The sequence below is a fragment of the Dipteris shenzhenensis genome, chromosome 8, assembly GCF_047967505.1.
Source record: "Dipteris shenzhenensis isolate YYH24624 ecotype China chromosome 8, Dip_SZ_1.0, whole genome shotgun sequence".
In the NCBI taxonomy this organism is placed as follows: domain Eukaryota; kingdom Viridiplantae; phylum Streptophyta; class Polypodiopsida; order Gleicheniales; family Dipteridaceae; genus Dipteris; species Dipteris shenzhenensis.
In genome coordinates, this window is record NC_141603.1 from 2,130,721 (window position 1) to 2,264,755 (window position 134,035).

At 44.4% G+C, this 134,035-nt stretch overlaps 1 protein-coding gene across 2 annotated transcripts; it reads right to left on the reverse strand.

Annotated features, from left to right (window-relative positions):
• Nucleotides 1-22,959: 22,959 nt before the first annotated feature.
• On the reverse strand, nt 22,960-101,695 carry LOC147898948 (uncharacterized). Of its 2 annotated transcripts, none has more exons than XM_087378637.1 (11): nt 101,342-101,695; nt 101,113-101,244; nt 93,328-93,520; nt 93,072-93,139; nt 92,789-92,854; nt 92,518-92,622; nt 68,700-68,773; nt 62,444-62,505; nt 62,162-62,235; nt 51,560-51,664; nt 22,960-23,132 (listed from the first exon to the last, which is right to left on the reverse strand). In XM_087378637.1, exons 1-11 carry the CDS (start codon nt 101,351-101,353, stop codon nt 22,968-22,970), a joined length of 1,056 nt encoding a protein of 351 aa, XP_087234763.1. In that variant the 5' UTR covers nt 101,354-101,695; the 3' UTR covers nt 22,960-22,967. The 2 variants fall into 2 exon arrangements, with proteins under 2 accessions (XP_087234763.1, XP_087234764.1); XM_087378638.1 differs by lacking the exon at nt 22,960-23,132 and adding an exon at nt 31,862-32,053.
• Between the last annotated feature and the right edge of the window lie 32,340 nt (nt 101,696-134,035).

The following is a 134,035-nucleotide window of genomic DNA, read 5'->3' on the forward strand; positions in this document are numbered from 1 at the left end:
GTATGGCCTTGCTCTGCAAATTTGTAGTGAGAGGTTTGATGCCTCAACACGAGCCTTGGAAGGACTTTTTCCTATGCAACATTCAGTCTTGTACTCCTTCTCACAGGGGAGATTCGATGGACAGCAGCTCCAGATGGATTTTTACTTTAGCCCATCTTAGGTCTCCCTCTTCCCCTTTCATGGCTTCCATTCTGAAAGCTTGGGGTAGCTTCAGAGACACTCTTCGGAGAGTTGCACCCTCCTCTCGCAAAGAAATAGACAGGCAGCCAATTATGTGGAATGAATCCATATTGGATGAGCATGGCAGATCACTGGGAGTGTCACATGATTTGTAGTGGTCTAGATGGGAGAGGGGACTTGCATCCACTGTAGGTGACTAAAAGGCTTTTAGATAGCTTTCAGAGGATCAGAGACTCTTATCAGTTGGCCACCTCGGAGGGAGTGCAGTCAGGATGCAGTAGGATAGAGGCAACCATACCAGTAGAGTGGATAGATACAGATGACTTACCGATCACAAAGTCCACTTGGTTGGGAGCCTTTTCGGGGATGGGTGTCCCTTTACAAGTCATTGCCTTACGGATGCACACGCAGAGACCCTTGTCTTTGATGTTTAGTCAGGAGGTAGACTTCTCAGATTGTCAGATGATATTCTTTTGGAGGTTGCCTTCCAGCTCGTTAGGATTGCAAGGTACATGGAGTGGGGCACGGATTCACAGTGGTATCTTGATCTTGATCCCGTTCTCCTGGCACTTGAGTCTTGGAGACTTTTTTTAAAACACATAAATTTGGAAAAATACCCTAGATATGCCTTTATCAAAGACTGGCACATTGTTGGCCTTGGAAGTTGACCCATTAGACCTTCAAATTGATCAATGTAGCTAGGTAGGAGATAACATTGATTTATTTTTCATAAAGTTTGATCCCCCACAATGTTGTCATACATTGTGCATTCATTCTTTGCCCATCATATTAAGCAAACCCATGATGCAAGATATGCATGCTACAATGGTAGCCTAATCCTAAATGAGATGCACTAAATATCAGTTGCTAGCTCTACTCACCCTAATGCATTCATTATTTTCCCATGGTGCCCTAATCCTAAATGAGATGCAGTAAATATCAATTGCTAGCTCTTAATGCATTCATTATTTTCCCATGATGCAAGATATGCATGCTACAATCATTAATGCCTTAAGTCCTAAATTTGATGCACTAAATATCACTTGCTAGTTTTATTGACCCTTAGGGGTTCAATTCAATAATTTAAACATTACAATTGCAACTTGTTATTTTTTTGAAAATGTTATAACAAAAATTACTTTTTCCTATAATGAAAAAAGTAAATAAAATGGTTTGATGCAAATAACCACAACAATTCACAGAATAATATTTTAAAATCTTAATATACAAGGATGCTGTCGTCATAAGATTTTTAAAATACTAAATTTAAAGAAAAACCTACATATCCATAAAATCATGGAAACACTTAATGGTTGGGCCAAAAATGAAAATTATGAATCTTAAACACAAACACGCAACATCTACATAGTTTCATAAAAGCAAAAAATTGCATTACATGATACTACAATAGTTTAAATATATTATCAATGAAACTCTATGGATTACATGCATCACAATGTTGGAATGTTGAAAACAAAAGTTCACTTGGCAAATAAAAGCCTTTTGTAAGAAAGATTGTTACAGATAGGTCTTCAACTTTTCACGTGTCTTCTCTACTTTCTCTATTTCCCAGGCATACATTGCCTCGTTAGTCTTTGCCAAAATATTTGCAAGAATCACATCCTAAGGGCAAGACTTGATTGCTAAAAGGATATCCTCCTTGCACTCCGACAATACTGCAATTTCTTGTTGTCTGTGCTTCCTGAACTAGCTTGACCACTCCTTGGCGGACCTCACCACCCCCCGTACCTTATCCCATTAGAGTCATGGATCCATCACATCCAATACACATCCTAGCCACATAGTAGTCACCAAATGACAGAACTCTTTACTTATCAAAGGAAATGCATCTAAGTTGATTGGGATATCAAACTTTCCAAGTGAACATGCCAAAACTTCCAAGGACTCCCCCAGCTAGAGTGGTAAGTTTGGAAATTGAACCCAAATAGGACATTCATCCAAGCTAAAAGGCGATGTCTAGGGAATGACCAACACAGTAGCATAGCACCCGCATGCACAAGAGGACTTCTATGAAGAAGGTAGACATGCTTGCCCAACAACTTTGCATCATAAGCATTGGAGAGAAACTCACATTCATACTCCAAACATTTCTCTAATTTCTTGAGGAAGGAACTTGACTCGTGAAAAATAGATACACACCACCTCGCACCAACCTATCCAACTTTGACAACACCCTATCCATAGCCATCTCATAGCAGTGTGGATGCTTGAACCCCAACTCCCTCCATCTCTTTCCTTCATGCTTCGAGGCTCTACATGCGATATCCACTTGTGGAATCCACCTTGTGCCTTCCTTTGACATGGCAAAAAGCCCACCTGGCAACTATTCTCTGAACCCTTGTCGTTTCTCCAAGGGGGAGTGTTCTTACCTCTCCATCTAAAATTTTCCATTTAGGTTGAAATTGCACTTGAAATTGATTATGGTAGATCTATTATCTCAACTTGGCTTACATGTGACAAACTTGCAATTGTCATAGTTGGTGTATTGGTAACAGCTAGAGCATGAAAGATGCTTGACAAGTTTCTTTTGTATTAGTTTAGGATGTACTTAATTTTGTGTTCTAAGGAGAGATCATGCTAGCGTTGACGTTACAAATCATCCACAAAGAGGACTATGCCCATGCATGTATTAAATTCACCACCACCTTAATCTCATTTATGAGGTTGTGATTTTGCTAAGGAGATCTTGTCTAAGTAGGTATGGGAAATATCTTTCTTCCCCCTCCCCCTTGATATAGATTTTTAGGAACCTAGACTACATGCAATGTCCTCCTCTAGATGATTGTTACTCTTGTCAAAAAATATAAAGTGCATATGAAGATCAAACACATAGTTAGGCCAAAATTTAGAGCCATCATTATTAGTTGGATTCACCCATGATACTTGGACAAGTAAGCTAACTTGGTGATAGGTTAGTTAGCATCCCTATGAAACCTTTGTTTGTAATGGATACAAGTTTTATGGGTCATTTTAGTGCATCTCCTATGAGCAAGTTTTAGCTATGTAAACCAAGATTTGTTGCATAGGAAGGCCCATTTATGTGATTTCCTACCCTTCTCCATGCATATGCATTGTCTAGCACACCACCTCAATGTGCCTTAAAAAATTTGCCATTTTCTTGGAGATATTCCTTTCGATCATGTTTTCATGTGATTTCTCATCCATCCAAGGCAAGTAATTACCCCTCGTGCTTCCTCCCCCAACTTGTGCATTAGGAAAGCTAGCATTGCAAACCATGATTATAACATCCCTTTCTCTTCTAAACGTAGCAACATGTACTCTCTTCAAAGAAGGGAATCCTCTTCATACACTCCTTTTTGTTCTAGGTGGACAATGAGTCATAATGTGGTATTTAGCCATCCATCTAGTCATAATCTGGTAAAACTTGTTGATAGCAGTGGGAAACCTGTTGATCGGTTACTGTGCAAACCGATGACTAGACTTGGTCCAAGCCAACGACTAGACTTGATCCAAGCCATGAAAATATTTGGTTCAAGCTTATGACCGAAATTCATGTGCTATAGACAATATTTGGGTCAAGCCGATGACCGGACTTTGTGTGGTATAGACCCATGTCTAGCATAGTCACGATCTCGGAGCTCTAGAGATGGATCTTCGTGACGACAACAGGAACATCTTGGGAATTAGAGGAGCGAGGTGAAAACATGGGTCTCTAGCCTACCATTTGGAAGAGTCCATGAAGGAGCACTTTGATGGGTCCCAATAGATGCCAAAGAGGACCAAGTCCAAGGATTCACAAAGAGAGTGCACATGGATGCTGTCCTCCACATGCTGAGTTATGACACGCCAAGGAGTTGTTGGTGCAGCAGTTATGAGAGGACACATGCAAGAGTTACGATACTGCCAAAGAGTCACTGTAGGTGCACAACATGATGCCGTCTAGGTGCAAAATCCAAAGCATCACCAAATATGGTGAAGTCTCCTTATGCAACGGACAGTCTAGAGACATCAAGAGTGAGCCGTTATCCTCAAGGGGAGAGGGCCATCTACCAATGGAAGGGGAGAAGAATCATGGCTTCGAATAGAAACACAAGCCGTGATCAGGAGAAGGGGGGAGAATAGATGAAGACCATTCCATCTCTCTCTTTCTCAACTACTCTTGCATCCTCATTTACTGCCACTTCTTCTATTTTCTCACCATCTGTGTTTGCATCTGTAGTGCCTTCAACACCTACAATACCTTCTACGTACTCTTCATCTATGGTTGCACCAGTAGTGACTTCAACACCTACAATATCTTCTATGTACTCATCGTCTATGGTTACATCAGTAGTGACTTCACCACTATGGTCCTTCCTAGGGGTCCTTGCCTTATCCATGCCTCTCAACCATATGCCCCTATGGCACCCACACTTAACTCCTATTCAATCAAGAGGCCCTTCATCTGTTGCAACTACTTCAGTACCTGCAGTAGTGTTATATAAACCATGGCGATTTGGAAATGGATCTTCATGACACATAGGAACAACATCTCGGGAAATAGGGGAGCAAGGCAAAAACATGGGTCTTCGGTCAATCATTTGGAAGTGTCCACGAAGGAGCATTTCAACGCATGGCACCCACGCTTAGTCATGTTGAAGCAGAAAGCTCTTCAATTGCTTCACGCCCTGGAGTGGGTAGACGTGTTACATCAATCATGGCGATTTGGAGATGCACAGAAGCAACATCTTGGGAGTCCAGCCACCATTTGGAAGTGTCCACGAAGAAGCAATTCGACGGGTCCCAACAGATGTCGAACAGGACCAAGACCAAGTGCACATGGATGTCGTCCTCCACATGTAGGAGTTATGACACCACGAAGAAGTCGATCCAAGTGCAGAAGCTAAGGCCGCGTAGGAGTTATGATATGACACATGCAAGAGTATGACACTGCCAAGGAGTTGGTGCAGGTGTAGAAGGTGATGCCGGGTAGTTGCAGAAGCCAAAGCATTATCGAATGATGGTGAAGTAGCCTGACGCAACAGATACTCTGAGATATCAAGGAGTGAGCCGTTATCCTCAAGGGCAGAGGGCCATCTACCAATGGAGGGAGACGATAATCATGGCTTACACTGCAAATTATCAGGGGGAGGGGGGGAGAATAGATGAAGATAGGAGGGAATCAGTCATACAAGGAGGGAGAGAAGAGTGCGAGAGAAAAGAGGCAGCTACAAGTCCGCCTATTGTTTTGGGGATTCTCAGTGAGTGAACTTTGTACCATGGGAGAGGTGGAATCGTGTACTGGGTTGTTCAGTTCTCGTCCTATTTCACTCTAGCAAGCATATCCTTGTTGCGGTTCTTACAAGCATGAGCATTGATCTTTCCTTGTTTCATTCCATCTCTTCTTCTTTCTGCTCCGTTCCGCACTCACACTATCACCAGCACTATAGTCTAGTCCGATGAGCAGAAAATTTCAGTGGTACGCATGCTTTTCTCTCAGTCTGAGATGATTGATCTCGGTCTGCTACATTACTGTTTTTTATTGTTCTCAAGAAAAAGATTTACACTAAACTGAGAGATGATTGATCTCGGTCTGCTACATTACTGTTTTTTATTGTTCTCAAGAAAAAGAACCGACGAGAGCTAGCACAAAGCGGAAATACAACATGCAGTGATGAAATAAGGCCTCAAGATGGCCAAAAAAGCTCCTCAAAAAGAGGTAGAAAAAATCACTGCGCGATCCATTGGATTGTGACTTAAATGAAGTCACTAGTCCCACAATTCCAATTACTATGCACGCCTTGCACCTCACACAAGTGGCCTTTGACCTCCGGTAAAACCTCCGGAAGAGACCGGACCTCCCCTCAGAGAGGGCAGAGCGCCCATATACTGATAAAAGCCTCCCTCCTGCACCTAGCACAATCCGAATCTCCCTGGAAACCATCCTATCTACCTCTGAGAGTATGAATGATATCTAGCCAAATACTGGCTAGTGATGGAGATGGGGCAACTGCCTGAGCTGCCTCCTCTTCCCCCTCTCTCTTCTTCTCGGTCCCCTTCCCCTTCCATGTTGCCTCCTGGCTTACGCCTTTCCCCCTACGCTCACCCTCTTTTTCAAGAAACCAGAGCATGGCACCACTTATTCGCTAATCAATGCCAGCTTAAGTGACGCTGGAACAGAAGCTAGCAATGGGTCCCCGTTTCAGGTGGGATTCAAGGCTCTTGAGCACTGCTCATCGTCCAAAAAAGGAGAAACAAATGAAGGTAAGACTCTCGCTGCTGCACTAGATGAAGATATGCTTTGCAACTCTGCTCAATGGCTAGAGACGCATTCTCTTATTGGGTATTTGCCTGTCCACATCCACCTACCTTGTTCCTAGATGATTGGATGAGATTGAATTGGAGCAAGAAAGGTTGCGAGGTAAAACTATCAGGTATCTCAAGAATGGATACCTTGCCTTTCTTTTAGAGAAGCTAGAAATGGCTTTGGGTGTGAAGAACCATGCTCTTTGGTTGATAAGAAGTCAATCGTTGTATTTGGAAAGCTGGTCCTTTTCCTGTGACCTGGAACTCCCCCGGACTCAAAAGCTCCGATGTGGGTCGAGCTTCCGAATCTACCTCTTTGCAGCCAGGCAGAGAAGATCTGTTCGAGTTTAAGAAAGGTGATAAGGGTTAAGCAAGAACAATTCATCAACCCCAAAAAACCTGCCCACAAGTTTGTGTTCTTAATGGACTTGGCTGAAGACCTCCCTGACATGCTGCTGCTCTACTCCAAGTAATCTCTTTTCCAAGAGTGCAGTCGCTTATATATTTAAAAAACTTGCCCCCTTTTTTTTTTCTGGGATATGCTGGCCAAACAGAAAAGGCTCTAATGCAAAGAGCTTGGATGTTTCTACCTCAGCGAAGTGCAGCACACTTCCTGCGCAAGAATGGCAGGCAGTTAGAAAACCTGCAAAAGCAACGTCTACTTCTAAAGGGGCTGCTCAGGCGAAACCTCCTAAATTTGAGAACGTAGTTTTGAATGGGAAAAAATCCGTCAATATTTTAAGCCTGTTACAACAGTTGGATAAAGAGAATTTTGAGCACTTGTGTGCTACAAACAATGACTAGTCAGATTTGAGAGCAACATAGCAGTCAGTGCTGCTCTGCCAAGTGATCTCAAATCAGAAATGGCACTCTCGATGGGCAAATCTTTTGAGGAAGACCTGGCTGCCTATAATGTGGAAATGCTCTCTCTTAAGAAGGCTACGGAGACAAAGGAAACACTGGGAAGCTTAGAGATAGAGCAAGCCAAACCAATGGCTGTCGTGCAGGACAAAGACGGAGAACCTCTTGACAAAGAGGTGGTGACAGCCGAGCCTGATACTCCGCTGTGGGTTTTTGGACGAGGACCTAACATCAACCCTCAACCTCATTGAAAAGCAAGCAGGTAATATCAAGACCCGGCTTGCTAACATCCCTGTCAAGCAGATTGCGGATGTATACAGCCCACAGGGACATGTCAGCAAGAAAAAGAATGGCAGGAATGGCTGCTAAGCATACCGAGGTTTGCTGTATTTTTTGTATCTTGAGGATTGACACCTCAGAGAGGTGGTTGAATTTTGTACTCTTTTGTTGATGTAATATAAACCGCAATTTTTCACCAAAAAAATGCTGGCTAGTGTCTCCGAGGCTGATGTGATCTGCTGCTCTATGGGGGGCCTGCCTGCACCTAGCTGTTCATATGTACCAACAAATGATGCTCACTAACCCATCAGTGACAGTGTCTAGGTGTGTCACACTCTCTATGAAGTTCGGAGTATCGACTCCTGCCCTACCAATTTGAAGGACGAACTCGCCTGAATGTCCTCATATCCACAAGGAGGTCCTCTGTCTGTAACCCAAGCCACTACTCCCCCAGGTCATCACCATCTCATCCTCGGTCCCAACGAAGACCATCCTCCTCAGTCCCAGAAAAGACCATCCTCAAAGATCTCCTTCAAGCCTCCTGTGCTGCCAGCGGGCAATCGCAAATGCAGTGTCAGTGAGACTCCTTTGCGAATGCATGCCATGAGCATGTAACTAGAAAACGACCAAACCCGAGCCCAGGTGTCTACTACAACGGCTTTGTGTGCCAATGGCCAAAGAAAGTAGGATATCTTCCTTGGCCTATAACTAAGAAGTCTTGAAGGAATGTGGAGAGCCTATGGGGACGAGAGTAGCCATGACATTTCACCTTGCATTGACAGCAATGGTTGATGTAAATCCCGCCGTCCACCTCTTGGTCAACATGGCTATTGGTTATGGTTAATTATAACATCCCACCATGGCTCAAAATAAAAAAGGGACACCTCGTGTTAGCGATAATCAAGCATGAGGTGAAGAATATGGTTATATGGCTTGCTACAGCCTAGAACCAATATCGTCCAGTGAAAAAATGGTTCTACAATAGTCCTGCACTAGTTAGTCGAGAGGTGTTTTATGTGATGGGCAGTTTAATGTGGACCATGCACAACTACCCCAACTTGCACGATTGATCAAGTACTATATCATCTTTGCACCTACTCTTTCATACACATGGGTAGCTCTTTTCTACTTTCTTTTTTTTTTCAAAAAAGAGACTTCTATTAAGTAAGAAAGAAACTCGCTAGAGCAAGCTCTGAGCGAAAATACAACATCATAAAGTCATGAGGATAAATAAAACCCCCTCAAAGTGAGGTGGAAAACAACCAAGGTTGAGGCTGAAAGTGCCACCTCAACCCTGTAAGAGTCTCAGAGAAGAAAGGAGAGTCCTTCCATTCCCTGAAGAAAGAAGCCCTCCTAGTTGAGGTTGCACGGGAGTCTCCCTGTATCCTCATCCATATGGCCATCAAAGTATGTACGGTATCTGTCAAGATACTAGCCAAAGTGTGCGAGGGATGAACCTAAGTACCCTCCATAGCCTCTGTACATCTAGCCCTCCAGATATGCCAGGATGCTATGCTCGCTAAAATCTCCCAAGAAGTATCCACCGAGACATGTACATCTGTAAAAGGAAGGTGTGGTACCACATCCAACGAACAGGACTCAATCTGATGACGTCGAACCAAAATGGCCCGAGAGGAGTCAAGTCTCTCATAGAATACCTGAGGCCCTGTAAGAGAAAGCCAAGCCACTGAGCCCCATGTCAAAAAGAATGGGGAGTGGGCAAAGTGACTGAAAATCCTGGCTACCCCCATCCAAATCATCCTCGCTTGTCTGCAGTCCCATAAAGAATGCTGAATAGTCTTCGAAGCAGAGAGGCAACGAGGGCAAGTAGGGTCGGCTCCGAACCTGGATCTCCAAAGGTTCACTGCAATCCCACCATGGATAGAAAGCCAAAAGAAAAGAGTGATCTTTCTATTCCTGTGGGATTTCCAGAGTCTCCTTCAGAAGCACCTCTGCAGATCCGCAGTGATACCAAATGTCTCCCAATGAGGAACTCTGGAAGGTCTCCAACCCTTACCACTGAGCTGAAATCTCTTGGCATTACTGACCGTGTAATGAAAGAAGAGGATGCTCTTCTCTCGATGCCCTGCGTCAATCCACTCCCACTCTCCAGGGTCCCACTGCAAATACCTAATGGGAACTCCCCCGTAAAGCCAAAGCCTCCAAGACCCGGTGGAGAGAAGCCGGGGGTCTCGGTCGAGGAACCACTTTGATTCTGATCCCTGCACCAAAAGACCTACAACCTTGATAGGCTGAAAAGCAGACTCAAGCAAGATGTCCTCTGTGGATCTGAGCAATCTGCCACCATCCTGCACAGTAAAAACCAAAGCATCCTCCTGTGCATCTCGAAAGGCCAAAACCTGAAGCGGAACCCCGCCTCTCGTAAAAGTACCTGCCCAAGTGGAGCAAGTAAGTGGCATATCATCTGTGTCTACCCACTCCTCTGGAAGGGCTGCCTCAATCTGCAAGATCCTCCCTGCACTCCCTCTGAGATGTCCTGTCAACTGAGCCTTGGTCTCCTTTGGAAGCCTCCGGAAAGCTTTCCAAGACCCCAAAGATGATGCAGGTCCCCTCTCCTACCTGGACCACTGCATGTAGAGTGAGGCACCAAGTGGTCTGCCATGATCATCTAAAATATTGTTATTCCACATGATGGGTTGCCTATCAATCTCTTCACGAGAGGAAGGAGGAATCCTCCGAAGAGTGCTCCTAAAACTGGCCCATGCTTTCAGAATGGCAACCATGAGAGGGGACGAAGGTGATCTGAGGTGTGCTGTGGTGAAGATCCACCTAATACTACTCATCCAGTCTCCTCTTGAAGAAGGTGTGCATCTCTGAATGTTGCTAATAAGAAAGGCCTTCCACGGTTCCTGCCCTGGCATAAGTCCCCGCACCACCATCTTGCAAAGTAAAGCTCTACACTACAAATCTGGATCAATAATATTGAGATCCCCTTCCTGTGTGGGGAGGATGAGGGTCTCCCAAGCCACCCTGGCTAAGGTATCTGTTGTGCCATCAAGCCCACTACAAGGAAAATTTCTGATCGGTCTCCTGAGCTGAGTGATGCAGTCCCTAGAATAGCACCAGCAAGAACAAACAAACCAGGCCGTGGCTAAGAGGACCTGGTTGACCACCACAACTCTAGAGGCAAGATCCAGCTTGGCTGAGCTCCAAAAAAGGAGCTTCCTCCTGATGCTCTCCAACACGGGAGCAAACTGCTGCGTGGAAGAAATATCCAAGCCGACCTGGCAGCCCAAATATCTGACAGGCACACCCCTCTGAACCCAAGTAAATCCTATGTCAAGCCCCCAAACTGGAGTGTCCTCATCACTGATCCAAAAGCCATTGGATTTATGCCAATTTATCTGCGCCCCCGCTGCCAAGCAAAATAAATCCAATGCTGTTCTGAAGGAAAAGAGCGTCTGTGGAGTGGCATCCAGGTAAACTGCAGTGTCATCTGCCAACTCACTGTCAAGTAACTCCTCTTCCCTTCTAATGGGAAGTCTCAGCCCAAAGATGTCAGCTTGAGATCGAATATAGATACTCATAGCTTCGGCCATGAACAAAAAAAGGAAAGGAGCAAGGGGGCATCCCTGATGGACTGATCTGGAAATCTGAAATCTCTCACCCCTTACCCCACCGACAAGTACCTGGCTGTGGGCTGATCTGTACAAGGAGGAAACACCTCTGATCCAAGCATCAGTAAAGCCAAAACGTAGAAGGGTGCTCTCCAAAAAACCCCAATCTACTCTGTCATAAGCTTTCTCAAAATCCAAAAGTAGAATGGCTAGATTCTGGCCGCTCTGCATGGCCCACTCTGAAGCTTCCCAGAAAGAGAAAATGTTATAAAAAATGCTTCTGCCATGCACAAATCCCGTCTGAGTGTCATGAATAAGATCTGGGAGAAGGGGCTGCAATCGGAGGCTTGCCTTGGCCAAAATCTTGTAACAAGTCCTCAGAAGTGTGATAGGCCTCCACTGGGACACTAGATTTCTGCAACCTCCTTTCGGGATAAGGTGGATGAGACCTTCTGTAAGTGACCCGGGCATCTCACCAGAGTCCCAAATGCCCTGCAGGGCTGAAGTAATGTAGTCTCCAATCATATCCCAAAATGCAATGAAAAAAGAGGGGGTAAGGCCATCCGAACCTGGGCACTTGCCCTTGTGAAGGGCTGAAAGTGCAGTCCTGAACTCTGTGTTGGTGAAAGGTGCATCAAGCAAAACATGCATATCAGGTTTCACCAACAAAGGGATGCTTTGCCAAATAACCTGTCTAGCATCCTCTATCCCGTGTCTCAGGATCAGCAGTAAGAAGGGCGGCATAGAAATCTGAAGCTATGCGCAAGACATCATCAGGATCTGTCTGTAAAACCCCATGTGAGTCAATAAGTTGGGATACACTCTCTCTACTATGTCTAGGGCCAAGAGTAGAGAAAAAGTGTTTATTGACTCTGTCACCCATCTGAATCCAGAAGGACTCTCGTGCATGAAAGGCATACTCTGCTCTCTGATCAAGCAATACCTGCCCTTGTTGCAGCAAGGCGCTCCTGAATCCAAGCATCTGAAGGTCGTTTCTGCTCTTCCCTCTGCAAAGCTGCCAACTGCTGGCGAACACCAATCTCACGTCTGAGAATATCTCGTCTCCTGGTACGAGCAATTGAGAGGTAGAAGTCGCTAATACCAGAAAGGGCAGCAGCTACCTGTGATGGTAATGGCTGCCCACCCTGGACATGAGAAACCCATATCTGCAAGGCTGCCTCTGTAAGGTCCTCCTATGTGTACAAGGCATCTGGAATCCTGATGCTGGCAGATCGGCCTCTCAAGTGAGGCTCTGAGATAGCCAGCACAATAGGAAAGTGGTCTGAAGTGGAAACCCCAGCAGCAATGCATACCGATCCATTTCTATCAAGTGCCCAATCATCTACATAGAATCTGTCAATATGTGCATGAATAGGCATTTGCTGCCTCCTGTTCGACCAAGAGAACAGGAAGGACTGTGGCTGAATAAGAAATGCATCGTCCAACCAAGTATCTCTGCCACAATAGTGAAAAAGGAAGGCATCCCAAGCTGCTCTCTCCAAAGAGTGAAGTCCTCCTTCTCTACCCCCTTTTTTGTCTGAAGGTAACTCAAACCATATTAAAGTCACCTCCAATCACCCATGAATCCGCAATGGGGGCCCAAGAGAGCAAATCCTTCCAAATCCTTCCAATCACCCATGAATCCGCAATGGGGGCCCAAGAGAGCAAATCCTTCCACATAAAGACAAGTTCCCCTCTAATGTTGGAGGCATATAGGTTAAGGAAACCAACCGTACACCCTCCAATCAAGAGAATAATCCACTGAGCTCTAGAGGGGATAATGACTCCGTGTCCAACAACCAAGGGGAGAACCGACTGCGAAACTGAAATAGAAGTGCCCCCCCTGGTGCCCAAGGCCGACGACCAAAAGGTATGACCAGAAAGCAGTTTGCCAGACTTAGAACAATCACTGGCATCCAATTTGTGTTCCTGGATAAAAAGGATATCAATAGTATCTCCAATGACACCTGGATGAAGCTGATTTCAGATCAGCTGCCAGGCCCTGTATGTTCCAGCTGACTATCCTCATCGACTGGAGGATGCTGGATGGAAAGGCTTACCCGACCTAGTAGAGGAGACCAGCTTCCCCTGGGTCGAAACACTCCTGCTGAGGGCAAGAAACTCAACAAGTGAAAGGATCCTACACCTGCTGAGGGGGAGGCCCTGTCAAAAGGAATCCCAATGACCGGGACCCCTAAGGTGGAGGGCACAAACTCCTCATCATCCATGAAAGTCGCCGAATCAGCCAGTGTCGAAAAAGAGTTCCTCATAAGCAAGTCTGGCCGAGGAGTGCGAAGAAGACCTGCACTCGTGGAGGAAGGAGGAGAGGGACCTGTCAGGCCTCTATGAGCAGATCTGGAGCTAGGAGCTGAGGATGCCTGTGGCTGGGCTGAAGAAGGATCTGTAGTCCTCATCTGTGCACACACTCCCTCAGCTGTGGCATGGACAGTCTGAGGGGGAGAAGTATTGGTAGCCCCCTCATGATCAGAAACGAAAATGATCGGGGCTGGTGCTCCTCCTGAGGTAAAGGAGCCACTCTGACCGCTCTCCAACGTGGTACTGGGAGTGCTACAGGCTTTGGGCGCCCTGCTGCCCCTGGTGGTCCTGGGGTCCACGAAGCAGGGCGCCCTGCTGCTCCTGGTAGTCCTGGAGTGCGTGGTACAGGCCGCAGGGGAGGTGTAGACGGGGTAGTACGTGGAGGAGCCGCACCAGAAGACCTCTTGGGTCTTTTTCTCTTCCTTGGGCAATCTCTAGCAAAGTACCCAAGGGTCCTGCAAATCCTGCACTGATCCTGTCTTCCTGCAATCTCTTTTCTACTTTCTATTTCATAATTTTCATTAATATCATGCAATTTTTGCTCTTTTCCATTGCTTGACTGTGACATGTGATGCTCTCTTTCTCAAGGCTCATGGTTATGGGATATCATGCTTGCCCCATGTACGCCCTCAAAATATAATCTTAATGCCCAGAGCCTGTGGCGAAAATCCTCAAGAAATCTCTGAGAGACAGTCCTTGTTTGTGCCGATGCTCTGTTGCACGATTGGCATGCCATCAATCCTCCCCATCTGGATCCTCCTACCCAATCTCATTGAATAGCTGAAAAAAGAAATATCCAGGGCAGCTTGAATGAAGGAGTCTCTCCAAATCCACCCTCCTGGGTCCCAACGGAGCTACACAAAGGAAGGAATACTGCCCTGCCATGAAAGCCTTTAAAGAAGGTCAGACATAAATACTTAAACCTCTACAAGCGAACCAAAACCTCGAAGCCACCTCCCTTGCTGTGCATGGATGTGGACCAATGTACCACCTCCTCTGATACTGAGCTACTATCCTATCTCTCTAAGGTCTACATCCTCCAAAAACCTCCATCTTGACCTCCTACTTTGCATCCTTCCATCATCCCGCAGTATAAATGTGAAAATATCTCGTCTTGTAAAACACCCAAGCCATGAATGAGGCTGACATGTGGCTCCTAAACTGCTCTCCACTCCTCACAGGCTGCACTGTCAATCTCCTCTATCATGATCTGGGATCCTCCAATTCCTTGAACTCTCTGTCTCTGAGCAGCAAGCCCCTACCCAAGTGAGTAGCCTTCATCCTAGAAAAATCCACCTAGTACTAGCTTCCAAGGGCCTCCCAATTTCGACTAGGTCTCATGAAGTCACTGAAGGAATAGCTCCTTCCATGGCTCACTACTAGGCATCACACATCTGCGTCCACAATGCCTTGCTCTCCTTTGGACTGTGATGACCTCCCATTCCACCTTCGCCCTAGCCAGGCGGCCATCCCCTCCTGACCACATAGCGTTCTTGATATGTCACTTCACTTGGCCAGTGCATAATCTAGAAAAGGCCCAACAAGACATTATGTACCACATAGTAGCAAGCAAAACCTGGTTGGCAACCACTACTGAACCTGCCAAGGATAGCTTGGATGAGCTTCAATGCAAGAGCTTCCTCTGAATGCTTGGAAGTAGGAGCGCCAACTGCTGCTTTAAGGTGATGTCCAGCCCTACATGACATCTCAGGTATCACACTGCAGTCCCTCCAGGAATCCAGGTATCGCACTGCAATCCCTCCAGGAATCCAAGTAAAATCTCCATGCGGTCCCCAGTCTATGTGTAGTGTATCACTAGCCGAGACCAGCAGGACTTGTGCCAGCTGGTAAGAGCTCCTGAAGTGAGGCAAAACATCTCCATGGCTGAAACAAATGCCCGAAGCCCCTCCATCCGGATATATAGCTGCATCATCTGCAAGCTCTATATCAAGAAGCTTCCCCAAAGCTGCAATGGGCACCTTGATGCCACAAAAACCAAGTCTTTGTCTATAAGAAAACTGCTCATAGCCTTTAGAAAAAGTAGAGGGGCCAAGGGACATCCACGTCTCACTTATCCCCTTGTATGAAAATTTGCCCCCTTGCACTCCCTAACAAAAACTTGGCTATTTGCCGAGTACTAGAGTGCGGACACTTGTGCTATCCACTGTCTCAGGAAGCCCATCCTATCTAGAGTGCCATCAAGAAACTCCCAATCCACCCTATCATAGGCTTCTCAAAATCAAAAACCAATACCGATTAATCCTCTTGGCTTTCCTCCGCCGATGCTGTGGCCTCATAAAAAGGACAAGCGTTATCTAAAATGCTCCGGTCTCGTATAAAGCTTGTTTGGGTGGGCTGAATAACGTCCAATAAGAAAGCTTTCAAGCATTAATAGAAGGTTCCTTTCTTTGAAAAAAAAAAAGTACAATAAGAAAGGGGCGAGTCGCAAGTTGATGGCCTAAACTAGATCTTGTGGCAGATCCAAGTAGATTAATGCGCCTCCATTGTGGACTCTCAAGCCTAGCTTTGCGGGCATCCACCTGCTTGTCCCATTTAGATGAGGAGAGATCTTGGTGAGCAGCCTAACTTAGCTAGATTCCAGGGATCCTATCCTATCACATGGAAAATGAGCTCCTTCCAAGTCACCTTCTCCTCTCGTCTAAGAATGTCTACCTCTCCTCCTCCCCTCCTGTCATCTCGAGTCTCTGGCATATTGAAGCCACCTTGAATACACAAGATATTGGTGATGGGTAGAGTCTGACGGATGACGGTCCAAATGTTCGTCTTGTCTATTGTCCTATAATGGGCTAAATGGATAAATGTCCTACTGTAACCTTAGAAACTATCACTGTAACCCAAAGTGCTCTACTTGGCACAAGGATCTGCAACACATATGCAAAGTCCCCCCTGCCGTGCTCCTTGTCCTACTGCTAGGGGAGCCTAGAAAGTTGTACTCTATCCTTGAAGAATCCTCCAACACCTGGCTGTACGTGGCTCTGGAAGATGGTGCTCCTGTAGGAATAAGAAATCAATGTCCCCGCCCACGAAAACTCTATGAAGCTCCTATTTGATGATCCTCCTCCCCTGGCAAAAATGAGCACTGCCTTTTCTTGAACATTCCAAGAGAGGATCTTCACGGACAAGGACTGAGTCTAGCACATCTGTGTGGCTCAAGGGCCACCTCCTGCACCCTTTCTACGGCCACAAGTAACCCAGTATAAGCCTCTATCGGCATGGGATCCTGAGGTGGGATGGAAAAATGGAAGGAGCCACTGTCAACAAAGAAGGCCTCTCCCTCTCCATCTGACCTGACATCATCCTAGGAGTCTGAATTAAGTCCCTCTCACCATCTGGGCTTGCAGTCACATCCCTCCTCATTGCACCCCTCCCTAAGAGCATCTTGCTGAGGGGTGCCCCTAACAAAACAATCTAGCTCAGTGGAGGAAGAAGCCTCACTTGAACTGTTGGAAAGGTCACCTCCCCATCTGTAAGCCCCCATATGAGGAGAGCATGGGGGGGGTGAACCTAAGCACAAAAGCATGGTACCTAGGTGCTAGTGAAGGGCCTGGCAGAGGCAGCTCAAGGCGCCTTCATGGCAGGATGCAGTCACGAAATAGGTGACCCGGATAGCAAGGGTTGCAGGCAGGATCTCGACCTGCAGCAAGCCCTGGACAAGGCGCAATGACAGCAGGTCAGCACAGCAGGCTGGAACAGGCCTCACATGGAGGCAAACAGTGGCGCAGGGCCACGTGGCAAGGCGGGGGAGCAGAGGCTGGGCTGGACCCTGTATATATAGTAGGGCATCTGCCCTTGAAAGGTGGGCCAAGGGCCCTTGTAATGAGAGCCCCAAAAGGGCAGCCCACAGTCCCATAAATGGGGAGCTGTGGGGTCGGTTTTGGTCGGCCAGGGGCAGGGGGCTGAACCGACCAGCAGTCAGCCCTTTCTAGGGCTGCTGGGTCGGTTGGCTGGCCAGGCCCTTGGGGCCTATATAAAGAGGCCATTCAGGCCTCATTTCACATCATCTGGAGCAGCCAATCCACCAGCAGAAGGAGCAGCAGCAGGGCTACCTTTGGGCCTATAGTCAGGAGGAGAAAGAAGTACCTTGTGCTGCAGACCTAGCTTGCAGGAGGCTGCCCACCTAGGCTGGTTTCCAGACAGCAAGGTGGAGAGGATCATTCTAGACAGAAAGTCTACTTACGCTCGAGGTGGAGCACGCGGACTCGAGTCTAGAGATAGCCAGCAGATAGGAGAAGGACCTTGTGGTAAGATCAGAGGACCACATCATTGGTGGGACTCTGGATCTGACTCTTTTGTATTGTGTCCATAGTTGTGGACGGAAATATTTATATTTTGGTGGTTTCTCTATCTGGTTGGTTCATTGTCTATTGATGAGTCTGCACACCTTTTGTATGCACATAAGTAAAGAAGTCTGTGATTCCACACTCACACCGCACACTGTGTGAGCTCCTGGGCATGACTATAAGTCTTCTGCTGCGTGTACCCTCTGTTGGGTATTTTCTAACATGGTATCAGAGCCCAAGTAGGAGGCTCACAGGTGTGGGAGCCTGAAGGCAGGGACCTTGCTGAAGGACGACCTTGATTCAGAAGCTCTAGGGAATCGACTTCCATGACTGGAGGATTGTGCCCTTGCGAGAAGGAGGGTGACTCACGTTCAGTCAGGTGCGTTCAGAGTTCTGGTTTACTGAATTTGAGTTTGGTTGACTTTGCTGTGTGGTATATACAGCAGAGATGTCGACATCTATAGTCTCTTCAGCCCCTGCTTTCCCTTCCTCCTCCTCTAGTTTTCTCTCTTTCACTATCCCTAACTTTGGAGAGTCTGGGAACCTGGACGGGACTAATTACCCGATCTGGAAAGTGAAGATCCGGAGTCATTTAGTGGCTCGGAAGTTGTGGAAGCTGACCACGGGAGAGGAGTCGAAGCCGGAGGACATGGTGGACAGTAAAAGGGAGGTACTCATGGCAGTAGACAGAGAGGAGCTTGAAGCTTGGGAAGAAAGAGATGCCCATGCCCTGGCAATAATCATAGGGACTACGGCGGACTCCGTTCTTCCGCATATCCAGCTGGCCGAGACGTCAGTAGAGGCGTGGGCCACCCTGAAGGATCTGTACGAGACAGACAATACCTCCCGGATTGTGCTTCTTCAGCATCAACTCTACAATCTTGATATGGAAGAAGGCGATACGATACATAGCCATTTGACGAAGGTCAAGGTGGTGCGGGATCAGCTGGCAGCAATTGGTCAGAAGACAGACTCATGCCATCTGGCCTTGATGGTACTAAGGAGATTGCCTCGGAGTTTCAAGAGCTTTGTTACGGCTGTGACAGCAGGACAGAGGACCAAACCTTTGACGTTTGAGGAGTTGTGTCCATTACTGCTACAGGAGGAAGCTCGAGAGAAGCTCTACAACGAGGATAAAGATGACAAGGCGATGCTGGCAAAGGATTCTGCTGGCAAAGGAAAGGGCAAGCCTAACAGTGGCAAGTCCAATAAAGACGACTCTGACGACGAGGGGACTTCAAAAAGGAAGCACAAGAAGAAGTGTTTCTATTGTGATACGCCCGGACATTTTGCAAAGGACTGCAGAAAGAAAAAGGCGGATCAGAAAAACAAACAGGAGTCTGACTCAGATTCAGAGGGAAAGACCAAAACAAATGTGGTAATTGAAGAGTTGTTCCTGGTGACATCACCGAGTGTTACCGAGGTCAGATATGTTGATCCAGAAATCACAGTGAGGATGTCTGACATAGAGATGTGGGTCGACGAGGAGTCAGATGCCTTTGTGAAGGTGAAGGACAGTATGGAGCGCTTAGTACCTTCCAGGTGTGTGGCTGTTGACACTGACACGAGGGTGGATTCCATGGAAAGCCCTGGGGTCTCATGGTTAGATGGATGCTGGACTTCAAAAGGGGACAGTACAGGATTACACAGGATCTTGGCGGGTGCCTCATTGAGGTACAGGGTTTGCTTTCAGAGCAAACATTCAGGCAGTACAACAGTCTGGTATGTATTTGATATTCTGCATTTGAGCCTTTATAGCATGCTGTGGAGAGATTCTGCTCTTCATTTGTCTCAGGTGATAAGAGATTGGAAGGAATTGGCCTTCTTCGAAGGCAGAAGGGGAAGTATTGGTGCTTCTTCAAATCTTGGACGCAGATTGCTAGAAGGTGATGGACAAAGAGTACTGAAGCCAGAAGAGTACCTGCTTGAGAACTCAGCGAGAGTTCATGGTCCAGGTTATCTGGAAATATTCATTGGTTGCAGACCTTGCCAAAGGATGGACGGGTTGAAACAGACCCTCAGAGCATGGTGCCTGGAAGACTCCAGGTTGTTCACTCATTATGAGGGGGACGACTGGAAGATCGTGATGGCTGGATTGCTCGAGTTCAGAGGCGGGAACGTGACTGAAGGAGGTGGTACCAGGAGGTGCTGCCAGAGATGGACTTGTGTACCAGGATGGTGTGCGGAAGCGGAACCGAACCTGGTGGAGCAAGAGCCACTGGATGAGAAGCCAGGAAAAGATTTCGACACCGAAAGGTTCCAGAGGACTACGACCAGGGAGTTACTGGAGCATTTTCATCGACGTGTTGGCATTGGGCCGAGATGTGTCGGTGAGAGGGGGTGTTGGAAAGGTCACCTCCCCATCTGTAAGCCCCCATATGAGGAGAGCATGGGGGGGATGAACCTAAGCACAAAAGCATGGGACCAAGGTGCTAGTGAAGGGCCTGGCAGAGGCAGCTCAAGGCGCCTTCATGGCAGGATGCAGTCACGAAATAGGCGACCCGGATGGCAAGGGTTGCAGGCAGGATCTCGACCTGCAGCAAGCCCTGGACAAGGCGCAATGACAGCAGGCCAGCACAGCAGGCTGGAACAGGCCTCACATGGAGGCAAACAGTGGCGCAGGGCCACGTGGCAAGGCGGGGGGGCAGAGGCTGGGCTGGACCCTGTATATATAGTAGGGCATCTGCCCTTGAAAGGTGGGCCAAGGGCCCTTGTAATGAGAGCCCCAAAAGGGCAGCCCACAGTCCCATAAATGGGGAGCTGTGGGGTCGGTTTTGGTCGGCCAGGGGCAGGGGGCTGAACCGACCAGCAGTCGGCCCTTTCTAGGGCTGCTGGGTCGGTTGGCTGGCCAGGCCCTTGGGGCCTATATAAAGAGGCCATTCAGGCCTCATTTCACATCATCTGGAGCAGCCAATCCACCAGCAGAAGGAGCAGCAGCAGGGCTACCTTTGGGCCTATAGTCAGGGGGAGAAAGAAGTACCTTGTGCTGCAGACCTAGCTTGCAGGAGGCTGCCCACCTAGGCTGGTTTCCAGACAGCAAGGTGGAGAGGATCATTCTAGACGGAAAGTCTACTTACACTCGAGGTGGAGCACGCGGACTCGAGTCTAGAGATAGCCAGCAGATAGGAGAAGGACCTTGTGGTAAGATCAGAGGACCACATCATTGGTGGGACTCTGGATCTGACTCTTTTGTATTGTGTCCATAGTTGTGGACGGAAATATTTTGGTGGTTTCTCTATCTGGTTGGTTCATTGTCTATTGATGAGTCTGCACACCTATTGTATGCACATAAGTAAAGAAGTCTGTGATTCCACACTCACACCGCACACTGTGTGAGCTCCTGGGCATGACTATAAGTCTTCCGCTGCGTGTACCCTCTGTTGGGTATTTTCTAACATGAACACGCACCTGGCTCCTTGCAGCGCCCTGGGTCCACTCCTAGTCTGAGCTTCTCTTCCTCTGGTCTAGCTGCCCAACCACATCCTGCACATCGCCTCAGTAGTCTACCGCACTCCATCTAAAAACTCCTATGCTGAGCCTGGCAACATTTCCTCTTCGTCTCTCTTCTCCTCACCCTCTCTCTTTGACCTATATGGGTTCTGCCAACCCCTCCCTCATCATGGGGCCTTTGTTGATGTCTCTTGTCGCTACCTGCTGCTGCTGAACCCTCACCATGGGGCCTTTGTTGATGTCTCCGGTCCCTACCTGCTACTGCTGAACCCTCATCATGGGGCCCTTGTTGTTTTCTCTGGTCCCTACCTGCTACTACTGAACCCTATGTTTTTTCTGCTGTTGTCCTTGCTACAAAGGGCCATCTTGAGGAGCACCTCCTTGTCTCTCCTAAACTCATGCAAGATGGGGGGAAAGTGCTGCAAGATTGTCCCAACTATCTACAAGCAAAAACAGATTTTTGCATTCCTTTATTACAACCTGTTCTACAATTTGAGGTTTGCAAAGGTATGGATCAGCAGTCTCAGCAGCATCGCAATGGAGCCCCATCCTTCAAGATCTGAGCTACCTTGTCACTCTTTACGATTGTTGTACACATAAAATTCATAGTGTCATTGTTCTGCTGGTGGACAGCCAATATTGGGCCTCCATTGTCCTTGCACCTTAATGGATTCAGTTTTGACATAGCTATCCATAACTTTGTACTTTAATCTCATCTACAAGTTAGTGTTTTATATAAGTATGGTGGTAAAGATGGATATAGTAATATCACGTTCAACAAATGCTTTCCTTTAATTAAAAAAACGAAATTGAAAAGACAAGGTAAAACTGGCAAGCAATATTTAGTGCCATTTAGGATTTATGGCGCCAATCATTGAAGCATGCATATCTTGCATTATGGGTTTGCTTAATAGGATGGACAAATAATGAATGCACAATATATGACAACTTTGTGGCACCAACCATTGTAGCATGCATATCTTTCATCATGGGTTTGCTTAATATGATGGACAGATAATGAATGCACAATATGGGACAATTTTGTGGCGGTTCAAATTGTAAGGAAGAGTGTATACAATGTCATACCAGATGATAGGGAGATTGGGTTGATACGTATAAGAACCATCAACGGCCTCTATGCACAAGCTATCAAACTAGCAATGATCTCCTATGTTAAGTCAATGGAGGAAGAGTGACATTTGAAAGGAATAAAATGCGCCGCATCTAGGCGATAAAGCAGTTCTCCTATTGTTAGCTGCTCAAGAAGAACCTTGAATACTACTCCAAGCAGCCATGAGAGAGTGTATAGTGTTGTGTCAAATGATATAGAGAGATTGGGCTAACATGTATGAAAATGATCAATGGCCTCTATGCATTTGGGCTGATAATTGTATATCAATGTGTGTAATGTCATGCCAAACGATATTCGGGATTGGGATGATATGAATGAAAAGAATCAATCGCCTCTATGCATTTGGATCTCTAGATCTACCAGGTTATCACAATAGCAATGATCTCCCATGCTTAAGTCAATGGTAGAAGAGTGAAATTTGAAAGGATCATTGCGTCCAGGAAAATATATATATCCTTGTTGCAAGTGCATGCTCTTAGTGTGATTCATCCAATGCATTATCAATTTAGACTCTTCTTATTGTATGGTATAATGTACAGTTCGACTTGTTAACCGTTTCATGTTCTTAGATTGAAGCATTAGTGGAGGTGATTAACAAAAGGATTAATTCTCCTCAACGAGATTTTGAGAAAATGTTTGTGTGGCTTGAATAGATCCAATGGCACATTGCAAAATTGACATGTATTCCTCGTAAATAGAAGCCAATTGAGCTCCAAGTTGAGCGATAGTTTTTTCATCTGGTAGCATTTCATCTCCTTTGTATTGAAACTGCACTAGAAAAAATGCATTATACTTATTTTTTGCGGATATTCAATTGAAAGTACCTTTCTTTTACTCAAAAAAGACATTTGTTCAATGCTATAAGAACATGCAATACATTTTTATGTGTTAACTTAAACTAAGAATAATAAAGTCTTCACATGAAGCCCTACATCCAAAATGCCAAAAAGATCCCATAAACCCATTTGGGAAAAATCCACCTTGTTTTGCATGTGAAAATTAATTCATAATCTCAGTTGTACACAACATGCATACTCAATTTGACAGTTCTCTTGCATGCTTGTGTATGCTTCAATTTTAGTATTGTACGAGTTAACAATGGGCTAAATGGTTCCTTTTAATAACATAATGTCGACATGGAGCATAAATGCATGTAAAACTGCAACTCCACTTTAAACTTTTTTATCTTGTTTTTATTCATTATACCTTCTTCCTGTTGATATACTTACAATGTATGTATTAATTATCAACACATGCATACAAAGGTAATTGGGATAGGCACTAAGATATTGCAATGTGGGGTAGGCACTAAGACATTACAATTTAGGTTTATAAGAAGAGCATTTGTGCTCATGGGCATTGCCTCGTGCTGTAGAGTGAATAATTTAGATCAAATTGAGGTGGAAAGTTTTTTTAATAAAAAGAGGGAGCGCACGTGCGTAAGAAAGAAGAGAGAGAGAGAGAGAGAGAGAGTGAGAGAGATGTATTACTGCCTTCTATGAGACAAAAGTACAATCCAAGGGTACTCATACAAGCCACTGTTAGCTGAAGCAAAGGGCTCGCTAAGGCCCTTGCTGAGTGCTATGCTATGAAAACACATGACTCAAAAACTAGTACTCAAAGCTAGTACTCAAAATACATAGCCAAGTGTCATGGTGGCTCTCCTGTGGGCTGCGAAGATGTCTCGTATCTGTGCATATCGGGTCATCTCTTGTTGTGGCAAGGGGTGTGGTCTCCTTGATCTCTATATCCGGTAGGCCATATCAAGATTGACACCGCAGTGCCGATGTCCCCTCTGAATAGAGCTAGGATAGGATGGACCTCCATTGTGTGTGCTCTGGTCAACCTCTTTATCATGTGTGGTCTCTGTGTCCTTGGCTCCACCGCTCCGTGCCGTCTCGTCCTGCTGATCCATGCTGTTCTCATGTCGGCTATCTCCTCCTCAACTCCATCATGTTCTGCTGGGACTGACCCAAAAGCATAAAAGATGTGACATGTTGCTGCGCATGGTCATCATCCTGGGGCACTCTCACCTCCTAATGCCTAATCTGCTGCAATTAAGTCTCTCTATGTCACCGCATCTCCATCAAATAGAGATCAATGCAAACCTAGTGGGAAGTGGCCCAAAACCATGTCCCTCCTGAAAGAGACAGTGGTACCGTCCTCAGATCTCATAGTCATCTAGATGACTCTAATGCCACCCTCAATAGCCTCAAGCTAGGCAGGGCCCCAACCTTGTAAATATATATCATCGTTTGGAAGACAACATCAATCCAAGAGGCATCATAGTGAACTCTGCCTATACAATCTGATAAGGAGCTGAGGGATTGCTCCAAATCATCTTAGATCCCGTAATTACCTGTAGCCTGTAGAATCTCCGCCATTTAGTTTGCCACTAGGTCACCCCCCAAAAGGGCGTTGCATACATGGTTGTCGGCCTCACCAGTGTATCAATCCTTTCACTGGAGGGTCCTAGAAGGGTGCCTACCTTGCCCTGGTGTGAGCCGTGCCCTGGCTGCCTGAGTCATCATGAAAACTTACCCTACAAAGACTATCCCTAGATAGGTATATGATTGCATGATCTCAACTGGATCTCCTCGGTAAGTGAAGATGTATCTATGAAGTAGTGTAACCTTGGCCTTGCCAAAGTTGACTGTAGGGCCTCTAGCTGTTGCTGTAGACCTGACACTGAAGAGGAGGCAAGGACTATGTCATCCGTGTACAATAGTATCTGTATCATCAAATCAGCAAGCAAGGATCCCTCCCCTTCTAGGGGATCCATAAAAGTCGTGATCTCATCAATAGAGTGTCGGTGAGAGGAGGCATCCTTGCTGCACTCCGATCGTGCTCTCAATCCAATCTAACAGAGTGCTAGGATCGAAGCCAAAACCTCCTACACATGTGCAAAGTAATTGGTCCACAGCCCCTCACGGTCTTGAGATTACTGGTTGTGGATCCAGTGCAGTGAATAAGATGGATGTGGTGGGCCTAGGTAGAGAAGACATATTGGGTGGTGCCTAGTTCAGGACGTTGTAAAGCGAGATCACATACGTGTGCCAGATACCCGGATTAGTGATGGGAATGGGTGGCTTACCTTCAAAGAGAAGCCCGCATGCAATAGCGGGATCCCCTCCTCGAAATGATATGATCACAGATCACCTCATCTATCCTATGTGAAAGGAAAGCCCATCTCTTCCAACATGTCTACCGACATGATATCTACGCCTCCAGTGTCATGAGATGCTCCAAGGCCCACTCACGTATGACGTGAGATATCATCTCTCAGCACTCATCATCAAACCATGGATTCTAGGGCATCTTCCAACTAGAGGATGTGCTTTAGAACGAGTCATGGGTTAAGACCTGGCGGCCGCAGCCTGGACCTCTACCGACATGATATCTACGCCTCCAGTGTCATGAGATGCTCCAAGTCCCAGTCACGTATGAGGTGAGATCTCATCTCTTGGCACTCATCATCAAACCATGGATTCCGGGGCATCTTCCAACTGGAGGATGTGCTTTAGAACGAGTTATGGGTTAATACCTGGCGGCGGCAGCCTGGACCACTAATACCAAAGTGCCTAAGGCATGGGCGAGGTCTACATCATCTCCAAGAGGGGTCAGTAGCTCACGGGACAAGTGGCTCATATACACCGCATCCAAGGCATGGTCCAAGTGTATCTTGACATCGATGGGGGCCAACGGGTCCCGTCCTGGCTAGCGTGGTGGTTGATATGTTGAATGCTGGATAGGAGTGGTTTGCGCCAAGTGGGGAGGAAGGGACCGTGAAGTCATGTACATGTGCCACAAAGGTTGTGGGCCCATCACGTAATCCACTATACTCGTCCCCCCTCCATGCAAAAAACAAGTGAGCCCTTCGGATAACGGCCATCTATGAAGGCCGTTATATATGATTAAGTCATCCATACACTGCTCCTATCTCCAGTAGGTGTCGGCCATATCCTGTTTTTTATCCTTTGAGCGCCCCGCTATTCCATCACCATATATCGTCTAGTATGGGTTGTGGGCCTCTATGGTGACCTCATGTGCATATGATGATGTGTCCAAGGGGAAGTAGCATACTGCAATGAAAATCAGTCGCATGTCAAGTGCCTGAACACTCCTCCAAAGCCTCGCATCCCACCGTCTCTCCTCGTCTCCCTCCTATGAGCTGACTCCAAGTGTATCCTATCACTGTGGGCAGCCCTCTCTATCGAGTCCCATGTGTCTCAGTGTAGATGATCCATTTCAAAAATAGTAACAAATATGAACAAGAATCAACTCACAAAGATTCAAAATACAAAACAAAACCTAGAAAGTTACTCTAGGCAGTCGTGTGAGGTCCTTGCTAGGCTCTCCCCTTGCAAAGCAATGTTAATAAAGACTAAATGCACACTAAATAAAGATATAGACGTTGAAACAAGGTCATTTTATAAATATGTGGTTTTTAGAAAGCTTGAGAAGAGAAGGAAAGTCTCTTAGAACACCATCAATGAATTCTTTGGTAACACTATGCACATCTCAAAGGTATGATGCTTTTGGTGTAGGGAAGAAACGATACGAGCCTTGGCACCTCACTGTAATCTTCCCGAATGCCCAAACAAAGTAAAAGGTGTGAAGTACAAACATCATCAAAAGGACCATCCATTTGGGTATATGAAGACCTCTCCAAGAGTTAGTACTTTCACTGATTACACAAATTAGAGATAATGCGCAATGCACAGAAAAAAGGTATGTGGCATTCATCAAGGACGGCTGGCCATAGATTCTAGACAAGGATAAGAGGGACTCAAGGACCTTTAAATCAAGGTATGGAATAAAGAACTAGATATAGACAAGCAATGGCAGGGGCAAGGTGTACTTGCTAAAACTGAGATTTTTGTGGCATTACAAACATGAGAACATGAGGACAATGCATCTTCGAATCAAAGGCCTCAATAAGAAGGAATATAAAGGAGGAAAGAGTTTTGGTGGGATCACATGCTACGAGATGACATAAAAGAAGACCTATGAGATGGCATAAAAGAAGACCTAACTCAATAGTACTTGTAAAAGAAGACCTAAACAGACAATTTCTGTGAAAATAAATTAGAAAAGGCAATAAAAGAGATTTCAGCTTGCGTAAAAGGGGGATTGCAGAGAACTAATTTAACATGCTGCCAAATGAGAATCTCTAGAATAGATCCATTCTTGCACCTAGGGAAGGAAGGACAGAGAGACCTTCTCTAGGCAGGGTAGGAGAATTCAATGCAATAACAGTTGCCAAACAAGCAATCATGACAGTGGAGGGCAGAGACCCTGTTGAGATGGATAATGAAGAATAAAATTGCAAAAAAGTGGCACCGACCTCTGAAGATAATGGTGAAGTCACCTCCACCAGCAAACATTTACTATGTTGTGTGGATGTTTTGGTCTAGAGACATGCAAAGGGGCAAATGTATTCAGCCACACAAATATATAGATGCACAACCACAAATGGCTCCATTGTTGTAGATTACCATTTGTTCAGTGTCAATGCAGCCAGCAATGATGGCAAACCAAAAAAATATGACCATAACACATCTTTCTCTATCCATAGAGGGAACATCAGAAAAGAATTGGTCCAGGCAAACTAATTATAGGGGAAGCTTGGTTGAAATGAGAATTCAGCTGACAAAAACAGCCCACAAATGCTTCAGAGAAAAAGATTGCAAAGTAACCATGAAGAGAGAAGAGAAATTTCTTACACATACATACATACATATGTACGTACGTATGACAGATCCTAGGAGATTATTTGAAAAGGTCAGGCAAGGAAATTCCAAAAGGGAGAGGTGAACAGGAAGATACGGCAGCATTTGTTAAAGAAAACCACGAAAGAGATGAAACAGTGAATGGAGGGAGGGAATCAATCTCAGTCAAGGCCATGGATGAAATCAAAATAGATGATTTTGAGATGGGTTTGCAGAAATAAGCAAATGGTAAGGCACCAGACTTGCAAGGTTGTATGGCAGATTTGCTGAAATGGGGAGGACAGAGAACAAGAGAAGTTCTTGCATGCATAGCTAACCAAGCAATAGAGGATTTTTTCAAGGGACTGGCAAACCAAAAAGATAATCCTTATCTTAAAAAATGGAGACAAACAAGACACAAACATTTTTACAGGACAGCTATGGCAAGTAGTCTAATGGCCAAACTTTATGGCACCATACTGGAGCAAAAATCAGTAAATGGGCAGAAGAAAGTAGAGCAAGATCCCCATCCCAACCTGGTTTTGAGACCAAAATGCTCTACCATAAATTACTTCGTGATCATAATATGGGCAGCGGCAGAAGGAGTCATAGGGAAACAATGTATTATAGTTTTGCTTTTTAGACTTTTTGAAAATCTTGTGACACAGCCTACAGGTAAGCTCTGGGGGAGAATAGGGAAGCTGCAAATCCTCCCTCAAGAATTAAGAGAGGCGACACGTTGATTGTATGAGAAAATTTTGGCTGAAACTTTTAAGATCTCTTGTAGATGGCTCAGATATAGATCACAAGGTCAACATAAGCACTGATATCAGAGTCACTTAGAGGGCCCCCTCTTCCCCACACTATTTTGTCTGTTTGTAGATGTACTAGATGATTGAAGTTGCACAATGAATAAGGATCTTAATTTTGCTGGTTTGACAGTTCTTTTGCTGTTTATATGCAAATGATGTAGTTCCCATTGCAAAGAACAAACACGATCTAGAGAATACTTGGATGCTTCTAGTAGATTCTGTCAGTTTTCCTATATGCAAGTAAACATTGGAAAACAAAGATTATGATCATAGACAAATGATCACTATGGAGTGTAGAACTGCTCCCAAGCTTCTCCTCGCCTTAGCCTCCCTCCCTTCCTCCCTTCCAATTTGCCTCTGCCTCCCCCGTGCCCCTCCTGCTCCGCTTCCACTCCCGCGCACCCTCCGCCTGCTGCTCCCTCTCTGCCTCCCCTCCCATCTGCTCCATGCTTGTCTGCGCCTCCCCCTGTGCCTCTTCCACTCCCCCCCCCCCCAAATGCCTTCTCCTCCACCCCGTGCCACCTCCCCCCCCGCATGCTCTTCAGCTCCCCGCCCGGTCTTCTTCTCCCGTACGCAGGCTGCTGCCGCCCCCCCGCCATCTTCTACCTCCTCCCCCTGCACGCTTGTCTCTTCCCCCTTTCTTCATTCTCTCCCGCTCCCCTCTATTTCTCGCTTCACCCCCACATCTTCCCGCGAGGTTACTTTTCCGCCCCCCTTGTGGTGGTTTTTTATTCCTTTTCCCGCCCTTTTTTAGCCGTTGTTTGGAGCTGCTGCAGTAAGGCGGACAGCCTGCTTGGGGCTGAGTATTGAGGGTCTCCTTCTAGGCCCCCTTAGAGTGGGACTTGAGCAGGGTGCGCTTCTTGAGAAGTCTAGAGGTGTTGTGGCACCACGGGCTGCTGGCACGTTGCTCGAGTTTGCTCATTTCTCAGCCTGAGTGTCAGCCCATTTGCAGCACCAGCGTGGCCTTCTTTCTTCTTTCTAGAGCTTTGGGTTAATTGTTGACACTTGGAAGAAAGAGAACCCGGTGGCAACTTCTGTCCGGCCAAAAGGGCTCAAATGGCAGCATCTTCGATCCCTGCAGCCGTCAAGGTTATTCTTTCCCCCCAGGACAAACAATAAGTCAAGCAAGTCGTTCAATCCCTCACGGACAGAGCAATAGTGGGCCGGATAGTCACCCCTTCTAGGAGCCAGATCCGAGATTGGTTATAGGCGAGTTTAGCATTAGAGGGGGACCACATCCAGGAAGTCACCATCTATGGACGAAGAGTCTTCCTTCTTTGTGTGAGCTCATCCGATACCACCCAGGCACTAGTTGAGCAAAGCCCCATCTATCTTGGCCCGCACCTTGTTTTCCTTTTCCCCTGGTACCACGGCTTTACTATAGAGGACATGGACTCGCCCCACGCACTTGGTTTTCCTTTTCCCCTGGTACCACAGCTTTACTATAGAGGACATGTGCCTCGCTTTCCGGTGACGCTTTGGTTTCCAAGACTTCCCAGGAAGTACAGGCCCATCCTCCCTTCCATTGGACGAGCTTTTGGTATAGTACTGGAGGCCCCCCGAGAGTCAACTGCATTGGTGGTGAGAGAGGAGGGGTTCCCCAGACTTAGATTGGATTTCCGTAAAGCATTTGATACGGTTCCAAGAGCCAGCCTCCTCCGGCGCCTTTTGGGTTATGACCAGGAGATCATTTGGGCTGTCATGGCACGAGAGAGTCTCAGGCAGAGTCCGGGCAGGGTTGGGGTGGACAGACGAGATCATGAGCACTATTGGGGTCAAACAAGGGGTCCTTTATCACCTACCCTGTTTGGCCTCTACAATGACGAGCTCGAGACAGTGATGCAAACACCGGGGGGGATGGATGCTCTCTTGCTGGCACGCTGATCCGGATATTGCTGTCATGACACTTTACGAGAGAGTCTCAGGCAGAGTCCGGGCAGGGTCGGGGTGGACAGACGAGATCATGAGCACTATTGGGGTCAAACAAGGGTGTCCTTTATCACCTACCCTGTTTGGCCTCTACATTGACGAGCTCGAGACAGTGATGCAAACACCGAGGGAGGGATGGATGCTCTCTTGCTGGCACGCTGATCCGGATATTGCTGTATGCAGATGACGTGGAACTTTTGTCTTCCTTAGGAGAGGGGCTCCAGACACACCTTGATGCACTACAGTTTTTATGTGAGTCTCATGATTTGAAGGTCAACATTGGTAAAACCAAGGTTAGGATCTTCAATACATCTCAAGCCGTCATACACCAGGAGCAATTCATGTTTGATGGGTCACCTGTTGAGATAGTTTCGTCATACACGTATCTTGGGGTTGTCTTCTCCAGACCCATCTTCACTGTGAGACCTGCGATGCAGGCTCGCCTTGGCAGGGGATACGCTTCATTGGCCAGACTAGAGAGGCAGTGCTTCCACTCGCACTTTCAAGATCCATGGACCAAGGGACTGCTTTTGACTCCTTGGTCCACCAAGCGGAGATGTATGGCAGCCTTGCTAGGGGCCTGATTTATCGGATATAGATTGGGCTCATGTGGAGCGGCTACAGGTTCTCATGCTATCACAGATGATTTGCGGCGGTAAGCCATCCGTTCCTCACCAGATCATTTAGACTGAGTTTGGTTCATCCCCATTCAGCTAGATGCGGCATTTCAGGTCATCTTGTATCTGTATCGAGTCTGTCTGGCCAACCACTGTCCTCTGCAACTCTTGTCGAAATATCAAGTACTATGGTTGACTACGAGCACGGTCGTGGAGCCTGTGTGTAAACTACTCGGTGCTTTCTATCAATTCAGACAACGGATTTTGCAGAGGCATTTGAATGAAATGATTGCGAGTTGCCAAACACATATACTTGAACTTAAGAGATTGCAATTAAGCTGGAATTTAGACTTATACAGCTTCAACACAAAGTGACATCATTGGAAATTGCAATATGATTGAGGGGCCAAGACGGGGCCCCTCCCTTATCCAAGCTCACTTTATTCTTGAAAATGGAGATACAAGACCAAGGTGCAATGCACCTTCCAAACTGATGAACTCAGTGAAAACCTAGGACCTAGATACAAGACTCAAGAGCATATGTACAAGGTAGACAACAGAAAGGACGACTCCAAGCTCAGGTTTCAACTCTTGGCTTGCCCAATCCACAAGGAAGAAGCCTGCAACAATCACCACTTCCATCCAACATTAGAGGCAAGCACTAGTTTCTAGAAAGATAATAGAAACAACATGAAATAGTGCTGTAAATGAGATAAACTTAACAATACAGACTCCCTTCGTGACTTGACCCTTTTGTAGATGAAGTCCTTGATGCCTCTGAAGCTCCCTTGGGTGAGGAGAGTGTGGAAATGGGGCTGGAATGAGAACAGCTCAGAAAAACAGCTAGAGAAAGCCTTTATGGAGTGATAGCTGTAGAGAGAGAGTGCCAATGCTAACCCCAAGGGAGGGGATGTAAGAGAGGAGCTGCTGCTGTTCCAGAGGTGCAGAGAAAGGCAGATTTCTGCAAGGGGAAGGGGATGGAACAGTAGAGAGAGAAATTTTGCAGTAGAGAGAGAAAGACTGCAGCAGGAGAGCATGGTTGTAAGACACGTTAAGACACGACACGTTAGACACGCTTCAGAAACGAGTGTCTAAAGTGTCTTAAAGATAAGACACGTAAGACACGCCATTGTGGTTATAATAATAAATATTTAATTAATATCTGTATAAGTATACAAATGTACAACTTGCTAGCATAGCTAGTTGTTAGATTCTAGAAGTACAATAAGCTACACTTAAATAATGCAAGAAGAAACAATGCACTTGTACAATGTAGTTAAGAGTCAAGACTCGTCACTCAAGACTTAAAAGTTAAAGTTAAGACTCACGACTGAAGAGCTCGCAAGTTTTGAGTACTAAAAGGTTTAAACTGAAAATTGAATCTTGTCACATGTGACATGAATGAAAACTGCATCTCGATACATATAATTGAAAGGAAGCTTTCGACTCTCAAGACTCAAATCTCTAAAGATTCATCCTAATCTGAATCTATGAGGTCACTGCCACTGCTAGATCCAAAGTCACCATCAATGATAGCATGGCTAAGTCAAACTCAATGTGTGTTGTTACTCCCCACCCACCAAAAAAAAAAAACACGAGTGTCTAAAGGTGTCTTAAGATAAGACACGTGTCTTAAGTGTCTTATCATAAGACACGAGTGTCTTAACAACCATGCAGGAGAGAGAAAGGGGTTGTGGCTGCTCCAGGCTACGAGAAGGAGAGAGGATGCTACTGCTGTTCTAGAAGAGCTGAGAGGCAGCAGATTTCTGGAGAGGAGGGGCTGGAACTGTAGAGAGAGTGTGCTGCTGTAGAGAGAGAAAGTGCTGCTGAGGTGAGAAGTAGAAGTAGAAGTAGAATTTATTAGCGTCCTCGGGGGGCCAAAAAATGACCCATGGGACCCGTCTCGATACAATGTAAAAAGAGTCTCCTCAAGGACAGGGGTCAGGAGTCTATGAGTTCCTGACGACAGGTAAAAAGACGAGTGACAAAAGATCCCAATGCTGCTGGAGAGGCAGTGAAGAGAACTGATGTCAACTGAGCGGAGTCCCCCAGTATCTGCTAGTAGTCCTCCCTGATATGTGCATATCGGGGGCATTGTAGAGCTACATGTGCCTCCGTCTCAACTGTCTGCATGTCACAAAGGGTACAGCAGACTCTAGCATGTCTAGGCTGGTGTATCCAAGCTCCCTACTCAATGGCAAATGTATGAGATCTGGTACGGAACCTGGCGATATTTCTGCGATATAGAAGGGGGATAGGTGTGCTAATATAAGACTGAGCATGAGTCTCTATGGACATGTATGTAGACCAACATGTGGGATTTATGTTGTCTTGGTAATATTCCAGCTTTACCCTCTTTTCACTTGTCAACTAGTGATTCCGCAAAGTGCTTAGTAAAGACAGTTGAAACTCTTGCATGTTGACCTTTTCAGGCGGCATGGTCAAATATGCTTCCACTTTCCATCTGCTGAACCATTTTCTGAGAGAATGGCCTGGGGAGAAGCTGGCTGCACCCAAGGAGCGAGAGGTTCTACTGCATCAACCAAAAGGAGGGAGAAGAAAAGTGACAAATTTTTTCATGTAGGGAATGAAGGGGAGAGCCCTTCTTTTATAGGCTCAGCCCCCCCCCCCAGCCCAGAGTGGAAGGTGGACACTTGTCCCAGATTTTTGGTGGGCTGCAGTCCCAAAGAGGACAGCCCACAACCTGCCCCAAATCTACCAGATTTGGGGCCAGACACTTGGCCTGCATGCCCTGCCACCTGCCATGCATGCTGCCACATGTGTGGGACAGGTGGACTGACCTGCCAGCTCAGATTCCATGTGGCAGTCTGCCACGTGTCACTCCCAAAAACCCTAAATTTCAAAGTTGTCAGAATTCAATTCTGATCGCACCCACGGGTTCCTAACAGCTTGGACTATCTACTGACGTACTCTAAGGTCATAATTGAGCCATACTGAGCTCATTTGTTTGTCGTCTTATCTTGTATCTCCATTACTCTTTGCATGCTACCAGACCCACACCCAAAGCTCAGGGAACATTCTCTTGAATAATTCCTAGGTCAGTATGCAATCTGTGCATTTGATGGGTCCCATGTTTGGGTACTCAGGTAGGGTGTGGTTTCCAGATGTCCCTCTCAAAGAGAAGCCATCACTCTTGTGGGTCACTAATGCTCATAACCCCAAGCGAGGGGGTCCACCCTCAAATGCTAGACCTAGTCTCCATTGACCGTAACTGAACAGTAGGAAAACATTTCATTTCTTAATAAGCATACAATTGGAAAACAGAAAGAAATATTACCAAGCAAGTGGATACATGTTGTTGAAGCAGGATAGCATTCCCTCTGTCTTTCATTCGGTTGTCCTCAACTGAAATGCTTCCTCATAAGCATCTAGGATTTCAGGACACTCCTGAAATGTAGCTCTATCCACCCATTGGGCATCGGTGGATGGGAGCCCTCTGAACTTCAAAAGGTACATCTTGCAAGTCGTGCCTGGACGTCCCGTAGTGAAGTTATGCAAAATAATCTGCTCTGGGATCAACAAGATCTCAGTGTCCTCTACTTCAGGTGCATCGTCTAGTGTGGGCTCTTGATCTTGAGGTGGTTCCCCAATGAAGGGTTTCACCAGGCTTACGTGGAAGACATCGTGGATCTTTCAATGCTCTAGAAGTCTCAATCGGACTGAGACATCATTTAATACCTACAACACCTAAAAAGGACCATAATATCGAAAGGATAGCTTGAAGTAGATGCACTTTTTGCCCACTTTGGTTTTTAACCGGGCTTTCTCAAATTTCAATAAGACCCATTGGCCTTCTTTCACTGCAAACGTCCTCCGTCTTTTATTTGTAGCTGCTCTTTGTTTCTCCTGTGCCTTTTGAATGGCTGCTCGAACTGTGGCATAAGCAGAGTCGTAATCCTCCACGAATTGATCAGCTGAAAGATTTTCTCTTTTGTTTGCATGAGTGGAGTTGGTAAAGATCTACCATATACAATTTCGAAAGGAGCTTTTCCAATGGAGGAATGAATTGTGTTATTATAAGCAAACTCCACAAGAGGAAGGAATTTCTCCCAAAAGGTTTGCTGGTCGTGCACATAAAATTTCAGCAAATCCAAGAGTGTACTATTCGTAACTTCAGTTTGGCCATCCGTTTGAGGATGAAAAGCTGAGGAGAAACTTAGAAGAGTTCCAAGGTTCTCAAACAAAGCCTGCCAGAAGTTACTGGTGAACTTTGAGTCTCTATCTGATACTATAGACTTGGGCATGCCGTGGTGCCTAAAGATGTGTTTAATAAATAAATGGGCAGCTTCAAGTGCCTTGAGATTCTTTCTGCAAGGAATGAAGTGGGCTTGCTTGCTGAATCGATCTACTATCACCCAAATCATGTCATGATTTTGATTGGTCCTGGGAATTCCTGTAATGAAGTCCATGGTGATGTGTTCCCATGGGTAGGGGCTGAAGTAAACCCTTGGGTTTTCCTCTCTCATACTTAGCTTTTTGACATGCGAGACAAGCTGAAATGTATGCAGCAGTGTCCTTTTTCATGTCAGGCCAATAGAATTATCCATGGCTGAAAAAGTGGCCACAATACCCCTATGACCAGCATAGGGTGGGTTATGGCGTTCCTCCATCACTTTAGATCTAAGCTGCTTTGTGATACATAGTTTGTTCTCCATGAATAAATAGCCATCCCTGATGTGGTAGGCATGATGGGTGCCTCCATCTTTTAGATGTGCCCATGGTTGAGCAAAATCAGCGTCTCCCTCATAGAATTCTTTAAGGGCTGTTAGCTCATCATGATAGGGAATTGAAATATGGTGAAGCCGTTATCTACGAGAAAGGGCATCAGCCACTACATTCTCTTTTCCAGGTGTATATTGTATCTGAAAATGAAATGATTGCAAAAAGGTAGACCATTTCATATGTCTCTGATCAAAGGTTGAGTTAGAAAATATTAAGACTTTCATGATCAGTTTTTACAAGAAAATCTATCCCTAAAAGATAGTGTTTCCAAAGTTTGAGAGCATGAATTACAGCTAAGAGTTCTTTTTCATAGATATCATATTGAAGTTCAGCATCTCTTAACCGTCGGCTTTCAAAGGCCACAGCATGACCATCCTGAGTAAGAGAAGCCCCAAGGCAATCGCCACTGGCATCAACTGCTACTAGGAATGTTTTCCTTAAGTCAGGAATGATAAGTACAGGAGCTGTAGTCAGGGCATGCTTTAGAGCATTAAAAGAGTCTTTTTCTTTTTGGGTCCATCTGAACTTCAGATTTTTCTTAGTGAGATCATGTAGAGGGACTGCAAGTTCAGCAAAATGCCAAATAAACCTTCGGTAATATGAGCATAGGCCTAGAAAAGACCTTATCTCATGGGCATTCTTCAAGTCAGGCCACTCTATAATTGTCTGTATCTTGGTTGGGTCCATACGGACACCTTCTCGTGAGATAATGTGACCAAGATAGTGAATCTCAGGAAGAAAGAACTCACTTTTCTTCTCATTGATGTGAAGATCATTTTCAGCTAAGATTTGAAATACAATCTTTAGATGCTCCTTATGCTCTTCCTCATTCTTGCTGAAAATGAGAATGTCATCAAAGAAGACGGCAATGAACTGTCTATAGTTCCTGAACAACCGTTCCATCAGCTGATTGAACGTGGCTGGGGCATTGGTAAGGCCAAATGGCATTACCATATATTCATACAGCCCAAATGTGGTTCGGAAGGCAGTTTTATGAATGTCCTCAGGTACAACTCGTACCTGATGGTAGCCACTCTTAAGATCTATGCGGCTGAAAATTTCAAATCCTCCTAAACGATTAAAGATATCGTCTATACGAGGAATCGGAAAACCGTTCTTAACTGTCTATTTGTTTAAGGCTCTATAGTCTATGCACATCCTGAAGGTTTTATCCTTCTTTTGGACTAGTAAGACAGGAGAGCAGAAGGGAGAACTACTGGGTTGGATCAATCCCTTGTCCAAGAGTTCTTGGACTTGCTTGAAGATTTCATCTTGCTGGGATTGACTAACTCTATATGGGGGTCTATTTGGAGGTGAAGACCCTGGAACTATGTCAATTTTGTGATCTTCTGGTCTCTCAGGAGGGAGGTGACTAGGAAGTTCTTGAGAGAAGCAACTAGAGAATTCCTGAAGGAAATCTAATCTTTCGTTTGTGAGAGGATCTGACTTTTCTTCACTTGGTTTCTTATCGCGTACAAACACTAGAAAAGAACATACTCCTTTCTTAAGCAAATTGGGAGATCGTGCATGACTTACCATAGGAATGGTGTTTCCTGAAACTCCCGCTGTAATGCTCACATCTCTACCCTTATGTTGGAGGGTTTGAATATTCTTCACATAATTGATTCGGGGGTTGACTTGCTTATGCCAGGGCATGCCGAGAATTACATCCGATCCTTGAAGTGGTGCCACCATGAAGGGTAGATGATCCAAGTACCCCTGGATGTGTACCCGAAGCTTGCCGATGATGGGATACACCTTCTGTTCTTGGTTCTTGAAGGCTGCAGTTGCCTCCAAGGCTTCTCCTTTATCCTCTGGGGCTATCCCCAAGTTCTGTGCCATCTCATGAGAAATAAAGTTGTGAGTAGCTCCGCTATCTAACAAAAACAAAGCGAATCGATCCTTTACCTGACCCCATGTTTTCAACAAACTATGGGTGTCATTTGCACCTCCCTTTTCTGGAGGTGCTTCCACCTTGTTAACCACCAAAGCTGGCTTTTTGGGGGCTGCTTCTTTGCTGCTTCTGTTTTTGGCAGCTTGAGGGCATTCGTAGAAGTTGTGGCCTTGCTTGCCACACTTGAAGCACCGCCCTTCGGAGTAATACTTTTGCTTCTGTTGTGGAGACAATGAGCTGAAAGTGCGGGCTGCTTTCTTCGGAGGAGGCTGGCTGGCTGACTTTTGCTCTTTTGATGCGTCCTTTGCTGTCTCCTTACCCTTTTGTTCCTTGGAAGAGGTTCCCTGGGACTTCCGCTTGTTGTTGCTGCCGTTCCGCTTGTTGGAGAAAGACTACTTCTTCTCCACCTTCAAGGCGATGTTGATGGTATCTTCGAGAGAAGTAGGAGCGGCAATGTCCACCTCATGTTGAACGACATACCGTAGGCTAGCAAAGAACTTCCTTCGCTGCTCTTTTTTATACTTCCTACTGAATGCTTGAACTTTTAACAAAGTATCCCAAAAACGATCAACATACTCACTGACTTTCTCTTCTTGGCGTTGGCGGAGGATGTCCCATTGCACCATTGTATCTCTCTTAAACTCCTTAGGCAGGAAATGCCTCATCAAGTTCTTCTTGAAGCGCTTGCAGGTGTGGGCTTGCTGTCCAGTGTTGACCATAGCTGCCCACCAGAGTGAAGCACGGTCTTGCATGTGCAGGACGGCAAACCGGATCTTCGCCTTGTCTTCGTACTCGTCCCCCTCAAAGAAATACTCAAGGTCTCGGATCTAGGCCAATAAGACCTCGGGCTTGTCCTCTCCCTTGTACTTGGTAAACTTGAAGAGCTTGTCTCCAAGAGGTACCTTATGCTTTGCATACCTTCGTCTCCATCGACGTCTCGAAGAAGATGGACTCCAATGACGCCATCTACCTCGAGGAGGGGAAAAAGAGAATGATCTTCCCTCCTTGTTGGAATTGGTGTTGTCCGCACGGCCTCTTCCTTGGGATTGGGGCCCTGTGTCATGAGTTTCTGCTTGGTTGCTTTCCAGCACTTAAACCTGTTGAGCAATGTTGGACAAGAGAGCACTCAACTCATGCAGGTTAGGAGGAGGGTCAGGTCCATTGGCTGCCATGATGACAAGATGACTCAATGAAGGAGAGACTCAACAAGAGAAAGCACAGAGTACAGGACCACTGCCTAAGCTCGGATACCAATGTAAACTACTCGGTGCTTTCCATCAATTCAAACAACGGATTTTGTAGAGGCGTTTGAATGAAATGATTGCGAGTTGCCAAACAGGTAATTCCAGGGTCCCAACCTCCAGAAGTCCCTCGAAAGAGGGCGCTCGGGCTAGAACTGGGGAACTGAAGACTGAGAGGACGAACCACTCACGGTTTGAGATGGAACCCAGGATGCTGAAGGGGCAGGAAGGGGGATTGTCTGGGTCAAAGGGGGCGGTGGAGAGCAAGGGGGCGAGTGGTGAGGGTGATGACAATTGGAACTGGGCGGGGGGGGGAGGAAGAACAGGGGCGGGAAGTGGGGCGGCTGGTGGCAGCGGAGAGGGGTCAAAAGGGGGAGGGGGGTGGGGGGGGGTGTCTCCCCTGTCGGTGGAAGAAGAAGCCTGGGGTGAGGCCGGAGCCAGTCTCTGGGATCTGGCCGGTGAGCCCGGGTTCTCCTCTACCACTGAAGCGAGTCTGTCAGTTTGTCGAGTGGGGTTCCGCACGCCTCCTAGGTCCTACGGCTGCTGAGTGTTTGCCTATGTGTTCATGGGTCCCCTCCCCAGTGGGACCTACCGAGGGGGCAGACTCCTCCTCCATGGTCTGGTCTCCCTGAGACTGAGAGGCTGCCTCGTGCTCCGCTTTCACCTTCGCTTTAAGCTAGGCTCTCCTTCGTCAGTTGTTCAGAGTCTTTTTTGTTTGGTTTCTTCTTATGCTCCACTTTCATCCATTTCCCACAGGAGGGCTCCACCCAGGGGGTTTGAGAATGCTGCTGCTACCTGCGCAGGTGACTCTGCTTGTCCAACTAGGGCTCACCATAGTTTTTTCCATACGTTACCATACGCATACGTCGGACGAGTATGGAAATATGGTTCAGCCCCTAGGGCTGAAACATACGTGACCCTAATTTTACCCAAAAACATTTAGAAAAATATACATTGACATAGAGCTACAAAACTTTCAACTTGAAACTTGAAACTTCAAACTTGTATTAATATTAAAGTCATGAATCATGATTCATGAAAGTTCAAAGAGTCCAGCCTCCAGAGACCAGAGTCATCTGGAATCTGGATTCTGATATCTAGTGTCAACGATAGATCAATACTACACCAAACATCATGATCAAAGCTAGTAGTAGAAACTTGGAAGTAGTTACTACAAAGGCAAAACATCGTATAAGAAAAGGCTGCCACAGCCCGGAAATAAAGCTGAAAATTGAAATGCATCACAATTCACAACCGATGAGGCTCAAGCCTCAAGCTACATCCTCATCCTCATTCTCTTGCTCATCCTCATCCTCATCATCATCTGCATCAGTGCCATCGTCCTCCTCCTCCTCATCCTCCTTGAGACCATCCTTGAGGCCAACCACAGCCAAAGTCGGCCAACAGTGTACGGAGTACGGATTAGCAGTGTACGGATTAGAATAGTGCTAAAAAATGTGTTTTCCAAGATTTTGGTCAGGCACAAAATCAATCCCCTCCCCCCACACACACACAAGGGGGGGGGGGGGAACGTACGAAATGACGTACGGATGGAGTACGGAAAAAACGTCCGTACGCGTACGGACCTAACTACGGGACTCACGCTGATGATCCTGCTATTAGGTGGGTCGTCTCGTACCTCGATGGCAGTCCCTGGCTAGGTGTCCATGCTCTCTGCATCGAAGACATTGAACCGATTATGCTGAGATCTCCCTTGAGAGTCTCGAGAAGGATCCACTCCGCGATGGACTCGTGGCCCTCTGCTTGCGTGCCCTCGCCTCCTCGATGATACACCTAAGCGTGAGAATGTGATCCTCCCTCTCAGTCAGCTTGTGCTCGGCACCTTGGGTGAGGCCACGAATCACCAGCTTGCCCAGAAGGGCACTCCTTTGCATCTCCGGATCAATGATACCCAAGCCTCCTAGTGCCTGCGGCATGATCATTGTCTGCCAAGCTACTCGCGCCCTAGTGTTCCTCGTGCCGTCTGAACCGGCCCAGAGGAAGTTTCGTACCAACCATCAGAGCTGCCTAATGCATCCTCTGTGAAAGCACCAACAGGAGGCAATATACCAGGCAGTGGCAAGGACCTGGTTTGCCACTAAGGCGCGACCTGCGAGGGAGAGTTTGGCCGAGCTCCAATAGAGAAGCTTGCGCCGAACACTCTCAAGGACCGGGGCAATCTACTGCTCTGCTGTATAGCATCCAAGGTATCTCGCTGTCTGGCCCCACGGTATCCATCTGAAACCAAAGTCACTCCCCCACTCACTGATCTCTTGTGTCTCCTCAAAGCCCGTGAGGAAGCCTATGGATTTTGTCCAGTTGATCCGTGCCCCCGAGGCCTCACAATAGATAGCCAAGGCGCCTCTGACTCTCTCTAGACTCACTGTGGTGCCCTCAACATACAAGGCCGTGTCATCTACAAACTCTGAGTCAAGGAGCTCCTCCTCCTGCCTGATTGGGAGCCTCAACCCTGTGAGACCCGCCACCTGTGATCTCCAAAAGTAGCCTAGATCCTCCGCTACAAACAGGAAGAGGATGGGCCCTGCAGACTGAGCTCTCAAGGGCTGAACCTTGGCTGTCTCTCAGGGCAGCAAGGTGTTGTGATTTGGACGGAAAGTCTACAGAAGCTCGAGGTGGAGCACGCGGGCTCAAGTCTAGAGATAGCCAGCAGATAGAAGAAGAACCTTGTGGTAAGATCAGCGGACCACATCATTGGTGGGACTCTGGATCTGTCTCTTTTGTATTGTGTCCATATTTGTGGACGGAAATATATATTTTGGTGGTTTCTCTATCTGGTTGGTTCATTGTCTATTGATGAGTCTGCACACCTATTGTATGCACATAAGTAAAGAAGTTTGTGATTCCACACCCACACCGCACACTGTGTGAGCTCCTGGGCATTACTATAAGTCTTCCGCTGCGTGTACCCTCTGTTGGGTATTTTCTAACAATAAGTGAGGTAGATCAAAGTAAATTTCTGTTTCTTGAAAATTTTAAAGATTGCTTTTTTGACGTTTTGCCAAGGGAGTTACCCCTTGAGAGACCTCAGGATCATGGCATAGAACTCATTCCTGGCAATGAGCCACCCAATTGGCCCCCATACAGAGTTAGTGCAACTCAACGAGAGGAGATTATAACTCAAGTGCAAGACTTGTTGTCCAAGGGGCTGATTCAGCCCAGTTCTTCTCCTTTTTGTTCCCCTGTACTGCTAGTACAAAAGCAAGATGGCTCATTCCGTATGTGCGTCGATTACCGCGCACTGAACAAAATGACCATCAAGAATAGATTCCCTATTCCGCGGATTGATGATGTGTTGGATCAGTTAAATGGGGCTTCAGTTTTCGGCAAGATAGACTTAAAGAGTGGCTATCACCAAGTTTCCTAGGCATGTGTTCTTACTACAGGCATGTGTTCTTACTACAGAAGATTTATCAGGCATTTTGCGGATATAGCCGTTCCACTCCACGATCTTACTTAGAAAAATGCAGCTTTCATATGGGAATTTCTCAAAAGACAGCATTCACCACACTCAAAGAGAGGCTGACCACAGAGCCAATCTTAATAGTTCCATATTTGTATCAATCATTCGAGGTGGATTGTGATGCTTGTGGGGAATGTGTTGGGGCTGCATTGCATCAGAATGGTCATGTAGTGGCCCATGAGAGCAGGAGACTCCGGGATGCAGAGAAATCTATGAGAAAGAGTTGCTGGCTGTAATTCATGCCATCCATACATGGAAGCATTATCTTTTGGGTGCAGATTTTACAGTTAAAACAGATCACCAAAGTCTGAGATATTTTCTAACTTAGACAAAACTCTCTGAGAAGCATATGAAATGGGCAAATATGTTGTCAATGTATCATTTTCAGATTGTCCATACTCCGGGAGTTCGGAACAAAGTGGCAGATGCCTTGTCCCGAAGACCCCAGGTCAACAATGTGACTATTGCTTATTATCAAGACCTGGAAGACATGAGGGAGCAATATGCTAATGATGCAGATTTTGGTGAGATTTTACAGCTTATGCAAGAGGGGCAGTCCACCAGTAACTATTCCCTGAAAGATGGGTATCTAATGAAAGATGACTACCCAAGAGATGAGGAAAAAGACTTTGGAAGAATGACATGCACCTCCCTATGTTGGGCATAGAGGAATTACAGCAACAACTCAAGCACTAGAGAGGTATTTCTTTTGGCCAGGGATGCGGAAAGATATACATCAGTTTGTTATTGAATGCTTTACGTGTCAGAAAGTGAAGTATGATAGACGGAAGGCACCTGGCCTACTTATGCCTCTTCCCGTGCCTCAGGCACCGTGGGAAAGTATTGCAATGGACTTCGTTTTTTATTTGCCAAGATCAAAGTCAGGGAATGATGGGATTTGGACTATCATTGATAGATTCAGCAAGCAAGCTCATTTCATTCCGGTTCGCAAAACCATAAAGGCAGATTATATGGCTAAGCTTTTCATGGCACAGATCTTTAAAGTCCATTGTGAGTGATCGAGATCCTAGAATGACCAGTCTATTCTGGAGAGCTTTATTTGATAATATGGGGACGAATCTGAATTTTTATTCTTCTTTCCATCCCAAGACAGATGGTCAAAGTAAAGTAGCAAACTCTACAGCATTGGATATGCTGAAATGCTACGTGGGTGACCAAGGTTCAGACTAGAAAAAGTACCTACCATTGGTAGAGTTCGCTTACAATAATACAGTTCATAGCTCTACAGGGAAAGCCCCCTTTGAGGTCATCTATGGGAAGGTGATTCTGCCACCTATCCTGAGGACCAAAGATGAAATATTTGCAGCTGATCAATTTGTGAGAGACCTCTAGACAGCTTTCAGCCTGGTCCTGACAGCAATTGAAAGGTCTCAAGAGAAGCATAAAAGAGTTGGAGATAAGCATAGGAGATGATTAGATCTCAAGGAAGGGGATTGGGTACTTTTGAAGTTCGAGAAAGCTAGGCTCCTCAAGTTTAAAGGCAAACATAAAGTGTATGCAAAGTTATCTCCCAGGTACTATGGCCCTTTCAAGGTTACAAAAGAAATAAATGAGGTTGCATAAAGGTTGGCATTGCCAGAGCATTGGAGGATTCACAATGCTGAGGTCGCATAAAGGTTGGCATTGCCAGAGCATTGGAGGATTCACAATGCTTTCCATGTGAATCTTCTAAAGAAATTCCAAGGGCCAAAGCCTACAAAGCTAATAGCAGAGGATCCACCAGAAGTGGATCTTCCCTGTCTTCGGTTGTTTTTTGTTTTGTTTTGAGAGTCGGCTTTGCTGTCTCCCTCTTCCCTCTTCATCTCTTCGCCTATCTCCATCTCCTCACTCTCTTCCCTCTTCGTTTGTCTCCGTCTCCTCATCCTTTTATGATCTTGGGTTGCCTCTATCTTCGAATCTCTCGGCTTGTTTCTCTCCTTTTTCCCTCTTATGATCTCAGTTTGCCTCTGTCATCGGATCTCTACCGTTTGTGTCTATTTACCCTCTTATGCATGGAAGGCGGTTGGTGCTGGATGCCATGGGCAAATTTCTGTTTGTCCGATTCTGCTGGTGTGGTAATTGTAGCTGCTCTGCGATTAACATAGACTTTTGGTACCCATATTTTTAAGTATATTCACTATTGAAATAGTTGAAATCTGAATTCATAATTATTGGGAGAAGTGTTCGAGTAATGCGAAAACTTTCACCCCCTATTAAAATCATATATAACACAATATTGCTTGCACCCTGTAAGGCTAAACAATACTTAGATCCTTATTCTTCTGGCCTACTCGAAAAAGCACCATCGTCTAGCAACTAGTTTACGGTGCTGTCGTTGATTATTTGTCCATAAGTAGCTACTGTGGGGTATTACAAAACGTGGCGATGACGATGACGATGACGATGACAAATAAAAAATAACAACAAAAATTCTACTTATCGTGGAAGAATATAAACATTCCACCGCACGCTTGATTAGATCATTGAAGCTTCCGTACACATTCACAATTTACCACCTTATTACGTGCAACTAGATGTACTAGATTGTTTGTTACTACAACTACTTGAAGCCAGACTTCACACTTATCGGACGGAAGTTTCAGCATCGCTCAACTACTTATCCTCGTGTTAATGTGATATACAAGGCATCACTAATCTTTCAACACCTAATGCCTAAACATTTACTTTATTATATTCGAATTATTTTGGAATCACATCAACGTATAAAAAACGCATGTTAAAAATGAAATTGAATTTATACCATTGCATTCTAATAGCAATCTCATCAACTACAACAACAAACCAATGTGGACATATCTTCACAACTCAATCTGTTCCTTTCACAACCGTACTCTTCCCCAATCTTTTAAGATCCATATAGACATTCATAAAAACACACTCTTCTACCAATTTTTTAAGGTCCACACAAATATTCAAACTAAAGTCATGGACATGGCAAGCAAACACCCTTCCGAAGAAATAGACATTGATCCAAAATTCCTTGAATTGTATTCATAAAATAGGTGCATCTTCCTGTGCATATCTTATATGCTAGAATTCCATATTACATCGAAAGTATTAAGGAAGACAACGTACTTACAATGTACGAAGCTTCCGCAAATGCCTGACTTTGAATAAGCAGAATGGGGTTGATAGTTCTTTGAATCTAAGCTCTTTCAAGAACTTTACCCATGTTGAGAGTTCACGCTCAACATCATGTGATCATGTGTGCATAGCACCAGTATGTGATCATATGTGCATAGCACTAACCCAATAGAGTGCTATAAAGGAAAGGGTTAGATGCCCTAACCCTAACCGTAAATGGGTTTGTATATATTCTACATTTTTAACTAAATCTAGTGTACAGTTAGTCATTTGTGCTGTGCTCTCTAGCTGTGCCCTCTCTCCTCATCTCCACTCTTCTCCTCTCCACTCTTCATATTTTGTCATGGTATCAGAGCTCCCTTGCCTTCCAATGAGGCATTGCGATTCTTGAGGGTGCGAGAGAGATTGAGTGATTGTGAGTTCTCTTGAGTGTTCTCCATGAGAGTTCACTTCCGGTGAGAGACTCCCATCTATTAAGACAAATTTCCGTCCACTGAGATAATTTTCGTCGAATTCTACTCATTTCATCATTGAGAGTTTTCTAATTGAGAGAAAGAGATTTCAATTCAATCTTTAAAAGAGATTTCCATTTGTTTGAAATAATTTCGTCTACTTTGAGACTATTCCGCTTATTCATTTGGTGAGAAAGTTCTGATCATCTCCTTTGAGAGTTTGTGATAGAATTCTTCCTTGTTCGAGTGAGATTAAAGAGTTTTTTGTGAGAGGAGTTCTTGGCAATGATTCTCTGCCTTTGCTAAATAAATAGCAGAGCTAGGAGAGACCTAGAGCAAAGGCTCGCATTCGCAACACGCTCTAGCAAAGACTTCTGCCTTTGCTTCCAGTAGGACTACGCGACCTGCAAACGCCTCGCATTATCTCCTAAGTCCAAGATCTCAGCAACAAACGTCTCGCATGCCCGTCTAAAGCTGCTTCTCCAACAGCATAGCAAAGCTCCTAGCTCCTCCAAGAGCTCTACGCTCAACCACTCCTCTACCAAAGTTGGCTCTAGCTCCAACCAGCACTCGTGGCTCCAACGAAGCTCCAAACGACACTATAACCGGCTCACCTACAGACTCCAGCTAAGGCTTTACAACGACTGCTCCTCCAAAGTGCTGCAACCAGATCAGATTGTGTACCATATTGTACGCAAAGGCCCTCAGGGCAAGGAATTTTACAGGTATCTTGTAAAATTCAAGAATTATTCGGCATTGGATGCCAAGTGGATGGATGAAGACATGTTGTCCGATCATCCACAGCTTTTGGATGTTTACAAGGAAGCTTTTCGGTTGAGGTCAACTGAATAGAAGCCGAGGGGATGTCACCACAATGTAAATATCCTAAGTCAAAATACAGTTGACCATTTATCTGATCCTAATTAAAAAGTTTTCATTTGTGTTAATTATGGTCAAAGAGTTCTTTTAATGGTCAAAGAATTGACTACGGTCAAAGATACTTGACTCTGGTCAAGTAAGCCTAATTTCGGTCGGGGGGACTTGGTTCATTACCAAGAGGGTTAACTGCGGTTAACCAGAGAACCAGAGAGCTGACTACCGTCAGAGAGTGTTGACTTCGGTCAACGAGACTTGGCATGCGCCTAGAGGGTTAACTACAGTTAACCAAGATGTGCCAGCTTCGGTTGGAGAGATGTGCCAGCTTCGGTTGGAGAGACTTGGCCATAATTAAGGCGCCTCGACCATTGGTCGAAGCCCCCTTAATTATGATCAAGAGCTTTGACTCCTGTCAACCAGAGAATATATATATGTTAAGTGTGCACATGTGTTTAGTGGGGACGCCCATCATGGCTAGGATTAGTCCACAGTTTATTATTTGCATGCAAAGCGCTAACAATTAATGGGTGCCATGGTGGTGTACTTTAATTAATTGTTACAGGTACTATGAGGGACTGAAGACCCAAGCAATTTGGAGCGTAGCAAGCATTTCGGAGGCCACCCGCATGCCAAGTGCTACGAAGACCCCAAAAAATTGCCCTCAGAGGCATGTAATAGGATTTAGTCCAAATTATTGACAAGTGGCATGTTGCCATTTTGGAATGAGCTTGAAGCTCTTTGTAAAATTGATTCACGTTTTTGGATTTTGTAACACAGCTTCCACGCTGAACTCTTGTACTGAGATTCTCTCTTCATGAATAAAACCTTCGGGGGGGCCAGCCCCACGATTGTCCTGGACCCTAGTGTGTTTGTAGAGAGAGGGAGAGAGAGAGAGAGCAAAAGAGAGAGTGTTTGCAGTAAATTGTCTATGAGATTACACCTAGGATTGACCGTATTATACTAGCTTCACGCTCCAGAGGAGCTTTTCCTTTTTCTTCTCTGGAAGGCCTTGCAGATATGCTTAGAACCATCCTTCTAAGTTTGGATTGCCTTACATTAGCCTGTAATTACTGAGTCGAAATTTGTTGTAAGGCATCCTCTAACAATGCAATCTTGCCAGACAACGTATGGGCCGCAAGGCGCAACACCTGCTGTGTCGGCCGGACTCCCAATACTACGGGATACACCCATGAGGCTTCTTCCTCAACTTTCCATTGCAATTGATTTTCCTTTATCCTTACAGTTCCAAATCTAGAGTCCAAAAAGTTTAACCCCACTTGGGTTAGTTTATTTGGTTTTTTTTCACAAACTCGCAAAGCTGAAATTACAGAGCCAATAAACCAAATCCAAAATTTAGTGCTATACAAGCATAATCCCAAATATCCAGACTGTTTACAACTCCAAAACTGCAGACTGCAAATTCAACGCTCACTTTTCCTATACTAGGGAAATACTAAGCAATAACTTAAAATCAAAGAAACTTTGAAACTCAATTGAAAATGATATTCAGAGGAGTAGAAAGCCCCCTAGTCAAGCCTCTACGTTGCCTTTTCTTATTGACAACTCCGGATTACATCAAATTGAAGAAACCTCAAAACCACCAACGATGTATCACCTTCATCAACATGAGACCTTGTACCAAACCAATCACTCCTCGAAGCCACATCTCTTGATGGAAATGCACGTCATCAACTAATCCATCAGCAGGAACATTGACGTATGGCAGTCGCTTTCAAACCCTATTGTCAACACTTAATAGCGTAGGCCTTTCTTTCTATGTTGTTTGACGCAACCTGTTGTTCAAAATTCTTCAAGCCCAAAGACGTCGTTCACCCAGTCCTAGTTCCTGTCAACAATTATCAACACGTGACGGATGAAAGATGATTGATGAACGGAAAGTTATGAGTTTGTATATTCCAAACTTTGTTAGCGCGCCACCCCTCAACCATGTTTGAATGCAGGACCAGCTTGGGTAAACGTTTGCCACTAGCTAGGTACTTGCTCCATCTAAAGCTGAGCAACAAACTCATTCGTTCGATTGCCGTCAAAAGTTGGCCTTGTAATCTTCCTTCTCACGGTTGCTGCTACAAATCGTCTACCAACATCACCAATTCTCCCCAATTCATGAAATCTTAATTAGCACGTTCAACTCTTGTGCTCATCTTCTCTCCGATAGCTCTGATTCAAAACATCGCCCTCCATGGCTGCACGTAAATCAATTGTTTTCCACAACCTCCTTTCACCTACATGGCGCTCTGATACCAAATGAAACACAAACATACGCGAAACTGCTTCACATTGGAACAACACAAGCAATTGCATTTAATTAACCTCCCAACCATGCTCTGAACTCACCTCAAAAAAAAATCTTACATATGTTGATTCACAAGTTCTTTTTCTTCTACTGAACCCCCAAACTCCCTAGATGGGCTAGATTGCCACATGTCCATTTTGTAAGACCACACTTAGATGTTCCTTTTAACACTTGGCATTGTTGCCCTTAGGGACAATTCATAATTAGGAATACCTAGACCTAGGCCTTTAGACCCACCTAGTCACACAAATCACCCTCACCAATGACCTTGACATTAAATCCCTTTGACCATATACATAAAGCACAATGCAGGTTATTTACAATTGTCGTTCCTCTAAAGGGAAAATGCCAACTGCCCCTCCAGCTGAGGTAACATGACCTTGGAGGGGTAGTTGGTGTTATGCTCTACTAGAACTCACCTCAGGGAAAAATCTCACGTATGTTGATTCACAAGTTCTTTTTCTTCTGCAGAACCCCAAACTCCTTAGATGGGCCTAGATTGCCACATGTCCATTTTGTAAGGCTGCACTTAGATGTTCCTTTTTAACCGCTCAAACTCCCTAGATTGGCCTAGATTGCCACTTGTAAGGCTACACTTAGATGTTCCTTTTTTACCCCTTCTTGGGATTCTTTTAAAGCATTTGCCCCTAGGCACAATTCACAATTAGGAACACCTAGACCTAGGCCTTTAGACCCACCTCGTCACGCAAATCACCCTCACCAATGACCTTGATATTAAATCCTTTTGAACATATACATAAAGCCCAATGCAAATTATTTACAATTGTCGGTCCTCTATTTGGGAAAATGCCAACTGACCCCTCCAAGGTCATGTTACCTCAGCTTGAGCATAAACATGGTACTTCACTTCTATGGAAAACAAGGCCACGGTTGTTTCATGCTTTTCCATGACAATACCATGTGCTTTGTACTTCAATGCCTCAAGAATTTGGGTTCAGATAGACGATCCCATGAAGAAAGAAGAGGAAGTATTTGGAAGAGAAGTTATGCACAATAATATTGCACCTAAGCGTGCGAGAACTAGACCATCGATCGCATAGTGAATTCTATTTTTTTATATGCATCGCACTTTACTTTAGAATAGAAGGGCAGAGCCCAAATCTTTGTGATGTGCTCATCTCCGTCTTGTGTGTTCATCGAATAATCAAGTCATGAAAGTATGCACGTGGATTAGATACTGGACCATTTTGTCCGGCTCTACCTCGTACAATTGCACTAGACACACGTCATTTATGCTAACTACGGATGTACGTTGTCCTCAGTATGGTCCCCACTGTTCTCGTATGCTAACTACGGATGTACGTTGTCCTCAGTATTCAATGAATTGATAAATATTAGGGTACATTTTAACATGGAGAGTATTGTGGCTCTCTTGTTAAACCCAAATTGATGTTCCTGGCGAAGTCAAAGCATTACAAAGTCTGACAAATCTAAGTTGTCAGTTTTACGCTAACAATTCATAGGCTGGTGAAATGTCAACTCTGTGTATTCGTGCCTTATCACACCTGCACGGTATAACTTAGTATCTTTGAAACTACAATATCATAGAATGGCACCTTAGATGCTTTCTTGTTAAAGAAAACAGTCAAGCTTTGAACACTAAAGTGCTTTCCCTTTTCTCACATTACTTTACAAAAGCTATTTTAAAATGAAAATCAGACAACGTTTCACAAATTATAGAATACCTATTTGATTTTGATTGATTTAGATTGTTTTCTTTTCGATAAATTTTTCTTTAATAAGTAATGCAAAAAACGAACTCAACATGTCAACAATATTATTATTGTTGCAAAGTAAGTGATTCTTAGAGCAAAACTGCCAGACATTATTGTACCCAAAGTTCAACAATATATATAACGCTTTGTGTGTGTATGTGGCGTGGGGATGTGTGTGTGTACAATTAGAAAGATACATACGCACTTAAAGTATAATACATACATACATACATATGATATTCAATATAAGATGATGATGTTTTGATATAGAAATTGATATTTACCTCCAAATCTTCCAAAGCTTTCAAAGTTTCTCGCAAAATAGCTTCTATTTCTAAAGATGATGGAACTCCCTCACCACCTTGACAGACACCTTCAAGTGCCTCTACCTAAAAATTACATACAATTCAATATACAAAACATGCCACATAAAAGTATGATAAACATAGACCTGCACTTTGACGCATTAGTAAAAAGTTATATAATGGATACAGCATGTAGCAAAATATACAGAGTTGCTAAAATGGTTGGACAACTATCTATCCATTTCATCAATATTGTCTGCAGTCCGCTAGGGGATAAGAAACACAAGGCTCTTGAAGGCTTCTTGATGCACTAAGTGCAAGGCAGCTTGTACTCTACCAGCCACACAGAATTGAACGAAAGCTACAAATGAACAATGATCATAAATTTAAGCCCTGAATTCTAGTGCCTTGGCACCCAAACCCTAAAATTAAAATTACTATGCACCTAGATAGGCCTTACACAGGCATCGAAAATGCAATGGTACATAGGCATCTAAAATGCAATGGTTGCATGTGCACATCCATATAGGATAAGGAACCAATAGGAGTACAAGCAAAATCTAAATTTTTCTCTTGCAACGGCATTCATCTTTTCTTCATGACGTAGCGGGAGATAGACTATCCCCACTCTCTCTCCTACTCACTAACTACAAACTGCAAGATGATGCACTCAATACAAAAAGTGATGATGTGGATGTGAGTGAGAATCTAAGGGAGAGAATATAACTGAAATGTATGAATGGCCAAAGGGCTGAATACAACTATATGGAGGGGCTGAAACCCTCAATTGCAAAACTGGAAAGAAACTAGACGACCTAGAGGAGGTGAATCCTCACTAGATCCTTGTAAAGGCTGAGGCACCCTGCTAGTCTACTGCGGGGAGCCTGTCTACTGCTGCACTGAAGGCTTGGAAGGCCTGATGTGATCTGTTGCTTCTGCTGAGCCGCCTGCTAACGTGGCGATTCCTGGGCTGTCTGCGTGGCAGTCAGCATGGCCACAGGCTGTGGATGCCCATGACACTTCCCATCCTCAAATTGGGAATTGGGAGTGTAGTTTGAAAAGATGAAACCTTTCTTTGTCCGAAAATGAAAGGACAGGAATAGTTGCTACTATGTACAACACATGCACATGACTTACCTTAAAAGAGGCTATAAATCAAGTGTGACCTTCCTCAATCGGACTTCGGTGGAGGAGCATGTGGGTGTACTAGTAGCGTATGCTTCTCTGCTCTAGATACTAGCATGTTGGAGCCCATAGCCATGGGTTTGTAGGAGAATTGGATGCCTCAGCTTGGAGACCCCCGTGGGAGCGACATTAGCTAGAGCAACAAGTGTTTCATGAGGTCCTTATCAAGTCTTTTCCCACCTATGGACTAGTCTTTTCCCGAGGAAGATTTCTTACTTCTTTTGGCTAACGGCCCATGTAAGCATGCCCATATAGCTGGTGCAAATGAGAGTATCTATCATTGCTATGCAGTAAGGGATCTTGAGACCATCACCCATTGTCTGTGGAGCTGTCTGCCAGCATATAAAATATGGTAGTGCTCTCTCAGGATTGTGGCTAGGATGCAACAGCAACAAGGGGATGACATGCTTTTCCCATTAAGATGGTCTCTCGGCCTATAGGACAGATGGACAGAGTGTCACCTGCCAAGACATTTAGGACTCGGTCCTGTCCTCCCGAAAGAAACCCGAGCATTGACCAGAGGACAACGTCCGTAGAGAAGATCGCCAACATCACGACCTGCAATATATGGATAGCACTACACCGTTTAGTGATGGGGGCTAGTAGGTACTATTAGAATATGAAGCCAAGTTGAGTCAGTTTGGTGTTCTAGTGTGAGTTCTAGTCTAGTATGTTCTATGGATGCCACGTGTCATATTGGGAGTTATCCCACATGAATAGGTGTTCATATGTGTGTGTGTGCTCTTATATAAGAGTTGTACTTGTCTAGTGTAAAAAAAAATCAAGTATCAAGCTACAAGCTCTTTGATCTACATGTGAGTACTCTCATTTTCGTTCATTGCTCTAGTCATTTCATTTCCATTTCATTATGTCTCCTTTTGAGTATCACTTCCTCTCTTCCTAGCCTACCCTCTCTCTCTCCCTCTTTCCACCATGTTCCTTCATGTGGTATCAGAGCCTCCCTTCCTACCTTCCCCTTCTTCTTGCTCAATCTAGAGGATCAGAGAAGCCCGCAAATGGAAGCTCCTCTCTCCTCTAAGGTAGAGCCTCCCTTCCTTTAGCCTCACCATTAAGTACTCCGCGGTCCTCATTTGTAAGTTCAGCTCACTCCCGCATCAATTCGTGGTTCTCCATCAGCATTGGCGGACATTCCTCGTCAGTTGGTCACCAGAAACTTATTTTGGAGCAGTCTAGCAGCTGTTTTTTTACCTTTTGAGGTCCGATTTCTACATTTTTTAAAATTTTGGCACTTCTAAACATAAACGACCTTGTCCCGCACCTTTTCTGTACGTCCGTATGGACCTCTACAAACGGATGCGCGACAGTGCCAGGAGTCCATACAACTTGTCAGAAGGTGATTTCGAGCACTTTTAGGCTATTTTTTGGCATTTTTTACTCAGATTTGGACTCCCGTGACCTCCAGCAGCGATTTGAGCTCCCTTGAGCACTTTTGCTCATTTTTTTGAGTCTCTTCTGCACATCGGTGACTCTCCGATCGGCACATTGAGAGTCATGACGTGATCTCCCTCGGTAGCTGCTCCTATGGCCTTCATCGACACATCATTCGAGGGCATTCTCGCCTGGTTCTTCACCGACATACCTCTTTGCATCAGGATGTGCACACTTTTGTGTGGAAGCTACTTCGGGCACATGGGTTCTCTGCCCTTGCTATGCATAAAATGAATGAAATATATCTTTACTACTTTCTTGTTTGAGTCAAGGGTACTCTACCCTAGGTTTTCTCCCAAAATGAATGCAAATAAATCATGTGTGTTGAATCAAAGGTTCTCTGCCTTGGATAGTCCTCCTAAAAAGATGTATTTTCCTATTTTGTTTTGGTGTGTGGCTCCATGTCTCTCATTAGCCCCTGGAGCCATGAGGGGATGTACTGTGGGAGCCCTATATTGACTTTGATAGGTTTAGAGAGGGATGTATTGTGGGAGCCATGTATTGGCTTTGATAGGTCTCGTTATCAGGCCTGGCCGAGAGTTCCAGGATGTTGGTGTATTCCTAGACCTATGAGCTGGTCATGTAGCCATGCTATAACGTGAGCCTCTCACCTTGCCTTCATGGAGGGATGTTAGAATATGAAGCCAAGTTAAGTCAGTTTGGTGTGTTCTAGTGTGTTCTAGTGTGAGTTCTAGTCTAGTGTGTTCTATGGATGCCACGTGTCATATTGGGAGTTATCCCATATGCATAGGTGTTCATATGTGTGTGTGCGCTCTTATATAAGAGTTGTACTTGTCTAGTGTTAAAAAAAAATCAAGTATCAAGCTACAAGCTCTTTGGTCTACATGTGAGTGCTCTAATTTTTGTTCATTGCTCTAGTCATTTCATTATGTCTCCTTTTGAGTATCACTTCCTCTCTCCCTAGCCTACCCTCTCTCTCTCCCTCTTTCCACCATGTTCCTTCAGGTACAACCTACAGCCATGTTATGCTCTAGCCGGGATAGCATGACCTCGGATAGATCGGTGGGCATTTTCTCTTAGATGACCAACTTTTGTAATAGTTAATGTGCGTAATTGAAATGGTCAAGAGAAGTAACTGCCAAGGTCCTAGGTGAGGGCGGAATGGCATTGACTAGATAGTTCTGAGTGCTAAGGCCTAGGTGCACCTAAATGTGCAATAATGCCAAGGGGCAAGTGGTTTTTAATGTGCCCCAAGAGAGGGGTAAAAAGGTGCACCAAGTGGAGAGGCTAAATTGATGACATTTGGCAAGGAGAACTATCTAGGGAATTGAGGGTCTCATGGATAAGTATGAATGAAAAACAACGTATGATTTGACGATGAACTATCCCTGAGAGAAGGCTGGGTGGAAATATAGCAAGCCATCGCCCATGATAATTTTGACGACGATAAGAGATTTAACCCAAGGGAAAAGACGACGATAGAGTAGGTGTGTAATATTTTGGTATCAGAGCACAAGGCAAAGGAAGAGGTTCGTAAACTTTGACGAAAGCTACGAACGGACAGCAGGACTGTATTGACGACGACCTTGGTTGTGGTATGTGAAGACGAACTGATTGACGGAAGAAAGGCGTGGAGCGTAGGTTATCATTTGTAGGAAGGTCGATGGAGCAGGTTGACGTTCTACTGCGACGGTGTGGCGTAGTGTAGACGGACGTTTACGAAGACCTCCCTCACACAACTCAACCAGTGCGAAGGGCCATAATAAAGCGCAATTGGAGATATAGGCCTTCGACGAGCGGAACGCATGAACTGCGATAGTGTGGCGCACCCTTACGGACGGGTAGTGCTTACGCCAGAAGCTAAGCCTACAGGGATTCGGTTAGTTAACGAATTCCAGGCCTGGACCTCCCTGGTGGATTGACGACGTGCTGATGGAGCGGGGCGATGACCCGTTGTGACGAAATGGAAGGACCAGAACACAGGCGCCGTTGACGAAACCAAACCACATATTTGCAAGTTAATTCTGAGCGCAGTCGGCAATATATGAATTGACGTGACAGATTTGGGCAAAGAAAAAAAAAATTAAGGCACCTAGGACCTTAAGGGCGGAACGCACCTACTCAGCCTGCATGGAGCTTCCAGGGAGCAGTCCTTTCTTTTTTTTTAAAATCAAAATCTGAGTTTGCAGTCGAGTTGTCTGTACAGCAGAGGCTGTCATCTATTTTTTTCTGCATAACAAAAGGGGAATCTGAAAAAAAAAAAAAAAAAAAAAACCATCTTCCATTTTGAAACTATGGAGGCAGAAGGGCAGAATTCTAGGGTGAATCCTAGTGAGTCTAGAGTACAGTCTACACAACAGATGTCACATCAGGCAGCACCTACTTTGATTGGTAGGATTTCGATATTAGAGGATGCTTTACAGCAGATTATGAACCAGCAGCTTCAAGTGAATGCTGGTCAAAATGAGATCAGGGAGATGGTGCAAGCCTTGTCGGTTAGACCGTCTAGAATTGATAAGGGCAAAGCTCCAGTAGAGCCAGAGCCCAGTATACATTCCTTAGAGCGCGCAAGGGTCAAAGTGCCTAATATCGCTAATTATAGACCAGAGAAGTACGCTGGTCGGATGACCGAGCGCAGCTCTGATGTGATCGAGGTTTGGTTACACAAGTGGGAAGAAGCCTTCGCCATTTGTGAGATTAGATCCGATCTAAAGAAAATCCGCGAGGCCACACACCTGTTTATTGAGGCAGCGGACAGATGGTGGATAAAGCAACAGAAGGATCAAGTTGCTCCAACCACCTGGGAAGGGTTTAAAGCTGAATTCAAGAAACACTTTCTCCCACCTGATGAAGAATCCCGAGCTTGGGATGCTTATAGAAATCTTCGTCAGAGGAGTCTGTCGGTGGCAGAGTACACTGACAAATTCAGAGAATGTGTCATGAAAATAACAGACCCTCTCCCTATGTCGGTTCAGTTAAAGGACTATATCTATGGACTGAACGACAAAATCAAAATGGAAGTTCGGGCTAAATATGTGACTACACTAGATGAATCTATAGCAGTAGCCCTGAACTATGAGGATGCCAGAGGCAGATCTGGTGGATTTGTGCAGGCAGGGACTCAGTATGAGCACCCGAGAAAAGGGGGATTTCAGAGGAAATGGATTTCAAAGACAAGTGTCTCGCAGCCAAGTGGCCAAACCAAGCAGGTGAAGCCGGTTGAGGGACCAGTAAAAACAAGTACCACCGTTGGGGTGAAAAGGAAAATAACTCCAATGGCAGCCCAGGCTTGGTCAAAGTCCTCGTTGACCCCTGAACAGAAAGAGAAAGCTAGGAAAGAAGGATTGTGCTTCGGCTGCCTTCAGCGACATCAGTGGAAGGATTGTCCACTGAATAAAGACCGTCGCACGGCTAATATGATAATATCTGAATGCGACGTAGAAATGCAGGAGAGTCCCAATGTGGAACATATGCAGATGCAACTGGCGGGACCTTCTCAGAGGTTAGTACCTTGTTTGTTATGTGTATCTGTTGCTAAGTTAGTGACGAGTGCACCTGATAACATCCTATCTAAGCCCGCAGCAACGGGGTATACGGCCTTTAATGATACGGAGTTAATTAAAATGAAAGGGCAAGTAGCCAGTCATGATGTCATTGTGTTGTTTGACTCGGCGTCAACTCACAATGTGATTAACTCCAAGCTCGTGAAGAGGCTGAAACTAAAGACAAGTCCATCTGACTATGCGTATACAGTCAGGATGGCCGATGGAAGTTCAACTGAAGTATGGGACCAAAGGGTTACCCAGTTGGAGCTTCGGATTCAGGACTATGCTGAGAAGCTTGATTTTGAAATGACCAAGCTTGCTCATGCAGATATAGCCCTGGGAATGGCGTGGCATTCTAGGAAGAATCCAGCCATTGATTGAAAAAAGCACGTATATCAATTCAAGATGAATGATGTGCTTTATGTCTTGCGAGGTGAAAAAGATATACCTCAGGGACCGTTGGTTTCCGTGATGGAAATCAGAAAGACTCAAGTAGAGTTTTTATTCCTTTGCACAGCATCGGTAGAGCCGGTGGATGAGTCTTCGGCTAGCACTGATGTTACGCAAAGTGGTGAGATGGTCAAGCTGGCTAATCTTATAACAGAGGAGTTCTCTGAATGTTTTAGGGATGAACTACCTTATGGGTTACCTCCAGAGCGGAAAGTTCAACATAAGATTGAACTGATCCCGGGGGCAGAACCTGTAAATAGACCTCCCTATAGAATGAGTTTTGTTGAAGAAGCGGAGGTGCGTAGGCAACTGGAAGAATACCTCAAGTTGGGGCAGATTCAACCAAGTTTCTCACCTTTTGCTTCGCCAGTGATATTAAAGAGGAAAAAGGATGATACGTTTCGCCTTTGTATAGATTACAGAGCATTGAATAATATCACTGTCAAGCACAGGTATCCCATGGCTCGGATTGATGATTTGCTAGATGCATTACATGGAGCCGTGATTTTCAGTAAGATAGATCTTAAGTGTGGCTACCATCAGATCCGGATTAGAGCCGAGGATGTGCATAAAACCGCTTTTAGAAGCAGGTTTGGTCATTATGAGTTTTTGGTAATGCCCTTCGGACTTACCAATGCTCAAGCGACCTTCGTCATGCTTATGAATGATTTACTACGTCCGTATATCGGAAAGTTCGTGGTACATTTTATTGACGATATCTTGATATTCAGTAAAAGTATTACTGAGCATCGTGAGCACTTAAGAGTAGTGTTCAGTACTTTGAGGAAAGCCAGTCTTTATGTGAATAAAAAGAAAACTATACTGTGTATGGTTAGGCTTGAGTATTTAGGGTTCATAATTACTCCACAGGGGGTAGAAATGGATCCGAAGAAAGTGGCTGCGATACTAACTTGGCCAATCCCTCAGAGTCTAACCGCGTTGCGATCATTCTTGGGATTTGTCTATATAGAAGGCATATCAAAGGATATTCCGGAATAGTATCGCCATTGACTGATCTGACCTCAGATAAAGTACCTTTTATTTGGGGACAGAATCAACAGGAAAGTTTTAACACCATAAAACAAGCTGTGGTCTCAGGACCGGTGTTAAAAATAGTTGATCCCCAGAAACCGTTGTTCCTAGAAACCGATGCAAGTGGCATTGCGGTAGGAGCAGTCCTCCTTCAAGAGGAAAGGCCAGTAGCCTTTGAAAGCAAGAAGCTTTCTCCCTCTCAAAGGAATTGGCCAACTCATGAATTAGAGTTGTATGCTGTTATCCATGCTTTGAAAACATGGAGGCATTATCTGTATGGTTCAGAGTTTTATGTGGATGTAGATCATGATACTCTGAAACATTTTTGTAAACAACCTGACTTGAGGGGCCGCCAAGCTAGGTGGGCAGAGCTCATGCAGGAGTTTAATCTAACGATTCGGTACCGAAGAGGAAAAGACAATAAGGTGGCTGATGCGTTGTCTCGCATTATGCACAACCTGAGTTTCACGGTATTAGAGAGTGCTCTAATGACCGAGATAAGAGAAACTCAAAAGGTGGACGAGTTTGTCCAGAGCTTATGGCCTAAAGCTCATGTGTTAAAACCCGGGGAAAGTGAAAAGGATGACCTGGCATCCAGAAAAGGCCAAACTTATGCAAGATATACCATAAGGGATGGTATGCTAGTTAGAAATGGCAAGGTTGTAGTACCTAGTCAGAATGATCTCAGGCAGAGAGTCATTCGAGAGTGCCATGATAGCCCGTGTGCGGGACATCCAGGTGTCGAGAAGACATATGATCTCGTGAAGCGAGATTTCTTTTGGCCAAAGATGAAAAAACATATTCATGAATATGTGACGCGGTGTTTCTCGTGTCAGGTAAGTAAGGCCGAGCGGGTGAAGCCACCCGGACTTTTACAGCCCTTGGAAGTACCACTAAGTAAGTGGGAGAGCATTTCCATGGACTTTATTGTAGGACTGCCTACGACACAAGGAGGATATAATTCTATCCTTGTGGTGGTTGATCGTCTAACCAAGATGGCTCACTTCATTCCGACTAGAGAGTCTGTTAGTGCCCCGCAAGTGGCAGATTTGTTCATTAGACATATATTTCGTCTGCATGGATTGCCTAGATCCATAGTGTCAGACAGAGATGTCAGATTTACCGGTCGTTTTTGGACAGCGGTATTTGAGACACTGAGGACTGAGTTGGGAATGAGTAGTGGGGATTATCCTGAGACGGATGGTCAGACGGAGAGAGTCAACCAGACTTTAGAGGATATGCTGAGGACATATGTGTCATTGAGGCAACATACATGGGACAAGTGGTTGCCATTGTTGGAGTTTGCCTACAATGATAGGAAACATTCATCTACTGGGTTCAGTCCGTTTGAGCTGAACTATGGTTATAGACCAGCCAATCCAACTATAGTTGGAGTACCTCAGAAAGTACCTAGTGCCGCGAACTTTGTAGTTCAGATGCGGGAGATGCTAGCACTTGCGAGAGCTAATATCCGCCAGGCTATGGATAGAGCCAAGGTGTATGCGGATGAAAATCGGTCTATAAGAGTATTTGAAGAAGGAGAAAAAGTTTTTCTCAGAATTCCTTCGCACTCGAAGTCGTTGACTTCAGGAGAGTGTGCTAAGTTATCACCTCGATACTGTGGGCCGTGGTTAATTCTAAAGAGAATAGGCAGTGTAGCCTATAAATTAGAATTGCCACAGGGGTGTAAGGTGCACCCGGTTTTTCATGTTTCGCGCTTAAAGAAATTTTTGCATACAGGTGACTCACTAATCGAAGGTGTGGTTTTGTTTCAGGAGATAGAGGATATTGCAAAGCGCCAACCAACAAGAATCCTGGACCGAGGAACAATGCAAATACGAAATCGGAAGATACCCACGGTGTTGGTTGCATGGCATGGTCAGCCTCTATCGGAAGCTACCTGGGAATCCGTATACCAGTTACGGAGAGCTTTCCCAGATTTCATCATCGAGGACGCTGATGCTTGAAGAGGGAAGGAATGTTATGCTCTAGCCGGGATAGCATGACCTCGGATAGATCGGTGGGCATTTTCTCTTAGATGACCAACTTTTGTAATAGTTAATGTGCGTAATTGAAATGGTCAAGAGAAGTAACTGCCAAGGTCCTAGGTGAGGGCGGAATGGCATTGACTAGATAGTTCTGAGTGCTAAGGCCTAGGTGCACCTAAATGTGCAATAATGCCAAGGGGCAAGTGGTTTTTAATGTGCCCCAAGAGAGGGGTAAAAAGGTGCACCAAGTGGAGAGGCTAAATTGATGACATTTGGCAAGGAGAACTATCTAGGGAATTGAGGGTCTCATGGATAGGTATGAATGAAAAACAACGTATGATTTGACGATGAACTATCCCTGAGAGAAGGCTGGGTGGAAATATAGCAAGCCATCGCCCGTGATAATTTTGACGACGATAAGAGATTTAACCCAAGGGAAAAGACGACGATAGAGTAGGTGTGTAATAAGCCACCCTCAACAATATCTGGCATGGTATCATCTATACCTTGCAAGCTACTTGCAAGCAGGACACGGGGGGTCTAGGAAGATGCTGAAAGGCAGGAGCACTTCTGCAAGGCACGGCCTGCATGCACCATCTACATTGCACAGATTGAGGAATCCATTGGTTGTATAGCCCTCTACTATGGCTGTTGGCTCTTGCTTTCAGGATACCCTAGCCAGTGAGGTAGGATCATGAGAAGCAGGCTGTATAGCAGCTGGCACCTTTTCTTTATGTCAGTGCCTTCCCAATATCTGATCTGTATCAGTTATTTTTTCTCAAGCTTCTTTTTTATTGAAGAAAAAAGAGTCCTAGGAACTACAAAAGCTTTTTTCCATAACAAATGTAGAAGAGACTTAAAATAAATAATCCCCTCATATCCCAGTCATAAAATGTCTCAAACATAGTATAGCCTTATATACTACTCATAGAGATATCAGTAGGACCGTCTCTTGCAGAAGAGATGCTCACCTGTCTTTCAATAGTATAAAAATGGAAACGGGCAGGGATAAGCCATTCAAGGCTCTCATTGCAAGCTGCCATATCTGCAGTAGATAACATGTTAAAGATGCAAATGTAAGGAATAATTGGTATGTGATTTCATTTAACACTTACAAGTTTGGCAAAGAAATGTACCCCCGACTTGATGGAGCATATAAAAAAACAGGAAAAATGTAGAAGTGTAGCTTCACAAACAAATATGTTTCGAATGCTGTTATCAAGTTATCTTGAAATGAATTGCACACATCTTACCAGACTGAATATCTGACATCAAATATCCTAAGTCTTCTCTTGCCAATATCATCTCCTCTTGCCTGAAATTCATTCATAGAACAACTAAAAAAACTGAACAGAAAAGTCCGCTTTGGGGAAAGCTGAATCTCTATTCGTATCAATCTATGAAATGTGCACGTGCATCAAGTTTTGACCACCTCAACTTGACAGTTTTTTAATCACTTAATCTGGAAAAAGTCTAACAGCTAGAAAATCATGAGTATTTCTTATTATCAAAACAGTATGCCTCCCTTACAAAATGGCACCATTGCAATGAATTGTGTGCATGCGTGCGTGCGTGCGTGTGCGTGTGTGTATGCGTGCGCGTGAGGAGCGAATCTGATGCTGTCTATACATTACCTTATAATAACTCAGAGTCGCTTTATGAACTCCTTGGGAGATGCCTTGTGCCCTCCCTGAAGGGGATGTATTAGCTGGGTTTTTCTGTCCCATAGACCTGTTGGCCGTCATTGATATGGGGATGTATTAGCTGGGTTTTGCTGTCCCATAGACCTGTTGGCCTTCATTGATATGGGCAGGATGCATGACTTGATCATATACAATGATCTAGAGGGATGGCCGTCTTTCAGTGGGCTCACTTATTTCCCACATGGAGAAGGGACCAGCCTAGTAGGCTATATCATGGGATCCCTTGCCTTCGCCTCTCACATCATAGAGTTCTCTATTCCCTAGCTACGTCCTGTACATACCTTTTCTTTAGCTTATCATCCCACTACCACCACCAAGCACGTCACACCTTACTTACACCACTTTTCATGAAATTCATTTTGACGATACACTAGCCCCTGCCTATGCTGCCCGCCTCTCTACTATGCTTGAGGACCTCGATGAGATCCCTCTTCTAAAGGAAAAAAACACATTTATCACTGTTCCCTGCATGGTGCCATCATCCAGTCCTTCCCTCACACCACTAGATCCACCCATCCACCACCCGTTGGATCGGTCCCTTACAATCGTGGGTATGATGATGAGTGTAAGGCCTTGCGCCGTCAACTTTGACTTGAGACCAAGCATCATCTTTTGACTACGTCAAAGACCACATGAGAGTATTGTAGTTTTGTTCGTTGGAAGAAGAGAGACTTTACCCATCAAAATGAGGAAGAACTGACGAACATTCTATTTAGTAATAATTCCAAGGATTTGTGGCAAAAGTTTCTTGAGTAGAGGTCCACATCCCCTCTCACTGACCTGATCGTTTGGCACACCTACATACACACACATTATGGCATCCCTCATTAGCCTATACCAAACCTCCCACATCTACTGCGCCCTACTTCCTGCGCACACTTTTCACCACCAGTGATGTCAAACATGCAACCCTCAAGCCACACCATGGCCGAGCCAAAGATCATGAGGAACTTACATTGCACATGGTATTAGCACACTAGCCCTGATCTTGGCAAAGAAAGAAAGAAAGAAAGTTCATTAAAGTCTTCGGGAGACCGTGAAGGTCTATGAGACTAAAGATAACTGATACAATGAGCATAACGGTGGCGGTCTCAAAACGGGCCAGCCAACCGTTTCAACAAAAAAGAGGTTATGAAGGACTGTGTGTCTAGTCCTGATACAAAAAATATGTGTCTACCTCTAGATGATACAAAAAAGAAGGGGGGGGCACCAAAAATGGGGCAAAGGGGGGAGATACAGTATACATGTGCAGGTGGTGATCGTCAGAGACCAATCATAGAGGGGCCGTCAAATGGGAGGTCGGAAAAAACCCTGCCATAGATGATTGGCCTCTGATGTCACGCGGCCTAGTCGAGCTCGATCGTCGAGGGCGGCGGGTGGCCCTGTGGATGAGGGCAACGGTAACCCTGGTGGGGCGGGCAGAGAGCAGAGACGAGATGTCATGGACCTGGATGTGTGAGTCTGTGCGCTGGCGCAGCTGTCGTGGCTCTGGCTCTCGCTCATGTCCGCGTCGTCGGCTAGACTAAGAAGAGGTATCCTGTGACTCGAAGAAGTCAGTGATAGGCCGCTGGGTGTCCTCACGCTGTGTGCGCTGCTCGTGTCGCCGTGCTCGGAGAGAGGTATCTCGGTGGCGAGTTATCTCATGTAAGAAAGCGGCTAGGCATCGCTGATCCGAGAACTGCAGCATGTGTGGGAGGGAGCCGAATTCGTCGCGGAAGAGGCAGTGGTACCGGCCTCGAATGGCATAATAGATAGGACATCTGAAAGCAAAGTGCTCCTCCGACTCGATCTCCTGCAAGTCGCAAAGTGGGCAAAGGCGGTCCTCTCATCGGATACCCTCTGCGCATCCGCTCTCGATCCGTAATCGGTGTGACGAGACCCTAAACTGACCAAGGGAGATCCAGAGCGCATGTGGTAGATGAAGCTATGTGTAACCCGGAGGTGTGATGAAGTGGTTTGCATCGGTCTCGCACCACCAGGATCCTTAACTCCATTCTCCCAATCCACAAAGCAAGAGATCCCATGAGTTCGAAAGACTACAGGACCATCATGATCGGACATGTTATGCCCAAGCTTTATGCAGTAGTACTTGACACTCATGTTACCGAAGAGGCAGACTGTGAGGGATTCAAAGTGATGGGGCAGACAGGCTTTCACGTAGATCATGCAACACTGGACCATATCTTTACACTGAGAGCTGTCATCGAAGAGGCCCAAGCACAGAAGTAGAGAGTTTATAGTTGCTTTGTGGATTTTCGCAAAGCCTTTGACACTATACCACGAGCCCTATTGTTCAGATGACTACTTGATCTAGGGTATAGTAAGAACATCATATGGGCAGTTCAGACACTATACGAGCACGAATCTAGCAGAGTCAAGACTTCGACAGGGTGGACAAAGGAGATCAGGAACATGATTGGGGTCAAAGAAGGTTGTCCATTATCACTGACCTTGTTAGCCTATACATCCACGAGATCGAATTCTTCCTCACGACTCTGGGGGGCGCAGATCCAACCTGGCTGAACTCCAAAACAGGGGTTCCCTCTTGATACAGCAGCAAATTGTTGAGATGAAGAGATGCCTATTCCAACTTGACAGCCAAGATATCTAGCTAATAGACCTCTCTCGATCCAAGTGAATCCAAAATCCAACCCCCAGGAAGGAGAGTCCTTATCATTGATCCAAACGCCATTGAATTTTTGAAAAATTAATATGTGCCTCTACTGCAAGGCAAAACAAATCCAAAGCCATCCTAAAAGCTATAAGGGTCTGAGGAGAGCCATCCAAATAAACTGTTGTGTCATCTGCAAGCTCATTGTCTGGAAGCTCCTCATCCCATCTGAGTGGCAATCTCAAATCAAGGATGTTTTCCTAACATGAGGGAAAAACTGATAGCCTCTACCACCAACAAATATAATAGACATCCGTGATAGACTGATCTATAAATCTAGAACCTCTCTCCTCTAGCACCTTTGGTAACAACCTGGCTGTGGAATGATCTGAAGAGAGGGTGCACCTTTAATCCATGAATCAAGAAAACCAAAATGCAGCAAGGTGCCCTCCAAGAAGCCCCAATCTACTTTGTCATAAGCTTTCTCAAAAATCCAAAAAATAGAATAGCAAGGTCCTGCCACTCTGTCTAGCCCATTGGAAGTACCTCCCAAAACAAAAGGATATTATCAAATATGTTGCACCCATGCACAAAGCCAGTCTACGTGTTATGTATCAAGTCAAGAACTAGAGGTTGTAAAGGAAGGCTGATTGCATTCGCTACAATTTTATCTACAGTACCCAAAAGTGTGATCGGCCTCCACTAATTTGTCAAGTTTCTACATCTCCCCTTAGGGATGAGATGGATGAGACCCTCAGTAAGTGAAGCAAGCATAACACTAGGGCCTCAAATGCTCTGTACAACGAAAGTGATATGATAACCAACATCCTCTCAGAAAGCAATAAAAAAAGAGGGGGCCAAAGACACCTACCTTGTGAAGGGCATGTAAAGAAGTCCTAAATTCCAAGTTAGTAAAAGGAGCATCAAGAGAGATCCTCATATCCTATTTCTCCAACACTTGAACTATCTATCAGAACCTCAAACGAGTCTGTCATTCGACAATGAGGAGGGAAGCATAAAAATCAAAAGCAATATCCATGACAATATTTATGCTGATTGCAAGACCCCATCACAGTCAATCAACTAAAAAACAATTTCTATGCCAAGTCTAGGAAAAGTGTTTATTGACTCTGCCTCCCATCTCAACCCGTAAAGACTCCCATGTGTGAGATGAAAATTCAACAACTCAACTCTCCATGAGATAGTGGGCCCTTGCTTTAGCAAGGTGCTCATGGACCCAGTCATCTAAAGATCTCTTTCATTTCTCCCCTTTCTAGGGCTGCTAATTATTGACGCCTGGTGATCTCGTACCTAAGGATATCCTACCTCTTGATCCTTGCAACAGAGTGATAGAAACCACTCATATAAAAAAGAGCAGCACCTTCCAAAAACACTCTTTCCCTCTATCATTGGGACTATAGAGGTTGAGGATGCTGATCTTACATTCATCCATCAACAAAATAATCCAACTAGATGGAATAATGACACCATAGCCAACCACAAGGGGAAGGATGGTGACTCGAACTAAAAAACAACTCCCTTCTTGGCAATACCAAAAAGTATGTCATAAAGCAGCTTACCTGACTTAATGCAATCCCTAACACCTAGTTTGTAACTCGTGCGGAGCTGAAGGAGGGAGAGGCTGATCAGGATCCAAATTTAAGGGAGCAAGAACAACAAACCTGCCATCTCTTACTACCTCCATCTCCAATGAGGAGGAGCAGGGGACAAGAAGCGATTAGGTTGAGAGGGGAAATGCTTTTTTTCTTCTTCTTGGGCTTATTTTTTTTATTTGGGCAATCACTGGAAAAATGACCGCAGGGTCTACAAATACGACACTGATCCTGGTAATTAATAATCTCGATATTTTGTAAACCCCAATGTAAAAGGAGACCACCTTGGAGGAAAGGGCAAGAGGGTTAGTCTCAAGTACCTATGCTGTGATGTCTACCGAATCAAAAACCACCTTTAAAAAATCTCTACCCAAGAGTTGAACATCTGATAAGTTGGAATCTTGGTAGGGCAGACAACATTCAATCCCGAGTCTGACTTCGTGAAGGGAAGACAACATCCAATCCTAACCTTGACTTCATGAAGGGTGGAATCCATGAATGCAAGCAAAAAGGGTATCGAACCTTACCAATTCCACATCTCTTTATATTTGTTGCAACCCGTCTTTGGAAATTAAATGCTTTATCAAGGCCAATGACGCGAAATAAGAATTGGTTGAATGGGTAGCCATTTGCCAATCTTGACACAGAAAGCCAACTTGAAACCTTTGATGAAAAATTCCTCTGCTACGTGACCTGAGTAAGACTAAGAAACTAAAGGTTGAGGACTTACGAGGGGCAAGAAGGGATGGAAGAAAGAAGGGAGGATGGGGGAGACGGAGAGGTAGAAAGGAGAAGAGAGACAGGGCGCTGTAAGGGAGGCAGGGCGGCTGCGGGGGTAGTACAGCCCTGGACGGGCATCTGTACAGGCTGTATGGGCACTGTACAATGTGTACGACAGGTGAGGAGGGGTCAAGGAAGGGAAGGGAGGCTGGGAGCTGAAGAGGGAGGAAGAGCAGCAGACTAAGCTGCCAGGCAGACAAGAACAAGGGTAGAAAAGAAGGCATCTTAGGAAGAGTCAGCGGGGGGGGGGGGGAGCAGGCAGGGAAGAAGATCACACAGGGACAGAGAGGAAAGATGGGGAAGGATGCCACCAGAGGCTCTAGCGGCAAAGGGGCTTCTCAGAGGGGGAGCAGGTCGTGCAGAGAACAGCAGCAGTGGAATCTCCTAGCATTTCTGACTGTGTAACGAAAGAAGGGAATGCTCTTCTCTCGTCTTTATAATAATTTCAATATCGTATGACTAATAACTACAAAATTTTCCAACGACTGAATCCTCAATACCATCCAACATCTAGCAAACTCCTTATACTTTAGGATTTCCACAATCAAGTGCATATCTATGGTGAAACATAAAGTATCAACGAACAAAATTATTATAGTAAGTATTACTAATGCACCAGCAGTACGAGTTTGAACAAAAGGAACAGTGTGCAACATACGCATCCTGGTAGTTTCCCATCTATTAAATTGGTCGACTACTAAATTAAGTTTTCTGTAAAGATTAAGCATCAGATCAAGGCTATCATATTGGGAGCTTTTCATGTGCGAAAAAAAACAATATATTTGTGAGAAGCCTTTCTTACATGGAAGCAGCTCGCTCGATTTTTGTCAAATGAGAGGATGCCTCTTGATATCGAGCATGTGCTTCTGCAATTCTCTGCACATTTTGTGTAGATTGTGGCTAAGCTACATGGATGAAGCTAAGCATTAAAATATGTCAGAATGCATCAAACAATAGTATTTAAGTTGGCTGCTAAATTAGCTTCCCTTGATTTCAGCATCATTGTTTCAAGGTATTATTCCAAATTGTAACAAATTTGGCCAATACACCTCTTGCAAAGTAAAGAAAGCATTCAAAAGTGCAGGTATTCTTGGTGGATTTAATTATTTCTTTAACTTCATGGACACTTATGGTTTCAGGAAAAAGTAATAGCTTTTACGAGAGATGCATTCTTCTAATATGGAAAGCCACATGGATGTGACAAACTTATGAATGGGTGACAAATTTCAATGTAATGGTCTTTCAAGGGATGTGTATGCAGAATATTTGCTACATCACTGATATAAAGTGGATAATAAGCTGTCACATTGTTTATTGCAGCTATTACCCATTCTAAATCTGTCCTAATCTTCATCAAGGATGCCTTCTGCAAAGAAGAGATGGGATAGCATTTTTTGGATGGTGGTCATAGGCTTACCTAGCAAGTCCACTCCTGATTCTAGTTGAGCATCATCAAAAACAGCTCTGCGCTTCTCCCCTGCTGCTGCTCCCTGGCTAGCCCTCCCTCCCCCCCGCCATGCCCCTTGGCCCCCCCCCAGCAAGTCCACTCCTGATTCTAGTTGAGCATCATCAAAAACAGCTCTGTGCTTCTCCCCTGCTGCTGCTCCCTGGCTAGCCCTCCCTCCCCCCCGCCATGCCCCTTGGCCCCCCCCGATGGGATAGCATTTTTTGGATGGTGGTCATAGGCTTACCTAGCAAGTCCACTCCTGATTCTAGTTGAGCATCATCAAAAACAGCTCTGCGCTTCTCCCCTGCTGCTGCTCCCTGGCTAGCCCTCCCTCCCCCCCGCCATGCCCCTTGCCCCCCCCCCAGCAAGTCCACTCCTGATTCTAGTTGAGCATCATCAAAAACAGCTCTGCGCTTCTCCCCTGCTGCTGCTGCTCCCTGGCTAGCCCTCCCTCCCCCCCGCCATGCCCCTTGGCCCCCCCCCAGCAAGTCCACTCCTGATTCTAGTTGAGCATCATCAAAAACAGCTCTGCGCTTCTCCCCTGCTGCTGCTCCCTGGCTAGCCCTCCCTCCCCCCCGCCATGCCCCTTGGCCCCCCCCCAACCGCCTCTAGCTCTCTCCCCCCCAAACCCCTCTATCACTTCTCCGCCCTCCCCCCTGCAGCTTCCGCATCATTCCCCCCCGCTTCTAGCTCCTCGCACCCGCTGCTTTCGCATCCCTTTCACCGCCTCTCCTCCGCACCCCCTCCGCACACTGTGCACGTCTGCACCTGCTGCCCAGCTCTGCCTGGGCATGGTTGTCTGCTTTGCACCTAGGCACGCAGCTGTGTGGGAGCTCCATCCCCCCCCCTGGCTGGGCTGAAGCAGCCCTTTTTTTTGGTCTGGCTGATTTCCTCCTTTTTTTTGGGGGGGGGGGGGGGGGGCTTCTTCAAATAGAACCCCCTCCTTTTTTCCCTTTCATATCTGGTTTTTCCAACCCACCTTCCTTTTCCCACACCTCTCCCTTCCCTGCTAGCAAGGGGCAGCTTTTTGATTTGGTACCAAGGACGTAATCTTGGTGGTGACCTCATTTTTTGGCAAGAGGGTCTCTCATAGCAGCTCCCTCGACTCCCACAACCCTTTCGGATTGCACTTTCCCAGAGGACAAACAGCAGGTGAAGAATGCCATCCACTCCTCCAAGACAGAGCACTAGTGGGCCATAGCGTTGGCCTCACACCTACGAGGAGCCAGGTTTGTGAATGGAGCAGAGTCCCATCTTCTTCAGCCTGCAACTAGCTTTCTCATTCCTTGGCATTTGTGGTTCACAATCAATGACATGGAAATGATGCACCATGATTCCCAATGATGCTTCGCTTCTTGGGGCTCCCAAAGAAGTATCAGCGCATCTTGTCCTTCATCAGAGGTTGTTTCGGCATAGTATTAGAGTCCTCATCTACCACAGCAGCCTTGACTCTTGCAGATGACGGGGTCCCATGACTCAGAATTATTATAGAGTGGTGGGCAGAGACCCAGCCGGAGGAGACCTTCCTTGAAACACTAGGTGGGGGAGAGCTCCAGCACAAGGTTGGGTCTCCGGACCCCCCCCGGAGATGTAGAGCAAAACCCTTTTGGGCAAGCTAGTAGTGCCTGCACTCACCCCAAGCTAGGAGCCTGGTAGCTCTTGATCCAGCAAGGGTTTCTCAAGAACACCCCACCTAGGTGGCCAGTGGCAGCTATCTCATTGGTAGACCTCCTCCTCAAAGGACCCTCACAAGGAAGGGCTTACCCTTGAGGATTTTACGTAGGTGTGGCAATGGGGGTGACAATTGGGAGGATTCATCCAGGTCAACCCTTGGTGCTGAGAGGAGTTTGAGCACCAGCCCCTTCCATGGCACTCAAAGGTTTGGGATTAAGAGAGCATTATGCTAGGCCAATGGACACATATCAGCTAGGCATGGTGTGACAATGGCTCGCCTAGGTCTTTCAGAGCTTGGAGTCATCTTCCCACTGAGGTGAAGGCATGGGCGAGAGCCCTGTCCCATCTAACAGTTGCATGCATGCGGATCCTAGAGATAGACTCCGCCATCTCTAAGTTTTTGAGGGTCGGACTACATAGACCCTTAGCTCCCCCAGTTGATATGGGCAGTTCTCAAGGACAGGGGTCCCTTGAGAATCCAATATCTGCATTGAGACCTTGGATCCTTCCGCTCTAAATATTATAGAGCACGGTTAGGGGGCTTCTCTAGCTAGTGTTTGGCTGCAACTCGGACGCAATACTAGACTTGCTTGAGTGGCAAGGGATCACAATAGTGGGCTGCTTGGGCAAGGATTGGACCATAGACCAAGCAACAGTCACTTTGGACCAAGACGGGCCATGGTGGCGCATTTGGTTGTGGAAGGGTTGGGCCCTGTATAGTGACATCAGTCGTCACCTCCAACTGGAGGCAGCGGCTTAGACCCCTTTGAGAGAGACATTGGATTGAGCAGTAGGTGCCCAAGAGGTCTTGTCCACATTTTGGTCGTGCTTGTGGGCTAGCCACCGACCACAAAAGATTACTTACTTCTTCTGGATGATTGCCCATGGGGGTCTACCCATCGATCCTTGGCTAGAATAGATGTGCATTGATGGGAGGTGCCACTATTGCACAGATAGAGACCCTGAGATGATCCTACATGTCACTGGAGATGCCCCACAACACAAAGAATTTGGCAAAAGGCCCACTGGATAGTTCTTAGATGCAGAGGATGCAACGGGACTTCACCTGGGGTATGGCAGCCTAGCTGACGGAGGGAACCACAACTTCTCCATTGACATGGTCACACCCCGACTTACAGGATCCAAGGAAAGAGGGTCTTCCATACAAAATGTGACTCCCCCTTCTCGGCAACATCCTATTCCTCCTCAAAGCAAAGTGTTTGGGAGACAGGTCCAGTATCCTTGGTTGGAACATTTGGGTTGCCCATTGCAGCTTGATGGGAGGCCACCAAGTCCCCCCCGGGGCTACCCTCGTTCCCATTTGGTAGGACGTCATCTACCCCTGTGCACCATATGGGATGTCATGATCTAGGTGACCGTTAAGAGGCGAGCGCATTTCTGCAAGGCTTGGCCTGCAGTTGTCTTTTATGATTCACAGAGTGAGGTATTCACTGGATGTATAGTCCCCCACCCTAGCTCTTAGCCCATATTTCAAAGATTCCTTAGGCATAGAGCTGGGTTCTCTGAAAACAAGCTGGTTGATAATCAATCTCTCTCCCACGATCGGTGCCACATAGATAGTGAGTTGTAAGATTGGTTTTTAAAGCATTAACAAAAAGTTATTTTCTCTATTTTTTAATAAAAAGTCCACTCCTCAACATAGCAAGTTGCTTGGAAACTCATTGGTAATGAGTTAAAGCACCATAAAGATGCCAAAAATATGGTTCACTTTGATTTACTTGCAGCTTGGACACTTAACTCACCCTCAAAGGTTACTTGCAGGTTGGACACTTAACTTGAGGGGCATCGAGAGAAGAGCTTCCCCTTATTTCGCTACACAGTTAGAAATGCCCGGAGGTTTCAGCTCAGCAGTAGAGGTTGGAGGCCCTCTAGAGCGCCACATTGGGATAGTTTTCAGATTTCCGCAGTTGTGCAAAAGAACTTTTAGCGTAGGCTGTGGAAATCCCTCAGGAATAGAAAGATCACTCTTTTCTTTTGACTTTCTATACATGGAGGGATTGCAGTGACCTTTGGAGATCCAGGTTCGGGGCTGACCCTACTTGTCCTCATTGTCACATGGCAATTGAGTCAGTACAACATTGCCTTTGGGAGTGTAGACAGGCGAGGACGATTTGGAAAGGTGTTGCTAGGATTTTCAGCATCTTTCATACAACACCTTTCTATATGACCCGGGGTTCAGTGTCTGGGTTATCTCTTACTGGTCCTCAGGTGTTTTTCGAGGGACATGATCCAGATCCAGCTCTCATTGTACGATGACACTCGGTGGAGTCTTGTTTCCTCCAGGATGTTCCCTTCACTCCTTTCAGAGCTGCTCATGCCTCAGTAGACACGTCTTGGGAGATTTTGGCTAGCATTGCAGCTTGGCATATTTGGTGAGCCACGTGTACAGAGGCGATGGAGGGTATCCAGGTTCACCCTTCCCAGGCTATGGCCAGTATTTGGACCGACACAGTACACACTTTGATGGCCATTTGGGCGAGCATGTAGGGCTCCTCCAGAGCAGCCACTGCCAGGAGAGTTACTTTTTTCAGAGTTTGGAGAGGATCTCCTTTCTTCTCTAAGTCTCCCTCAGGGTTGAGATGGCATTTTCAGCCTCCGCCTTGGTTCTTTATTAGCTCATTTTGAGCTGCTTTTTTCTCATGCATTGCATGATGTACTCCCGCATTTAAGCTTTTTCTCACGGTTTTTATTCATACTTAATTTAGTAATTTTCTTGAAAAAAAAAACTCACCCTCAAAAAAATCGCCAATCAAAAAGGATGAATAGATGGAGAGTTCTGCTATGTCTTATCCACTGAGGTGAGCCATTTGACGAAATGTTTGGCAAGATGCCTTCAGCAATGGAAGGTGGGCAATAAAAAGTTCCCTCGATTGTCGAGACGCTATCACTTGGTCGCTCGCGCCTCGATAATGGGCTAGCTTAACTAGAGGGAAAGGGAGAATTATTCAGAACGAACTCCACCAACAATCTTTCCATAAGTAGATTTGGACCCCAATGGAAGCACACTTCAGCTAGCTATATATTACAAGAAGAACCGTGCAGAAGAGATATGCTGATTTGTTTAGAAGATATATGGATTTTGAAGAGGTGAATCATGTGCACTTAAGGCGAATATCAACACAACACTGACTAATAGATATCTAAAATGCTGTCTTGACTCTTGGGATATCAACTCAAGCTACAAACTGATAAACGACCAAACAATTTTTGGAAACCACAACCAAGAGAATCAAGGGGGGTTTGCGATATTTTCCTCCCAGCCACACTCTATAGCACATTCTTGTGGGTTTTCTTCTGTAGAGCCCCCAATCTCCCTAGATGAGCCCAGATTGCCACATGCCCATTTTTGAAGGCCACTTAGATGTTCCTTTTTACCCCTTCTTGGGATTCCTTTGAACCATTTGCCCCTAGGCACATTTCACAATTAGGGACACCTAGACCTTAGGCCTTTATATCCACCTAGTCACGCAAATCGCAGTCACCGATGACCTTGACATTAAATCCCTTTGACCATATACATAAAGCACAATGCAAAAGAAAAACATCATGCCAAATTGTGATGTTTACTTTCAAGATATTTCCTGGACTGCATCTCTTGCTTGCCTACTACCTCGCATCCACCTCCTCGCCATAGCCCCACCCCTTCGCGCCTCGCCATCACTAGCTCCGTCAACACCCTCTCATCCCCCTGAGCTTCTTCATTGCAGACTTTGTTCCCCAGCCTAGTTGTCGCTCAGCCCGTAAGGGGCTCTGTGCAACGGTCCATACTAGCAGCTATAGCCCCACCCTTAGTGCCCGAGCAGCTATTCGTAGTAGCTGATGATGGTGTTCCCAGGCTCAAGATAGTTGTGAAGAACCCAGAGTTCCTCCCAGAGGTGATTCTTCTCAAGACCCCCCCGGAGGTTATCACCCTCACCAACTACCTGGTCCCCCCATCCCAACCCCCTCCTCCACCCTCTACAGCTGAGTTAGCGGCGCCCTCCTCCACCTGAACTCCTCAAGGCCCTCAGCCCTCAGGCAAGGGCAAGGGATCGGCCTCAAATTCAGCCCCTCTCCTGGAGCAGCAGGCGGGAGTCCCCCCCTCAGAGGACCATGGTCTCACGATAGGAGTCAGGGGACAGCAAGTCTCCTTCTCAAGGTCCGGATCCGAAGCTTCGACCTGAACGCCCCTTACCGAGGGAGTTTTGGCGGTTGGGGCCATGGAATTACCTTGCAATTCCAAATTCTTATCCTATGTCTCTTGAGCTAACAATCCCCATTCTACAGCCCCGGAAGGGGGGTTCATTCAGTGTGATTGGATCCCGCACCCACCCGTTCTAGGGCATAGAGTTCGCCTCCACAAGAGAGGAGAAGTGCACGCCGGACATGTTTGATGATATGATAGAGGACTAGTTGTCTCATATGATGGATGAGTGGATGGGGCCATATGGTTTGGACCTGTGGTTTGCCCACGGCTTGTCGGTTTTCTTCCAGCTTGGTTCACTCTAGAGTGACCAAGTTCAGGTTTGGCAATAGGGATGATTCGATTGCCACCGGAAGCGAAGGTTCATAGGACGCAGCAACACTGGACATTACAGCAGTGTGCAGAGGCGTTTGCGGCAGATTTTTCCTTCATGATGTAGTGGGCTCGAAAGGTGGGTGTTGAGCCGGTGGCGACTCTGGTTCGTAGGCGCATGGACATGGACTACTCTCCCTCCAAGCCCCCATCAAAATCATAGAAGTCCCGATTCTTGAAGCAGGCTCCCACACATAGGCAAGCTTTGTTCTCTGCGTCATCTTCCTCATGAGCTGGACAGTGGTGATTTGGAACGTGCATGGGCTCCATAATCATCTTCCTCATGAGCTGCGTCATCTTCCTCATGAGCTGGACAGTGGTGATTTGGAATGTGCATGGGCTCCATAATCATGCACGTAGTCAGCCTCAGTATCTAACTCTTCGCCAAGAGTTGCACAGAGCCGTGGTAGGAAGGTCAGTCGATATCCTCTTGGTCCAAGAGCACATGTTCACAGCAGCTAATATCGCACGTCGCCATCACCTCCTCCCAGGAAGGGGGCCTAAGGACTGGCCCCCAATAGTGGAGGGGTTTGTATTTCAGCTTCCCAGGCACTGGCCTCTAAGGTCTTGAATCAGGGTGAACTGATAGCAGGCAGGGCGGTGTGGATGGGCCTACGCGCGGGGGGCCTCAGGATGGGGGTCCTGAATGTGTATGCACCAACATGTAGACAGCACCGGCCGACCTTTTGGAGACGCCTGACAGAGTGCCTCCCAGATGTCAACTCGTCGATTGTTGGAGGTGATTTCACCAATCTTGAGTTCGCGGAGGACAAGCTGTGGGGACCTCTTTCTCTGAGATGCCAGTGGCAAAGAGGAGCACCTGGGAGCAGTTTGTCTTTGTGTGATTAGCAGCAAATACCCCTAGCATGAGGCAGAGTTTACTAGGACTCAAGGCAACCTACACTTTTTCTTTGGACAGAGGAGGCATGACGGGTTGCTAGAGCGCCTGGACCGGTTCTATATGGGGACTAGGCAGAGGGGGTTCCACTGGCATCTTAGCGGGTACCAAGATGTCCAATCATACTTCACCTCGAGCAGCCCCATCCAAATCTCCCCCAAAAGGGGATCCGCATTCCAGGCAGCCTGCTTCACAAGGCAGAGGTCCAACACTCCATAGCCGCAAACTCACAGCAACCAGAGGGAGGTCCACTAGCAGGAAGCCTCGGTAGCGAAGGTGATCCAGAGGAGTAGTGCAGAGTTACGGTCCAAGCAATGAGGAGGCGGCTTGACCTGCAAGAGAGAGAGAGAGAGCCCTGAGGAGAAATTTGGCCTCCATAGAGCGTCTCAAAGAGTAGAGCCGGGCTCACAGTGGCTCACCGAGAGATATGAGTCGACGAGGCTGATCTTGCAGGAGCTGGAGGTGCGGAGGGCCGAGTTCTTGTACCACTCTTCCTGCGGCAGATTGGTGCAACAAGGGGATTTCCAGGTCACTGGGCCTTGCTCAACAGGGACGCAACTACAGCGACTGAGGGATGCACTGGCACTGATAAATACGGACCCCCAAGAGATTCTAGAGATGACCACAGATTTTTGCAGTCAGTTGTTCCAGAATGTTTTCTAAACTCTTTCTTGAATCCTTCCTAGGTAGTGGATGCCACACCATCCTCTTGTTAGTTGATCCACCACCTATCCTCTGCCTCAATAAGCATATGAGTGGCCTTGCGGATTTTCTTCATGTCCTTTCTGATTTCACAAATGAGTACTGCTTCATCCCATTTGTGTAGCCAACCGTCTATGATATCTAAACTACGGTCTATCATCCGACCAAAATACCTTTTTGGTCTATACTTGGCAATATTTGGGATTTTAGCCTTTCTAGGCTCGACCGTTTGTATACTAGTCTCAGGCTCCCCATGAGCTTTTCCTTTTTCTTCTCTGGATGGTCTCGCAGATATACTTTGAACCATCCTTTGTCCTACATTAGCCTATAGTTGTTGCATCAAAATTTGTTGTAAGACATCCTCTAACAAAGCAATCCTACTTGACAATGTATGGGCCGCAGGGCGCAACACCTGCTGTGTCGACCGTACCCTTGATTCTACGGGATCCACCCGTGAGGTTCTTCCTCAACTTCCATTGCAATCGTTCTGCCTTTATCCATGGAGTCTCAAATCTAGGGTCCAAGAGTTCAAACCTGCTTGGTTGGGTCTCTTCTTTTTTTTTACACGCGCTATCCAAAAACCAAAATTACAGTGACAATAAATCAGATCCCAATTTCACAACTATAAAGGCATGACCCGGAATATTCACATCCACTAAACCAAGAAAGTGCAACTTCAAAATACTGCAAACACCCAAAAATACTGCAACCCAAATAATTGCAAAAGAAAAATTCAAAGAAAACTGGTTCTTGGAAAGAAAATATGAAAAGCTCCCTGGTTTGATTACGCTCTTTTTCAGCACTTCTCAGTAATACCCTTGGAACGTGGTATTGTGTGGTCCCTCCCTTCTTCCTTTCTCAGCCCCTCCTCCCCCTCTGCCCTCCCCTCATATGTAATCTCTCCCTCTCTCGCTCTTCAGTCTCTTTGAGATGGATTGAGCTTAATTTTATGCTTGAGTCAGCCTTTCATCTCCGATTAACGAATGGCGCATTCAGTCAATCCTCGTCCGCTTCCACCGACCGCAAGACCACTACACATTTCCAAAAGACGAGTTCCTGTAGCTTCAAAAACATGTGAAACGGGAGTCTTCCACCACACTTTTCACTCGCATCTATGGTTCTCACCCCTCAAGACTTGAAGAATGAGATTGAATGTTTGCGGCATTACCCTCTGACCTCGATTCACACCTCAAAGATATTCGTTCATTGGGACGGGGATTCTTCCAGGTGGTCTTCGATTCTCTAGAGGCCGTGAGCACGGTGCTCAAAGCCACTCCATTGCAGTCAGGTTATAAGAGGATTTTCCAAAAGGCCTTCTGGTGTAGCTCCTCCACAACCTCCTCCAACTATTCCGCCGGCAGTGCCTCAAACTCGTGTCTCTCGGTCCCGGTCCCGTTGCTCCAGTTGTCTCCCATTGGGTCCCGGTTAGTGTCCGTACACCTCCATCACCTATAGATTAGGCGTGGCTCCCACGCACCCCGGCGGACCCAACCACACTAGGGGCTTCGGATATTCCCAAACTAGCTGTGGCTAGTGACTCGCATGATCTTCCTTAGGCCGCGACCTTAGTGGTACTTTCAGGATGCGACCTCACGGAGACCTGAGGTTAGTCCCTGCTTACTTCAGGATGCTACTCCAGACGTTGCCCTGATTGTAGCTCCCTCTCCTAACCCTATCGTAGATCTTTGTGGTCATGGTTCTTCCAAGCAGGCTCATCCTTTGTCCGCGTCTTCCCTCCAAGGCAGAGGTAAAGGGGTTGTACACACCATCTCTCCATTTTCTAGGCCTGAACTTCAAGAATTCCTTTTCGAACCTAGCAGCTGTAGCAGACTCTAGAACCTTCAATTACAGCATGGGCTACTTAAGAACATCCCTAAGCACCTCCCACGAATGGATCTCTTCTCAAAAGATGCACCCTTCAGCAATATGGAATTCAGGACTGCTCCTCTCACTCTTCATAAGAGCAAGTGCTCGAGTTTAGATGGGCTTTCCCCATCATTCTTTATCGCCTGTTGGGATGAGATAGGGGATCACATCCCTTTATCCTTGCTCGGTGTTTGGAACTGTGGTGCTATGCATGGATCACTTATAGAGGGCCTCACCCATCTCATTCCAAAGGGGGATTGCAGAAATTTGGTGTCACAATGGAGACCTATCACTCTCTCGGGCACCTTATATAAAATTCCAGCAAAAGCAATTAGCTTACGATTGCAGCTCTTTCCGTCCAGACCTCATCCCATATGCAGACGGGCTTTGTGCATGGAAGGAGCATTTTTTATAATATTTTTTCTTTTTGGACTATGCAGAAATTAGCCATTCTACTCTTGGATTTTGAAAAAGTTTATGACAAAGTAGATTGGGATTTCCGAGAGGCCATTTGGATTCTCAGATGCATGGATTAGAGGGGTCTCCTGTTTGTACAGATCGGCCCACAGCTGGATACTCATCAAAGGAATGAGGGAGAGAGATTTCAGATTTCTAGATCAGTCCGTCAGGGATGCCCTCTCACCCCTTTTCTTTTTCTCTTTGTGGCTGAAGCTATGAGCATTTTTCTCAGTTCACAAGCTAATTATTTGGGCTGAAGCTTCCCCTGAGACATAATGACGAACTCATAGATATGAGTTGGCAGATGACACTATCGCTTTTTGGGATACCACTCCTCAGACACTCATTTCTTTCAAGGCAGCCCTGGATTAGTTTTGTATTGCAAACAGTGCACATATTGATTGGAACAAATTCAATGGCTTTTGGATCAGTGATGAGGACACTCCAAATTGAGGGGCTAATTTTGGAGTTACATGGATTCAAAGGGGTGTTCCCATCAGATATCTAGGATGCCAAGTCAGTATGGGCATCTCTTCTTCACAGCAGTTTGCTCCACTGTTGGAGAGCATCAGGAGGAAACTCCTCTTTTGGAGTTTGGACCTGGCTTCCAAGGTGGTGGTTGTTAACCAGGTTTTGCCAGCCACGGCATGGTATGTTTGCTCTTGTTGGTGCAGCTCTAGGGATTGCATTACTCAACTCAAGAGACCTATAAGGAATTTTTTGTGGAATGTGCTAGATGGCACCGCAGATACTGTGGCCAGGGCGGCTTGGGAGACGTTGATCCTTCCCACAAAAGAAGGATCTCTCAATATTATAGACCCAGACTTGCAGTGCAAGGCATTACTTTGCAAGTTTGTGGTAAGGGGACTTTTGCCTGGGAGACGTTGATCCTTCCCACAAAAGAAGGAGGTCTCAATATCATAGACCTAGACTTGCAGTGCAAGGCATTACTTTGCAAGTTTGTGGTAAGGAGACTTTTGCCTGGGCAAGAGCCTTGGAAGGATTTCTTTATTCGATGCATACAGGCATGTACCCCTTCTTCAGGCGGAGACTGGGTGGGTAGCTGCTAGCACCAGGTGGATTTTCACTTCAGCCCCTTTCATATCTCCTTCCTCTCCTCTTATGGCTGCCATTCTAAAAACTTGGAGCAGCTTCAGAAATACTCTTTGGAGAATTCCCACACTTTCTCTGGAAGACACTGATAGACAACCTGTCATGTGGAATGAGAGCACACTTGATGAGCATGGCAGACCACTAGGCAGTTCACATTATATGCAATGGTCTAGATGGGAGAGGGGCCCTACTTCCTTTGTAGGATCCTGGAAAGACTTCAAAAATCTTGCGGAGGACCGTAGAATGCAAGTAGTAAATCATCTCTGAGAAAGCGCAGGGAGATTCAGCAGATTTATGCAACCATTCCAATAGATTAATTGAGACGAATGTATGCCCATTTCTTGTTCCACTTGGATGGGAGCTTTCTCGGGTTTGGGCATTCCACTTCAAGTTATTGCTTTGCCATGATCACATCAAAAGGCCTTGGTTTTTTATGTCCAAATGGGAGGCAAGCTGTCTAGATCTTCAAACAATGTTCTTCTAGAGATTGCATTCCAGCCTATCAGGGTCATTGGTTTTGTAGAGCATGGTTCGGATTCTTAGTGGTACCTAGACCCTGACCCACTTCTCTTGGCCATGGGTTCATGGAGATTGTGGCTCTATAGTGGGGCCCCAATAAAGTATTTGCAGTGGGACCCAAGGGAGTGGGAATGGATTGATGGAGGGCATCAAGAGAAGGGCCTCCCCTTCTTTCGATACACTGTAAGTAATGCCGGGAGGTTTTAGATCAATTGCAAAGGTTGGAGACCCTCCAAACCTCCTCATTGGGAAAGTTTTCAGATTTCTATTGATATGCCCAAAAATTTTGAAAGAGACTCTAGAAATCCCACAGGAATAGAAAAATCACTCTATTCTTTTGGCTTTCTAATCATGGTGAATTGCAATTAACTTGTGGAGGTCCAGGTTTGGGGCGGATTCTATGTGTCCTCGTTGCCACTCTGTGGTGGAATCAGTTCAGCATTGCTTATGGGACTACAAACAGGCGAGGATTATCCAGAAAGGGATTGCTAGGATTTTCAACACCTTTGCCCACCACCTTTTCTTCATGGCCTGGGGTTCAGTTGCTTGGCTTTCCCTTTAAGGTCCTCAGGTATTTTACGAGAGGCACGACTCTTCTTCTGCTTTAGTTGAGTCATGCCATTTGGATGACGTACTAGCCTTACCTTTCGGAGCGATACATGCTTCGATGGATTGCTCTTGGAAAACTCTAGCTCGCATTTTAGCGTGGCATATTTGGAAAGCTAGATGCATGGAGACCTTAGATCAATTCCCAAGTCCACCCCTCTCATACTTTGACCAATATTTGGACAGATACTATACATACTTTGATGGCCACTTGGATGAGCATGCAAGGATCTTCTCGAGCGGCCTCTACTAGGAGGGTTGCTTTCGTTAGGCAATGGAGAGTCTCCCCTTTGTTCTCGGAGTCCTCTACAATGTTGCAGTGGCATTTTCAGCCTCAACCTTGGATTTTTTCTACCTCTTGTTGAGGAGTTTTTGGCCATCTTGAGGCCTTATTTCATGCACTGCATGTTGTATTTCTGCTTTGAGCTACCTCTTGCAAGTTTTGTTCATACTTAATAGATGTCTTTTTCTTGGGGGAAAAAAAAAAGATCATGCATTAGTGTCGTGACAATGAACGTACTAGTGGGACGATGAGCATGCAGCATTGAGTGTGAGTAGTTACAGTCTATTTCTCTGATTAAGCATAGAGCATCGTTCGTTATTTCCTTCGCACTTGCTCTTCACAAAAACACCTTATGTTTGTCCGAAGGCTGCACAAGAGCTGAAACGGATGTAGCACAACATAACCCAATCTGTCTGTAATGCACAAGTCCTTCGATGATGGCCTGTCTGTCAAGATGATACGTCTATTGCTAGGCAAAGTAAATTAAAGGGTACTCGCTCGTTGCCTGAATTCCGTCTTGCACTGCGAGCATTGGGAAAAAATGTTCCTTTTTTTCTATTTAAAAACAATGGGTAGACCATAGAAAGCGTGGCAAAATGGTTCATAATCACACTACTGAGAACAACTTCTACAGCTCCCGCTCACAACGCTAATCACTACATAGCATGTCAGACCCAAATCTCCAATCATCCCTCCCTCTTGTGTACTTCCTGTGGCCCGATATTTGAGTCCTGAGTAGCTCTTCCGAATTCTGCATCTCTATCTCATAATCTCTAGCCTTTTCCTTAGACCCAATCACCATGATCCATGCCTGGGGCTCTGATACCAACGGATAAACAAGCAAACAAATTCTGGAAACCACAACAAGGAGAATCATGGGTGATTTGCGATATTTTCCTCCCAGCCACGCTCTATAGCACATTCTCACGATACAAATCATGAAACGTTTCATTTTAAGTGTTTTTTTATTCTGTAGAGCCCCCAAATCTCCCTATATGGGCCTAGATTGCCACATAACCATTTTTAAAGGCCACACTTAGATGTCCCTTTTTACCGCTTCTTGGGATTCGTTTTAACCATTCGCCCCTAGGCACATTTCACAATTAGGAACACCTAGCCCTTAGGCCTTTAGACCCACCTAGTCACGCAAACTGCCCTCACTAATGACCTTGATATAAAATTCCTTTGACCATATACATTAAGCACAATGCAGATTATTTACAATTGCCGGTCCTCTAAAGGAAAAATGCCAACTAACCCTTCCAAGGTCCTATTATCTCAACTTGAGCATAACACAAAAACTTCTAGGATCTATCTATTGCATGTGTCAAGATCAAGGGACAAGAGGGTGAAAATGTAAAGATTTTCACAACCCTCGCCCTGTGGATGAAGAGGACATCATGCTCTACACACCTTAGCAAAAAAGGAGCTTTAGGATAAGCTCTTATGAAACAAGGTCAACATCAAGTTCCTCATCAAATTAAGGGGCCTACCAGATCAAGAGAAGTCTCAGCAACAAGTCACCATTAGACAAAAGTGCCCCATAACAGCTTGTAACTTTAAGGGCAAAAAATAGTTAGGAAGACAGAGCTACAATAAGGTTCAAAATATGACTCAGTCAAAAGGGCTTAGACCTATTAGACATTGGGACTTTGGGGTTTTTTTGTTAGGGAGGGCTCCTAACAGCAAAGTCAAACGGCTGAACGTGGTTGGAAAGTGAAGGGGGTCTGGAACACCACGGAGCACCGTTCCAACATTCCAAAAGGTGTATGGAACACCGTTCCAAGCGTTCAAACTTGTGTTGCATGGAACCACGGTCCAGTGCACGGATGGTGTTTTGGGCCCATAACAGTGCAGTTTTGGCACTCTCTAATCGTCACTTGCTTTCCTCTCAGCTCTACCTTAGCCTAGCAGTGATCGGAAGGGCAACCTTGGTAAAACCAAGGTTATGATCTTCAAAACATCAAAGGCAGTCACGCATAGAGAGCAATTCACCTTAGACAAGTTTAGAGATCATTGCATCTTATACATACCTGGGAGTGCTTTTTTCTAGCCCGATCTTCATGATGAGACTAGAGATACAGGCCCGACTGAGCAGGGGGCTTGCCAAGCTTGAGCACCAGTGCTTTCACTCTCATTTCCAAGATCCCTAGACCAAGTACTCTCTCTTTAATTCTTTGGTCCGTCCACCCGTATGTATAGCAGTCCATGTCCGAGCCCTACTCTATCAAAGGTGTATTAGGCTCAAGCGGAGAGGCTCTATGTTCTTTTACTTAGCACATACAATCCGCAATAAGCAGTCTGAGTTTGAGTTCCTCCTTTTCAGTATAGCCTTGGGGCCCACTCTATTCTGTTCAATTATCACAAGGCTAACGAGGTCACTCAGGAGGATCTCATACAACAGCTACATACATATAGGACCCGGTTAGCACCTAGTGAGCTTCCTATAAAGCTCAACTTTCTACAAAGAGCATTGCCTATAAATATCATAGGAGAGATTCATCGACCCGCCGGGCTACACACGAATCCAACCCCCTCAATCCTTGAGGATCTTGATCGAGCAATTTGTGTTTCTTCCCACCGATTATGTATTAAGACCAGACGGGCTGAGGGCATACCTAGGAAGGACCATATTCCACATTTTCACTCTATGCAATCTACCAGAGGTTGAGTCAAAGGAGCACATCGCACTTAGACATCATGTGTACTATGATATCTGAGGACCTCTACATTCCAACACCACCTCTCAATGAGCCATTGTGGACCAATACCCGCTCTATCAAAGACATCCACCATCAGCTCCCATTATAATCTTTGAAGAACAACCTGAAGGCGTGATCCAAGTTCCTGCACATCCTCACCTCCAGATCCTACTGCGCATCATGCACCATACCACCAAATTCTAGTACAATTATAGTACCACCCACCAGTAGTACTACCAATCCACGTCACAAGCATGCCAAAGTCTTCAAGATAACCAGGCATCAATAGGTCCATCCTATCATCTCCCTCAGAATCTTAGGACAAACCAAGCACTGTCAAGAACCAAGCATCCTGGGTCTGTTTCAACCCATTCCACCCCAAGCCGCATCCGCAACCTCGATTTACAAAATACTGTACAGGAGACCCGTATGGCTGCTCCACAGAACCCTACTCTTTTGAAATCCCTCTATGAACAACAAAAATAATAATAATTTCAAGAAAGAGACTTCTATTAAGTAAGAGAAAAAACCCGCGAGAGCAAGCTCAAAGCGGAATACATCATGAAATCATGAGGATAAATAAACCCCCTGGTCAATCCGACAGTAATCAAGGGAATGTCCACGACAGATGAAATCATCGTGGTGGACATTCTAGCCACAATTATTTTGCATAAATGAGGTGGAAAACAACCAAGGCTGAGGCTGAAAGTGCCACCTCAACCCTGTAGGAGTCTCAGAGAAGAAAGGAGAATCCTTCCATTCCCTGAAGAAAGAAGCCCTCCTAGCTGAGGCTGCACGGGAGTCTCCCTGCATACTCGTCCATACGGCCATCAAGGTATGTATGGTGTCTGTCCAGATACTAGCCAATGTGTGCGAGGGATGAACCTAAGTTCCCTCCAATTACTCTGTGCATCTGGCTCTCCAGATATGTCAGGCTGCTATGCTCGCTAGAATCTCCCAAGAGGTATCCACAAAGGCATGTACAGCTACAAAAGGAAGGTGTGGTATCACATCCAAAGAATAGGACTCAACCTGATGATGTCGAATCAAAATGGCCCAAGAGGAGTTAAGTCTCTCATAGAATACCTGAGGCCCTGTAAGAGAAAGCCAAGCCACTGAGCCCTATGTCATAAAGAATGGGGAGTGGGAAAAGTGACTGAAAATCCTGGCTACCCCCATCCAAATCATCCCCGCCTGTCTACAATCCCATAAGTAATGCCGAATAGTCTCCAAAGCAGAGAGGCAACGAGGGCAAGTAGGGTCGGCTCCGAACCTAGATCTCCAAAGGTTCACTGCAATCCCACCATGGATAGAAAGCCAAAAGAAAAGAGTGATCTTTCTATTCCTGTGGGATTTCCAAAGTCTCTTCCAGAAGCACCCCTACAAATCCGCAATGATATCAAATGTCTCCCAATGAGGAACTCTGGAAGGTCTCCAACCTCTCCTACTGAGCTGGAATCTCCTGGCATTACTCACCGTGTAACGAAAAAAGGGGATGCTCTTCTCTCGATGCCCTGCGTCAATCCACTCCCACTCTCCAGGGTCCCATTGCAAATACCTAATGAGAACTCCCCCGTAGAGCCAAAGCCTCCAAGATCCAGTGGAGAGAAGAAGCCGGGGGTCTGGGTCGAGGAACCACTCTGAATCTGATCCCTGCACCAAAAGACCTACAACCCTGATAGGCTGAAAAGTAGACTCAAGCAAGATGTCCCCTGTAGACCTGAGCAATCTGCCACCATCATGTACACTAAAAACCAAAGCATCCTCATGGGTACCTCGAAAGGCCAAAACCTGAAGAGGAACACCGCCTCTTGTGAAAGTACCTGACCAAGTGGAGCAAGTGAGTTGCATATCATCTATGTCTACCCAATCCGCTGGAAGGGTTAACTCAATCTGCAAGATCCTCCCCGCACTCCCTCTGAGATGTCCTGTCGACTAAGATTTGGTCTCCTCTGGAAGCCTGCGGAAAGCTTTCCATGACTCCAATGATGAGGCGGGTCCCCTCTCCCACCCGGACCACTGCATGTAGAGTGAGGCACCAAGTGGTCTGCCATGATCATCCAATATACTGTCATTCCACATGATCGGTTGCCTATCAATCTCTTCACGAGAGGAAGGGGGAATCCTCCGAAGAGTGCTCCTGAAACTGGCCCATGCTTTCAGTATGGCAACCATGAGAGGGGACGAAGGTGATCTCAAGTGTGCTGCGGTGAAAATCCACCTAATACTGCCCATCCAGTCTCCTCCTGAAGAAGGTGTGCATGTCTGTATGCTGCTAATAAAAAATGCCTTCCACGGCTCCTGCCCTGGCATAAGTCCCCGCACCACCATCTTGCAGATTAAAGCTCTGCACTGTAAATCTGGATCAATAATATTGAGACCCCCTTCCTGTGTAGGAAGGATGAGGGTCTCCCAAGCCACCCTACCTAAAGCATCTAATGTGCCATCAAGCCCACTCCAAAGAAAATTTCTGATCGCTGAGTGATGCAGTCCCTAGAACGGCTCCCTAGAACGGCACCAGCATGAACAAACAAACCAAGCCATGGCCAAGAGGACCTAGTTGACCACCACAACTCTAGAGGCAAGATCCAACTTGGCTGAGCTCCAAAAAAAGGAGCTTCCTCTTGATGCTCTCCAACACGGGAGCAAAGTGTTGCGTGGAAGAAATATCCAAGCCAACTGGCAACCCAAATACCTTACTAGCACACCCCTCTGAACCCAAGTGAATCCTATGTCAAGCCCCCAAACTAGAGTGTCCTCATCACTGATCCAAAAGCCATTGGATTTATGCCAATTTATCTGCACCCCCGCCGCCAAGCAAAATAAATCCAATGCTGTCCTGAAAGAAGTGAGCGTCTGTGATGTGGCATCCAAGTAAACTGCTGTGTCATCTGCCAACTCACTGTCAAGTAGCTCCTCTTCCCTTCTGATGGGAAGTCTCAGCCCAAAGATATCAGCTTGAGATCTAACATAGATACTCATAGCTTCAACCATAAACAAAAAAAGAAAAGGAGCAAAGGGGCATCCCTGATGGACTGATCTGAAAATCTGAAATCTCTCACCCCTTACCCCACCAATAAGTACCTGGCTGTGGGCTGATCTGTACAAAGAGGAACACGTCTGATCCAAGCATCAGTAAAGTCAAAACGTAGAAGGGTGCCCTCCAAAAAACCCCAATCTACTCTGTCATAAGCTTTCTCAAAATTGAAGAGTAGAATGGCTAGATTCTGGCCGCTCTACATGGCCCACTCTGAAGCTTCCCAAAAAGAGAAAATTTTATCAAAAATGCTTCTATTTTGCACAAATCCCGTCTGAGTGTCATGAATAAGATCTAGGAGAAGGGGCTGCAATCGGAGGCTGATTTCCTTGGCCAGAATCTTGTAACATGTCCCCAAAAGTGTGATAGGCCTCCACTGGGACACTAAATTTCTGCAACCTCCTTTCGGGATAAGGTGGATGAGACCCTCTGTGAGCGACCCAGGCATCTCGCCAGAGTCCCAAATGCACTGCAGGGCTGATGTAATGTAGTCTCCAATCATATCCCAAAATGCAATGAAAAAAAAAGGGGTGAGGCCATCCGAACCTGGGCACTTGCCCTTGTGAAGGGCTGAAAGTGCAGTCCTAAACTCTGTGTTGGTGAAAGGTGCATCAAGCAAAACATGCATATCCGGTTTCACCAACAAAGGGATGCTCTGCCAAATAACCTGTCTAGCATCCTCTCTATCCTGTGAGTCAAGATTTGCAGTAAGAAGGGCGGCATAAAAATCTGAAGCTATGTGCATGACGTCATCTGGATCTATCTGTAAAACCCCATGTGAGTCAATAAGTTGGGATACACTCTCTCTACTATGTCTAGGGCCAAGAGTAGAGAAAAAGTGTTTATTGACTCTGCCACCCATCTGAATCCAGAAGGACTCCCATGCATGAAGGCATACTCTGCTCTCTGATCAAGCAATATCTGCTGATGAGCCCTTGCTGCAGCAAGGCGCTCCTGAATCCAAGCATCTGAAGGCCGTTTCTACTCTTCCCTCTGCAAAGCTGCCAATTGGTGGCAAACACCAATCTCACGTCTGAGAATATCTCGTCTCCTAGTACAAGCAACTGAGTGGCAGAAGTCGCTAATACTAGAAAGGGCAATAGCTACATGTGATGGAGATGGCTGCCCATCCTGGACAGAAACCCATATCTGCAGGGCTGCCTCTGTAAGGTCCTCCTCTGTGTACAAGGCAACTAGAATCCTGATGCTGGCAGACCGGCCTCTCAAGTGAGGCTCTGAGATAGCCAGCACAACAGGAAAGTGGTCTGAAGTGGAAACCCTAGCAGTAATGCATACCGATCCACCTCTGTCTAGTGCCCAATCATCTACATAGAATCTGTCAATGAGTGCATGAATAGGCATCTGCTGCCTCGTTCGACCAAAAGAACAGGAGGGATTGTGGCTGAATAAGAAAGGCATTGTCCATCCAAGAACCTCTACCACAGTAGTGAAAAAGGAAGGCATCCCAAGCTGCTCTCTCCAAAGAGTGAAATCCTCCTTCTCTACCCCCTTTTTGGTTTGACGGTAACTCAACCATGTTAAAGTCACCTCCAATCACCCATGAATCCGCAATGGGAGCCCATGAGAGCAAATCCTTCCACATAATGACATGTTCCCCTCTAATGTTGGAGGCATATAGGTTAAGAAAACCAACCTTACGCCCTCCAATGAGGAGAATAATCCACTGAGCCCTAGATGGGATAATGACTCCGTGTCCAACAACTAAGGGGAGAACCGACTGTGAAACTGAAATAGAAGTGCCTCCCCTATTGCCCAAGGCAGGCGACCAAAATGTATGACCAGAAAGCAACTTGCCTGACTTGGCACAATCTCTAGAATCCAGTTTGTGCTCCTGAATAAATAATATATCAATGGAACCCCCAGTAACACCCGGATCAAGTTGATCCCGGATCAACTGTCTGCGGCAGCGATGTGGGACGCCACCTAGGCCCTATATGTTCCAGCTAACAATCCTCATTGACGGGAGGATGTAGAGTGGAACACCTTACCCGATCTAGTGGCAGAAACAAACCCCTCAACAGGGGAAGACCTCCTGCTCGAGGAGCGAGGAATGGAACCAAGTGGCGGAAAATCAACAGGGGAAAGAACCCTGCCACCTGACGCCCTGTCAACACGAAACCCAATCACTAGCTCACCAAAAGTAGAGGGCACAAACTCCTCCTCTGGAAAATCTAAAGCATCTGCCAGAGCTGAAAATGAGTTCCTGTGAATCAGGCCAGACACTGGAGTGCAAAGAATCCCTTCTGAGGGAAGAGGATCAATAGTGTAAACCATCCCCTTCCGCCTATCCAAGGGAGGAAGTGAGGACTGCGCTAGACGATCCTGTGTCTGCACGGCCACGGAGACCTCTACTACCTCGGGGAGAGTGTCTGGCACCGCTGGTTCCAGGGGAGAAGCTACAACCGGAGAGGAGGTCGAAGCTGAAGCGTCTCGGACTGTGTGAGGTGAGACTGGAGGGACAGCCCGAGGTGAAACAGAGTCCACTAGTGTATCCTCGTGAACTGAAGGTGGAATCTGCCCATGAACCGAAACCCACTGGTATGCGGTAGAGTGTGTCTGGCATTGTTGGTTCCAGGGAAGAAGCTGCAACCGAAGAGGAGGTCGAAGCTGAAGCGTCTCGGACTGTGTGAGGTGAGACTAGAGGAACAGCCCAAGGTGAAACAGAGTCCACTAGTGTATCCTCGTGAACTGAAGGTGGAATCTGCACACGAACCGGAACCCACTGGTATGCGGTAGGTGACCCTGCAGGTCTAGAGGCACCGAAGGTAGAAGGTGGCGGTACCAAAGGAGCGCTCAGTCGATGAGGAGCACTCTGGCAAGCTAAACCACCACTCTAAGAAGGATCGCCCTGTCGAGGTCAAGGAGCAGGTAGTGGACCGACGAGCAGGTGATGGACCTGTACCACCCCCCTGTCGAGGCCGTGGGACGGTGGCTATACCAGATGGCTTCTTGGGCCTTTTCTTCTTCCTGGGGCAATCCCTGGCAAAGTGTCCAATGGTCCTGCAAATCTTGCATTGGTCCTACCTACCTGCAATCTCTACTCTCTGGCGAAAAAAGGAACCATCAGGGCGTTGGATCATAACATGGTCCATCATGAGGTTGGGATCCTTGCAGAGGACCCTAACTCTAGGTACCCCATCAGCCTTGGTTGCCTCTGCTGCAGTCAACGACAACCCAGGGAGGGGTGGGATCTCAGCAACTGCACCGAAATACTCCCCAATAACAGAAAGAAGTCGATGGTAAACCTAGGGAAGCTCGAGAAATCTGATGAAGAGCGAAAAGATTTCCTTATTTGCCTCCACTGGGTCGAAACCAATATCGAAGGTGTCAAAGAAGATCTTCATGTGTCCCAGTTGTAAAAATTCAGCTTTGAGCACGGTGCTCGCAACCTCTGGAGTATCAAAAACAACTTGGAAAAAACCTCATCCCAGAAGACAAAGATCTAAAAGGCACGGAGTGAGGTCTGGGGGGAGAGCCACAAGCATCCAATCTCTGGCTTGGGATCTGGAAGGGTGAGACCCAAAGACGCGTGCGAGTAACATTGTAGAGCATTCAATCTCTACGTCCTTCTTGAGCTGCTGCAACTCATCTTCACAAAAAGTAATCGTTTTCGCAGCCGGTGGAGGTGGAGTAGGATTGGCTGACGGAATATCCATCGCCAATCGAGGTGAGGAGGCCGATTCGAACACCTTTGAAGCTCCGTCCGCTCCAAAAATCACTGCGGGAGAAGGAAAGAAGGGGGAGACGGGAAGGGGGGACGGGGAGGAGAGGAGAGAGCTTAGGAGAGGAGAGGGCTGTGAGTCAGGGGTTAGGGAGCAGAGTAGAAGCGAAGGGGGAAGAGGAGAGCAAGGAGAGACGGGGGGGATAGGGAGTGGAGAAGAGGGGGGGGGGGGGGGGGGGAGGCGTAGGAGAAGGGGGCGGGGTAGAGGCAAAGGGAAGGGAAATGAGGGGTAAGGGCGAGGTAGAGGGCAGGGAAGAGGGGAGGAAGGGAGCGGGGTAGAAGGCGGGGGTAGGGAGCGGGGAGGGGGTGTGGTAGGAGAGGAGGGAGCGGGGGTAGGAGGCAAGGAAGGGAGCGGGGGGTAGAAGGCGAGGTAGGGAGGGGGTAGAGAGGAGTCGCTGAAGGGGAGGGGGCGGGCTGAGAGGGAGGGAGGGTGCAGGCTGAGAGGGAGAGGAGAGGGAGGGAGGGCGCAGGCTGAGAGGGAGAGGAGAGGGAGCGGAAGGAGAGGCAGGGAGGGGGCGGGCTGAGAGGCAGGGAGGGCGCAGGCTGAGAGGGAGAGGAGAGGGAGAGGAGAGGGAGCCGAAGGAGAGGCAGGGAGGGGACGGGCTGAGAGGCAGGAAGGGGGCGGGCTGAGACGGAGAGGAGAGGGTAGGGGTGAGAGGGTAGGGGGCGGGCTGAGAGGGAGAGGAGGAGGAGGGTGGGAGGGGCTGAGGGACGGGAAGGAGGAGGGGCTGAGGACGAGGGAGAGAGGGAGGGAGGGGCTGAGGGAGAGGGGGCAGCAAGGGAGCGGGGAGGAGCAGCAGCTCAGGAATCGTTGTGCTCTTGCTCTAGTAGCTCAATTTGTATCTGAACAACAAATTTAAGAAATTGCATCCAGGAAAATTTTGCTTGCCGATGATTTACAACAAATACCACGGTCCATTACCATGCAGAGCTGCACCTATGGAAAAGAGAAAAACCACAATTTACTGTGATGGAGGATCGTCAAAGAGAACTCACATCCTGAAGTAATTCTCTTGTGTGGTAAGCATCAATGAGACTATCAGCTAAAGCTTGAAGAATTACAGGGTCCTCCTCCACTTGAGGCCTCAAAGGGGGTACATCCTGAAATTTTCCATGTACGAAAGCTGTAACTCTTGGAGAAATACGTAACTCATGTTTGTATTATGTACATTGCAAGGTAGAAAGCTTAAAGGAAAGGCTCAGAGGCAATGAAACATTAATAAATACTTAAAAGACATGGGAAGTTATAGCCAGAAATTCAGATGACCATTCCAGCTTCTCTAGACGCATCTTTCTCCTTAGCAGCCGCCCAACGCTGCTCTAGATCACGAACCTTCACAGTGAATGCACGGCAGAGGCAAATCATGTCTGTTTTTTAGTATTTAGAAACTTACACCAGTGGGATGAATATTCCAAATATTGGTTTTGTTTAGCTGAAGGGAAAATCATCTTGGTTCCTTCTAGAAATAGGACGGTTAAAAACATGCTTTCAAAAGAAGACCACAATGAGCAGCACATTAATATATGCTAAATAAAGAACCTTCAGATACCTCCATATAGGCGTGCTCAACTTTTGCTTGCAACTTGCGTTTGGACATTGATGCTAATTTTATTGCATCTGCAGGAAATAATAAGTTTTGAACGATTCAGAATACATTAAAAAACATAGATTTGTATCCATCATCCACTATATTCACAGTGAGTCCTGCTAGTATGTTCTTTACCTTCTAACCCATATTTTCTTTTTGAACAGAGACAGAACTTGACGTTTCTGATCAGATTTATGTGGAGACGTTAGAAGGGTACCAATCCAAGAATGTAAATCCTCATAGTCACGTGCAGCCAGAACATAGTTCATACGCTTTATGATTCCTAGGCCAACAAGTTGCTCTGGTAGAGTTATAAGAAAAACATGCTTGACAGTAGATTGTGATTCAGAAGGGGCTATCCCTACTTTACAGCCTTGCAACGGGATCACCCCTGTGGGTTCTGATTGCTCCTGGACAGAGTTCCTTAAAGCATTAGAAAGAGGATGCCCCCCAAAAACTCATGACAAAGGAAGAAAACGCATATTGGAAGAAAATCTTTGAATGATCAATTTTAAGACTAGTTTGATTTTTTGCATGTCTAGAAGGCCTTATTCAGTAAATTATTTTGCTTAAGAGCGATGCTGCAGACCTGCAGTATTTTTAGACAATCTTATGCAAGAAAAAAGCTATATCATCTATTCAGGAAAATCATCTATAAACTCCCACATCTTTTCACAGAGAGCTAGGCGCCAAATGAGGAACAAGCATGTTAAAAACTCGAGCTATGGTGATCATGCACACACGGTGCTACCAAAACTACTCTCAAGCACCATCACTACTATTAAACTCTGTGTCCACGCTTTGAGAAAATGATAGAAGTCAATTGCAATATAATCCCTAAATTTTTGACTGATGGACATTGAATCATTGCAGGTGTGTCCTGAAGATGTTTGATGCCTTCTGGCTAGGTTTAGGTCCTGACTTTTAATATCTTGGAAATGGTCACGTCAGCTCAACACAAAAGACCTCTATGTGTCACAAAGCAATGACAAACTGGCTGGAGCTACCTCTATACAATGATAAAGACCCACTCCCCTATTGGGCTGAGAAGCCTGGACACCACACGGTGCCTTCAAGAAGGCCCAATAAATCTATCATATGCCTTCTCAAAATCTAGAAGAAGGATCACGAGAGGCTGAGTCTCCTAATGCACCCAATATATGGCCATTAGAAACGTTATCCAGGATAAACAAAACTTGTTTGTGTGTCATGGATGATGTCTAGGAGGAGTGATTGAAGCTGCAGCTGCAGGCTCAAGGCCTTAGCTAAGATCCTCCAATAAGGTAATTGGTCCCCACTCACAAATGACAGTCATATCCCTCCATTTGGGCACCAATTTGGTCCAGCCAACAACGGCATCTAGCTTGAATTGAAAATCTTCTAAAAGGCCACGCGAGAAGGGTGATGATCAGATCCCAGCCACAAGAAAACAGGTGGAAAGTCCTCTCCTGGGCATTTCTACACCGGGAGAGCCTTCAAGACCTCAAGCTTCTCCTCATTGATAAAAGGGGTCTCTAATTGTCGCATCATGAGTGGGGTGACCATTGAAGGGTGTATGCTTAGACCTCTTCCCTTGCCACCGCCACTTATGTGGCCCCTCTACCTAGAAGAATTGTCTAGTTGGTCATCTCCATAATCTCTTTTTGGTCCAAGTGAAGCTCGGTCGTTGCTGATCTAAGTCTCATGGTTTGGAGAAATAGACATATCATCGTCCCCCTATCAGACGTGAGGACCAAAAAGAATACTTTGCATGTTTGGCCTCCGATGGGTGGAGATCCCGTCTCGCACACTCATGCTAGTCAGCCAACCATGGTGAGTCTGGCCCCTGGTCTCTAAGCCACTCAATGGAAGCAAGGTCCCTTTATACAGATCGCTCTCTTTGGTGACGGGCCTGTTGGTGGTTGAGAGCCTGTGCCTAGAGCTTTCGTTGCTCCTATATATGGAATCTCTTGTCCATCGAGCCCATCCATCTTATGAGACAGTATCCTCAACTGTCCAAGTCTACATATAGCCCTAGTGTTCCTCCTACAATAGATCACCTGACATCCTTTCTTCCCTCTAAAAGAATCCCTAGCGTGGTTCTTCTAGGCACAATACAATGGGAGAACGATCTGACCTCACCCCAGCACCAAGCGCCAAATTTCACGTAACTATGTATGACAAAGCTTGGGACCCATATTCTGGCTTATTTCAGAAGAAGGTCAAGTCCCCATTTGTAAGCCCCTGAATGAGGAGCATGGGGGAGTGACATCTGTAGAGAAATAGGAGCTCTTGCGGCAGAACTGCAATGGCCTTTATGGTCTCCTGTTGAGGTAAAACTATTGCATGAGTCGAACCATCTACAGGCAGGGTGTCATAAGACAGCCTCTCTATCTAGGGAGGCTGGAGACTCCAGGGGTTCCTCGGCCACTCGGTATCCAAGGAGGAATCTGTCATGGATTGCTCTTGCGCTTGCTGTCTCCTTTGGGCCCTCTTTTAGCATTCTTTGTTGTGTACTTAACCTTCCATAGAAAGGGTTTTTGTAATCAAAATATGTATATATACTGTGGACTTTGTGCGTGAAAACCTATGTTGGCTTGACTGGGGCCTTTCCTTCGAGGACTAGTAGTGACCAATCAAATCCTTCACTTGAAGAGGCCAGCCAAAAAAAGAAGACAAGCTTGGCCAAGTGGCCCATCCATCTATAGCGTGTGAGCACTGCCCTGGTCACAGGATCCTCCAAGATTGAGCGAACCTTTGGTATTCTATCATCAAAGAGTACAAAGGTTACTGTCATTGGGCCCTGTAGCACTCTGCCAAAGCAAGCTCCTATAAATGGAAGAATGGCTTTGTACTCCTTGGGGAAATTTAGAAGAGACGACATCTAACTTCCCCACTAGGTATTGTCAACCGCTCTCGCCCACTTCAAAGGTTTCTTGCTAAAGGCTAGAACATACACATAAATATTTCTTGTCCTTGCCTTCGCACATGAACACATCAAAGAGTCTGCTTCTGCTTTGTAGCTACACAGCAATTAACGGTGGGCTACGCAATTGATTCCGAAGCTCCTTCTCTTGACTATCGAGCCCTTTGCCTTCCCACTCATCCTTCAGGTAACCCACCAGTTTGTGCTATGTCATGCTTCATCTTCATCCACCTTGCAGAAACAGGATGATGAAGACTTAGTCAACAAGGATTTTTCCATCTCCAACCCTCCAAAACCAGATGAACCTTCACGAGGCTTGAGTAGGATCACACCGTGAGGCCTCTAGGGCCCAAGTGCTCCTTGATGATGAGGAAGGAGGTCTATGCCCCCCCCACCACCCCTTTACCCACGACTAACCAGACAGCAGCCAACCTGGAGCAGGCTGCCACCAAAACAGCCAACCAAAACAGATAGGGCATTGCCTGCATTTCTAACACCCGTTCTTCAATTCCAACTCTCTTTTACATGATGCAACACATCATAAGGCTGAATTTTACTTTGACCCAGCCAGTTCCATGCAACTCTGTTTTCGATTTTGTCTACTCCTGCTGGTCTCCATGTAATATGCCATATCCTTTTGCCTTGAAGATCATTGCAGACTCGTGCTCTCTTCTCCCTTATGAAGGCTATACTTGATAAAATTGCAATGTTGCTTTTCTCTCCACCAAGACACACCTGCAACTAGGATCCTTTTTGCTTCCTGCATGCACATTACCATCTTGACATTGATTCCTTACTGTTCTAAGCCACCTCCACCTTTTGCTTCTAATTTGTGAATTTACTGTGCTTTCTTATGTGAAATGGCTACAGATGTTTGAGAACTGATTCTTTCCGGTAAACTGCAAAAATGATTTGATCTTGAAATAATTGATTGCTCTTTTTTGAGCTATCCTGTTCTGAGCAAGTTATTGAGTCTATTCGGTGGAGTGCATAAAAGTCATGTTCACAAATCTGGAAGCTTGGCTTCCAATCCTATGCTCTTGATAATAGAAATATCAAGAGGATTGGAGGGGTGGCCTTGTTTTGACACCTAACTTGGTGTAGATGTTTCTTTTTACATTAAGATAACTAAAAGATCCTCTATTTCTGGAAAAATAAGGCAAGGAGATTGGGGAGGGGAGCGCAAAGCAGGCGAGGATAGCTGGAAGGAAACGGCATTGAATCCCTAAGCGCCAGCCCCATGGAAGTCTCTACATCTTAGCAATGGGGTTAGCTAAAGGAGAACAATTGTCAGCTGGGTGGTCGTAGTCGGTCATAAGGCAACTTGTAGTCCCTCCTCGGAAGTTGCATTCCTCAATCCTAGGAACAGAAGTGCATCATCCTCTGAAAACTACTCAGTAACAGATTATACCTTTCCTTACGATCTTTCTCTATCTATTTGCCCCTATTTCTAGCTTATGAGTTCCAGCCCACCTGTTTTTCCTGTAATGTCGTCTATCCACTAGCTTTGGTCTGCATAAATCACCAAAGACCAACTTACAATGCTAGAGTTTTAAAACAAATATAATTGGTACCAGTTCTGTGATTGCCTCCTTCCCCTTGGACCAGTCATCCCTACTTTGTACCACTCTTGACTTTCAGTTGCAAGTATCATTACTTTTGAGTAAGAGGTGGATGATTCCGATTGCTCCCCTAATGGGAGAAAGACGAGGGGTTTTGTACCTTTTATTCCCAACTCATCTTAAAAAATCTTTTTTGCACAGTGTGCCACATTCATAAATGGCTAAGCAACGAAAAGTAGTTATTGTTGGTAAACTGAAAGGAAAGAGTAGAGTGGACACAAATTCAGAATACTTGCATATAGAATGAAGAAGAGTGAGGTCCTTATGTAGGCACCTCTTACATGCTCACTGACATCACTGATGACTTCAGAGCTCCACAATCATCTCCTCAATCTGCTCCTAGATTCTCTCAATCATCCTATGTGGCTTACCACCACCTAACTGTGCTTATGGGCACCTAAATGTGCCTCTAGCACTCACACATAGAAACCAAGGTGTGCCTGAGGCATACACCTTGAGATATCCCAACAAACCCCCCCCCTCAAGGGAATGCCTCAGGCTATGTCAAGGATACAACTAGCACAAGGTGTCTCATGCCATCTCATGGTGGTCGTGGATCTATCAATGGCTAGGATCTCAAGATAGCAAGGGTTCCCATGGGTGTAAGGTAAACAAAAAGGGATACAAAAGACCTTTCAATGGTTATCTCCCCTGCATGTACATGCACACAATGTCTGCAGGAGGTACCATGGAGCAAAACAGATACACATGGCCTACATCATAAGGTGACCAGAGGTGTTTACAAAACACACAAAACACAATAATTTATTTCATTCATTTTGGAGGACTATCCAGGCTGAGTACCTTGACTCAACATAAAAAGAGAGATCTGGAGCATACATAGAGATGATTTAAAAAGCATAATCTTCAAAGGATGCCTCATCTTGTGGAGGCACATTAACTGAAAGTAGATTGGCATTTTCTGTCTTTGAAGTTGCTTCCTTTTTTGCTCTGCAAAACTTCTCATGATGATTGTTTTTGCCACAGTGTTTGCATGGATTGATTTTGAAGCAGTCCTTTGAAAGGTGATTTGTCTTCCCACAATGATTGCAAGGTGAAAACTTGCCCTTCTGGATTTTTATGGCATAAGCTGTGTCATTGCCTTTCCTGAGCTCCATGTGCCTTTCTTCTTCTTGGAGAGCATAGATAATATCTTCAAGATTAGGATTAGGAAGATTTTTCAAAGTGGTAACAATATGATCATAATCTTCAGGCATACTCTTAAGCAACACTGCCATAGCATCATCTGTAGTGATAGGAGAGTTGATAGAAGCAAGTTGAGTCATAAGACTCCGCATGTAATTGACATGGGCTGCCAAAGGAGTGCCACTAACCATCTTCAATTCAAAGAAAGAGATTTTAAGTGATAATTTTGAGATGTGAGAACTAGCACCAAAAATCATGTCAAGCTTCTGCCAAGCTTCTGAAGAAGACTCTAAGTCAGAGATGTGATGAAAATAATCATCTCCTAAAGCAAGAGCAATGATACCATATGCTTTCTCCTCTCTAGTGGGATCCCTTGCTGGGAGTGTCGGAGCTGAGGATTCTCCAGCATTGGAGGCTGTAGAAGAAGAAGTTGAAGTCGGTTTGACAAGTCCTAGAGGTTTTCCCTCATCAATGCAAATTTCACCTTCATCTGCCATGTGTGGAAGCCCTTTCCATTGAACTTATCTATATTCAATATGGTAGCCATGAGAGGGTCTAACCCAGGTATTGGGCAGTGTCTTCTCTCTTACAAGGCTAGAATAACAACTAAAAGGCTTCAAAATATAAGCATTTAATGTAGCAAAGACTAGTGACCAAATTTCAATCAATGATGCTTTTTCTTACATGCTTCACAGAGGTAGCTAAATGAAATCTTTCCCATCAAAACCAGGTATAGCAACTCAAAGCAAAGCTGAAGCCACAGTTGTACTGATGTTATTGAAAACTTCAAAAACTCAGAAATGCTAGAGTAGCATCTTATGTAGCATCACTTTCAAAAAACTTGTCAAAACTGTCAAAATCAAAGGACTGAACTTGGAGGGCTTGTATCTCACTCCCTAGAGCAAAGGAAAAGGGGGTTTCTGAGGCAAAAGAAAGCTTATATACCACAGAAGGTCCACTGAGGAGAAGGGGCGCAAATTCGCGTCAGAGCGCCATAGCTTGCCTCTTGATTTTCGACTGGTTTTTCTCTGTTTTCAGCTTGAATATGCAGCCATTGCTGCTTAGATTTCAGCACAAGATAGCTCAAGGTATGGAGAAGCTCCCTCTGAAAGGAATTAGAGAAGCATGGAGCAGTCTCAGAGAAAACGCAGGAAGAAGAGTCGACGATCTGCGTGAAATGACGACGAGCAGAGGCAGTGTTTCTTCAATTCGTTGCAGCCAAGGGTTCGCCCCTTCGAGGTGTATCTCCAGCAGGAAGGGCGTGGAGAATGGCAGAGAAACGGAGGAGAACAGGCTTACGTAAGATTTGGGAAGAAGAGGAAGAGATGGTGAAGAAGAAGATGGAGAAGAAGATGATGATGTGGCAGAAATGGGATCAAGGGGGATCAAATGGCTCTGATACCATGTTGGTAAACTGAAAGGAAAGAGTAGAGTGGACACAAATTTAGAATACTTGCATATAGAATGAAGAAGAGTGAGGTCCTTATGTAGGCACCTCTTACATGCTCACTGACATCACTGATGACTTCAGAGCTCCACAATCATCTCCTCAATCTGCTCCTAGATTCTCTCAATCATCCTATGTGGCTTACCACCACCTAACTGTGCTTATGGGCACCTAACTGTGCCTCTAGCACTCACACATAGAAACCAAGGTGTGCCTGAGGCATACACCTTGAGATATCCCAACAGTTATACCAAAGCGGTCCAAGACAAAAGAGAGAGACCCTAAAATGTCAAACCTTTTAAAACTTGAGGGACCACTTTGTGCATCCACAGAGAATAGTTAATTCAATATCAGCCTCTGTAAATTTAATCGCCCCTTACAGTCATGACTTCTCAACTTCCATCTTTTTTGCTAGATGAGGTTCTATGTGTTTCACTAGGAAAACATGTGGCAAGTTCTTGAAACTCCATTGGCAGATTTGTATTGTGGTACAAGCATTTTAGTTTGGTAAGGTTAAAGCAGTCTGAAGTAGTTCTAAGCATTCAGTTCTAAGGCGGTCTGAAGTAGTTCTAAGCTTTCGATCTAAACAAAGGAAAAAGCAACACTGGGTTTGGGTTTCAACTTACAGCTAACTCATCGACAGAAACAAACCTATTGCTTTGCTAATATTCAATGCATACTGGCGTTATGGTTATTTATTGATGAGTGCCTTGAACGAGAAAACCCCATGGCCGTATTATCACTACATTGTACACTAGCATTTCATAACTTGATATGTGATTAGACCAAGAACTTGATTTTAAATCTTTGTGATTCCCAATTAGCGTTACTTTAATGCATCTGAATATAGTGAGCTTCAAAAGAGGATTTCAAAGGGCTCACCACACTCGTCAAAACTTTAAAGTAGAAAAGATAGCAGTCCTTGATGACGAATTGGCGTTTTTTCCACGATTTTATCTCCCCTCCCCTTTTTAAGAGTGTTCCCGACTTGTCTGGTTTGGCCCACAGCAAAGCCTTTCCATCGGACAGGAGCAAAAGGATTTGTTAGAATCAGCTTATTATTGAACTACGTTACACAATAAGTGTTTCCTCACGAGGAAATGATCAGCACCTTGTTGTCCATGTTCCAAACGCCCGTGGAAATGATCTGTTTCTAGTGTGAAGAGACAAGTGGATCGCAACTAAACAACGGCTTAAAGGGTGGGGTCCTGTAAAATTCCTCCCAATATACATCAATCTTTGTCCATCACTCTCTCATTTATATGATCCATTCCTATCTTCAAATGGCTGCTTTTGATCCTCCTTCGCGATCTTGACGAAGATGGCATGCTGCAGGACTGACACAGTGAATATCACAGCCTCCAAGCCTGTGACTTCTTGATGGAGCGCCGTAGCCTCTACTGGTTACTCATTGAGACAAAACGTCTGAAGAGCGATGGATCATCATGGTCCTATGGTAGGGATTCGTGAGAAAGCCTGCGATTGTAAACGGTAACATTTTATCTTCAATTCACGTATGTTGTGTTTCTTGGGCATGCATGGAACTGAGTATTTTTTGGCCGAGTGAGAAAATAAAACCTAATAATCAATTAGTTGGTGTGGTATATGATGGCAAAATATTTAGGCATTGAAAAATGGGATAAAGGGGAAGGGCTTGAATTAAAGAAAGGGGGGAGGGGGAGGGGCAATAATTAGTCTTAAGTGGGGGAAGGGGAGAGCTTGAATTAAACAAGGGTGCATGTATGCACGAAAGCACTTGGCTCCAACTTGTGGGTTTAAGAGGCCTTTAGACGCTATCGATTGTTTAGTAAGAAATAATAAAAAAGAAACGCTTTCAGGACTCGCAAGATCCATTAGGCTTTGCCAAGGTTCTATAGTTATTTGCATGCTCTCACACTGACTGCAACGCCATTGCCTTTTTTTTTTTTACTATAATTTAAAACTAAGGTAAATCGGCATTATTTTTCCTTGAAGGTTTTACAAATGATACTTGCAAAGTTTTGATGTCAACTTTCTTGGGGTTTTTTTGGCTTTATTTTTATAAACAGATCCAGTAGACAACAATCTCTTCATCGGCATGCATAAAGCCCGTTTGGAAAACAGATTTTTTTTTACAGGGCGAACCAACTTTTCTGGCAAAAGGCTTTTTAGATAGCTTTTTTTTTTTTCAGGCAACGGCTTCATCACAGTTAACATGCAAACTGGCTTTAGCGCCTTGCTCACAAACGAACACTGGTGATCTGGATGAGCGACCGGAAAGCTTGAAGTGATTTAAAGACTTGTAGTTGAAGGAAGCCAAGGCAACGTTTTATGAAGATCTCAAGCATGGAGGGAGAGTGGAGCCCCTGAATTGATTTATAGCCATGTTGAAGGGGGATAAAAAGCACACACAAGCTAAAAGCTGAAAAGCCAACGCCCACACACAAGCTAAAAGCTGGAAAGCCAACAGCCATTTAAGAGTCGAGGTTAAGAATTTTAGAAATTCCTAATAAAAATTCCTAGAAACCTAAGAATAATCACAAAACTCCCACTTAACTCAATCCTGAAGCACTGCCTCTAGGAGAGCCAGTGTTAAAAAAGGGGGGAGGGGGAGGGGCACAGGTGAGATTGGGCAAGCATTAGTATTATAAGGGAAGGGGTACACAATATTACATTACAGCTTAGTAATAGGGCCAGGGTAGGGTTCACGCATGGGAAAAAGAAGGTTTTGGGTTCGAATCTTTTCATGGAACCCCCCCTTGGACATAGTCCATGCATAAAATAAATTAAGCCATGGAGAAACATTAAATAAATTAAGCCACGGAGAAACATAGGTTAATTAAAGCATAAATAAATTAAGCCATAGATAAACATAGGTTAATAGGGGCCCCAGTTGGTGAAAAATGGTATTAGCTAGTGAAAGATGGGGGGGAGGGGGAGGGATTAAGAAGGAAGGACAAGTTGCCACATGCCTTACACAAGCATGTAAAGATATTTCCATATATTTCCACCTCCCTGGTTACCACGTATAAAGAGACTCGGCCAGTGTGGGGGTTAAAGGTCACTGTGCCTTTACCACGGTTATGTACAATACTCAAACACGTATATAAACGAATGAAAAAGAAGATTAGGGTGTTTTGCACCCACCAAAACTTGTGTGGCTCTCTGTTTCTCTTTCTCCCTCTTCCGTTCCGCTTTCGTTGAGAGCACTCTCAACTGGTATCAGAGCCCGGGTGATCTAGCTGAGCGTGCGTGAATGCCTGGAAGCTCAGCAGCTCTGTGGGAGGAAGGAGAAGCTCTGTGGGAAGCTTTGTGGGTGATTTTACTTGCATCCGAGTACGTAGAGGCCTTAAAGGAACCTTTGAAAAAGTCACTTTGGTTTTGCGAGTGGTTTTGAGAGGATGTTAAGTGTTTTCAAAGAAAAAGTCATTTTTTGAGCTTTTTCCTATTTTCGTTCGATGACAGAGACTCCGTATTGACTTGTAGAGGCAACCATTGCCTGCTTTTGGTGTCCATTTTACTTCAAGAGCTTGGAAACACCTTCATTCTTGAATTTGGGATCATTTCGTTGGATTTCTAACTCACTGTGTCAATTTCAACGTTTTTCTGCCTGGGTATTGGAACTCAAGTTTGGAGCAACCATTTGCAGATCTGTCAGTAGTTCCGGTAGACTCAGGAGGTCCTAAAACTTCTATGTTACTCATCATTCGCACTTCGGTGGAGTTTACAAAAACGTTTCTCAGTCCGTGTCTTGGATCCAGTGATTGGGACCACGGTTTCCAAAACCGTCTGTCCCATTGCGTTTCGGAAGCCTAAAAATCCCTACCTATCAGTTCTTGCGCGATTCGGTGGAGTATTTTCAGAGTTATAGATCTCTATGTATTTATAGGCCATTTGGATGCATTATGATCCTTATTGGATGCACTGATAGGCCCAGATTGCCTTGTGGGATGCTATTTTTTATGGACGCTTTGCACATGAATGCTATTTTATGCCGAGTTTGACACATTGCAGGTGATGCACTGATAGTGTTATGCTCTCTTGGATGAGATATTGTTGATGCATATGCCCATGGACGGTGTTTATGCTTGAGCCATTTGGCACTTATTGGCATTTTGGATTGCCATTGCAGTTGGCATTTTCTTTTGGGCCAGATTTGCTCATATGGATGCATAGTACATGCACATGAGTCATCTGTATCTTTTGATGCTTTGAGCTTTGAGTTTTGGTGATATTTCACTCTATTGTGGCATACACATTTGGGTGCACCTAGTATTTGGTGTGATTCTCTCTTGCATGCACTAGCATTTGGGATTTTGCTTTATTTGCATCATAGCATCCTCTTCCATGTCAGAAAATGAGTTTTTCAGCATTAAAAAGTTTGATGGGACAAACTTTTCTTTATGGAAAGAACAGATAAGGGATGTGCTTATTCAAAAGAAGCAGATAAAACCCTTGCAAGGGATTGCAGCTAAGTCTGCAGCTATGTCCACAGATGAATGGAATGAGTTGGATGCATTGGCAAAGTCTACCATTAGACTTCATCTTGGGGAGACAATTTATTTCACGGTAGTCACTAAAAAGACTACGGAAGCTTTATGGAAAAAGTTGTGTGCTACATATGAGAAAGAGACTGCCTCAAACAAAGTCTATCTCATGAAGAGATTGTTTGAGCTGCACATGAAGGAGGGAGTATCCATAGCTTTGCACTTGAATGAATTTAATATCATTTTCAGTCAGCTTCAAGCTCAAAAGCTGAATTTCGATGCGGAAATGATGGCAATATTTCTCTTATGCTCATTACCATCCTCATGGGATACTTTCCGTACTGCTATCAGTAACTCTGCACCTGGTGGAGTATTGAACTTTGATGATGTGGTTGGTAGCTTGTTGGCCGAGGAGATTAGACGGAAGTCAATGGAAGGCAACAAGCAGGATGCAGCCTTAAATGTACAAAGGGGCAAATCACAGTCCAGGGGGAAGTTTCAAGAAAGAGGAAAGTCCCGTAGCAAGTTTAGGGCACGGAACATTGAGTGTCACTATTGTGGCAAGAAGGGCCACATGAAAAAGGATTGCTACAAGCTTAAAAGAGAGCAAAAGGATAAGAAAAAGAATGCAAATTGGGGTGCAAATCATAAGGAAGAGAGTCCAAGGGAGAACAAAGGAAAAGTGAAGATCGAGGAGATCAATGCATTCACACATGATAGTGACAATGACATTCTCTTCATGTCTAGTTTATCTCCAGAGTTTCTTACCAAGTGCTTCAGATGATGCATATTCCCAAGATTGGATTTTGGATTTTGGTGCTTCATTCCATGTTACTCCCCATAGGGAAAGGTTCTTCACATATGACAGTGGAAAGACGGGTTGTGTGCATCTTGGAAATGACTATGCATGTGACATAGTGCGAGTAAGTGACAAAGTTTTCTTTTGCAAATGGGTCTGCATTTGTTTTGAAAAATGTGAGACATGTGCCTAAGTTGACCAAGAGTCTCATTTCAATGGGTCAGCTAGATGATGCTCGTTTTCAGACCATCTTTGGTTTTGGGAGTTAGAAAATTTAGAAGGGCTCTATGCTTTTGGCCAGGGGTGCCAAGTGTGGGACTTTGTATCCCTTGCATGTATCAGGGGTGTTTGATCATGTTGTTGCAATAACCGAGCAGCCAAGCACTTCTTTATGGCATTGCCGGTTGGGCCATATGAGCCAAAATGGGATGAAACTCTTATGCCGTTTGGATTATGTACCACATTTAAGTTTCTCTGATTTTGAATTTTGTGAGCACTGTCTCTATGGGAAGCAGACTAAATCAGCCCATAAAAGAAGAGGAAAGAAAGAGTTTGAAAAGCTTGATTTGGTGCATTCAAACGTATGTGGTCCCATGCCTACACAGTCATTAGGCGGGGCTGAATACTATGTGACATTCATTGATGATGCAACTAGGAAAGTGTGGGCTTATGCCATAGCTTGAAAGAGTGATGTGTTCCAGGTATTTCAGAAATGGCTGGCCTTGGTTGAGAATCAGTCAGGTAAAATGCTAAAATGCCTACGGACTGACAATGGTGGAGAGTATCTCTCTCATGACTTTCAGCATTTCTGTGATACACATGGGATTAAGAGGGAGCTCACATCCCCTATACTCCAGAGTAAAATCCAGTTGAATAAAAGATGAACCATACCATTCAAGAAAGGTTGCAATGCATGCTTTCCAATACAAGTCTTTCTCGTGGTTTTTGGACTGAGGCAATGAAGACTGCAGTGCATGTGATCAATAGATCACCTAGTAAGAGTTTGGATGGTGGTTTTCCTGAAGAGGCATGGAGTGGCAAGAAGCCCTCTTACTCTCATTTGCGTATATTTGGGTGTGAGGCATATGCACATGTGCCAAAAGAGCTTCGAAAGAAGCTAAATCCTAAGTCTAGGAAATGCATCTTTCTGGGTTATGGTGAAAGTGGAGAGATGGGCTATCGTCTCTGGGATCCAGAAGCAAAGAAGATCATACGCAGCCATGATGTAGCCTTCAATGAGAAGAAGATGCATAAGGCACCCATGAGGGATGTGGAAATGAGGAGAATCACTTTCCAGGATGTGAATCCACTTGCATATGTTGATAGATAGCAAGCTGTCCATGCACCAAATGTGCAAGAAATGGTACCACCAAGTACTCCCACATGTATACAATCAAAGGTAGATGATGGATCATCTATTGGTGGAAATGATAAGCCAAATGCCCTTGAGAAGATCATCTAGAGTGTCTAGACCGCCTGATAGGTTTGTTCCAGGGGTAGACTATGTGATGCTTACTGATTGCGGGGAGCTTTCTTGCTACAGAGAGGCTATGATGCGTGAGGATCAACACAAGTGGGAGTATGCTATGCAATCAGAGATGAGTTCACTTATGAAGAATAAGACTTGGGACTTGGTTTCTTTGCCACATGGAAAGAAACCATTGCCATGTAAATGGGTCTACAAGATGAAGGTCACAGGTGATGATGTGCCTAGGTACAAGGCCCGTTTGGTCGCTAAAGGATTCAAGCAAGAGAAGGGTGTGGACTTTGATGAGATATTCTCTCCGGTTGTGAAGATGACCACACTTAGATGCATGCTTGGACTAGTGGCAGCAGAGGATATGGAGCTTATGCAGATGGATGTCAAGACATCTTTCTTGCATGGGGATCTGCATGAGGAAATTTACATGGTGCAGTTGGAAGGCTTTGAAGAAAAAGGCAAAGAGCATTTAGTTTGCAAGCTGAAGAAGAGTCTCTATGGTCTTAAGCAAGCGCCTAGAGAATGGTATCAGAAGTTTTATAATTTCATTCGGTCCTAGGGTTTTAGAAGGAGTGAAATTGATCACTGCCTCTACACTGAAAGGACTAAGGATAATAGCCCGATACTCCTGGCACTATATGTGGATGATATGCTATTGGCTAGCAAGAATACTTATGAGCTAGATGCATTAAAGGCCAAGTTGCATGAGGCCTTTGATATGAAGGATTTGGGACTTGCAGGTCATATTCTTGGTATGTGCATCACGCATGATCGGAGTAGGAAAATCCTTTGGCTTTCACAGAAGGAGTATGTTACAAAAGTATTGTAGCGTTTCAATATGGAGGGGGGGAAGGCAGTGAGTACTCCATTGCCTCCATATGTGAAACTGAGTCATACAGATAGTCCCAAATCAGATGAGGAGAGGGCCATGATGGCCAAGGTTCCTTATGCATCAGCAGTTGGGAGTCTTATGTATGCTATGATAGCTACTAGACCAAACATTGCATTTGCAGTGGGAGTTGTTAGCCGGTATATGGCTAATCCAGGAAAGAGGCATTGGGAGGTAGTTAAGTGCATCATGAGGTACATGAAGGGTACCAAGGAGATGTGCATTTGCTTTGGTAGAGGAGACATGCATGTACTTGGGTACACAGATTCAAACTATGCAGGCCATGTGGATAGTAGGAGCTCCACTTCTGGTTATGTGTTCAGCTTTGCAGGTGGTGCAGTGTCGTGGATGTCTAGCGCACAGAAGTGCGTTGCTTTGTCTACCACAAAGGCTGAGTATGTTGCAGCCACAGAGGGTTGCAAGGAGGCTATATGGCTTGATCGGCTAGTGGGAGATTTGGGGATTCATACAGGTGTACCGACATTGCATAGTGATTCCATGAGTGCTATTCAGCTAGCACGGAATCCGGTCTTTCATGCAAAGACCAAACACATTGAGGTCAGGTACCATTTCATCAGGGAGGTACTTGAGGACAAGCGCATAGAGCTTGTCAAGGTTCATACAAATGATAACCCTGCAGATATGCTGACGAAGAGTCTACCTAGTCAGTGGTTTGAGTATTGTCGTGCATTGATGGGCATTGGATAGTATGCTCACTGGTTGTTCTCCCTTAAAGGCACATTGTCCTTTAAGTGGGAGGTTGTGGGGGTTAAAGGTCACTGTGCCTTTACCACGGTTATGTACAGTAATCAAACACATATATAAATGAATGAAAAAGAAAATTAGGGTGTTCTGCACCCACCAAAAACTTGTGTGGCTCTCTATTTTTCTTTCTCCCTCTTCCGTTCTACTTTCGTTGAGAGCACTCTCAGCCAGCTGATGGTTTCAAAACTTATGATGGTTTGCAAATCACGTAGGCGAGATCTTCCCTTCATCCCACTCTTGCTGTTGCTGTTGTAGTGCCATCGTCTCTCTTATTGCCTACTCACTTCCTACTCTACCTCTTTGCTTCCACTGACTCTTACAAAGTTCCTGGAGTCAGGCCATTAGATTCAAAGATAGTCGCATGCTTCTTCGGAACTAGTTTTCGCTGAGTCAGAATGATTTCCTGCGATGCTCCTGGAATTGGAGCTTCGTAAGACAGTTTGTGAAATTTATGAGAGCCCCATGGCATAAGATAATCCCTACTCACCATCCTCATTACCACAGTCCCCTCCGCTCTCCCTATGGATTTTACATTGACTTTTGCAAATTTCTGTTTTTGTGTTTATCCAATGCCAGCACAAAATGCATGGTCGATTAGGTCTTAAAATTACAAACCCAATGCAAAATTTTTGATGCAAATCAAATGCTCGAGCACAAAGATTTTGATTTTTCCAATGGATCCATTAGTGATGTATGGTTAATTAAGCCTCCATGCACCGAAACTAATAAATTAATGGGTTGGAATAGGAGAGGTGAAATATGTAGAAAAGTCAAGCTTACTTTTTGGCCCTTTTGGGGTCCCAATCTATGGAGAGATTGGGAGTTTTTTTTGGCCGTGCAAAAGGATCCATTATTTTTCCCTAAGTCAGTATGGATGTTGGCTTTTGTGAAGGAAAAAGTTAGTATGTGGTTAGTGTTTTGTAATGGTTAGTTTAGGGTTTCAAGTATAGGATTAGTGTTAAGCTTGAGTGGTTTGAAGTGTTAGGGTTTTGTGGCAGCCAAGTTTCTAAATGTCCTTGGCTGTTTGTTCAAAGCTCCCTCAGAGCCATGAAGGCATGTATGGTTTCGTGCGGCGCCAACCCTTTCTCATCGTCAACCTGGTGGATGTAGATGCCTTGGAACTAAGGATTCGAACCTTGGTGATGATTTAGTGCTGCATGATTTGGCCATCATTTCTTTACCTCTGATTCTTGTAGTTTTGCAGAATAATTGGCCGGTTCTCATGCTCTTTCCTTTGCTGATAGAATGATTGTTGCAGATGAAAGAAAGGGAGAAACAAGTGAGCGAGTAGGTTTGCTGGTTCTATGGTGCTCGAATTCCGAAGCGGGTGATTCACTTGGATAGTTGACGGAGTCAGATAGGTTTATCACATGGAATGAAAGGTGTGCCACCAAAAGATTCTGCAGTGGATTTCCTTGGGAAGTTGGAATACGCAGTATGGATTTGGTTCTCTATGTGTATGGGCTTTAACTTTATAAAAGAAAGGGAGAAACGAGTCAGCACAGTAGGTTCGCCAGTTGTATGGTGCTCAAATTCCAAAGCGAGTGATTCACTTGGCATAGTTGAAGAGGTTTGGCAGAAAGCTTGAATGAAAGCTATATTTTTCTATGGATTTCCTCGGGAAACTCGAGTTTTAGGTATGGATTTCGTGCATCTTTGTGTATGGGCTTGAACTTTATAAAAAGAGGGCCTCTCCTAAAATCAGAGCAAAGTTGCATTACTAGGTTCTTGAATTATGAGCGACTACTTCTCGCAATCTCTTTTGATTGACCTCGAGACAGCCGATATAGAAGGTTTTGCCCCTCCTCGAGTGCTGATTTTTCCCTTCTAAAACGAATGCCTATTTAATGTTGATTCGGTTAGGATTGTAGTGTCATTCTCTGTGCGATTGGTTTTCATCCATTTTGGTCTTTCGCATGTCCTGACCTTTGCCTTTGAAATGGCAGTCTTCTTCCTCTCAATGTTTTTTCTCTATCTATTTCAATGTGGTTATATTGAGGTTATATTGGTGCATCTATTCCGTTCATCTTCTATTTCTGCGAGTGAAAAATAGTGCCATCTCACCGTTGGACAAGGTCCTCTTATGCGTATTCTGAACTTCTATGAGCGATTGCCCAGGTGTTGCCTATGCTCTTGTCCAAGAGCGATTTCTCTACCTTCCATTCCTACCACTGTAAAATAGTGGCATCTCACTGTTGGACTAGGTGCTCTTGTGCAAATCATAATTTGTATGACAGATTGATGAGCTATGGACAGTATCTGCGTTGTGATTTTCTTTTTGGAATACTTTGTAAGTAGCTTCATAACTGCAATAAATTAAAACGACTTCCTTTAATCAATTATGTTTCTCTTCTGAATGTTTCTTTTTTAACAGAGCAATAAGTTCCTTCATCTCATGTTACTATGAAGAAAAAGAAAGAGTAGATGTATGGTGAAAATTCTCTTGTATTTTTTTTGAACGGAGCAAGAAGTTCCCTCATCTCCTATTGCTGAGAAGAAGGAGAACGAGTTGATCTGTGGTGAAAATTCTCTTGTATTTTTGCCTCTTTGATATTATGAAATGAACCGTTGCTTATTTTTGACGTTTTGAACTTCTGTATGAACCAAAAAAACTTTAGAGACATACCTTATTCCATTGCTTTTTATCAATGTATAGGTAAACAAATTGCTACAATTTCTTTGTATCACATGTCTTGTCAGTTTCCTTGCTTATTCCTTATTTCTTATTTCAGCTTTAAAGGAAAAAATGTAGATGAAGCAAATCATAGGTGAATTGCTGATATCTGGCATTGCGAGTTTAAGATCACATTTTCAAAAGGTAGAGGATAGCACAAGTTCTACTTACAACCATTTTTTGTGCATCAGCTGCTGCTACTTCTAATTGCATTCTAATTGTACATCAGTTGCTACTTTTGAAAACTATAATCTTGAGCACTAGAGGCTTGTACTTTTAAATTTATAAAATGAAAAATATTGAGATGGTTGAATCAAGGGTTGAATCACTCTTGCAAAGTTATTTGGGAATTTTTTCAATTTGAGGTCTCCATGCAACATAATGCTATGCACTGTTATTACTGTCAATATTTGAATAGTGTGGTTACTATCAATAATTTGTAGCAAATTTAGCTAGAACATGCATGAATGTAGAGTACTTTTAACCTGGCTGTAAAGGATTTTCTATTCATTTACTTCAACAACTTCATGATGTCTTCCACTTTCAATGATGTGGATTATGATGTTAATGAAGCTTCAAACAACTATTTCCTTTTAATAAATGTGAGTGTTTGTGCTTATCTTACAAGCTCAATTTCCACTTGTCTCTTAATGCACTGTGAAAAATGATTAGTTCATTTTGCAAAACATATGTCCCCAAACATATTGCACAAATTGGAAAGACATGGGACAAATTCTAAAAAGATGAAGGATATGATGAGATATATCCCAACATTTCAAGCATGGAAGAAAACAGAGAAAGTTTGGAAGCATTGAACTTCTATGTCTCTCCATTTGATCTCTCTATATTCATCCATGCTTGAAATGTTGGGATATATCTCATCATATCTGTTCCATGTCTTTCCAGTTTGTGCAATATGTGTAGGGACATGTGTTTGGAAGCCTTGAACTTCTATGTCTCTCCATTTGATCCCCTCGTTTACAGGATGATTTGTTGACACTTTCAATTTTTAAATTAATCATATTGTGAACAATGGAGGGTTAAGTATCCAAAGATTGAATGCTCGAATGCATTCACCAAAGTAACTTGCATTCACCAAAGTAACGAGCATGGGATTTGTGATTACAAGAGCTAAGAGAAACATTTACCCATGTAGATTTCACAGAGAATTCAACAAAAAGAAAGTATGGACACAAGATATGCTGCAAATTTTTAGCCATAAAATTGACACAGAAAGCAAGTAAAATTTTTTAGATATCATTTCATCCTTCCAAGCACAATTCAATATTACCCAACATGTCCATTACTACCATAAAATAGAAGATATATGAACTATAAGAAAGTAACGGTCAAACCTCTCATTATCTAGAGTGCAAGCTCAAATAGGTAGTTCTGTGAAAATCCATAAAAAACCAATATGCAAGAAGACGAAGCAAACAAATCACTATCAAGATAAATGTTAGCATCACAAAATACACAACAATGTTTGGTGATCCTTTGAAATATGTGAAGATATATTTGAAGGAAATCCATGACACACCATTATATGAATGTCTTTCATGTGAAAGAATGGTTTTCAAAAAGCAAAGCAATTGTGATGTTAGGAAAGATGTACATAATTTTAAGCTCGAACTTCAACAACAAAAAGCATAGAATTTGTAATAAATGCAAGAACACAATAAGGAAAAATGTCATGCCAAAAATCTTTTCACCTTCACATATAAAATTAGACAACATAGTAGAACTCGTAAACATGTTAATTGACATTAAAGAAGATTAGTTTCACCAAGAATTATAGTTGCTCAAATTTGAGATCTTACACACGATGGTCAATATGCTATGAGTGGAAATGTTGTCAATGTACGCTAACACAACAAAGATTCAAATGTTTTTGTCACGCTTCTTGGATGATGAATCATCTATATTAATTGCCATTATAAAAAAAAAAGAGTACAAATCAACCTACCTTCTTGGCAATGTTTGACCATATGTTGTTATGAATGCTTTGAATGCTCTTGCAAAATACACCACTATACATATGAAATAATGTTACTATCAATGACAAATGGTATAAACATTTTGAAGAAATGGAGAGGGAAAGTAATCTTTAATCAAAAGAAGGGGCTTTCAAGATACTTGTATTGGAGCATGACGATGCTGACACTGATAGTGTAGTCCACAATTTGATATCTATAGAGCAAGTAGTTAGCTTTGAAGCCCAAGAAACATATGTAGCTCCTTGTGAAAATCAAATGCCTTTAGGATTGTTTCAAGATAAGGATTGTGAAGAATTGAATTTCCCAACATTGTATTTTGCATCAGAAAATATTGGAAATTCAAGCCTCACTTACTTGGACATTATAAAATGGGAACCAATGCACAAATCTAAGAATTTTGCACACAATATTCAAAACCTTTTTTTCAAAGCCATGAAAGTCTTGATACAAGAAGTGATGCAATCAATATGGGTACGCTTGAGGAAAGGCATGTTACAAGACAACATTTTGGTAGCAAAGGACGTGAAATATGATACTAATATAGAGAAAATCCCGACCCCCAAGGTAGGCTACAAAGACTTCCAAAATGCGAACATCACTAGATCATAAGGAGAAGCTAAGAAGAAGTATTCGCCCCACCTATTGAGACAACTAGGGCCACCTACTTTCTTCATTACTTTCTCTTATGGTGAAAGATTGTGGGAGCCATTGGCCAATTGTCTTCGAACCTATTATTGCAACAACAAGGATATGCCCAATGAGTCCTTTAATACCATTTTAGGTGCTCTGTTAGACAAAATCCAACAATGTGTGCTAGATTTTAAGTGCATAAGTTAGAACACATGTTGAGATTACTTTTGAAGGAAGAGAACATCATAGGTCATGTTATATATTATTTTTTCATTACTGAGCTTCAAAGCAGAGGTATTCAACATGAACATGAAATAATTTGGGCTAAGAATGAACACATATACAACTTGAATAGCAAAGAAGAGGTGGTCCAATTTATAGATGACAACATTATAATTGACAAGAACTTCCTAAGTGACAACATGAAAAAAATTGAACGCATAAACATACTTCAACTTGCATAAAAAATAAGAGAACAAAATGCAGATTCCATTATCGTAGGCCACCATTATTGAAAAAAATGATGCCAAATACATTGAACAGAAATAAAAGAGAACATTTCCAACAAATATACAATAACATCAAGACGAAATTAAAAGAATTACCACAAGACAACAATGTGACAATGAAAAGCTGGCTGGATCAATTATGTTTAGACGTGCCCATATACATTTTAGTCATAATGTCAAAATCACTAAACCAAATCTTTTTCTCAAAATAATGCCCAAAGATCTATTTACCAATGCATTTAACAAAAAATGGCAATCAAACATGGACGTGCAGTTCGTCAAAAACCATATGTAGCAACCTCATATTGTACTTCATTCATTACAAAGCTGGATAACACCAAAACATAGAATCTAAAAGAGACAATGAGGTCATGCCTTCAAGAAAATGCAAGCACACAAGAAAGGCTCCGTTGAGTTGGTAACGCCTTCTTGCATGCTCAACAAATTAGCGTGCAATTGGCTACTTTCATTGCCCCTTCCTTGTCGCTACACAGAAGCACATGAGATTTTCAATTTGTAAACGAAAATGAAAAAAAAATCAAGCATTCTTGTTGAAGAGAAAAGCCAAACTACAAACTCTTGATGATTCCTCCATAAACATAGCATGTGATTCAATAATAAAGTACAAAAGACAGAACAACATGAATGAGGTATGCCTTGTAGAGTTTGCAACAGAATTCAACCACAACAACAACTCCATCCAAAAAAGAACAAGACCAAAAGTTCTCAGGTTTGTTAAATTCAACAAAATAAAGGATCCATACATTTATTACCATGAACAATTACTTCTTTTCTGTCCATTCTCAACAAAGGAGGATGAAAAGCTAGAAATGCATGGCTCATGGAAAAAGGCATACATAGCATACAAAGATGTTATAGAAATAACAAGATACAAACACCCATGACATTTAATATGACATTTGTCTTGAGATGCCACTGCTACAAAAGGAGCCAAACAATAAAAACTTTGTGATCTCAATAAAGAAAAACATACTTTTGCCTAATGAAGAATACTTCAAGCAATTGCAATCCTTAAATAACCAGCAAAGGGACTTGTTTGATGACATAATGCTACAAAAGGCTTGATCTCGTAGAGTGTATTCACCTTTTCCTAACAAGTGGAGTAAGTATAGGAAAAACATACCTCATACTTATTGTGCAAGGTCTATTAAGGCATTAACTCCACAACATTTCAAAAATTGATTTAGAGCTTCCAATAGCCCTAATCCTTGCATATGCTAGCAAAGTGGCAATGCATTTGCCCACTCACTCAGACAGCTTTGCCAAGAGACAAATCGGATACTCTCACATCACTCTACAAACAAGTACAACTATTAATCTTTCATGAAGTGTCATTGGTAGGGAAAAATACATGGATTTCTCCAACTTACGAATGTAAACTTTCAAGAAAAACCATGCAGATTACTTTGGTGGGGTAGACTTATAACATGTGGTGACTTCTACCAAGTTAAATCAATAAAAGATTCTTAGATTTTCAAGACAAGGACATTCTCGAAAGTATGGCCTCTCCATGTTTGGCATGCAAAACCAAATTGTTATGAGCTTATACTACAATGAGACAAAACAACACCACTTCTGTAAGTGAATTAAACTCATTTTACAAATGCACACACACAAGACCAAATTGACTACATCAATAAACTATGCATCTGTGAAGTTCCTCAACATACCATACATTCCCTTACTTATTTTAGACAAACTAAAAAATGATTAAACACAATGACAACGTTATCAACATAGTATACGGAAAGAAGTACATTTCCTCTCTTTTTATAGATGAGATATTCTAGTTGTCCAAAAGTTTGTGTTAGCATAGCGGTTCACTGTTTTGATGATGTGCTTATGGCTTTCATCATATATCGTGGTAATGGTTTGTCAGTTGGGTACATTGTGACAAAAAGTTTTTGCATATTCTCTTATCCAAAAGTGTTTTATATTGGTGCATTTATTCTATTCATCTTCCATTTCTGAGAGGATACAATTGGTAAATAGTGCCAGCTCACCATTGAGACGAGTGCTTAAGTGCATAATCATAATTTGTGTGAGTGATTGCTCAGCTCTGCGCAGCATTCTTTGTGGTGATGTGTACAAAAATTCAATGGTCTTTTTGTACCCAGATGGATTTTCTCTCTTTGCAATAATAAAGAAGGAGTTCCTCTAATAAATCATCTAAATGTTCATTGCTTTTAATTAGAGCAAGAAGTTCCCTCATCTCTTATTGTTGTGAAGAAGGAGAAATAATTTATATGTGGCAAAGTACCTAGTGTATTTTTGTCTTGTTTGATATTCTAAAATGATCTATTGAAATTGCCTTATTTCAGAGGTTTCCAAATTGTCCATAAATATTTTTTCCTTTTGAGGCTTAGTCTTTATCATGTTATTTTCATCAATGCATAAGTAAATAGGTTACATTAATTTCTATCTATTATATGCCCTATTAGTTTACTTTCTCAGCATTGGAAGGAAGAAATTAAAGGAACTCGTTGATTTGAGTCAATTTGAAGTTGCTACATTCTTTGGGATTAAAAAAATTGAGCTATGTTTTTGAATAATTTTAGTGTAATTATTGTTTTAACATGATACCTACATCAGAATAGATGTAGAAGCTATGTGTTTAAGGCTAGAGAATTCTAATTCTACTTTTTTTATCACTAATGACAGTGTTAAGAACTGAGTGTTTTAGATAGAATTTAAAGGAGGTTGCTTCTAGAATGCAGATTCTTTGGGTTAAAAATTAAACTTTTTTAAATATATTTTTAGTGTATCTACTAGCTTAGCCGACATTAAAATAAATATACAAATTGTGTGTTCAAGGTTCTAGAACTCAAATGTTTCCTTTTTAAGCATTGATGATAGCGTTAAGAACTGAGTGCTTTTGCATGTTTTTAAAGGTGTGGAAAGTTTTGCCTCTTTGTAGAGAAGCCCGAACTCTCTTGCTTTAATTGAACAAACGATTCCATCCATTCAGCTCATGCTGGTGGCCTTCACAAGACTATGAACACTTTAAATGAGTCTTATTGCATACATCAAACCAACCCTACTCTTTTGCACGATGTTGCATCCTTGTTGAGTTGCTCGCCTCCCTTGTCATAAAGACCCCGCATGGCAATAGGTCTTCCATAAAATGATGTCTCTATGACATTAATCCATTGAAAGATAAACAATTATAGACTTGGTAGGTGAGTCCTCTAGCACCACACCATCTCTTGGATATGTTCCTGCCACTCCTCTTGAAATTGGATAGGCAAAAATAGCATGAGGACACCATCTAAACTTTCCTCCTTCAAGACATAGACTAGACTAGACTACTAAGAATGAGGTTTTTTTGAGGGAAAGTGTTGAGGAAACATGGAACCTTTATGCTACAAAATGTCTCCTACCCAAAATCATTGAAGGTTGACCTAGCATATAGGAAGGGGCGAGGTTGCATTACCCTTGTGATGAGCAAGATGAGATACAAAGTGCTCACTAGTACAACAAGAAGATATCAATTCCCAGGGCATTGCACTGCACATACCATTTCTACATTTTGGATGATAGGAAACACAACACTTTATTTATGTAGCATGCATTTCTATCGCATTGAGAATGGATAAAAAATAATGATGCCCATGTATAAGAAAATATAAAACAACATTGGGTGTGGTCAGATGGTGCTTCCTCTCAATTTAAATCAGCACGTGGATTCTACTTTGTCTCAAGGTTTATCGGTCTAAACATGACGTGGAATTTCTTTAGGTCTAGCCATGGCAAGGGGGAACATGAAACAAGATGGTAAGAGCTCTCAACAAATTTTCTCAAAAGTCTAAAACATGGAGGACATTTATGGGCTCAAATGGAGAGCAATGCCAAATTATTACTTGAAAGGGATGTTTCTAAGATGCTACTTCAAATTTTCACTAATCTAGGGACCATGACAATATATAACATTCGTTGGATTCTTGTTAATTATTATACGCTTCTTTATATAGATCCAAATTGATGATCAATCATTGCCAATCATCACTCATTGATAATCTCAAGACCCCTAACCAGACAAAGTTCGCGAGGTTTATTACCTAGATTTTGTGAAAACCTTGAATGTGGGAGATTGCATTCGAGTTGTCAACGTCTCTTTATGTGTAAGGAGTAAGAAGGATGATGGGGGAATTGGTGATTATTCCATGACCTTAGACCCATGATGGTGGAACTGGTGATTATTCCATGACCTTTGACCCATCTACGTGTATGAAATGCATTCAAGTTTTACTATTGACCTTCAATTGTATCATAAAACCTCAATTACCAAGCATAAGAAGACTTGTAGAAATCTGACTAAACAACAGAGAGGGTAATTAGCTTCCTTAGCCACAATTGTCGTGACAATCAATAGGCTTGGTGCATCCCACAAAGAAAGAGATGAACTCATTGTTGGTGATAGACCTTTGGTAGATCACTTGATTATAGTGAGTCCTCCTCTTTGAATATTATGTCCTTGCTGTTTTGCAACCAACTTTTTTGCCTCTTGCTCTCTAAAATTGCTCTATCCACCTTAGCTCACCTTTTGGAGCAACTGAAGGTTGGACTATGTGAGGGTTGTTGAAACTTTCAAAACGTTTGGTGAGAGCCAGTTTGTCCTTCAAAATGTGGGGTGCAAGCGTAACACCATGCCAATTTCTTTGAACATATTGGATGCTATGATCATTATGCCCTGGAAGGGCCCATCTCTCTCGAGTTATCTTTCTAAAGTTTTCTTGACCCATTGGATATGGAAATCAAGCATGGCACGCTATCCCCACTTTGGTGCTAAACATTCCCTTTTGTTGGATTTTGCTTTGAATATGCTTACAGAAATACCTTTAATTTAATACCAACACCCATCGCACGCACGTGCTCTTCTCAGCCACCCATCCTGCTTATGTAGAGGTTGAGTGTACATAAAATATTCAGGGGGGGTTGATCCCACAACCCCCTGTCATGTTTTTCATCGCCACAACCCATTGTACGGGCTGTGGCTATCATATAGCTACTCTCCTGTGCTAATAGTAGGGCTGCTACAATTTGCAATCACCATCCTCAGCCCGTGGCCATCGTTTGCAGCACACACTAACAACCCATGACCTCCAGCTCTACGTGGAGCTACTCTCAAGCAAAAAGGCTACCATCATCCCGCTATGGGTTAGCTAGGTTCTCCTTTGTTGGCACAAGTTGAATCTAGCTTGCATCTTTAGCAATCAAAGGAGACTCCATGTAGCTTGTGTATTAGGGGTTGGCATTGTCTGACCAGCCTTCAACTTTCTTTCATAAGTCTGGCGACTCCCCTCAAGAATATGAAGAGATGAAGATAATCCCAAGTTTGTGGAGTGCTTCAATGTCTTTTGGTGGCTCGCTCTTTCTCTTAGTAGCTTCACTTTGTGCATTCTTTTATCCTCTCCAAGATTAAGAGTTTGCTTGTGGAAGAACTTTGGGGCTATTTTCTTACATGGTTGGGATAAGTTTCTTGGCAGTCTTTCCTCTTGCGGGCATCTTCTTTACCCTTCTTCTTCTCCTTCGAGTTTCTTACCTTTTGTGGGAGGTGCGGTTTATTACTCATTGTTGGTGACTGGGACTTTTGGTGGCAACCTACAGTCTGGCCAGAGGGGCTCTATGGCAACACCCTCCCCCAGCTATCAAAGTCATTCTTTCACCAATGGATAAGTAATAGGTACAACAAGTAGTGAATCTCTTACAGGACAGGGTAGTCGTAGGTAGGATAGTTAGCCTCACTCCCTCAAGGAGATGGATTAGAGATTGGGATTGGCACTAGATGGTGATTACATCTAGGAGGTCACATTTTATGGATGTGGTGTTTTCCTCCTTCAGCATGGCTCCCTACTCTAGTTGTCATGGTGGAGAGAAGCCCTATTCTCTTGGGCCCTCATTTGGTGTAATTTATCCCTTTGTATCATGGATTCATGGTGGAGGACATGGACTCAACTCACCATGTTCCCCGCTTTCCAGTGACTCTCCACTTCTTTGAACTTTTGAGGGAATATAGGTCCATCCTTCCTTCCATCAAGTGGGATTTTGGCACAGTTTTAGAGTACCCTTTAGAGCCGGAAATGGCAGTTGTGATAGATGCCGAGGTTCCTCAACCTAGGCTATTAGTAGAGAGCTTGGATACCCTCCCAGAGATGATTCTCTTGGAGACCTTGGAGGGAGGTACTCTTTGCCAGAGATTGGAGGTCTCTAGATTACAAGGTCAGTGTTTGAGGTGTAGGAAGAAGGGGCACCTAGCTAGAGATTGTACAAGTGGTTTGAGCAAGGCAGATCCCTCTTCACACGAGACACAGGAACAACATAGTGACACAAGAGGGGGCAAGACTCGGAGGCCATCTAGGTAGACATAACATCAATTTTAGCGATAGTAGGCAGAGTCCCAGACCCCTTGGTTGAGCCTTCGAAGAGAAGGCGGACCAAGGTGGGGAAAAACAAGTGAAGTAAGTGGGCCAGAAAGAACTAACGTTAGCATGCCAACCATAAGAGTTGAGCATAAGCACCTATGCAGTCACAAGGAGATCAGGTTGGGGACCCAGAGATAGGTGTACCATGAGATTCGGAGAGAGGGCCCTCGACCTCAGGATATTCTTCAAGCCCCTCTGGAAGAGAGACTTCTTGCCCATATAGCAAGATACTCCACAATAGCAGGAGTATGCACCAGAGGCTCCCAGAGCACAAGTGCCCATCGCCCCCTTGACTCACCCTCCTCAGAGTTTGGAGGAGGACCCCTAGAGGCCGCAAGTGCCATTGTCACAACAACCTTCTACTATGATAGCGGTGGATACTACATAGTTGCCTTCCTTGTCCCCCCTAGACTTGCCAACCCCCTCTCCACAGCCCCCTTTCACACCTCCCCCACCCTCACCTTTGCCACCTAATCCTCCTACAGTTATTACCCTCACTAGCCTCCCCCCCTCTAGCCCTCTCTCCTTCCCCTCAAATAGTAGCAACTTTGCCTGGGGCCTCTTCCTCGTGAGGTTCGGCAATAGACCCCTCATTTGCAAGCAAGGAAAAGGCAAAGGCTTCCATGCTGACCTCTCCTTAGCAGCAACAGACCAACACATTGGGCATGCATGATTCAGCTTCTTCTTGTCACACTTCCGAGGAGAGGGGTTCCGATGTTGGGTCCTTAGGCCTTTGCATGCATGTTGGGATGCCTCTACCAAGGGAGATCTAGCTATTGGGACCTTGGAGCTATTTGACGATCTTGGATACATACCCCATGATTCTGGAATTGACCATTCTGATCCTATAGCCCCAAAAAGGGGGCATTAGAGTGGTGGGATCCCACACCCCCCGGTTTGGATCCTCCATTTTGCCTCCCCAATGGTGGAGAAGTGGACTCTAGAGCTTTTCAATGCAATGATGGAGCACGAGGTATACCAAATGATGGACGAGTGGATGGGACATCAAGGCATGGATCTTTGGCTTGCTCACGGTGGTTCTACCTATTTTAGCTTGGCTTTTCCCTAGCAAAGCCAAGGTCAAGCTTGGCAGTAGCAGTCATCCTCTTGCCACCACAAATGGTTCTCACATAGCTCCACTATTGGGCGCTCCAATAATGCATCGATGTTTTTGGCGTAGATGTTTCTTTCATGTAATATTTGGCATGGTGGGTAAGGGTTGAGCTAGTGGCGATACCCATTGGTGCACGGATATAGATTACTCTCCCTCTAAATGCCCAATGAAGTCGTTGGAGTCTAGTTTCCTAGAATAGGCTCCCACGCACAGGTGAGCCTTGTTTAGTATCATCCCATCTCCATGAGCTTGATGGGGGTGAGTTGGAATGTGCTCGAGCTTCATGACTGTGTGCATAGCTAGCCACAGTATCTGATTCTCCATCAGGAGTTACAGTGGGCTCTAGTAGGTAGACCAATTGACTTTCTCTTGATTCAATAGCATATGTTTTCAGCAATAGACATCACACACCGACACTGCCTTCTCCCTAGGAGGGGTCCAGAGGTTTGGTCCCCAGTAGTTGGCAGGAGTGGAGGGGTATGCATCTCTGTATCCTAGGAGGTGGCCCCAGAGGTATCTACACAGGGCAACCTCATTACAGGTCATGCAGGTGGATGGGCCTTTAGGTAGAGGTTCGGATTGGTATCTTGAATGTATACGCACCTGCTTGATAGCACTGGCTTTCTAGCGACGGCTCACAGATTGCCTCCCAGAGGTGGACTCATGGATTGTTGGAGGCTACTTCAAAAACGTAGAGTTCATGGAGGTAAACAGGGAGGAACTTCTTTCAAAAAGATAACAACTAGGGAGAGGAGTACATGGTAGAAGTTCATTTTTGTGATCAACAACGGCAGGAGTCCATGGTGCAAGCTAGAGCTCACCAGGCTTTCGGGCAGCGTGCAGTTCTCCTTTGGCCCATGAGCAGTATGATGGGCTTATGGATGTCCAGTAGTTGGTAGGAGAATGTGATGCTTATTACTGATTGCGGGGAAGTGGCACATAATTTCTTCCACAAATCTTTCATAGTCTAACTCATTTACTATTTTGAAATAAAATGACTCTATAAGTTGAAGTCTAATAGTAGACTTTGCTAATGCATCCAACTCATTCTAATCATTCTCGGACATAGTTGCAGGCTTAGTTGCAATCCCTTTCAAGGGTTTAATTTGCTTCTTCTAAATAAGTGCATCCTTTATCTATTCTTTCCATAAAGAAAAGTTTGTCCTATGAAACTTTTTAATGCTGAAAAACTTATTTTCAGACATGGAAGAGGATGCCATGATGCAAAGAAAGCAAAATCTCAAATGCTAGTGCTTGCAAGAAAGAAATCACACCAAATACCTGGTGCACTCAAATATCCAAATAAGATCAGCAAAGAAAAACCAGTCAATTAGGGTTGAGGTTGTTTTTTGGTTCACACGATGGAGTTTGCAAAAAGTTTTATACAGGAGTTCCATCTCTACAAATCCAAAATCTGACATGTCAACAAGGGACATTGGTTTTTTCTTGAGCCAAGAGGGGTTTTCTATGGAAATGCAATCATTATAAAAATTTCAAAGCATGTGAACGCTTGAATTTACAACTTAATTTGTAAAATGATTACAAAAATTGCAAACCAGAAGCCTCGTGTGAACCACTTTTAGCAAGGCCAAAGATTTGCCCAATCTGTCTAAAAAATGCATTTATCGGTTACAGTACATAGGTTGGGCACATGTGTGGTTCCGATTGCACTCTGTCAAGCCGGATGTGATTGAAATTAGGGGCACATGACAACCTAAAGTTTGTGGGACCCTATTGGACATGTTCATATTGAAATATAAGACGCATAATTCTCCATTTTTATTGGATACTCCAACTGCTAACCGTTGGCTATGTTGGCATTCGATTCCCTTTTGCTAAACATATGATTGCCTTCCTTTGCTTTAACCTTGCCAAAATTAATGCATGTGACTAGGGTGAGAGTTGCACCATGGGCACCGTCGATGGATCACAAGCGAGCAAAATAGGCTACGCATGTCCAGCCTAGTGCCCAAATGCATTCAATGCACCATGGGCGAGCATGGGCGGCTCTAGTATGAAGGATTCCTAATTTTGTGAATAAAATTCAGCCACGCTTGATTTGGTGTGTGAGACAAGGATGCATGGAAGCCATGGAGGAGGGAAATGTTTTTTTGCAACTCTTAATTCACAATGATTTGATGCCTAAGCTTGCCAATTCTTCTTCTGTGCAATAGTATATTAGTTCTTCCATTTACTAGAAGCTAGCACAACGATCATCTTATGTCTAGGAATGTCTTTTGCGAATGATAAGGAGTCGAAGCCATTGCAAAATTTGTGCAAAAGAAGCAAAGGAGCAGTTGGAAAACTTGGAAAGTAGAAATTTGTGAAGAGATGAAGCTTTTGAAGCGTTATTATGGCATTATGGCAGATGACAAAAGAGAGAGAGAGAGAGAGAGAGAGAGAGAGTTATGTTCATAATTTTTAGTTTGTCCAAATTTGATCTATCAATGAGCCGTATATTGTTGTTGGTGTTTGCATTAATTGGGTGAATTTTTTTTTGGTCATGAATTATGTGATTCATGATGTAGTTGTTGTGTGAATGTTGAGGTCAATGTTGAAGTCTCCTACCACGTATGTGTCAATGTTATCTGGTATGTTGGAAATTATATCTTGAAGTGTTGTTTGAAATAGTTTTGCCTTAATTGTTTGGTGACTTGTAAACATTAAGTATAGCAATTGGGTCATCTTGTTTGTGCTCGTGGATTGTTAGCAATGCCTCAATATCATTTGTAATTGTGATGTTCAGTGTGTAGTAGTGATTTATGTCTTTGTAGAATGTTGCAATTCCATCATTACTATTACCACAGACTACATTGAAACCTGGTAGATGTAGTCTGGAGTTGTTGCTTTCATGTGTTTCTTGTAGGTAGAGGAATGTTGCGCTCAATATGCTTTTGGTGTTTATGATGTCTTCTCTATACTTTTTGAAGGACCTTGTGTTTGTATGTTATGGCATTTGTTTGCATCGATTGATAGGTCAAGTGGAGTTGTTTTCCATGTGAAATGTGTTCGTAGTCTCGCAATTTCCTGAAGTACAATATCGTCGACCTTAATTTACTTAACTCTATGTTGTTGAGCAAGTATAGATTATCATGGTCTCTTATTCTAGAGAGTGCTGTGTAGATGAGTCCATGTGTTCTAATGTTTGATGGATCGAATGCTAGTTTGTCCATGGAAAGCCCTTGTGCTCAGTGTATTGTTCTTGCTGCAGCGGGTTGTAAAGGGAATTGAGTTCATGTTACTGTGTTGAGATGGCTTTTCCCTATCTAAAATTCTAGGTAATTGGTAGGATTGGTGTCCAACTTTTTGGTATTGTTTGGTCGTACAAGTGGTTTTGTTGTGTACACATTTTTTGACCTATTTTGGTGTCGACGAATTCTATCCACATTATGTTGTTACTTTTGCTGACATCTACTGTTTTAAACATGGCATCTGCCCCATTTACAAGTCTGTCTTCTATGTCTAGATTGCCTACTTATATCTTGATAAGCATACCCTCCTTTAAGTTAAGTTCATAATTCAAGCCAACGGTTATTTTTGGGTCTATTGGAATCTTCAATGTTTTGCTGCAAGTCTTATGCCTTGTGTCCTTGGCCCTTATTGTGTGTACTTTAAAATCAAGAAGTTGGAACATTTCATTGTTGTGCTTTTTGATGAGTTGGTGTAGAAGAGGTGAGGTACCATATGTTTTTGCATTGGCACCCTTTTGTATTTGTTGTTAAGATATACGATGTCCTTGTTTGTGTGTTAGCCAGTCGGTTCAATATTTGAAGGTATTGACTGCCGTTTTGACCCATCGGTTCTGTGAGCTCATAATATTTGAAGTTGTTTTTCCAGACTGATGGCAAAATTGTGGTGTTGGTGGGTTTATCAAAGGAAATCTATGTATCCTTTGTAGGACTCGCTTAACATAGGTCCCCACACAACAACACGTCAACTCCTCCAAATGGTTCCAAGTGATTGTGTTTGATCTCACGCATGCACATGTCTGCAGCTATGAATGTGTTTTGATCTATCAAGGTGACCTCATAAAAAATGATGAGCTCGACGTTTTTGTAAAGTGCTGATAGTTGTTGCAGCTTCTTTGCAGAAGACAAGCTAGTGTATGTTGATGTCAGAAGTGGCAAGTGTAGTGTAGAGAGTGAATGGTTGAACCATCTATGATGAATGTTGCTCTGCCTATATATGCTAACAATAGGACCTTTGGTACTTTGCTTTTATATGTTTGCTTATGACTATAATGCCTTAGCAGTGGTTGAACTATAAGAAGCAATGTGAACGTCTTTCCAGTCCCTGCGTTGCCCGTTAGGAATAAGTTTATATGCAAATGGATTTGTATCTGTTTTTTTAGCATTACATTGTCTAGTAGAAGTATATGCTCTTTTGTCAGTTGCCTGAGTTTATGGTGAAACTCTTCGTTTGGCATTGCTTTGTATGTGAAGTTGCTGGACAAGTTGTTTTTTTCTTTTTTTGGCACCTGGGACAAAGATCTGTACCGAGATCGAAGCCCTGATGAACTTTAGCATTGTCTGAGTCGCTTGAAGAAGTAGCAAGGGGGTTGTTGATACTTCCATTACCGATATCTTTGACCAACAAATTGTTATACGGATTTCTGTTCTGTTCTGTTCTGTTACTTCTTCATTTGCTTTGTACATGTCATGCCAAGTTGTGGAAACACTGTCAAGAAGATGTTCGTTTCTAATGAATGGCAAGTACAGGAGGCAAAGTTCCCGATAATGGTTTTTTGGATATTTTGCAACATTTAATTGTTAAACCGTATTATCTTTGCATGTTTTCTCTTGCATACCATTTTTTGTTAGTGTTGTAGTAAGCCATGAAATCAGCTAGGCATAAATGTTGCATGTTGTTGCTATGTTTGCAGTATTTTTTGATTTGGTCTTTGAAAAAAACATATATACTGTCTGGGTCCATTGTCTCTAATTGGTGGTGGCATTTTCGCAGCGGTGTGGTCAACTGAGCTTCCATCTGGGACGCCATTTCTTTGGGAATAGGAGGAAGAATCGATATGGGTTTGCTGCACTTCTGCTTCCTTCTGGACTTGAGAGCTTTCCTTCCTTGGGAAGTACAAAGGAGTCAAAAAAGCTCCCTCTCCTAGTCCTCTTTCATCTTTTGGTTGGCGAACTACTCCTTTGAATCCTGAGAGGGTTTCATCTCCTCCGTCGGGAGTTCTTTGCTGGTCTGTGGAGAGCCACCCTCTTGCAAGCAAAAAACTGAGACCTCCTTTGTTTTGTTCTCCACTGGCAGGGCCAGTATGATTGCGTGTGAAGGGAGGCATAATAATCCTCCCTTAAATTCCTAAACAATGCCTACGTAAGAGGGACTTGGACTCTTTTATGCTGCTCCTCCAATAGAGGCTGGCGGGAGTTGGTGTAGGTAGGACTTCCACGTCCCTCTCACCGCCTTTCTCCTCCATTGTAGTCGTCATTCAAGCAGTGTACAATCCTCAGGAGGGCTCATATTTATGTATGTGAAGCTCCTTGTACTACTGGTTAGAGGTGAAGACAATGCAATGTACACAACTTGTTGTGAATTGATATGTTGCATGCTAAGTATGGTGTTTCTGACCTTGCGTATTCTTTCTGTTGCTGGAGCTTGTGTAGCTATGCACATTGTCATTGCCTCATTGATTGCTTGTGTTGTTGCCTTATCTGCTTTCGTGATGTAAGACGTACAATATGCTATTGCACCATGCGAGTTTGTCACATATTGTATATCTATGTTTGCACTCCAGAGTTCGCTTATACTAGGGTTGAAATTGTTTGTGTATACATGCTTGGGTTGCCTTCATAGCAACAACATTGGTTGTGTGACTCTTGCTCGAAGGCATTGAATGTATTCTTCTTCCACCATATTCAACTTTCCCAAGAAGGTGTCAAAATCTAAACTCATGATGGAAGGGTCTTCTAAGTCATTCTCGAGGTTTCTTATGCTCTCTTTTATGGCTCATGTTACAAGGGCGGGTTCTAGCGGGAAGATTATCATTATTTTTTGCATTGGAGGTCTGGGAAAACCAAATCTGCATCTGTTGGACCTTTTTTGCATGTTTGTCTATGTCTGTGTGTTTGCAGTCCATTGTTTATTGATGTGACCTTTGTGTTGTCTGTCGTGATGTATGTGTCTACGAAGTTGACAACATCTTCATTTGTTGCAATGCCATAATGTGGAGCTTCTTTTATCCACAATAGGCCATGGTTGTGTTGGCTATTGTAATTTTGGAATTCTGTAACAAAGAAAAAGTCAATGACTTTCCCAACAATGGTTTCATCTCGCTTGAGTAATCTCTTCATTGCTTGGAACTTGTTGACATAGTACCTCATTGTTGTTGTTACTGGATCTAACCTGATGACACCTCTCGTCGTCGGCAATTTGTTGTGAGGTGTGTACATCAGCATTAAATGTTTTGTTGTGGAGGTCTTCAAGGCATGTCATTAGTGGTTCCCAAAGTCTATCTATAGAAGAGAATGTGATAAGGAATGTAGGACGTCCCAATTGTCGAATCATTCGAACAAGTTTTTTTTCAACTTGTACTTGTAATCCAATGATGTGCGAAGGCATTCAACTACAAGAGCCTCTCACTATATGTATCTTCTATTGTATCCCTTGCCTTCAATGTTCTTCCACGTAGCTGTGCCTTTCTCAGACGGACCCAGGTTGAAGAGAGAATTTGTCAAATGATAATTTTTATTGCCTTGAAGAATAGGTTTTCTATGTTGTATGCGAATCGACGGTCCCCATTCATAAGCTCCCATTTAGCTACTTTTTGGTAACGTGGTCACGTAGGAACATTGTAGTTTCTTGGTTATCCATAGAACAAGGTTGGAAATGCTAGTTCTTTTGAAATTCGTCTTTGAAAATGCTGAGAGGGGAGAATCCCTCGGAAGGAGCAATTATGATTGTTGTCCTCGAAGTCAACAACTTGCTGTGCGGTATAAATACCATGCATCAAAGTATCTATTTGAACTTTATCTTCGAGATCAACATAGTCGTTGGTTATTTGTTGTTTCTTCGTGTTGGTCTATATGCTCTTGCAAGTTAAGTATATGGTCAACCCATACTGGATTCAATTTAACATTGTTCTCCTTGTAAAGTTGTTTAGGCAGTAGTTCTTGCAATGCACGTATAGTTAACATTGGGCGTACTGTCCCACTCATGTAATTATGTGTGTACTCAAGTTTTCACCTTATTGCAACAGTTACTATTGAGTCATCCGTGAGGAACCTGGGAAGCACCTTTTGAGCTCTATCAACATCAGCGAGGACATTGATAATGCTGCCGCACAAATCGTACTGTCAATTGTATGTCAACTCTCTTATTTGAGCGAATGGAATTAGTATTGCCACTAGCCTAGCTTCAATTTCATTCAATTTACATGTGTATGCTATTTTGTTTGGTAGGGGCATGTTTTCTTCAGACAGTATGGGCATGCTGTGTTGTTGTAATTGTTTTGCGCACAGCAAGCAAAATTTCCTTTGAGAAGGATTGTTGGTCTAGTTATTTTCGATGTGATCGTTTGCAGGGACAAGGAAGTCTTGTCTACCTCTTACCAATTGGTGTTTGAACATAAGTGATCCGCAACAAGCACATGGATAGCAAGGTATGTCACGAATGGCTATGTTGTATTCATTTGTAAAGCAAGTTCTTCATTTCATCCGAGCGTTCTTTCTCGACTGTTGTCTCAGGCACTGTGCGAATTGATCTTCAAGTTCTCTATTGCTGGTGCCCCATAAATTATCATTTGTAACATGTGATGCTTCTGCCAAATGCTTTCTAAGTATGTACACTTTCCTCTCTATAGCCTTGATAGAGTATCAATTCCCTTGAAGAGTGTTATGGAACAATGTTGCAACTTCTGAAGCAGTCAAGGAGTTGAGCACTCTAGCTAGATAACAGAGCTCTTCTTCATGCTTGTCTGTCGATGCGATGTACACTCGAACTTGTCAGTCTTACATCAAAAATTGAAGAATTGTAGAAATGAAGTCATTATGCAGAATGCTAAATATACAATCAAAGTGACTGGGCTATTACATATAAATGGCATTGGTAAAGTATGGTGAGTCTCACAGTTATGAGCAGATATTCAGAATGAAGTGATAAACCAACAGCCTGCTGCATGTTTTTGCATTCGAATTGAAAGAAAGGCAAGAAGAGGATGATTAGAATGAGGTCCCCTTAATGTCTCCAGTCTATAGAATCTCCATTTCATTTGCATGGAGTTAGAAGTACGCTTGTGGTTGTACACATATATTGTCACAGTTTCATTAATTTTTCCAAATATTGAAAGCTTTCTGAAAGCATATGACACAACAGATTTAAATGGAAGCACTATAGTATGCTAACCCAACAGCATCTACATGATGCATCCAGTACAATACGATCCATCTCGTACAATTTTGAATAATTTACCAAATGATAGCAACAGCAGAAACGTTAAAAATTCGCATTAATTCAATTACTTGGCATGGCAAGAGGAGGACGATTATAGTAGCTTCATGATAAGTGGTATAGTCTATAGCAACACGAATTAATTGAATAGAATATTAACACCACTAATCCAATCCTTGTATCATGTAAAATGAAATGAAAGCATTTCAATGTGTTGCACCACAACTTTTTCAACCACATATTCAATTCACATGCCACATATAAATTCTGCTGTGTTTCACTTAAAAAAATAAGTGGAGATTGAAAGAAGACAGCGAGAAAAAATATATCCACAGCAAAAAACCAATTGCGGTACCATGTAAATGAAATAGCAGAATTTATGTTTGCTGTCCCTCAAACTTCTTCATTGACATATAATATTGACATCACATTATTCAAGTATGCTCTGCTCGAGTTGAAAATTACATCCAAGATACAAACAAGGGTGCAAAAATATATTGAGAGATGTACAATTGGATAGAGGCAAAGTGATTTTATTTGTCACAAACCATAAAGTTTATACAACTAACTGTCCACATGGCTAGTGAATGCCTTTTGCAGTTCCACTCTCTTTTGCCCGTCTGGAATCTCAGCTAGAATAGTAAAGTCAAAAAAGCCCAACCCATTCTTGCCATGCATGTATGAGACATTTCTTAGAGTGTACATGACAATGTCCTCTTCATGGTACTCTTGGATTAAACGTGACAGCACATTCTTGTGCTCGCCAACAAAGTGGAGTTGAAACAAAGTGTTTTAAAAAATTCAAATTAACCACTTAGCGTAGAGGATGTTGCCTACAAAACATTACCTATGACAGCATGCAGATACTTACAATCGCTCGATCTTCATGTAGAGGGCCATCAGCTATTGTCAAGCTATTCACATCAGCCTTTATTATCACAAAGGCTATAGTACCAACAACTGTGGAGATTGTTCCTCTAGCTGTTTGAACAATTGATGACGCCCAAGGGACATAGCATGCAATTGTGGTCTCAGGGAGCATAGTAAGGACACCTTCAAACGGTTCCCTCTGATGACATTTGTAGTAGCACCTACATGGAGAGAAAAGTTTTAGGTTCCACCTTCACCAATAGTTTTTTTAACAATGGCGGGACCCTTAATCGTGTAGAAAGAGTTAGTCACTAGGGTGTCTCTATACTGGGGAACATACACATGCGGCACAACCAAAGTGACAGTGTCGTAGTTGTCACTGTCAGTGAAATCGGCTCTCAAACATGTGGGGTACGATGCCTCCCTAGCCTTATAAGTACCATACTTCACCAACAATCTCCTCTCGAATGCAAAGCAAAATCGCACAAACTCATACAGCTCAGCTATTCCCAGCATTGGAAGTGCATTCTCGCCTCGTAAAAAGTTAGGTGGCGCATCAATTAGAGCTGTTGTGTTGCGCTCAGGTCTTCGCAGGGGAGGCTGACTAATGGACCTAGCTATAGGATCACTCAAAGAATTCACTTCGTCGGACGTTTCACTTTTCACTAGGGTTTTTACTTGCTGCAACAAGTACATGTACATCAACATTAGAGCATCAAACAAAAAAGCACGACGTCCTACCAGGGTATTGTGCCTCTCTAATAATAACAATTACAGAGAGGAAGACCTATGGATTCTACAATACATATAAGCTTTAAGACAATAATACCAAGATCTCCAAGGTGTTCAATATTTTGACAAATAGAAAAATCTGCGTGGAGTTTTAATCAGGACAAATACATCAGTAGTCCTCTCCCTAGTATATATGAATGCAAATTACTCACAGTGATAGAGAAGAGGGAAATCAATTTCAAAAATCAGTAAATTCATTGGCATAATTGAACACATGGTAATAGATTCAAGGAATGTTGTTTATGTAAACCATGGTAAATGGCCAATAGCTGGAAAAACCAATTTATTACATAGCACAGCATCTATTCACAATATTTATTGTCCAAGACGTGCACTACATCACTTTGTGCATTGGAAAAGGAAAAATCTGATGTCAAAAACACCTAATGGGAAGAGCTCCTTCTCACACAAGCAACCACTGATTTATCAGTGCATGTACTATATTTACAACAATAACTGCAAAGCCTACGATTTTTGTAAAAAAATACTGCAGAGAAGAAGACAATTGCAACACATTGTTACATATTTCCTGGCTGTGAACTCTCAAAGTCATAGAAAACAATAAATACACAAGGCTAAAAATTGATACCTTCAGCATATGCTTGCCTGGCCGCTTCCAAGGAAAGCTTTCCTCAGTCACTTCGCATTGCTAGCTTTCCTTATGCCTCCTGTTTTTGAATTCCCACCAACCTTCAAAGCTTTTGAGTACGATATCATGATTAGTGGTGCGTTTGAGGAAGCTGTATCCTCTAATCCACAATAAGAAATTGACAATTAAAAAGTGCTTCTAACACAGTGCACATTTGTGATACCAAGACATGGCTAAAAGTCTTAAAGAGACACACCTTCATTATTGTTCAAGCAAAGCTTTGATGTTTGACCAATTTCCCTTGTTGTGCTCAGCAGTGATAAGCCTATGCCATCAGAGCTGGTGAACATTCCAATAAAACACCACAAAAGATTACAAAAAATGAAACAATTTATGGAAATGAAGTGCACTTACCCCTGAACACGTTGCTACCTTCGCAGCAAATGTCCACATCACCCATAGCCACTTTCCCCTTCAAACTTTGCTTGTCAACAAGTTTAGCATAAAAGGCTGCTATCCCTTCAACTAAAGAACGTGACAATGCATTGTAGCCTGCACACTCTACAGGAAGAAGTGAGTGCAAAAATTACAACATCTGCTCGTGCACAGGTCGGTTCAAACAACTACTGTTCACCAATGCTCCTAAATTACAAGACACTGTTACACCATCCAATGCTACAGCACACACAATAGCAGCATAGGCCACTAACTGGTATGAACAAGTTGCTGTTCTATAATGTGGAAACTGTTTGCTGTTCTATAATCCCAAAACAAATAGATTAAAGGCTCTTGCAATAGGTTCGAGGTAGACGTAGGGGAAAATAAGGTACCCAAGCAAGTGAAAATGAACGAGAAACATTTCAAACAAATTTGTAATGATCAGAAAACCTGTTATGAACATTAAAAAAATTGGAGGCAATAGGACAGCCTACGAAGGAGCTACTGTTCCCAAATACTCCTAAATTACAGCAGACTATTACACCATCCAATGCCACAACACACACAATCATAAAAACTCAAACTTGAAGGGTCTCACGGAAGGAATAAGCAATGTTCATTTCATCACTAAAAAGTATAACACTAAGGTACTTACAAGTGTGCCCCTTCTTCCTAAACTCTACAATCTTCTCTCCATTCATGCTATTATGAAGAATAGAACAAAAGTAAACCTGTCAAGGATTCAAAATCCTTGATAGGAAAAGGAAAATGGTTGCATGAAGAACAACCTTTAGAAGATCAAAACAACCATGATCACCTTCTTGGACTAAAGCTACTACATATGTTGCAAAATGAACCGTCCTTAATCTTAGTACAACGGAGCACCTCCTACGTTATTCACCTATGCAGTTTGCAGTTATCTCTGCTTCGGTTGTCTGAACAGGCTG

What these genes read in the sequence shown, in the direction of transcription:
- LOC147898948 (XM_087378637.1), bottom strand. An exon ending in CGTCTAGAGAAGCTGGAATG is followed by an intron (nt 92,623 to 92,788) that starts GTCATCTGAATT and finishes GGAAAATTTCAG; the next exon opens with GATGTACCCCCTTTGAGGCC. An exon ending in TTTATACTATTGAAAGACAG is followed by an intron (nt 51,665 to 62,161) that starts GTGAGCATCTCT and finishes TGTAATTTTTAG; the next exon opens with GTAGAGGCACTTGAAGGTGT.